Genomic DNA, 144,179 nt, shown 5'->3' with positions numbered 1-144,179 from the left:
GGCTCTAAGCTTAGAAGCTGTAGGGACTTCAGATCACCTTGGTGTCTACCAACCTTCTTATGAGTCTGACCATTTATGAAATCTCCCCTTGTTGAGGAATCCGCTTTGAGTTTTCTCTTTACAAAACTTCGAAAAGCTTGTGTTTAGAAGTCTGGATTTTCATTTTCAAAAAGAAAACAAAATTGGTTGTTCTTGACTGATTTGTGATTCTACATAAATTGGTCCTTAGCTCACATATAGCTAAGTAAAACATCCTTAAAAAGACATCTTGTAGGCTTTGACTTCAAATAGGTTTTTATAATTTATAGATCTCAAAGCCAGTCATTTCCATAGTTTTGAGTGTTTTATAAAAATAATAAAAAATCTCTTTTGGAAAAAGTTTGTTTTTTGTAGTGGTTGAGTGCTTTGAAACGAAAAAGGGAAATTTTTGTGAAATAACTAGTTGTCTCGTTTTGAGTGCATTGGAAAAGGCAAAAAGCTCTTCTTTTAATTTGTTTGATTAAGAAAGATTTGTGTTTACAAAAGTATTTGCATTCTCAAACTCTTTCTTAGTTTAAAAGTTCATCGAAGAGAAAAAGATTGTTTAAATCATCTTAGGTGCAACTTTAGTGATTTTGAGTCAAGTCTTCATACCACGATTTTCATCTCCACACCTTTTAACTTAAACAAAAACCAATAAAAATAATGCTTAAAGTAAAATTCATCTAGTAACATTTTTATTTCTAGGGCTCTGATACACCAACTTAGCTTAGGCTAGTGTCTTGGAGTAGGAGAGTAATTAACTCTCCAAGACAGTAAAAACAAACAAGTAGCTGTATCTTGTGGTAGGGAAGAAATCCAATTGTTGCATTTATGCTCTGGGAAAGCTCCTCTTAAAGGAGAAGCACGAGATCGTGTCCGAACCAGTGTGGGAATCAATCCTTCCTCATTCGGAATGACGCCAGATATTCACGTATTAAAAACGGTAAACCTCGGATTAACCATTGTCGAAGAAACTGGGGTCACTTGTTGGTAAACCTTGGATTATGTCAAGGAGCCTTCAAGGGGATTGAGCTTGCTACTCTGCCCTTGCGTGTGTATCAGATCGTAGACTGTTCCCACAGGTATATTTGTTTCAGTTGGTAACCTTAGTGGCCATATTCTTTAGGATTCTTCCTAAGGTGACAGTGGTGCGAAGATCCCACTGTACCTGGAGCAGACGTCGGCTAGACTCGCTTGGATTTTCTGGGCGGTTCTCTTCACTCGAGACGGTTAAGTGGAGGAACTTGTGCCAGTCTATTCATTAAGCAGGTTGTTGGGGTAACTATTCCAACCGCCATTTCTGTATTGAACTCGACGACGTTGGATTTCATCACCAACTAGTGTTTTCAGTATGGAAAGTTACTGTTTGTGTGTGTGTTTGATCTCCTAGATTCTTTAGGCGCGTGATTCAAATTTGTTTGGTTCTTTAGAGGCTTTAGGTGGTTTTCATTGAGATTTTACTTTGTTTGCGTGTGAAGTAGTTAAAAGTTTTTAACCGTGGCTGAATTACCGAGGAAGTCCCGTAGACTTCGGGATCAACCTCCTGAGGAAGTCCCGAGCCAGCTTGAAGGCTTGAAAGTCCTCGTAACTCCTAGAGACAATAGAGTTGGGTCACCTGAAGAAGGAGAATCTTCTTTGATAGTACAACCTGATTTTCAAGCGTTAGTAGCAGATTATAATCCACAGTCAGTGTCTGTTTCCAAAATTACTGGTAGCTTTTCATCTACTAGTGATATAGGTGAGGAACTTGAAATATCCAAGCCTGAAAGTGAATTTGCTGCTACTCCGACATCGGGGTTTGCTTCTCGAGCTTCTAGTGGTCCTGGTTCACCTAGGGTAGAAAGAGTAATCACCCAAGATCTTCCTTCTGGACTTATTGCTATTGAAGAACTTGCTACTCCGGAAGAAGAAGTAGGCATCCCTATCCCTGAAAATCAACCTGTTATTGAGCTAAGGGAGCGCGAATCAATTTTTTACAATCCACCTAGGAGCAGTACTTGGTATCTTTCTTTGACTAATTTCTTAGAAAACCCAGGGTTAAGTTTTTCACCACCTCGTGTTCCTTATCACCCAACACCTAGAGGTTATTATCCTCCGTTAGATATGTCAAGACAGTCGTCCGTGTTTACTCAATCGCCTGAATCCTTTTTGTACGGAGGTCCTTCTGTTCCCTCTGGGTATCAGTCCCTTTCTGGTACTTTTTTGGGAGCATCTCCTCAACCCATTGAGCAGGGGTTATTAACTAGAAGCAATGGTACTAAGCCGTTGAGCGTAGAAGACATTCTTATGATGTCAGGTTCTATTCCCAATCCTCAACCTCAAGGTGGCCAGTTACCACCTGGGGGGCAGCCTGAATTATCGCCTGGGGGGCAACCTCAAGGTACCCAATTTGCATATGGGGGGCAACCTCAAGGACAGTACATACCTACGGGACAGTACGTTCCTCAAGGTCAACCCCAGACTCAATATGTACCCCAAGGTCAACCCCCGTATCAATTTATACCTCAAGGTAAACCCCAGTATCAGTACGTGCCTCAAGGGTATCAACCCCAAGGTCAATACTCGAACCAAGGTTTCCAACCACCCTCCGGTCAAACGTATGTTCAAGGAATGGGAAATGTACCTTTAAATTATCAATCCTACCCTCAACCCGGTTATGGTCCTCAATATTCTCAACCTGTTATGGGTCAGTACCCCAGAATGAATATAGTGTGGGATCCATCGCAAACTGAACAGGTGTTGCAGCCAAATGTACAGTTGTCATCTCAAACTGGATAACCCTTAGTTTCTGGTACACCCCATAAACTAGTCCAGTCTAACATTCAAACTTCTGTACCTTCGGTAGTTTCTCAGCCTGGGCCTAGTACGCCTCGTACTCTGCCTCAAATGACTGCTACAACTGCCGCAACATCTGTTCAGTCTACCCCACCTACTTCTGGAGTATCGACAACTCTGGTTTCTACTGTTCCTGTATCTACTCCTCAGACATCGTTACCACCATCTAGATCTATGATTCAAACTTTGGTTCAGATGCCTGTAAGACAACCTGGTTCAAGTACGGTTGTCACAAGTCAACCACAATTTACTTATCAACTGTACCAAGGACAGTACCAATTCAGTCTTGCTGTGCAGCAGCCAGTGTATCAGTATCAACCATACCCTGGGTACACTTATCAACAACCTCAACAACCCCAGTACGGTCTGGTTAATCCTGGTTTTCCGGGAGGATACAATATCCCAAATGCAATTCCTATTCCTAGTTATCCCGGATATCCTCCTCCTGTGGCTGGTCTCATGACCCAGAGTTTTAGGGATCCTAATCGTCAGTTACCGTTTATCGCAACTTTGGACTTGCCTGACTTGTCGCGCCTAATGAATGATCCCATTAATTATCTTCCGTTTTGGCTGCCAATGCTGAATAAGTTGCCCAGTGACATTCCTAAGTTCGAAGGTAAATCAGGAGAGGACCCGTCGAACCATGTGATGACTTACCACCTCTGGTGTGCGTCTAACTCCATTTCAGATTATTTAATCCATCTTAGACTTTTCCAGCAGACTCTAATTGGTTTCGCGGCCAAGTGGTATATTGAGCTACTGCGAGGCACTTTTTATAATTTTAGTCAGTTAGCTACCTTGTTTTTAACTCATTTTCAGTTGCCCGTCCGATATGACAATGGCACGGAATTGTTAATTTCGTTAAAACAATCGACATCCACTTACATTTCAGATCATATTCATGAGTGGAGACGTCGATGACGTTTAGTGAAGGTTTTTATTCCGGAGCAGATCTTGGCCGAGTGGTTTGTAAAATCTTTGTTGCCAAAGATCACTGAAGATGTAGCTAAAGCCGGAGTTGTTACTGAGGAGCAAGTAATTGCTCAAGCACAGTACCTTGACTTGGTCTATACTCAGTCAGGTACGTTACACGAGAAAATCCCCGATCTTCCCAAGCAAAATAAAATCGCTGCAGCTCCTTCGGGATCTCATGCTACCGATGGTATGATTGGTATGGTTAACACTAAAAGTAAGAGGAAATCTTCCAAGAATTCTTCTCCTATCATAACCTTGAATGATTCCCAAACAAGAGATTCTTCTGCAATGATTTCCGCCGATATTCACGTTGTAGAGTCATCTACAGCCAAAGCAAAATCCGGTGGGAAGAAGAAAGGAAAGAAGAAGAATAAAACGGACAAAAATCCAAAGGAGAAACCTAAAAAATCAGAATCCAATGATGAAAAGCGCAAACCTCATTATCCTTGTCTCATTTGTGATGATGAACATTTTACAAGAGACTGCCCTCATCGTGCAGAGGTTGCGAAGATTGTCAAAGGTTCCCAAACTCCTGTTGTTTTGAAGGATCCTTTTCCAGCTCAAGACAACAAGATGATAGGTTTCTCCTCGAGCGCCAATGAAGAACCCATATTGATGATGTCCCATGTTCGGATTGCGACTCGATCACAAGATTATGGTAGTAAAAGTACTGTTGATGGTAAAGAAGCAGAATCTTCTCATTCTAATCCATCAACCTCAACTCCCGGTTCCGATCCACTACAGATCGAGAAACCTAATCCAGACTTGGTAATCAAACCGCCCGCCAAGGGTATACTTCGAGAGTCAGCTTTCAATCCACATGCGAGAGCAGCTCAGAATTATAACATTGTTGAGGATTTAGCTGTTTCACCCTCAGCAATGTCGGCTTTGGAGGTGTTGTAATCATGTCCAGCACAGCGTAAATTACTTTTGTCGGCTCTAGGAGCTGTTGACGTTCAAGACTCGAACCTAATAATTTTCGATCTGGAAAATAGTACACTGCGTTTGCCTCATCAAATGGCTTTCTAGATTCCAATGATAGTAAAAAACAAGCCTATTCATCGGACTGTAATTGATGAGGGAGACTCAATGTGTATTATGTCGATACAGTGTTGGAGATCGCTTGGTTCTCCTTCGCTAAATCAATCCCCGACGATTCTAAAGGCCTTTGATGGCCGTGGGTTTCATCCTTTTGGCATTCTATAGGATTTGCCTATAGGGGTTGAAGGAAAAACCGTTAGTCTAGATGTGGAGGTGGTTGATGCCCCTCTAGATTACAACCTTCTCTTGGGTCGAAGTTGGTCTTACGATATGACAGCGGTCGTTTCATCGGTCTTTCGAGTAATAAAGTTTCCACATAATGGAAAGATCGTAACAATAGACCAGCTGGCTTACTTTTCTTCCGACCTAGCCTCTTCTGAAAGTATTCAGCATGTCGGTAAAACGCCTATCCCATACAAGGATGTTGGAGTAGGACTAGTTAAAGATGTCGGTTTACTGGGAACTTTTCCTTTTCCTCCAATCAATGCATCTTCTTCATTTGCAACCATTCATATGATCACATCAGACACCATTATTTATGATGATCCTTGGATCATTCCTTCTGAATCTGAGATGGACTCATTTGGTGATGTCATGCCTTTGAGTCCATATGAAATTGCGTATGAGGCCGTGCAATCGTTTACCGACCCATCTTCAACCGAAATTGACTTCATGAATGTGGTCTGTGAGGAATAACTTTTCACATCAACCTCGGATTTAATCACATTTTCTGAACTTGTTCACTCCGACGAGCAAATTCGTGAAATCCTATGTGTAGATGATTTACCATGGGAAGATCTCCATCACAGATCTTCGTTTTTACCCGAGAATAATCGTTTTGAAAATGATTTCTCATCAATTTTTACAACTGAATATGTCAAGGAACCTTAGAATCCAATGAAACATCCCGATTCAGAGTTAAATTTGGGAAACATCTCTCGAACTATTCCTATTGACATTTCGGTTAAGCCCGGAATTGTTGAGAACATTCATATAGGTGCCTCGTGTATAGATGACGAAATTAAGATATATAAGGCCCTACTTCAAGAATTCCGCGACGTGTTTGCCTGGTCCTATGAGGAAATCCCAGGAATTGATCCGGCGATTGTTGTTCATGAGATCAAGGCTTACTCGGACGCTAAACCCGTCCGGCAACGTTTGCGTCAGATTCACCCAAGAAAAGCTGTTGCAATTAAAGCAGAAGTTGAAAAATTACTCAAAGCAGGTTTCATTTATCCGATCCCATTAACGGATTGGGTATTGAATATTGTTCTGGTTAAAAAAAAACAAGGAACAATAAGAATATGCATCGATTATAGGGACATTAATCGAGCCTGTCCAAAGGACAATTACCCAACTCCCTATATTGATCAAATTATTGATGATTGTGCCGGTAGCGAAATATTCTCCTTCATGGATGGTTTTTCCGGATACAATCAAATCAATATTCTACCTGCCAATCAACCAAAAACGGCTTTCATTTGTCCATGGGGGACATTTGCTTATTGCAAGTTACCTTTTGGGCTCAAGAATGCCAGAGCAATTTTTCAAAGGGCCATGTCTTATGCGTTTCATGACATCAAGCACATTTTGCAACCGTATCTAGATCACTTTCCTGCTCATTCATTACATTGAGCTGATCACCTCATCCATTTACGAGCAATCTTTATGAGGTGTAGGCATTATCGGATTCGGTTGAACCCACACAAATGTGTTTTCTGTATAGAAACGGTTCGATTACTGGGGTTTGTAGTTTCGAAAACCACATTCGTGTCGATCCCTCGAAGGTCGAAGCTATCATTAAATTGCCTCCTCCTTCGAGTCTTCACCAACTCCAAAGTTTGCAAGGGAAAGCAAATTTTTTACGACGATTCATTCCTAACTACGCCGAAGTTACAAAGGGTTTTACCTGGTTGTTGAAACAGAATACTCCATTCTATTGGGATGAGATAGCTCAGAAATCTTTTGATGCACTTAAACACACGTTGACCGATGCATCGTTATTGCATCCTCCCAACTACAACCAGGATTACTTCTCGTATCTCGCTGCCTCTCATTCCACCATTGGAATGGTCTTAGTTCAGGAAGATGAATTCGGAACTGAACATGTGATATATTACCTTAGTCGAACTTTAAATCCAACTGAGCTAAAATACTCACATGTGGAGAAATTGGCATTGGCAGCCGTTCAAGCTGTCCAACGTTTTCGTCATTACATTTTACTACATAAAACTACAGTAATTTCGGATTGCAACCCTATTATCTACATTTTGACCAAGTAATTGCTAGGGGGCAAGTAATCTAAATGGATTTTTATCCTACAGGAGTTTGACTTGGAATTTGAGAAATCTAAGTCTAAGAAATCTTTAGTCTTTGCGGAGTTAATGTGTGATTTCCCGCGTGTTGACAAGGAAACTATGGTGGAGGAGCCTATTGCGGACGAATCCTTGTTTCTAATCAGCACTTTAGATCTGTGGTATGGGGATATCATCGTTTATCTCCAAACCCAATCCTTTCGGATAGAAACTTCAAGGTCAGAATGTCAGAAAATTCGATTCCAGTCCCAACAATACAGGATTATTGGAGATACTCTTTATTGCCGTGGGGCAGACTCTGTTTTTCGACGTTGCTTAACTCACGAGGAAGCTGAAATGGTTCTAAATGACTGTCACTCTAGAGTGTGTGGCGGTCATATGTCTGGGTATGCCTCAGCCCAAAATATATTGCGCGTTGGCTACTTCTGGCTGTCTTTATTTAAAGATTGTATTACGGCAGTCCGAAAATGCCACAACTGCCAAATTTTTGATCGAAAGATGCATGCTCCACCTTCTCCTCTCCACCCTATAATTGTCGTTGGTCCTTTTGCCAAATGGGGTATCGATTTTATTACATGTAACCCTCACTCGACCGGGGGGCATGCGTATATCATCGTTGCGGTAGATTATTTTACCAAGTGGGCCGAGGCGATGCTTACATTTGAGGCAGATGGCAAGACAACTGCAATTTTCATGTTCAATCATATAATTGCTAGGTTTGGTGTCCCACAAGCGATAATCACTGATCATGGGCATTATTTTTGAAACATTATGATGACTGAACTTATAGGCCAGCTTGGTTTACGTCATGATAGTTCAATCCCTTATTATCCACAAGCTAATGGTCTAGTTGAATCCATCAACAAAGTTTTAGTTATCATGATCCGACGAATCATTGGGATTCATCGGTCGAATTGGCATAACATGCTATTTTCAGCGCTTTGGGGGTACCGAACTTCAGTAAAAACATCAACAGGGTTCACTCCTTTCCAACTAGTCTATGGTTTGGAAGATGTGTTACCCATTGAATGCGAAATCGCATCACTGAAAATGGCCATCGAGTTACTTCCAGCCACTTCCGAAGAAGAAAAGCGTTTGTTATGCTTGTCTCAATTAGATGAGAATCGACGTGATGCTGAATTGGCGATCAAGACTCACGCAAAACGCATGAAAGCTCAGTATGATCGAAATGTGACCCCTCGAAATTTTTCGGAAGGAGATATAGTCTTAGTTTACGATCAACCTAATGATAAATTAGGCGCTGGAAAATTCATTTCTATGTGGCATGGTCTGTATGTTGTCAAGCGAAAGCTAGCAAAAGGGGCCTATGAATTGGTAGACTTGGACGGGGACTCTTTGGGTAAACCCAGAGATGGTCTTTACTTAAAGAGGTATTATGCTTAAAGAATGGGTATGGAGATTTTTAGTTAGAATAGTTTTTCTTTCTAGCTGGTGTGTTTTAGTTTAAACAATGTGCTTAGCTTAGAGAGTGTTTTTTCATCATTATTCCTACTTATCTTGGTTTTACTCTTGATATTGCAGATGTTGATGCCTCTCCAAACATACATTGGTTTCGCTGATGGTGCTTGTCGTAATACACGGAACATTTCTTCCGCAGCTTGGGTTATCTATTCGCCCTCTGATGAGTTAGTATCTATGCATGGCGTAAGCCTGAGTCAAACAATGAACAACATTGCCGAGTATAGTGCAGTGATTGAGTTATTATCTGAATCTATTTCATTTGGGATTCAGAGCTTGATAGTGAGGTTAGATTCTGAACTCATTGTATTACAGCTTCATAGAGTGTATGCCATTAGAAATCCAGTGTTATTAAGATTATTATTGAGAGTGCGTCTCTTGGAACGTGAATTTGATTATATTGAATATCAACATATTCCAAGATCTTTAAATACATTAGCAGATGCAATTGCTTCTCAAATGTTAAATAGACATTTGCAATAATCATACATGTAAATTTAAAACCATTCCATAACAGGATTTACAAGATAAGCCGGTAATAGTGATATATATAGGAGTGTGTCAAAAATACATCATCCTCGATCATAGGTTGAAAAACACCTTACGATCAACAAAAACGATAAGTACAAAAAACAAAAATGTCATATGTGCCCACAATAGGCGATCATCCTATCACTGGTGATGATCTCGATAAGAAACCACTGCACGGGCCACCTTGCAAAGGAACCTCCTAAAAGGTCTCGGGACCCCAATCGCATAGCGCTGAAGTCGACGAGGAATGTCATCTATAGTGGTCTCCGGAATATCTCCTGTCAAGCGCTCGAGATGACCCTCCAACTCGGCCAAAACCTCTGCTGATTCATCCTGTGGGGCTGGCGCGGCTGCAACTGGTTGTTTCCTCTTGTAAGGCCGGAGAGCGGCTGGTCGCTATGGACCCACATCTGCATTTCAAACTTTTGTTATCAGTTTTGAGACGATGGAAAAATAATAAAAAAATTAAAATAGGAAAAATGTTGAAAATGATTTTACCTGAGTCATCCCACTGCTCTCCTGGTGGAAGAACCATGTCTGGGTCACCATGAAAATCTATCTCGGCATAAGGGAAGTCCTGAATAGAAAAGACCTAGTTTTCCAGCCATTGGAAATACTCAGGTTTGAATCGAGCAACCTCTGTCCTCTCGTCCGGGTGACAGGCCATAACTGCGACCCATCGCATCAGTTTGGGCTCTCGAGGAAGCCTAGCTCCAACAGTAAGGTGTTGCGGGATCAACATGGGAACCCTCTCCAGGCAAAAACTCACAACCAAAGCCCCATAACCAAAGGTATTTAGTTGTCCGTTTTTGGCCCTGGTCAGTTAGCCTTTCAGATTGGCCAACACGGCATCGCACCAATTGAAGATGGTGCCTTGAAAGCAATCAACTGCCATACGCATCTGGGATCCAGTGGCAATATGTAATGCGGCAACCCCGCAAAGTCTGGTGACAGTAAATTCAAACACCATGAGTTCAGGACGGGATATGGTATTTATTTCTATCCCTTTGTCTCTAGCCTGACTGTTGCAGTACTCTAGCCAGAGGCTATCGACAGACTGGCCACCTAGCCTAGCCCCAAACAGAGTCAAGTCTTCACCTCTCTTAGGCAAACTAGTCAAGAAGTATATGTCCACCGCTCGATTTCGAGCTGGTGGCCACCAATGAAGAAGCACTGGTTCTGTATGCTCCATCTGTCAACCAGCCACTGTAAGAAATCCACCCGAGCCCTCATGCCAAGAATGGCCCAGAATTTGTACAAGCCGCACGCCCTCAAAGCATCAAGTGAAGGCTAATGATTCCATGTGGCAGCATCCACGTCCTCATTCTCTCGTTCACGGTAATCTAGCATGATGTACTCTCTGCATCAAGTATAAAGATAAATTAAAATGCTAGAAATTATTTTGTTTGGTCCAATTTTGAGAATTTTTGGGTTAAAAACCCTTGAGATGGGGACCGCACCCTTCGAGTTAGACACAGTGCGTGGGACCACACCTTGTCTAAAATCCTTTGCCTAACAGTTGATCAAACCACATTGAAAGTCTTCAGCCGGTTTCTGGGTATTAACTTTGGGTCAATTGTCACCAAACCATCTGTCATGTCGTTATGTGTTCAAGAGGTCACTGCCAATAAGCCATTCATCTGCAAAATATCTGTCATCCATCTTGACCATCCCTGAGTCGGTCCTTGAAACTAAATTTTTTCAACTTGATCTATGATTTCGTGTTATGGGCTTGCCTACGACGGATCGCTTTCTATCGACTTTAGCTCATTATCTAGAAAGATGATCTAGAAATCGTCAGTATCTTGGGATCTGCATGCCTCAATGGCAGGTTTCTTGCCTTCGATGATAGGTTGCATCATTGGCCTTCGATCAAAGGATTTCATGACATGTTCAACATCAACACATTTATTCGCATCTCATGGATTGTACTAGGTACTTTGAGAGCCATTGACATCACTGGTGGTTTCTCTCACACTTGTTAACAGTGTACATCATTGACTGGTAATCAAGTGGTTTCTACCATGTTCGACATCAACACATTCATTCGCATGGATAGAATCGTACTGTTTCGGGAAGTAGAAATGAAGACCCTGGATCTAGTTTCCACAATCCAGGCTGCGAGGAATTTTGCATTCATTATCTAATGGACTATTCATAAACAGATGGCTGTGTCCATACTGTGTCCACATGAGTCTATACTTGTGATGTTGTACAAGATCATTCCTGTATCAGAGCAGTAGTTAGTTTTCTAGTCAGTTTTGATCTGAGTATGGGAATTCCTACCTCAGCGATGATATGATCTCATATATATATCTTGCATTGAATTTTTTTACAGGTTCCAACCGGGCTCTCCACAAGATGATCCTCGAAATGATAAAGTACTTCACTCTTCCTAAATGATAAATGAAATCCTCATCTACTACAGACTTCGCACTTTAGGGGGCAATCTGTTACACAAAAATATCGTCACCATGATTATTTTCAGTCAGTATGGGTCTATCATCACTTGTACTGTCCTCCTAAGAAAGTCTCAGACCTCAGCTCTTCAAGTGAAGCTTTGAAAATGAGAGAAAGACATTAAAAATCAATGAAACTTTGGTTCCGCACTTTCCCTCACTGTCACCTGCGGTCCCGCACCTTCTGTTTACAAAAACTATGGACCTGCCTGCTCTATCCCTAAAGGTGTGGGTGCGGGCCCCTATGAAAGTCAAAAGGCACAAGTTTTATCTTAAAAAACTCACTTTGGGTTAATTCTAGAGGATTCTAGAAGGAATTTTGACGTGGATTGTTCGCTCTGAGGTGGTTCAAGCATCCCAAAAGAGAAGGAGCTAATCCCTTGATGAGAGGAGCTATCCCTTTGAAGGAGGGCTTTATCCCTTTGAAGGAGGACCCAGTAACTTCCCTCCATTGCACTATAAATTCAGGCATTGGGCTGGTTGCTGGAGAGGTTAGAAGCTGAACATTTTTGAGGGTAAATGCTAGTGAAATCAAGACTTCCTAGTTGAGCTTAAGAGGAGAGATCACATGCCTTTTTGGCTTCATTGGGGAGTGATTGAAACTTGTCAAAGTAGAGGAGACTTCTTGCTGGACCCTGGGAGGAGCTTGTACAACGTCAAGGCATAGGTTGTAAAGTTCTTCTTCTTTTGAATTAAAACAATCAAGCTCATTTTTCTCAACAAGTATCTCATGTTATTTGCTTCATGGACTCCTTGACTTTCATGTTAAATATGTTTTATGATATTGGATTTTCAGGTGCTATTTAATTTGTTTGCCTTGTTTGTGATTGTAGATTCGTGACAAAGGAGCTCATTTGGATCGAAGGAGCGAGGGCATCCAAAAACTTGCGTTGGACCTAAGGTAGGCCCTAAAAACACTTGTTTGCCATTGTTTATAAAAGCATATTTAGAGAAAGATAGTGTCTGGTTGGTTTGCTTGTCATTAGGTCTTCTTTAGATTCTAGGAAGGTCTATCTTGTCCGCAAGATCGACTTATTTCGTGTGACAATCCCACTATGGCCCAAACTGGTGTGTCATATGCCATCAGGCCAAGGAATCAAATGAGTATCTCTTCCTTCTTTGTCCTACTATTATTCCCATATGGGAACAAGTCCTATTCTCTCTCGAAATCACACAGCATTGGGTTGGGCAAATATCTTGGAGGCATGGAACCAATGGTGGGCTAGGTCCATAAATATGAAAAACCAAAATCTCCCATTGATTATATGCTGGCCTATTTGGTTAAACAGGAACTGTATCATCTTCAACAACAAATAAATTCAGTGGCCATTAGTAATTGCACAAATTATAAATGCATTTAATCAGGTACCTAATCACGATCATACTCCACCTGCCTGTATTGTGATACTTGAAGCTCTTAACCATAATCAACCTTGGGCCTATTTTGACAGATCTGCCCAAGAACATGGTTGTGGGCGGGGGGTGGGGCATTTTATTTCACCTATTCTACAATGATTTTTTCCGTATCCATATGGGTTTTGGTGCTGGCACTAATAATTTTACTAAACTCATCTCTCTCAGGCATCAATTAGATTTTTCTTTAGCACATCAATGCACACAATTAGAGATTTTCGGGGTTTCCAAAATCATCATTAATTGGTTCAATAAATGATATGTTATTAAATTTTAATTTTTATGTGCTAATTTCATCTTCAGATTTATAAACAAATGTTTTCCAATTTCTTCATGCGTATAGGTTTCCTTATGGTGTTTCTGAATGAAAACACATAAATTTGTCAAGTTTTAAGTTAAGTTCATGAGAAAAATAGCATGAAAAACAAGTGTTGAACAAAAACAATTAAAAGTACAACAAACCATCAACATGAACACATAACACAATGTTTTGATGAAGAAGTTCACCCCTCCTTGGCTACATCTCCTTGGTGGCTTAGGCCTCTATATTAGCTCAATAATGGAAAAAGTAATGTTTAAAATGCTCTATTGCTCCTAAAACCTACTTCAATGTGCTTAGTATATTCAAATCATTTAGGAATGCCTTTTCCTAATCTCAATTTGGTCGAATTTTGCTACAATTATGGTCAAAATTGTTTTCCCTAGTAAACCTTCACTAAAACTGGAGGAACTCCAGTTAGTCCCACTAATTTTTGAGGAATCTCCTAATTTGGTCTCTCCACTGAATATTTCACCATTCTGTTAACACCCAGGTTGTTCCCTATGACTCCCAAGGGAATATGGCCGGGGTAACCACTAACCAATCTTTGGATTACAGTTTCTAGCCAAACTATAATTAGAGAGGGCTCTCTCTTTATGATTTGTCTCTGTTATGATAGTGTTTTAGGCTAGCTATTATGCTCAGGTTTTTGTTTATGTTTTGGTTGAAGGATGTCTTTCAATGCCTAAGATGTAATGTTTAGACAGTTGTGTTTCATTGGGAAATGGAGTCTAGAGCTGTGAAATGTTTGAAATGCTTCAGTGGGAATGTTCAGACTGCAGGGCCTATTGGGTATCTCAACAAACAAAATTTAAAATTTAAGTGATGATGTATGATGATGCATGTTTAGCTAATGAAAAGCAATTAAGAATTCTCCATTAAATTAATGCTGTGAAAGTGAAATATATTGTTCAGGAGCAAACTTGAATTCCTGAAACAAGAGTCACTGTGAAAGATATATTCTGAAAGTGTAGCAATTAAGAATTACACTTATCAAGATTATAACTGAGGAAAAAACATTCATTAACAACATAGATTGAGCTCAAGGTATTCCTTGAATAAATCCTGAAGGCTATTCTTTTTCTTTGCTGCCAAATACTTAGAACTTAGCAACATTTATGGATTGTAAAGGATTGAAACACAAAACGCAGAGAGTTACATAAAACTTATTGTATATGAGATGCACAGGGATCCTGCCAACTTCAACAAACACCGTGAACGCATTCAAACAACTCAGAACTCTGGAAATTCCATTACTTATGTTATTAAACTTTGTGAAGATTACAGCATAGGAACTTCTTCAAAAGAAATCAACAACAACCCCTGCAAACTTATGCGAAGGGCAAATATATACAAACGGTAATACAAAATATCTATGGTGTTGAGTCATCTGAGAAATAAATATTTCACCAACTTTGTACATAACAGCAGATAAAAAGTTAGTGCTGTCTTTAATACATCATAAATGTTCATTTATACCAGTCAGAAGATATTTTGGCCTTTGGAGGCCACTGAGTCGGTTGGAATGATCTGCTTTAAGTGCTGGAAAATGCGCTGATGTGGCTGCTCTGCTGTAACTTTTCGGCCCTGTCACCTATATCTGTCCATCTTGACTTGCTGGCCGAAAGTCCTGCTGAGTTGGCTCAGCTTTTATCTTTTCATGCATGCTGATTTTACTAGCTTTTCCTGTGCATGCCACCTTGTATTTTTGATGAAAAACTTGAAGAATGGCTTCCTGGTCTATAAGATCATCTGTATTGCCTTTGTCCACCATTCCTGTGTGGGTAGTTGATGCCTGAGAATTGCATCCATAGTCTCATCTGCCTCTGTGTATTTATAGAAGTTAGGAGGCACTTCAAACAGGTGATTAATTTCATTCATTATGAAGAATAAATTCTCTACTCTATTGTAGAGACTTTGTCCTGTAGCTGGCCCTGTTTCTTCTGAGGTGCTGGGCCTTTCAGTGATCTGACTTGTGGCAAATTTATTGACCCTCTTGGCATACTGCTCATGGGTAAGCAGTTTCCCTGCACTGTTCAGTAAGCCAAAGAGACCTCGGTTCTGTAATACCACAAATTTGTCCATAAATCTGTTTACCTCGGTCTGCATGTCTTGGGTCCTTCTCTCCAATTTCTGCACTAAGTTTCTTAGTGTAAGGACCCTTTTTACCAACATAATAGTCTCAGTCCTGTTAGGAAATCCCATGGTTTCTAACTGAGAACTTGTTCTATTATTGAGCACATTGATCATCCTGGTGGCAATTTCAGGCATATTGCCTAGAGCTGCCCTTGATCTCTGAATTTCTTTCTGTGCTTTTGCAATGAGCTCCAGCTGCTCATAGATTGTGTCAATATACTGCCATTGGTCAGTAATAGACTGGCCAATATTGGCCAATAGCACTGTCTTGATCTCGGCCACCACTTTGTCCAGTTGGAGCTCCTTTTCTAGCTCCTTTATCCTGTCTTTGAGGGCTTTTATTTCCCTGCCCTTTTCTGCCACAGTCTGCTTAGATTTGTCATATCTTTCATTTACCTTGGCTAGTTTCTCTCTGGCCTCATTTAGTTCTGTCATTTGTGCTTCCAAGGCCTGGATCTCATTTCTCAGCTTTTGCATGTCCAGGCTTGGGGCCTGCTCTGTTGTTGGTGGTGGTGGTGCTGAGGTGGATGGTGCTGCCTGTCATGTTTGTTGAGGAGGAGGAACAGTAGTTGGAGCAACTTCCTCGAGGTTAATTATTTTAGGAGGAGGCCGGGAGGTCTGACCTTCTTCTTTTTGCTTCAAAGCTGCCTGCAATGCTGCCTGTGCAGCCTCTGATTCTCCCAGCTTTTCTTGAGTCTAGATTAGCTGCTTATATAGAGACACCAGCAAGGCTGAGGCATCTTGATCATGCCTCTGCTGGGCAACTTCATCTGTTTGAGGGTGAATTGTGGCTGGAATTTTGATCTTTCTCCTCAACGCTGCCATGTCTGCATCCCTTAACTTCAATATTTCTTGTATGCCCTTGATATCCTTGGGATCATGCCCAATCTCTATAATTATATCTTCTAAGGACCTAATTCTGTTGTCCTTAGCTTGAGAGGATGCCCTTTCGAACTCAAGTTGGGCAGCTGTATTATTAAGGCTATTTTCTAGCCTATAATTGTCCAATGTTTTGTCTGCCAAGGAGGCATACACCATCTCACCTGTTTGTTTGTGTAATTCAATTTTTTCCATAGGGTGGATGTCCTTGGCAAGGACCTCAAGATTGGTCCTTATATAATCTGCAGGAGACTGGGGCTGTGCTACAGCTGGCAAAAAATAACTCATGATCATTTTGCCTTCACTAACATCATACGCAGCCATCAGTCTTTGCTGGTTAGTGGGAGCCATTTTCAACAAATGATTGTATAGTTGTATCTTTATTGGCTCATTCCTCCTCTTTATGTCAATGAACTGCTGTTTGATGCTCAGTTCACCTTCTCTCTGCTGGCTTGAGGAGTTGACTTCTCCTCCCACTGTTCTGTTCTGTTCCTCTTGGAAGGAACTTGCGGATGCTTCTCTACTAGGTGGGCCCATGCCCAGAGACTTCCCTATTGGCATTTCCTCCTCAGAGAAAGGATTCAGTCTCTGTCTTTTCTCACCATGACTTATTGATGTGGTTAAGGGAGTCTCTCTATCCTTTTTCCTGCTTATATCCTCGTTTTGTGGAGTTTGGAGGATTGATGCTTCAGCTGATGTTTCTTGCCTAGGAGGCACCGTGTTTTGGGCCTGCTGTTCAGTGAAAATTGGGGATTCCACTGTCTGCTCTTGCTGTACAGGCTGCTCCTGTCTTTGTTCTTCTTGTTGTTGTTGCTGCTGCTGTTGATGTACTTCCTGCTGCTGCACTTCTTTTTCTGTTTGCTCTTCAGTCATGGGAGGTGGTTGCTCTTGTTCCCCCTACTTCTCTTTGCCTTTGCTGGATGTCTGTTGAGTTTCCATGGCAGCTTGCTGATGTGTTGTTGAAGAAGAGGCAGATGCTCCAAGTTGCCTTTGATATGATAAGGAAACCTGTCCACAAGTTTCCAAGTCAGCCTCTTTTTGCAAATTCCTAGCCTCTCTCTCTAGCATCTGCTCTCTAGAGATTGGCTCTTCTAGATTGCCCTCTTTCCAGCTCAAAGCATTTGCATACTTTTCAATATGAGGCAGCCTAACATGTGAATAGTTACCCAATTTGTATTTTATCCTTCTGAGGGAGATAAAATGATTAGGGTCATAAGGTATCCATTTAAAACTGGTTTGCAATTTGAAACCCTCTAAGATCATATCTGCCTCCTTCCATCCCTCCTCTCTTTTATTGTATAGAAAAGGGCCTAGCTGGTTCCTTACCTTCAGCTGCACCTTCTTATTCCTACTTTGGAAATGGAAGCAGTCTGCATTTCCAAACTGCCTGAAGTATTCTAGGGCAAAAAGTCTCATAGGGACATACCTTGGCAGCCTGTAAGGGTCCAACTCACAGCCATATATTCTGATTACTGTGTGGTGTTGGTAATAATACCAATCACCAATGCTGTAGGATTTGGAGAGATGGAGAATTCTTTGCATGTCATCAGTCAACCTTGGAGGAGGGACACCATACAGCAAGGTCATAGCTGGGTGAATGAACAGGTTTATGAATTCACAGTATGTGTATGGTGATTCAGAAGTACGATGAGCAACGGAGGTCCAAAACACAACTGACCTTGGAATTCCCTGGGCATTTAGTTTCTTGAGGGGAATGGAGAAACTGTCTGGTTGATAAAATAAGAACAGATGGTAGATGTATGAGGTGTATCTGAACACCCTTTCCCTTTGTAGATTCATTAGCTGTTCATGGATATTTTCTGCAATATATGTGGCATAGTCATAGTGTACAGCTGGAGGCTTTCCAGGAGAAAATATGGACAGCATTGCCATTATAGTGTCATCAACATCCTCAATTCCCTTGTACCCCAGAACGTAGCTGATCAAATCCACCAGCATTCTGCCCAAGTCATTCAGGTAGTGATATCCAATAGGAGGAGTCCTCATAGTTTCAGAGCTTGGCTGTATGAACAACTGATTAATTTTGGTGATCTGGGCACTTGACAAATTACTCCCCTTCTTTACTAAGTCCAGCATGGAGAGAGGGGTCAATGGCCTTGCAGAGTGGAAATGCAGCATCTCATTTATGGTTTCTGGGGTGATATGGAATAAGATTGAGCCTGTAGGACTGAGAACAGCTCTTTGGCATGGATCATAGCATTCCTGGCACTTGTGGATCAAGTCTGGAAGGGCATTGACTTGAGGAAGGTTGTAAATGGGCAAATTTGAGTCCCAAATCCCTAAAATATCAGCTCCACCAAGGTGTTGGGCTTTCAATTCATTTAGCATGTGGATATTAAACTTAGAACCCATTGGGAACTAGTCTATCATCTGATAATCTACATCTCCCAGGGCTTTCCATTCTAACTCCCTTTGAGGGGCATTCAGAGGCTGGATATTCAAGTCTATTTGTGCTTCCATGACTAGAAAGGCTTACGATTTGTATGTAAACTGTTTTGAGTGAGCAGAAGAACGCAGAGGAGTTTCTTGACGATATAACTGTGAATTGTAGGGAACAGAGGGCGAATTGAGAAAACAACAATTGAAATACCGTTTATAGGACTGATAAAAACAGTAGTAGGAGTGACTAGAGTGTTTCTATGGTGAATTTATGTAATGGAAGTTTCTAGTTCACGACTGCGCGAACTACCTGTGAATTCAGGTCAATTTGGTCAAATGCAGGTTTGGCAGAAGGTTTGTTGCCTTGCTAGTCGGAAATGAGTGCAAGTCACTGGATGCTTTATGGTGATTTTGGTGTTTTATACTCTCTTAAACAGTTTGCTTACAGAAACATGGATAAAACCAGGTGCAGGGAACAATTTTGAGAAATACCTTGCGAATTGTAGATAACAGTTGCGAATGCAGGTACGACGGAGGCACCCACGGTTTCAGAGTCGAATTGTGCAGGTTGGCGCTAAATTGGTCGTAAAATGCATGCAGGAAAATCAATAGTAGTTTTGGCAAAAGTGAGAAAAAACATGCAATTTTGGCTAAAATATGAACTTTTGGCATATTGGCGCGTTTTTGGGATGACGTCAGCATGACGTCATTAGGTGGGGTTAAGGTCGGGTAATGTCAGCATGACATCACCGGGTGATGTGGTAAGCTCTGATTGGTCCACGGGATAATGAGGTGGCAGACATATCAGCGCAGGGGCGGACAAGAGTGCTGACGCGACGACGGGGTGGCTCTGACGTGGGTCTAACGTGGTGATGACGCAGACATAACAGAACCGGTGTTAAATGATAAGCGGTAATGGTTTTTCTCGGACCGCCATAGATACGGTCAAGGTTTTGTCAGAGGGCGACCCGAGAAATTGTGAGGGCGACGCATGGCAAAGGCCTGACGTCACCCTCTGATAGTTTCTCGGGCGCTAATCTTCGGACGTCGGGCCCAACCCGATATGCATAATGGCCGTCCGATCAAAGGCACCCGATCGGATGGTTGAGGGGTCACTGAACAGTGCGGACGATACGACAGCGGGGAGGTAATAAAATATTATTTCTTTTGAACGGCGTGCCCAGCGGGACTTTGGGTTTCGGCGGGTTTATTTGGTTTTTTAATGTAAAATGGAAATATTAATATCACCGCGCCGATACTTTGGATAAAATGGAAAAGTGGGTTTTTGTGCGCTTTTTGTAAATGAAGCGGGTTATGGGTAAAAAGGGTTTTTCATATGTTTTTCTTAGCAAGTGAAGGTTTAATGGGTCAACATGGATTCAGAAGGGGGGAAGGGGGTTAGGTTTAGGTTTCTCAAACTGACCAGATGTCCATTTGATCCCTGACAGAGGACTTATTGGCTATAATGCCAAGGGGAGGGATATTTATACAATGCTTGGGGGTTTATACACCATGGTGTTATAATAGTAGGGGAAGGGGTAACATAGGGGAATTATATAATAGGAGTTAGAAATTAATGTGGGTGAAAGAGTGGATGAGGGGTGATATTACTAAGTTTATTTGAAAATAACTTAGCTTAGGGAGTAGATCAAAATGAAGAGAATTTAGACAAGAAATGTGGCTTCTAATAAGACTAAGAACCACCATAAAACCACCAATTCTTCCATGATTCTCAACTGATGAGGGGATATTAGTAATGAATGGGAAAGGGGAAAAGTGGGAAGTTAGACATGTTTCTTTGTTTTGATGCAACCTGATAGAGAAGAAGGACTTCTCAATCCATTGATTCTGCTTTGTGAAATAGGTTAGCACACCTTCAATTATAAGGAATGACACTTCTGCAACCCCATCTGCCTACCCATCTATTTGCCTAGCATTTTTTGTTTCTTCTTGGAGGGTGCACTTAGACTTGCAGACCCTTATTTTCCTTTTCTTTTCTCTGGCTTTTTCCTTTTGATTCTCTATCTAATGCTACCCTTATTGCTTCCAAGGTCCCAGATTAAGCAGTTGGGAGCCTTACTTCTCTACCTAAGCTACTTGTCTGCCAAGATTAAACAGTTTGGACAGACTTCTTTCTCTATTCTACAACTGAAAATTTAAAACATGGCATGATCCAGATTAGGCTGTTGGACCATCCATCAAAATTGAGTCTATATCAAGCTATATGCACAGCTTGTCTTCTCTTGGAAATATGGGATCTTTGCATCATCAAAGCAGAGCATATTTGGACCTTCCTTTGCCAATCATGAAATATGAAACCTATTGGTATAGGTAGCTAACAGTGGCTCCACATGGGGATGGTTTTTCATTAGAAAGACCAAGAACAGCAGGTCAGAATGCCTTGGCCTTTGCCTGCTTTCGCCAATATTTGAAGTATGCTGCTTTAAAGGCCAAAATTGTGCTCTTCCCACCTTAGTAGATCTCTGATCCTATTTGCCTTTTGCTGATAGTTAATAAAACTTGAGAAACTGTATTTTTACATCCTACAGAGAGTAATATATACACTTGAATATGTACAATGGAGACTTAGATTGCACTTATGGGTGGTAGTCAAAATAGTGCTTCAGCATCTTGCCATTCACAGGACCTTCATCCAGATCAGTTTCATTAAGACTTTTAAGGAAATAGGTATTGTTTCCTTGTACTGCTTGAACAGTAAATGGTCCTCTCCAAAGGGAATCAAATTTCCCATGTTTTCCTTTATCTTCCCTTCTTGAATCCCACTTGAGGACTTTGTCACCAATATTGAAATCTTCTGCCTTGGTCCTTCTGTCAAAGGCCTTCTTTAATTTTTCTTGTAAAACTTGAACTCTGCTGTAGACTTGATCTCTAGTTTGCTGCAAGCATATTATTTGATTGATCCTTCTTTGCATATCATTTGGTTCAGCTTGGCTTTCTTGAAGAAGTTTCATAACAGGAACTCCTAGTGATGAAGGGAATTTGGCTTCTAATCCATAAACCAACTCATATGGGCTGACCCCAATTGATCTCTTGGTTTTTAGCCTATCTGCCCATAAGGCATTGACAAGCTTCTTATGCCAGGTCTTTTTATTTTCTTCCAGCACCTTTTTTATGATGTTCACCAGGCTTTTATTTGATGATTCTGCAAGGCCATTTCCTTGGGGATAGTATGCAGTAGAATGGCCCAAGGTAATGTGAAATTTGTGGCAGAAATTCACCATCTTCTTAGATCTGAAAGCAGCAGCATTGTCTGTTATTATTTTGTCAGGGCAGCCAAATCTAGCCAATATGTTGTTCTCCAAAAACTGAATGATTGTTGAATCATTTGCTTGTCTGCATGGAGCAGCTTCAATCCACTTAGTGAAATAGTCTGTAGCTGTTAGAATCCATCTGTGTTGGCCTGAGGATGAGGGATGAATTTCCCCAATGAAATCCAAGCCCCATTGTTGAAAAGGTCTCTCTGTGGCAATAGGCCTCAATGGAAGTGGTAGTAACTTTCTCTTTCCCTCAAATACTTGACATTTGTGACATGAGGATGTGAGCTTCTTGACATCAGAGAACATGGTGGGCCAGTAATAACCAGCCCTCAGTATTTTATCCACAGTGGACTTCCAATACAAGTGTCCACCACAGTCACCTGCATGAAATTCTTTCATGATATTGTTAGTCTCATCCTCAATTAAGCAGTTTAGCAATATCCCTTCATGGTTTTTCCAAAGCAGATTACCCTCCATAACACAAAATCTTGAGGCTTTCATTTTTAAGAACCTACATTTAGTTCTGGACAATCCTGGGGGAGCACACAGGTTTTGTAACACATAACATATATCAGAGTACCAAGGGGATTGTTCAAAGGCTACATTGATCTTTGGAGTCGCCAGCTCCGGTTCACTGTCCAGCTGGTTGATATCTAAGGCTTGGAAGTTGGCTTCTGTCATTAGTTTGGCCAAACCTTGTCCTTTTATTAGTTTTGTAGGTTTTATCTCAATATCAAATTCCAAAATGTTGGCAATCCACTTTCCTCTTCTGCCCTCTAAATTTTCTTGGGTGAGAATGTCTTTAACAATGGGACTTGGTACATAAGCTATAACATGTGAGTAGAGGATGTAAATCCTAAAGTCTTTGATAGCCTTGACCAAAGCATAAGCTTGTTTCTCCATGATTTGGTATTTTAGAGGAGCATCTCTAAGAGCTCTACTAAAGAAAGCAATGGGCTTTTCATTTCCCTGGTCATCCTTCTGTAACAAGACAGCAGCAATTGTGTGTTGGGAAGCAAAAGAAAATATGATAAATTCCCTGTCAAATTGAGGATTTGTTAGGACCGGGGTTTGGGTAAGGGCCAATTTTATACCATCAAAGGCTTGGTTTGCTTCGACTGCCCATTTCACTTTTGAATCCTTCTTTAGCATATTATTTAGTAATCTGATCAGTTCTGCTAGGTTTGGGATAAACCTTCTCAAGAAATTGATTTTTCCCAAAAATCCTTGCAATTCTTTGATATTTCTTGGGTGGGGCATTTGTAAGATAGCTTGTATCCTGTCTGGATCAATCCTAATGCCATCTTTAGAAATGATGTGGCCCAATAGTTTACCTTCCTCTAAACCAAACAGGGATTTCTTGGGATTCAATGAAATTCCATATTTCCTGCATGTTAGGAAGATCTGTCTCAAATGTTTCAGATGTTCTTGATCTGATTTTGAGAAAGGTGTGAGGTCATCTAAGTAAATGACAAGAAAGTCATGAATCTCCTTGGCAAAAGCAATATCCATTGCTCTTTGAAATGTTGCCCCTGCATTTTTCAATCCAAAAGGCATTTTTACATATTTGAAAGTTCCCCATGGGGTTGTAAATGCAGTTTTGTCTTGATCATCAGGGTGTACTACGATTTGATTAAAACCTGAGAATCCATCAAGTAATGAGATTCTTGAGGCACCTACCACTCGTTGAAGAATGTGATCCATCTTGGGTAGGGGATAATTGTCCTTGAGGGATACTTGATTCAAATTCCTAAGATCCACACAAAGCCTTATTTCACCAGTTTTCTTTCTTGTGGGCACCAAATTTGAAATCCAATCAGAAAACCTGATTGGTGCTATGATACCAGCTTTAAACATTTTTTGCAATTCCTTTTCAATTGAAGGGAGGAGCATAGGATTAATCCTTCTTAATTTTTGTTTGAATGGCTTCTGATAGGCTTGAGAGGGATAGTATGCTGGATAACAGAGGTGTCATAGGATTTTAAATCCTCATAACCCCATGCAAAGACATCCTGGAACTCTTTGAAAAGGTCAATGTATTTGGGTTTTTGATCAGGAGGCAGGGATGCAGATAGCTTTATTATTTTGGGCTTATCAACCGTGCCAATGTTGCACTCTTCAATGGCTGCATTTAGGGGCTGCATTTTTGGTTTTCTAGGGATGTCATTTGAGTCAAAGATGTCTTCTAATGGAGTTAGGCCTGTTGGGAGGAAATTGTCTCCTAGCTCTATGATTTCATCCTCTACAACAGCTGCTTCCTCATGATTGGTTTGTTGAATTTGTTGTGTGTTCTCCTTGTTGAAAATAGTTGGATTCAACATTTGTTTTGCTGTTTTGGGTGATATTGGGTGGTTAGTCTGTTCAAATAGTATTTGTGATTGACTTGCTCTTTCAGGTATTTGTGGTTGACTTGCTCTTTCAAGTATTTGTGATTGACTTGCTCTTTCAGGTATTTGTGATTGACTTGCTCTTTCAGTGTCAATATTTAGTCCTGCAAATTCTTGTTGCAAGGTCAAGAAGTTGTTTATTTGTGCATCATCTTCAAATACTTGCCAGTCCTTGACATTGTTTGGGACAGAAGGTCTGTGTTTTACCTCAGCTGTAAAACAGTGGTGGGGCTCAAAAGGCAGCTTGCAGGTACTTGCAAATGTGGCTAAACTGTGGGCATGCAAGTTATGGGTTCTGGGAATCTTGGTAATTTGAAATTCAGTGAAGGACTGTAGTAGTTCAGCAGCAGCAGATCTATAAGATCTCAGTCTTTTGTCATTGGTGACAAAATTTCCCTTTACTTGTTGGATGACTAAATCTGAATCCCCCATAATTGAGACTTTTGTGGCTTGTAAGAATTTTACTAGCTTGAGGCCTAGTAAAAGAGCTTCATATTATGCCATATTATTAGTACACCTGAAATTCAGTCTATAGGCTCGGCCTTCTGCATGACTGTCTTGTTTATTATGTATCCAAACTCCAGCCCCTGCCCCTAATTTGTTGACTGACCCATCAAATTCAAGGAACCATAGGATCTCTGGTTCCAGGGAGAACTTAGTGACCTCCTTATGTGTTGGAATTGTAAGTCGAAGGTCTGGTTTGCCCTCTTGTTTGTTTTCTAGGGCAATTTCCTCACTTGATGGGACCTGTTCACTTTGTTGAGCAGCAGCTGTGTTTAATGTTTGCTTAATCATTGTTTCTTGGGTAGTAGTTTGCTCATTGGTGTCTTCCTCTTGTATGAGTGTCTTGGGTTCAACCTCATTATCTGGGAGAGTTGTATTATCATTGAAGAGAATGTATGAGTCTATTTCTGAATGGACAACGTATATGGGAAAGTTTTGAGGCTTTTCTTCACTGCTGACCATGTATTTCATTAATGTTTCTCTGTATAATCTCTTTGGTTGCCCAAAAACAGTGATGGTGGCATATGACATATCTAACTGCAGGGAACCTTGAAGTTTAGCCCCCCATGACCTTGATAACAACATCCCATACTTGGGTGGGATGTCAACAACTACAACATCCATTAGAATTGTTTTGTTTGGGTACTGAACAAGAGACACACATAGATCTTTTATTAGTCCTAAGCACTTGACTTGGCTGGAATCAAAGGAGAACAGGTCCTTGTATGGTCTGGTAATATCCAGGTTTAGTCTTTCCATGACTGATTTGGGCATCAGGTTGTGAGAGGCACCCGAGTCAAACATTGCATTGTGTAATATTTTGTCATGAACATGCAGGCTGACATAGAAAGGTAAAATGCCTATACCTGCTGTCTTTCCATCCACCTCAGGGCCAAAAAGTAGCTCTGGGGTATCATCCAACACATTAACATCATCCTTGTTGGTAGTAAGTTGAAGGGAATTTTTGATTTTTTGTTTATACATGTCATGCTTGGCTAGTTCTGAAAGAGGAATAGCTATCTTCAATTTACTATTTTCAGTTTGTAGGTCAAAGGGTTTATCTGATTGGGTCTTTTGGCTGTGGATGGCATTTCTTTCCTTGTTCACTAACTCTTCTTCTTGATTCTCATCCTGATTTTGAGGCTTGCCTTTCTTGCTCATCTCTTGAGGGGTAACACTTGGGTTAGGGTGCAAGGATGATGCATCCATGAGCTGCTGTTTTGAAGAAGCTGGTTTAGTGACTTCTTCAATGGTTACTTCTTTTGCAAGTGAATCTGTTGGGTCAATTGGCTCTGTAACTATGGTTCTTTTGAGCTGCTGATTATCTTTTATCTTTTCAGGCTGTGTTACATTTACAGTTCTGCTTCTAAGCTTGTATTGCTTATGGACTTCATAAACAGCTGTGTCATAGCCTTGTTTGAAGTCAAATGACTCTCCTGATTTGATTGGGAACAGCTTGATTACCTCATCCTCATGGTCTTCTTGTGTCAAAAAGACTTGACTTTCACCATCTAGACCCATTAAATTAATCTGAGAATCTTCATTGGGTTCACTTGATGTGGAAGTTTCAGCATAGTTTTCTTGGAAAGGGGGTCTTATGTCTTGGTCAGCACTGGCCTTGCCAACGTTTGGGTTTTGAGTTCTCCTAAAATTTGGATTCCTAGGAGGGTTGTTTTGTGGTGCTTCCCATGATGATTTTCTCTCAACCGATTCAACTCTATCCCCCAATCTCTTCATACCAGTGAGTATTGCATCCAGTTTTTGATCAAAGGCTGAGGGTTCTTCTTTGAAAGTGGTTCTCTTTTCCAACCTTGCTCTGTTTCTTTTGGCAATCAGGTTAGCTTCCACTGTGACAGCAACCTTTTGGGCCTCTGCAAGGGTTTGAGGGTCTCTCTCCTTCAACTAATAGGCCATATCAGGGTCAAAACCATCAGGAAATTTGTACAAGGCCAAATCAGGGGGAGGTCTTAAATTTTGCGGGATTGCGTTATATACATTGTTAAATCTTGCACAATACTCCAAAACAGTCTCTTGGGGACCTCTTTTGATAGTATCATATTCCCCAAGTATGTGCAGAGGATCTTTCTTTTTCTCCCATTTGTTAGTAAAGGCTTGATACAACTCATCAGGAGTTGTGATGAAATTTGCATTCAGGGATCTAAACCAAGTTCTTACATCCCCAGTTAGGCTTTGAACAAACATCCTCATTCTCACACTGTCATCATCTATTTCATAAGTTTCAAAATGGTCTTGCATCCTTTTGGCATGCTGAATAGCTATCAAAGGGCCAGTGGAGTCAAAATATGAGATTTTAGTTTGGTAGTCTTGGGGTAGAGCTGCAACATTAGCTGGTATCTGCAAAGGTGCATATCTGTTAGCCATATTCACAAGGTTTGGGGGATTTATAGGAGCAACTGGGATAAAAGGAATGGTGTGTGCTACAGGGGTTACAGGTGTAGCAGCACCTGGAGTTTTGCTCAAGGGGATATGTGCAGTGGGTGAAGATGTGAAAGGAGGGCTTTGAGATGTAGATGGTGAACTGGGGAAAACAGGGGTAGACCTAAATAGAACTTTGATTGGGGTTGGAACTAGCTCAGGGTGGGCTGTCTCAGGAGTCAAATCACTAGGATTTTCTTGACTTTGCTGCTTCCTAATTATTCTAGGGATTATATTAGGATTCTCAAACACAGCTGGTGGATTTGGGTCAGGGTTTGACCTAGTGTACCTGTTTTCCCTTTTAGGATCCAGCTTCTGAATTTGTTTTTGGTATTTTCTAAGATATTTTAGGATTGTTTAAGGGACTGTTTAAGCTTTTTAGCACCACTGTCTACGGATAGACAACAGCTTGAAAATTATGCTTAGGTCCCCAGTTGAGCCACCATTTATGTTAACACCCAGGTTGTTCCCTATGACTCCCAAGGGAATACGGCCGGGGTAACCACTAACCAATCTTTGGATTACAATTTCTAGCCAAACTGTAATCAGAGAGGGCTCTCTCTTTATGATTTGTCTCTGTTATGATAGTGTTTTAGGCTAGCTATTATGCTCAGGTTTTTGTTTATGTTTTGGTTGAAGGATGTCTTTCAATGCCTAAGATGTAATGTTTAGACAGTTGTGTTTCATTGGGCAATGGAGTCTAGAGCTGTGAAATGTTTGAAATGCTTCAGTGGGAATGTTCAGACTGCAGGGCCTATTGGGTATCTCAACAAACAAAATTTAAAATTTAAGTGATGATGTATGATGATGCATGTTTAGCTAATGAAAGGCAATTAAGAATTCTCCATTAAACTAATGCTGTGAAAGTGAAATATATTGTTCAGGAGCAAACTTGAATTCCTGAAACAAGAGTCACTGTGAAAGATATATTCTGAAAGTGTAGCAATTAAGAATTACACTTATCAAGATTATAACTGAGGAAAAAACATTCATTAACAACATAGATTGAGCTCAGGGTATTCCTTGAATAAATCCTGAAGGCTATTCTTTTTCTTTGCTGCCAAATACTTAGAACTTAGAAACATTTATGGATTGTAAAGGATTGAAACACAAAATGCAGAGAGTTACAGAAAACTTATTGTATATGAGATGCACAGGGATCCTACCAACTTCAACAAACACCATGAACGCTTTCAAACAACTAAGAACTCTGGAAATTCCATTACTTCTGTTATTAAACTTTGTGAAGATTACAGCATAGGAACTTCTTCAAAAGAAATCAACAACAACCCCTGCAAGCTTATGCGAAGGGCAAATATATACAAACGGTAATACAAAATATCTATGGCGTTGAGTCATCTGAGAAATAAATATTTCACCAACTTTGTACATAACAGCAGATAAAAAGTTATTGCTGTCTTTAATACATCATAAATGTTCATTTATATCAGTCAGAAGATATTTTGGCCTTTGGAGGCCACTGAGTCGGTTGGAATGATCTGCTTTAAATGCTGGAAAATGCGCTGATGTGGCTGCTCTGCTGTAACTTTTCGGCCTTGTCACCTGTAGCTGTCCATCTTGACTTGCTGGCCGAAAGTCCTGCTGAGTTGGCTCAGCTTTTATCTTTTCATGCATGCTGATTTTACTAGCTTTTCCTGTGCATGCCACCTTGTATTTTTGATGAAAAACTTGAAGAATGGCTTCCTGGTCTATAAGATCATCTGTATTGCCTTTGTCCACCATTCCTGTGTGCGTAGTTGATGCCTAAGAATTGCATCCATAGTCTCATATGCCTCTGTGTATTTATAGAAGTTAGGAGGCACTTCAAACAGGTGATTAATTTCATTCATTATGAAGAATAAATTCTCTACTCTATTGTAGAGACTTTGTCCTGTAGCTGGCCCTGTTTCTTCTGAGGTGCTGGGCCTTTCAGTGATCTGACTTGTGGCAAATGTATTGACCCTCTTGGCATACTGCTCATGGGTAAGCAGTTTCCCTGCACTGTTCAGTAAGCCAGGGAGACCTCGGTTCTGTAATACCACAAATTTGTCCATAAATCTGTTTACCTCGGTCTGCATGTCTTGGGTCCTTCTCTCTAATGTCTGCACTAAGTTTCTTAGTGTAAGGACCCTTTTTACCAACATAATAGTCTTAGTCCTGTTAGGAATTCCCATGGTTGCTAACTGAGAACTTGTTCTATTATTGAGCACATTGATCATCCTAGTGGCAATTTCAGGCATATTGCTTAGAGCTGCCCTTGATCTCTGAATTTCTTTCTGTGCTTTTGCAATGAGCTCCAGCTGCTCATGGATTGTGTCAATATACTGCCATTGGTCAGTAATAGACTGGCCAATATTGGCCCATAGCATTGTCTTGATCTCGGCCACCACTTTGTCGAGTTGGAGCTCCTTTTCTAGCTCCTTTATCCTGTCTTTGAGGGCTTTTATTTCCCTGCCCTTTTCTGCCACAGTCTGCTTAGATTTGTCATATCTTTCACTTACCTTGGCTAGTTTCTCTCTGGCCTCATTTAGTTCTGTCATTTGTGCTTCCAAGGCCTGGATCTCATTTCTCAGCTTTTGCATGTCCAGGCTTGGGGCCTGCTCTGTTGTTGGTGGTGGTGGTGCTGAGGTGGATGGTGCTGCCTGTCCTGTTTGTTGAGGAGGAGGAATAGTAGTTGGAGCAGCTTCCTCGAGGTTAATTATTTCAGGAGGAGGCCGGGATGTCTGACCTTCTTCTTTTTGCTTCAAAGCTGCCTGCAATGCTGCCTGTGCAGCCTCTGATTCTCCCAGCTTTTCTTGAGTCTGGATTAGCTGCTTATATAGAGACACCAGCAAGGCTGAGGCATCTTGATCATGCCTCTGCTAGGCAACTTCATCTGTTTGAGGGTGAATTGTGGCTGGAATTTTGATCTTTCTCCTCAACGTTGCCATGTCTGCATCCCTTAACTTCAATATTTCTTGTATGCCCTTGATATCCTTGGGATCATGCCCAATATCTATAATTATATCTTCTAAGGACCTAATTCTGTTGTCCTTAGCTTGAGAGGATGCCCTTTCCAACTCAAGCTGGGCAGCTGTATTATTAAGGCTATTTTCTTGCTTATAATTGTCCAATGTTTTGTCTGCCATGGAGGCATACACCATCTCACCTATTTGTTTGTGTAATTCAATTTTGTCCATAGGGTGGATGTCCTTGGCAAGGACCTCAAGATTGGTCCTTATATAATCTGCAGGAGACTAGGGTTGTGCTACAGCTGGCAAAAAATGACTCATGATCATTTTGCCTTCACTAACATCATACGCAGCCATCAATCTTTGCTGGTTAGTGGGAGCCATTTTCAACAAATGATTGTATAGTTGTATCTTTATTGGCTCATTCCTCCTCTTTATGTCAATGAACTGTTGTTTGATGCTCAGTTCACCTTCTCTCTGCTGGCTTGAGGAGCTGACTTCTCCTCCCACTGTTCTGTTCTGTTCCTCTTGGAAGGAACTTGCGGATGCTTCTCTATTAGGTGGGCCCATGCCCAAAGACTGCCCTATTGGCATTTCCTCCTCAGAGAAAGGATTCAGTCTCTGTCTTTTCTCACCATGACTTATTGATGTGGTTAAGGGAGTCTCTCTATCCCTTTTCCTGCTTATATCCTCCTTTTGTGGAGTTTGGAGGATTGATGCTTCAGCTGATGTTTCTTGCCTAGGAGGCACCGTGTTTTGGGCCTGCTGTTCAGTGAAAATTGGGGCTTCCACTGTCTGCTCTTGCTGTACAGGCTGCTCCTGTCTTTGTTCTTCTTGTTGTTGCTGCTGCTGCTGTTGATGTACTTCCTGCTGCTGCACTTCTTTTTCTGTTTGCTCTTCAGTCATGGGAGGTGGTTTCTCTTGTTCCCCCTGCTTTTCTTTGCCTTTGCTGGATGTCTGTTGAGTGTCCATGGCAGCTTGCTGATGTGTTGTTGAAGAAGAGGCAGATGCTCCAAGTTGCCTTTGATATGATAAGGAAACCTGTCCACAAGTTTCCAAGTCAGCCTCTTTTTGCAAATTCCTAGCCTCTCTCTCTAGCATCTGCTCTCTAGATATTGGCTCTTCTAGAGTGCCCTCTTTCCAGCTCAAAGCATTTGCATACTTTTCAATATGAGGCAGCCTAACATGTGAATAGTTACCCAATTTGTATTTTATCCTTCTGAGGGAGATAAAATGATTAGGGTCATAAGGTATCCATTTAAAACTGGTTTGCAATTTGAAACCCTCTAAGATCATATCTGCCTCCTTCCATCCCTCCTCTCTTTTATTGTATAGAAAAGGGCCTAGCTGGTTCCTTACCTTCAGTTGCACCTTCTTATTCCTACTTTGGAAATGGAAGCAGTCTGCATTTCCAAACTGCCTGAAGTATTCTAGGGCAAAAATTCTCATAGGGACATACCTTGGCAGCCTGTAAGGGTCCAACTCACAGCCATATATTCTGATTACTGTGTGGTGTTGGTAAAAATACCAATCACCAATGCTGTAGGATTTGGAGAGATGGAGAATTCTTTGCATGTCATCAGTCAACCTTGGAGGAGGGACACCATACAGCAAGGTCATAGCTGGGTGAATGAACAGGTCTATGAATTCACAGTATGTGTATGGTGATTCAGAAGTACGATGAAAAACTGAGGTCCAAAACACAACTGACCTTGGAATTCCCTGGGCATTTAGTTTCTTGAGGGGAATGGAGAAACTGTCTGGTTGATAAAATAAGAACAGATGGTAGATGTATGAGGTGTATCTGAACACCCTTTCCCTTTGCAGATTCATTAGCTGTTCATGGATCTTTTCTGCAATATATGTGGCATAGTCATAGTGTACAGCTGGAGGCTTTCCAGGAGAAAATATGGACATCATTGCCATTATAGTGTCATCAACATCCTCAATTCCCTTGTACCCCAGAACGTAGCTGATCAAATCCACCAGCATTCTGCCCAAGTCATTCAGGTAGTGATATCCAATAGGAGGAGTCCTCATAGTTTCAGAGCTTGGCTGTATGAACAACTGATTAATTTTGGTGATCTGGGCACTTGACAAATTACTCCCCTTCTTTACTAAGTCCAGCATGGAGAGAGGGGTCAATGGCCTTGCAGAGTGGAAATGCAGCATCTCATTTATGGTTTCTGGGGTGATATGGAATAAGATTGAGCCTGTAGGACTGAGAACAGCTCTTTGGCATGGATCATAGCATTCCTGGCACTTGTGGATCAAGTCTGGAAGGGCATTGACTTGAGGAAGGTTTTAAATGGGCAAATTTGATTCCCAAATCCCTAAAATATCAGCTCCACCAAGGTGTTGGGCTTTCAATTCATTTAGCATGTGGATATTAAACTTAGAACCCATTGGGAACTAGTCTATCATCTGATAATCTACATCTCCCAGGGCTTTCCATTCTAACTCCCTTTGAGGAGCATTCAGAGGCTGGATATTCAAGGCTATTGGTGCTTCCATGACTAGAAAGGCTTATGATTTGTATGTAAACTTTTTTGAGTGAGCAGAAGAACGCAGAGGAGTTTCTTGACGATATAACTGTGAATTGTAGGGAATAGAGGGCGAATTGAGCAAACAACAATTGAAATACCATTTATAGGACTGATAAAAACAGTAGTAGGAGTGACTAGAGTGTTTCTATGGTGAATTTATGTAATGGAAGTTTCTAGTTCACGACTGCGCGAACTACCTGTGAATTCAGGTCAATTTGGTCAAATGCAGGTTTGGCAGAAGGTTTGTTGCCTTGCTAGTCGGAAATGGGTGCAAGTCACTGGATGCTTGATGGTGATTTTGGTGTTTTATACTCTCTTAAACAGTTTGCTTACAGAAACATGGATAAAACCAGGTGCAGGGAACAATTTTGAGAAATACCTTGCGAATTGTCGATAACAGTTGCGAATGCAGGTACGACGGAGGCGCCCACGGTTTCAGCATGACATCACCGGGTGATGTGGCAAGCTCTGATTGGTCCACGGGATAATGAGGTGGCAGACACATCAGCGCAGGGGCGGACAAGGGTGCTGACGCGACAGCGGGGTGGCACTGACGTGGGTCTGACGTGGTGATGACGCGGACATAACAAAACCGGTGTTAAATGATAAACGGTAATGGTTTTTCTCAGACCGCCATAGATACGGTCAGGGTTTTGTCAGAGGGCGACCCGAGAAATTGTGAGGGCGACGCATTGCAAAGGCCTGACGTCACCCTCTGACAGTTTCTCGTGCGCTAATCTTCGGACGTCGGGCCCAACCCGATATGCATAATGGCCGTCCGATCAAAGGCACCCGATCAGACGGTTGACGGGTCGCTGAACAGTGCGGACAATATGGCAGCGGGGAGGTAATAAAATATTATTTCTTTTGAACGGCGTGCCCAGCGGGACTTTGGGTTTTGGCTGGTTTATTTGGTTTTTTAATGTAAAATGGAAATATTAATATCACCACGCCGATACTTTGGATAAAATGGAAAAGTGGGTTTTTGTGCGCTTTTTGTAAATGAAGCGGGTTATGGGTAAAAAGGGTTTTTCATATGTTTTTCTTAGCAAGTGAAGGTTTAATGGGTCAACATGGATTCAGAAGGGGAGAAGGGGGTTAGGTTTAGGTTTCTCAAACTGACCAGATGTCCATTTGGTCCCTGACAGAGTACTGATTGGCTATAATGCCAAGGAGAGGGATATTTATACAATGCTTGGGGGTTTATACACCATGGTGTTATAATAGTAGGGGAAGGGGTAACATAGGGGAATTATATAATAGGAGTTAGAAATTAATGTGGGTGAAAGAGTGGATGAGGGGTGATATTACTAAGTTTATTTGAAAATAACTTAGCTTAGGGAGTAGATCAAAATGAAGAGAATTTAGACAAGAAATGTGGCTTCTAATAAGACTAAGAACCACCATAAAACCAGCAATTCTTCCATGATTCTCAACTGATGAGGGGATATTAGTAATGAATGGGAAAGGGGAAAAGTGGGAAGTTAGACATGCTTCTTTGTTTTGCTGCAACCTGATAGAGAAGAAGGACTTCTCAATCCATTGATTCTGCTTTGTGAAATAGGTTAGCACACCTTCAATTATAAGGAATGACACTTTTGCAACCCCATCTGCCTACCCATCTATTTGCCTAGCATTTTTTGTTTCTTCTTGGAGGGTGCACTTAGACTTGCAGACCCTTATTTGCCTTTTCTTTTCTCTGGCTTTTTCCTTTTGATTCTCTATCTAATGCTACCCTTATTGCTTCCAAGGTCCCCGATTAAGCAGTTGGGAGCCTTACTTCTCTACCTAAGCTACTTGTCTGCCAAGATTAAACAGTTTGGACAGACTTCTTTCTCTATTCTACAACTGAAAATTTAAAACATGGCATGATCCAGATTAGGCTGTTGGACCATCCATCAAAATTGAGTCTATATCAAGCTATATGCACAACTTGTCTTCTCTTGGAAATATGGGATCTTTGCATCATCAAAGCAGAGCATATTTGGACCTTCCTTTGCCAATCATGAAATATGAAACCTATTGGTATAGGTAGCTAACACATTCTAACTACAGTTTAATTAAAATTTTATCTGCGAATTAACTAATGTTAATCCTGATTAATGCAACTACCACACAATTATGATAATTCATTAGATTGGCAGTTATTATAGTGGACATATGTCGTGGTTAACTAACAGTTTGATGCCACAGTTATGGAATCTGTTGGTCATTGGTATGGCGGTTTCGGAGAGCCGTTAGTTGTTTTTTAGTGGATTCACATGGGAGGGTTGACCCTCCTAACCCCCAACCGCAAAACATTATAACTTCAAATATATCCGTACAGTGTCGACCTGCCCAATATTTTGTTGCACTACGCATTGATAGCCGACCTTTGGGGAGGGACATGTGGCGCCTCCGAGCTTGCCACTTGTACCCTCCTCATTGGTCCATTCTAAACCAATGAAAATAATCCACGTCACCAAACTTGCAAACCAACCACCATTTGACACTTGGTGAAACTTGATAGCCAATTGACCAAACTTTGACCCGACCCAGTCAATTGCCACATCTGTAGGAATTTGCATGGTAAGTTCCTTATATATAACACCAAAGGACACTGCTCACAAATAGATCACAAATCACTACGCCATTATTCTTAACGTGGTTAAAACCCTCAAAGAGGGAAATAGTCCACGGCCTAAGCCAATGCGACCACTTCAGGCAATTTATTAATAAAAGAAAGAAAATTTACATAAGCTTCTCTCATGAATGGTCACCCTACAAATGACCCTCCATGCTCTTTAAATATATATCATGGACCAATCGGGTGCTAAGCCATGGATCAAGTGTTAGTAATTCCAAGGAGAGAATAAACCGTCGGATCACTTCATGTCTAGAACATATCATGACCGCCAGATTGTAAGTTACAAACATACATAGTAAAGAAACACACTTTACCTAACTCTACACTAGACCAAGTTATACTTACCTATTTCTTATGTGTTGAAATATCCTAACACTCCCCCTTAAGAACAACTTGTGATAGGATTGAAGGATGTACAAATATGACAAAATAGGATAAGGAAGGAGGCATTAGAACCTCTCCTCCCTTAGTGACAACTCCCTGAACTCCAACCATAAATCAAAGTTTAGTAAATTTTGTCTCTGCGAGAGCATTTATAAATATGTATGCAACTTGATCATCAGTTGAACAATATTGTACTTTAAGAACATGGTCATGAATGAGATTTCTAATGAAGTGCATATGTAGTTCAATGTGTTTACTGCGCTGATGTTGGACTGGATATTTTCATAGTTTAATGGCACTTTGATTATCACACCAAAGTGTAGTCGGATACTGCAGCTGAAAGCAAAACTCTGACAGGATCTGGCAAAGCCACAAGGCTTCCTTACTAGCTTATATGGCGCCATGATACTCTGCTTCAGCTAAAGAAAGACATAACCTGCAGTAGACTTCTGATCATCAAGGTCACCAACCCAATCAGAATCAGTGAAATAAACCAATAGAGGAGATGCTTCTGCACTCTAATGAATCCCAAACTAAATTGTACCTTGAACATAATGAAGTATTATTTTAGCTTCTTTCTAATGACTTTCATGTGGGTTTTGCATAAACTGAGCAATAAGGCATACAAAAAAGGAAATTTCAGGACAGGTATGGGTCAGATACAAAATGTTTCCTACAAGTTGATGGTATAAGGTAGCATCAACTTCAGGGGAAGTACAAGTGACTAAAAGTTTGGCTCTAGATTGAAAGGAAGAAGGGGATGGCTTACAGTTTTTGATGTGAAAGTGGTATAAAAGATAATAGGCATACTTGTACTGGGAAAGGGAAATACCTTCCTTGGATTGCAAGACTTGAAGACCAAGAAAATAATGCAAGTGTCCTAAGTCTGTCATTTCAAACTTCTTTTTAAGGCTGGACTTCACATGTTTTATAAGGTTGGGATCACTACTAGTAAGGATAAGAACTTCAACATAAAGAACAATAATGATAAGAGACTTACCCACTTTCTTGGTGTAGATAGTATTCAGAATGACACCTAGAAGAGCCAATATCTAAAAGAAAGCTGTCCATTTTGGCATACCAAGCCCGAGGGGCTTGCTTGAGACCATAAATGGATTTCTTAAGGCAACATATAAGGCTGGAGTATTTTTGTATAAAGCAGTAGGTTGTTCCATATATATTTCTTCATGCAAGTCCCTATGCAAGAAGGCAGATTTAACATCCATCTGATGGACTTCCCATTTGAAATAGGCAGCAAGGGGAAGAACAAGGCAGATAGAGTTCATTTTTGCAACAGGGGAGAAGGTTTCAGTATAGTCAATGCCTTCAACTTGTGAAAATCCCTTAGAAACAAGATGAACTTTATGTTTATCAACTTTTCCATCTCGTCCATACTTGGTTTTATAAACCCATTTGCATCTAACAAGTTTTCGTCCCTTTGGAAGAGGAACAAGATCCCATGTATCATTTTCCAATAAGGAACGATATTATTCACTCATAGCTGCATCCCAATCTGGATGGCCTGAAGCATCTGCAAAGGTGTCAGGATCATAATTCGCTGAAGCTTGAGCCAGTAAAGAAGAGGCTCTATCGAACTGAGAACGTGTACGTCACTGATCTGTAGGATCACCTACAAGAGTACTGCTTGAATCCCGAGTATCACAGACCCATTTGGGAAGCTGAGGAGCTGAAGGAGGATCTTGAGAAGGTTGGGGAGGATTTTCATCCTCGTTGTCATCATTAGAAGAAGAAATATTTTTAGAAGTAGAAGGGATAGAGAGAGGTGGCACATTCGCTAAACTAGGATCACAGGCCAATATATTTTCAGCAAAATTTACATCTCTTATAATGATAACATTTTTGGACTTAAGTGGAATAAGTCTATATCCTTTGACATCTTCTAAACATCCAACAAAAATACATTTTTCACTCTTAGATTATAAAGCTTTATGTTTATCATCTGGAATATGGGCCCATGCTTCACTTCCAAAAACATGAAAGTGACTTACATCTGGTTTATTTGAGCTCCATGCTTCTTCTGGAGTGACATTCTTTAAAACTTTAGTAGGAGTGAGATTTACTATGTAATTTGCACAGTTAATTGCTTCTCCCCAAAAATTAATACTATGTCCTTTATATTGAAGCATACAATTAGCCATTTCCTTTAAGGTGCGATTATTCCTTTCACCTACACCATTTTGTTTTAGAGTATATAGAACAATATGCTGCATTTGAATTCCATTCTCAGTGCAAAAGTTGATAAATTTGCTGTTAACATATTCTCCGCCATTATCAAATCTTAGCTTAAGAATTTGATATCCAGATTGTTTTTCAACAAAGGCCTTAGAGGCCAAGAACATGTTAAATACTTCACTCTTGAGTTTCAAGAAGTATACCCAAGTGTGTCTATAGAAATCATTAATGAAAGTTAAAAAATACTTGTAGCCAGAGAATGAAACAAATAGAAGTGGATCACATAAATCACTATGCACAAGCTATAAAGGGGCTGAGGTGTGCCAAGAGGCACTTTTTTCAAAACTATCCCAATGATTTTTTCCGAGTACACGTCCATAACAAACACCATCTCTGCAATATAACATAGGAAGACCTGTCACCATATTTTCTTTACATAGATTTTGAAGGGAGCGATAGTTTAAGCGACCAAATTGCTCATGCCAAATTTTGCTCACTTCATCATTATGAGCAACAAATACTGAGGGAAGAGTTGATGACCAAAAGTTGATAAACTTATACAAACTAGTAGAATCATCAGAATTGCCAGTAGCTAAAATCTGTCTAAGATCTCTTAGGTCCCTAATTACAACATCATGAGGTGAGAATTCAACGATTTTACCTTCACCTAAATGAGTTATCTAATATACAGATAGAAGGTTGTAGGATAAGTTTGGAACACATAATACATCATTAAATTGACCATTATATAGATGAATAGTTCCAGTCCCTACAATACTAAGAGATCTATCATCATCAACATATATATTTTTGGTGTTACAATCATTTAAAGAAGAAAACATGGCTTTGTTTTTGGCCATGTCATAAGAAGCTCTAGAATCAATGAGCCATGTTGGGTGTGGAGCCTAATTATCTTCTGTATTCAAAGTTTTCATCCAGATGTATACCCTAGGAAGACTGTACACCCCTCCACACGGGGGGGGGTGTGGGGGCCAGCGGACCCCAGCAGGGATTCGGGGGCAGTGCCCCTGAAGCTAAAAATAGATGTAAAATTGCCTTGTAAAAGTCTAGTAATTTCTAGTCAATCTGGGTCGTTCATTAGGCAGATGATCTGACGGTAGAAGTTATGTTTAATTTAGGGTTTTTTTCCCTAGAAGGAAACCTCTCACTATATATGTGGGAATTGTATTGCGTCTATATATATCTGTATTCTAAGTGAGGAAGAGAGAGGAGATTGAGAGAGAAGATGGAGTTACAGTTGATCTGTTGTAGGTTGTATATCTTTAGTTTGCTAGATAATATAATAAAAGAAGAACTGGCTGTTTCTCCATGGACATAGCCCAAACTAGGTGAACCGTGTATATCTGTGTCTCTCTTGTTTTATGCGTTTTCTATGTTTATATTTCTACAATATTTTATGTGTTTCATTGCTCTGTAATATATAATTTTCTAGCAACTGGTATCAGAACCAAAGGTCTATTTGACTGATAAACTTGCAGGAAAGAAGGGTTCCTCGTTCGAGTGGGAGCAATGGCGGAAGATGGTAGGTTTAGGGTCAAAAAATTTAACGGCCAAAACTACCAGCTGTGGAAGATGCAGATGGAAGATTATCTGTATCAGAGAGATCTGTACCTACCATTGAGCAGAAAGACAAAGAAGCCGACGAGTATGATAGAGACAAAATGGGATATTCTCAACAGAAAGGCACTTGGAACATTACTGCTGTGCATGGCAGTGTCGGTAGCATTTAATATTCCAAAGGAAAAAACAATAGAGGGTTTAATGTCGGCATTGGCCAAACTATATGAAAAACCCTCGGCCTCAAATAAGGTATTTCTTTTGAAGCATTTATTTAATAAGAAGAAGTCAAAAGGTGGATCTATTGTAGACCATTTAAATCATTTTAATATAGTTGCAAGTCAGTTAAGTTCTGTAGGGGTAAATTTTGATGATGAAGTTAGGGCTTTGTTATTTTTTTGCTCATTTCCCTTAAGTTGGGATGACCTAGTTATGGCCATTAGTAACTCTGTCTCTGGATCTAGTACTTTAAATTTTGATGATGTTGTTGGTGCAATCCTTAGTGAGGAAATGCAATGGAAAAGCTCTGGTGAGAGATCAGGTAATGCTTCGAGTGTAGAGTTTAGGGGAAGAAATATGGAAAGAGGAAAGAGCTCAGGATATCACAGTAAATCAAGGAAAGGGAGATCAAAGTCCATATTGGGGATAATGTGTTGGAAATGAGGGAAGAAAGGACACCTGAAGAAAGACTGCAAGTCTCGAAAGGGAAAAGAAGGAGATGCGCAGCAAGAAAACAATCATGAAGCGAATGTAACAGGTGATGTGTTGCAAGATGATTTGATTCTTTCATTACAAAATACTATTGATGCTTGGGTGGTAGATTCAGGCGCCTCATTCCATGCCATGCTCGATAAGAAACATTTTCATGATTATGTTCAAGGAGATTTTGGACAGGTTCGATTGGGTGATGATAAACCCTGTAAAATCGTTGGAATGGATACAATTTTCATAAAATAGCAAAATGGAAATCAATGGATATTGAAGGAGGTAAGACATGTTACAGATTTGAAGAAAAATCTGATTTCAACAGGGTAGCTGGGAGGTGAAGGTTGCGTAAGTACTTTCACAAATAAAACCTGGAAGGTCACTAAAGGATCCTTGGTAATAGCGAAAGGAGGAAAGGTTGGTACATTGTATTTATGCAATGGTATTTCTAATTCTGTTAATGCTTTAACCTCTACAGGAGAAGATACGACCTTGTGGCATCATATGCTCGAACACATGAGTGAGAAGGGGATGCAAATTATTCACTCAGGAAATTTGTTACCAGGTTCGAAGCATGTTGATTTAAAATTCTCTGAAAATTGTGTTTATGGAAAATAGAAGAGAATCAGATTCCTTAGTGTTGGGAAAGAAAAGAAGAGCGAAAAATTAGAGCTTGTGCATACATATGTATGGGGACCTGCTCAGGTATCATCTCTTGGTGGCTCTCATTATCATGTTACTTTTATTAATGATGCAACCAGAAAAACTTGGATTTATTGTATTCGAAATAAATCTGATGTATTTGATACTTTCAAGAAATGGAAAGCTTTGGTTGAAAATGAGACAGGGAAAAGATTGAAGTGTCTTAGATCAGATAATGGAGGTGAATATTGCAGCAAAGAGTTTGATAGGTATTGTTCAAAAAATGGAATTCATAGAGAGAATACAGTTCCAAGAACACCACAAGAAAATGGCGTGTCAGAAAGGATGAACACGACAATGATGGAACGTGCAAGGTGCATGAGATTGCATGCATGATTGCCTTTACAATTTTGGGTAGATGTTGTAGGCACTACTTTTTATCTAATAAACAGAGGGCCTTCAAGTTCCTTGCATGGTGGTATTCCATAGGAGGCATGGACAGGTAAAAAGGTAAACTACTCTATTTTAAAGACTTTTGGTTGTGAAGCCTTTGTCCACATTAACAAAGAAAATAGAAAAAAGGTTGAGGAAAAATAAAAGAAATGTACCTTTATTAGATATGGTGTTAATTTTTTTGGTTATCGCTTATATGGTTATGAAAATCACAAAATCATTAGGAGCAGAGATGTAATATTCAATGAAAAGGTCTTGTATAAGAATTAGTTGCAGGAGAAGAAACAGAAAAAAGAAAACAGAGAATAAATAGTGCTTGACGATATCACAAGAAAAGTGATGGTGCCTGAAAATCATAATGATCAATAGTTAGAACAATAACCACAATAGCAACAAGCACTTCAAACACCTGAAAGTGGTGTTATAAGATCTACTAGGGTAAGTAGACCCCTTGAATGGTACTCTCCTTCATTATATTATGTATTGTTGACTGATTTTGGTGAACCAGAATGTTATGAAGAAGTAGTGCAGGTAAAAACCAAGAAGAAGTGGGAGCAAGCCATGAAAGAAGAGATGGACTCCTTAGCACATAACCAAACTTGGGACTTAGTTAGGTTGCCTACAGGTAAAATCGCATTGCAAAATAAATTGGTTTATAGGCCGAAGGAAGAAGATGGAGGAAAACAGAGGTACAAAGCTAGACTTATTGTAAAGAGGTTTTCACAGAAGAAAGGTATTGATTTTGATGAAATATTTTCTCCTATTGTTAAAATGACTTCAATCATAACTATTTTAAGTCTAGTAGCAGTTAAGGATTTGGATCTTGAGAAGTTAGATGTAAAGACAACATTTCTCCATGGGGATTTGGAGGAAGAGATATATATGCAGCAGCCACAACGATATGAGGTAAAAGGGAATGAGAAACTAGTGTGCAGGTTGAAGAAGAGCTTATATGGATTAAAACAGACTCCAAGGATGGTATCTAAAATTTGACATGTTTATGTCTGAACAAGGTTATACTAGATGTCACTCTGACCATTGTGTTTATCTCAAAAGGAAAAATGATGGCAACTATATTATATTGTTATTGTATGTAGATGATGTGCTTGTTGTAGGTTCTAACATGCAGGAAATAAATGTGCTCAAAAGGAAATTGGCAAACTCATTTGCAATGAAGGATTTGGGCGTTGTAAAACAAATCCTTGGTATGAGAATAAATAGAGATAGGAAGAATTGCAAATTAACATTGTCTCAAAGTGACTACATAGAAAAGGTGTTAAAAAGGTTTAATATGCAAAATGCAAAACCAGTTAGTATGCCTTTTTCCAGCCATTTCAAATTAAGTAAGGAGGCATGTCCCAAGACTCAGGAATAAATGGCTCATATGTCTAAAGTTCCATATGCATTAGTAGTTGGAAGCTTAATGTATGCAATGGTTTGCACAAGGCCCGATATTGCACATGCAGTGGGAGTTGTAAGCAGGTACATGAACAATCCAGGAAAAGAACATTAGATGGCGGTGATGTGGATTCTCAGGTATTTGAGAGGTACCACAAGTCAATAATTATGCTTTGGTGGTTCAAACATTGCTCTACAGGGATATGTTGTATTAGATATGGCAGGTGACGGAGATAACATGAGGAGCACTAAAGGATATGTATTTACTGTAGGTGGAACAGCTATTAGTTGGGTTTCAAAACTCCAAAGTGTTGTTGCACTTTCAACAACAGAAGCAGAGTATGTTGCTAATACAGAGGCTTGTAAATAAATGATTTGATTACAAAGGTTTCTAGATGAATTGGGTAAGAAGCACGAGTTGGGAAGGTTATACAATGACAGCCAGAGTGCCATACATCTTGCAAAGAACTCTGCATTTCATTCCAAGAATAAACATATACAGCTCAAGTACCATTTCATACGGTCAGCATTGGAAGATGGACAATTGAAGCTGGAAAAGATACAAACTAGCTAGAATCTTGCAGATATGTTAACAAAAGTTGTAACCAGGGAGAAACTGAGAATCTGCTCAGTTTCAATTAGTCTTCAAGTACGATGAAGAAGATGAGAAATAGCCAGGTCCAAAGTGGATTCATTGTCTAGCAAATGAAGTAGCGATGAAGTTGCTATAATCAGTCTCCAAGTGGGAGATTGTTGGGTGTGGAGCCTAATTATCTTATGTATTCAAAGGTTTCAGCCAGATGTATACCCCAGGAAGATTGTACACCCCTCCACATGGGGGGGTGTGGGAGGGGACTCTTCCCCCCGCAAGGGTTGGAGGGCCAGCGGTCCCTGGGTGGGAAATAGATGTAAAACTGCCTTGTAAAAGTCTAGTAATTTCTAGTAAATTTGGGTCGTTCATTAGGCAGATGATTTGACAGTAGAAGTTATGTTTAATTTAGGGTCTTTTGCCCTAGAAGGAAACCTCTCACTATATATATCTGTATCTGAGTGAGGAAGAGAGAGGAGATTGAGAGAGAAGAGGGAGTTATAATGGATCTGCTATAGGTTGTATCTCTTCAGTTTGCTGGATAATATAATAAAAGAAGTACTAGCTGTTTCTCTATAGACGTAGCCCAAACTGGGTGAACCATGTATATCTGTGTCTCTCTTGTTTTATGCATTTTCTGTATTTATATTTCTGCAATATTTTATGTGTTCCATTGCTCTGTAATATATAATTTTCTAACAAGCCACTCATGAGAATGAGAAGAAGAAGATACATTTAGTGCATAACCAGACCGAGATGCTTGACAACCACACGTAGAAAGCACTATTCCTGAAGATGAAGTTGAAGTTGAAGAGTGATCCAAATGGATGTTATGCTTCTTCATTGCTTCTTTCAAGGCTTCCATCTTCTTAAAGCATTTGGATTCTAAGAGACCATCTCGATTAGAAAAGTGGCAATGTCTATTTGTCTTCTTCCATTTTGTTTTATTTGCCTTATCATTTTGTTGAAATGATTTTTCATATTAAGTCTGAAATTGCTTAGGACCCTTGTTTGGTTTAGAAACATTCTTTTTAGGATATTGTTTCTTAGGATTCTTTGAATTTGGTTGTTGTTGGGTGGCTAAGGATTTCTTATAAGAGTTTCCAAGATTAAGGAGACCGAGATGTAAGATTTTTTCTTGTTCTCTTATTAAATAATCACAAAAGGCATCAAAAGAGGGGGACATGTAATCTTGTCCTTGAGAAATAAAGGCTTCTCTAGTAGAATGGAAGCTAGAAACAGACACAGTGGAGGCTAGTCCCAACTTAGTAAAAATGGAATAGATAAGTCTACAATCTTCTTTCTTAACCTTAAAACCTTCTAAGAGAATTCTAAGGGTCTTGAACTTGGAAAAAAAATCTTCAATGGAAGAAATATTATTTGGGTGCAACATCAACAACTCATTTTCGAGTTGATGGACTCTAATTTCAGTTTTAATTCCAAAAACTTTAGTGAGTTGTTTCATTGCTTCATTAGGGGTATCAAGTTTTGCAATATGGAATCTAAGGTCTCGAGAAATGGAAATCCCTATAAACCCACGTGCTTGATCTTGTATATTTTCCCATTTGGCTGCCTTATCTTCTTCTTTAGGTTTAGTTTCTTGGCCTGAGGCTATTCTGTAAAGATCTTTACTTCTAAGTAAATCCACAATGTAGGACCACCATTTGAAGTAGTTGGTGCTGTCAAGAATAACTTGGCATAAAATTTCTATTTTAACAGAAATTGAAGCTGTAGATGTTGAAACTAAGTGTTCCAATGGAAAGATTTCGAAACATTAGGCTGATTAAAAAAAATGGCTCTAAAAACAGCTTCCAAATGATGAAGTTATGGCTTTTTGAAGAAAATTTATTGAAGATGCTGACGAAGTGGGTGAATGTGCAGAAGTGGATGATATTGTTATATTTTAAAAGAAAATCCCCCCCCTTTCCAAAATTAATCTAATTAGCTCACTTAAAAAAAAAACTTATGTGACCCACTTTTATAAATAAGTTAAAGTCGATTTTACAATGGTACTTTATGAGATACTCACTATATTGTAACTTAAATAGAAGATAAAGAGATTTTAGAATTGTAAGTGACTCACTTTTTATAATGGGTGAGAATAATTTTACATAAAGTATTTTAAAACATAAGTTACATGTGCTTATGAGCTACTCACTAAATTATAACTTAAATAAAAGATAAAGAGACTTTAGAATTATAAGTGACTCACTTTTTTTAATGGGTGAGAACACTTTTACATAAAGTAACTTTAAAACATAAATTACATGTTCTTTTTGAAAAATTACCTCAACAAAAAAAAAGACTTGAACCCAAGACCTCTATTCTCATAAAGTAACTTTGGACCAAGTGAGCTAGTTTAAAAGGTTAATAATCTTTGGAAAAGAGGAAGGGGGTCATTTTTTTTTTTAGTCACTGAAGCTTTGAGGTGCGTGCTTACTTGAAAAAACTCTTTTTTTCTACAACAAAAAACACACACAACCCAACACAGACATACAAAAAAACCAAACCTTATGGCTTGAAGTTAGCTTTTGCTGGAAGCTAAAAATTTTCCTCAATGTTTTTGATTTTCTGAGATCACAGTAAGGTGTGGTGGAAAAGAGCATACACATGAGAAAAATCCTTCATTTTTGTTTCTGATTTTCCCAGATCACACAGAATCACAGGGAAAAGGGCATACAAAGAAATGAAAGGTATAGATTCGGTAATATAAAACAGAGAGATAAATAACTAAAAAATTGCAAATAAAGACTGTATACCTCGAGATCTTAATAATGACGTAGCTAGGGCTACTGGAAACCTTTTCACATGAAACAAAAGGGGTTCCTCACTAGAACAGATTCTCCTAATACAAAAGAGTAGTCCTCTCAACCTGAAAGTGGTTAGAAACAATAGATCTAGGAAATGATAGTTGGATTCAGCTATATCGGCTTCCGATTTGGATCACCAAAGGATGCAACCCTCAAATAGCTCAGATACCATATAGGAATTTACAAGGTAATTTCCCTAGATAGAACACCATAGGACAACACTCACAAGAAGATCACAGATCAATGTCAGTATTATTGACATTGTTAAAACCTTCAAAGAGGGAAACGGTCCATGGCCTGATCCAATGCTGCCACTTCAGGAAATTTATTAATAAAAGAAATAAAATTTACATAAGCTTCTCCCATGAATGGTCACACCAAAAATGACCCTCCATGCTCTTTAAAGAGAGATCATGGACTAATCAGGTGTTAAGCCTCGGATCAAGTGTCGGTAATACCAAGGAGAGAATGAACCGTTGAATCACTTCATGTCTAGAACATATCAAGACTGTCAGATTGAAGTTACAAATGTATATCGTAAAGAAACACACTTTACCTAAATCTACACTAGACCAAGTTATACTTAACTATTTCCTATGTGTCAAAATATCCTAACAACATTAGCCATATGGACTACTCACTGTGCAGTGACTGTACATTTTTTTTGCAAAATTTCTTCTGTTTGGCAAAGTAGACAAAACATGATATCTTACTCATACGAACTCATTTTTTAATGAAATGTGTTGCATTGGGATCATATCACTGACACTGATGCGGTCATTCAGGTTTTGAGAAATTATGAGAATTTTGATTTTTGAGCTAAATATTGAGCACCTGGTAATTCCTCCCCACTAGAAGCCTTTTGGACCCGAAAAGATACTATCAATTGTTCAGCAGGTGAGGGTAAAACTCCCTCACATTCTCGATCTGCAACCAATTGGCTTTAGAAGACTTTTGTCCCTTGAGTCCCACTCTAAGGTATTTAACATTCCCTCTCTTTGAAGTTCTAGTTCTTCTGTCAAGTATGAAATCTTGCAGTAGCTCTGTTGGCATTATGATATAGGTGTTGTCCTCGATGTCAACTCACTCAGATGTCAAATCATAGTGCAACAGGTCAATAGCAAAGAATTAATGATCAAAGAGAGGTATATGCAAGTTCATCTTGAGACAGGAGCATATATACGTGGGTTAACAGACCAAAAGGAGCATATAACGTACACCCACACTTTCACAGAAGGAAAGGCGCATATATCTTGGAAAACTAAGTTTTGGTCCCAGGTATTTGGTCCATGGTATTTCGATCCATGGTATTGGTCCAAGGTATCTAGTTCGAGGCATTGACCCCAGGTATTTGCTCCAAGGTATTGGTCCTAAGTGGTTTTAGTCCATGGTATTGAGAATGGCCAAAAACTATGAAAGGAGGAGAAGATCATTAGGCCATGTGTGCAAGCATTGAATAACTGATGAAGTGTGAAATCCAATATGCAGGTTATGGGTTTGTGATGCTTTGCTAAGGATGCACCTATGTGGTGAATGAAGGTTGATGGACCGAGATCATGAAGACTAAAATGCATTATCATTATATGGTATGATCATGAATAGTTTAGATCTGAATACTAACGCATGTTTTATCCTTTATATATGATGATCTGGGTATGTTTGAAGTAGAAAATTACAGCGAAGGTATAAGTAATTATTTTCAGATCTGTACGCTGGTTCCCTTTGGTAAAAGTGCATATACACACTAGTTAGACACAACCAAGTAGCGTATACCTTATGAACTTGATGGTTGAAGTATCATCTGTGTCTGATTGCTGTTACAGAGATTTGAGTTCTGCTCTGTGATCTGGTGACTGTGTTTTGTTAACTATGTTCTAAAAGTTAGATAAATTGAGTGATTCAGTTTTGGGTGAGTCAGAGAATGATGATTGGTTAATGCAATGGTTGTATTGCAATGGTGATTGATTTTGAGCTTCAATGTTGTTGATGGGTCCAGTATGAAAATTGGATGAAACGTGGCCTTTCAGATTGTGGTGTTGTGATCCAGGTGTATCCAGTCTAAAAATTTATGAAACATGGTCCCTAGAGGAAGAGAGAAGGTCGTAGCCTTCTGTAGGCTGGCACCTATGTACTGGTAAACATATCGGCTAGTACAAGAGATAGGGGGTTGGAGCTTGGTGGGCCCCAGTATTGTAGCAATAATGATGCAACTCCTGGAACTCCCTTCTTTAATTTTATCAACCCGGTAGTTCGTAACAAACTTGGAAGCGACGGTGCTATATGCACAAGTACTAGCTCTTGCTGCGGCTGTCACTTGATCCGCTGGCATAAGTCCGCTAGGAGCTTAAGCCAACTTCTATGAGCTCTTAGAAGAATATTTTAACTTTGATGAATGAAAGCTAACTCAACAGAGGCTAATCTACTTGCAAAAAGAAGCGAAAAGTAGAAAGGAAATGCAAACCGTAGCAAACCCTAGTTTTACCGACTAGCCCTACTGGTGCAAGAAAAGTGATGAAAGAGATGGAACTGGATGCCATTGACTATTGGAAAGGTAAAATTCATGTGACTAAGCTACTTCTAAAGATAAATATGGAAAAAACATCTTTTTGCATTTTTGAGTAATTTCGCAGAATTATTACGCATGTGCTTTAACTGTTTTTTACTGTGCAGAGGTGGATTGGTGAAAGGAAATGCTTGCAGGAGGTTGGGAAGGTTAGAAGAGGGCCTAAGGAGTCCCTATCACCCTTCCAAAGAGTTTCACAAGGTTTTTCTATCAAGAAACTGCTTTCGTGAGCTTCTACAGGAAATCTGCAGGGGTTCTACAGGATGTTATGTAATTTCTACAGGATGTTCCGAAAGGAGGATTTTGGAGGGTTGATGGAGGAAAAATGGTGAGAAAGTGGAAATGGAGGTTGGATAATGATGTTAAGGGGTCTAGGACCTGGTGAATGGGGCTAATGAGCGATTGGATTTGTTTGAGGATGGAGGAAGCAATGATGCACAAGAATGTAGAAATTAGGGCAAGGTGGGAAAAGTATGGCGAATGAAGGGTAGGAATCATGGATTAAGGGTTGGAGCAGATTATATGATGGAGGAAAGGTAGATAGAGAGGTAATATAGGTGCTCTGAAAGTTATTTCTCAAACTGAACAAACAAAGACTCAGAAAATCAAGGACCTAGCTACTTTAACCTAATCTGTCCTAAATAACAGCAAAGAAAATGAACAACAGTTTATTTGCAATGAAATCATGTGAATTAGCTATGAAAACTAAGAAATCATAAACCTGAGCATGTAATCACAATTGGTATCAACTTCTGCAAATGAGAATCTAACACTAATGATTGCATGATGAAGCAAAAACAATGTTTTTGGTGGCAGCAAGGACACCTTGGTCCCAGCTCATGGTCCCACTGAGGGAGAGGTGAGATCATAGGTGCTTGATAGCCTTTTTCTGAAGATATTCTCTGTTATTAACCTATCAAATCAATCTGAACATGAAAATCTACTTTAACCATAAAAAGCAATCTCAATAACAAAGCAAGATTTAAATCTAAATAGCAGATTTTATTCTAAGAATGCAACAAAAACACATAACAGTAAACAAAGTATCAAATCCTTCCTCACACATTCTTTTGTACAGGAATGGCCACCAATCCTCTTTTCCACACATATTGTCCAAATCTGTTCCTCACAGCCCGGGGCAGGACTCATTCTAGCATGCGCGCCAACAGGAGACAGTGGCCCTCTGTTTGGCAAGGTCTCTAATCCTCACACGCAAACGTTCGTCGAAATTCCGACATTTTCTACACGCTCCAACGTTATCGGAGAGTGCATCGTGGTAGATGAAAAGAAGAATGAGGTATCGGAGATTGCATACAAAGTGGTGGTTGTTAGGTATCCAAATGGATTTGGAGCACTTTCAGTGGAGATCTACGAGCCTTCTCAAAAACAATGGATTGTTGCAGGATACCTTCCGGATAATTTAACTCTGGATTACAGCAATACACTTCTCTTTTGGGACGGATCATTCCACTGTTACTGGATCCTCTATTCTGCGTTTCAGCATACCATTGGAGGGAAACGACAACGGCACTTCAGCTCCCATTCCCGTGCTTCTTATACCATTCCCCGACGGATGCGTCAACCCACAGATGATTGCCTGCGGCTCGCGTCTATTATTAATCGAGTACAAAATCATACCCGTCGAGGGAGGTGCGGAGGAGGATGTGGAGCTGGTTTTTAGGGTTTGGGAGCTGATTAAGGACGACGGCCCCTCAAACTCACAGTCGCAGTCGTTTAAATGGGTAGCTATTGCACAGATGCCGCCATCACGTTGCCGGGAATGTATGGATAAGTGGATGGGTCCGGTTACGCAAGAAATCATAGGGGTCGGATCTCACGTGTGCTTCATATCTGTAATCACCATCTCTTATCAGCACAGAGTGATAGAGGTGCTTGACTACAATTTAACGGATAACACATGGAATTGGCTTCCCAGCTTTGACAGAAATTGTCGCGACATCGAACACACCTTTCGCTGGACTCCCATGGCCTTCGAACCTAGTCCCTACTTGAAAGTCGAGTAAGGTAATTAGACACCCTCATTTTGGAGGTTATACAAGGACCAAACCTACATAGCTTGAAATGTACTAATAGACTTTGAGGGCTTAGCTAATACACTAAGTTGTAACGCACTAATGTCTAATTTTAAATTCTAATCGACATTGTCAAATTTAATAATTTTATTTTGTCAATGAAGCTTATTTTACTGTACTATGAGAGCACTAATTGTTTCCCGCTAAATATGTAGACATATCAGTTTCTTGGGTTGGGTTGGTTAGTAAAACATAATATAATATAAAGGAGATACCAATATTTTTCATTTATAAATAAATTATTTTGATATTTATTTATATAAAAATAATATATTTATTATAATAAAATATTTTGAAAAATAAATATTTTATGTTTAACATTTTAAATAGACTCGGTAAAAACTTGTAAAATGAAGTCAATTATTGGATAAAGTTAATGTTGTTGATATAAAAGTAATAGGATTTGCTTCTTTGATAATCCTACCAGCAATTTTTGGAAGAAAATACTTATAATTATTATATGGAAACAAAAAGCAAAGAAAAGTAATAAAGAAAAAAATGGGGATCACTTAGTATAAATCTTCCCTATAAAGAAAACCCAATACTCAATAATTTTTTTTAAAAGAGACTTCACTGTTTTAAAAGGGAAAAATTTAAGAGACAATAAGTGTTGAATAATAAGATTCAATAATATCTTGCAGCTACAAATGAAGTAGGGAAGAATGAGTTTAGAGAATCCATTTGATAAACACTCTTTTTTTTTTCCACTGTTAGATTTAGGAAGGTAATTGCAACAATTGGATGTGCATTGTCATCAGAGCCATACCATTTCACATTTTATTATTATGGTAAATATATTATTATGTTGAAATAAATATCATTAACAAGTATATAAAAGTATAGTAAAAACATTTTACTTTATACAATGTAAATTATTTTATTGCAATTTCTTTTTTAATAATAAACCCTAATCTTATGTTTTTATTAATAAATCTTAAGAAATTCTAAATAACCAAAATATCCATTGGGGTTTTGTCCATTGTTGAAGATATTAGTGTGTCCACCAATTTGCTAAGTTATGAGATTTTTCTATTCATGTAATTTTGATTCTATGTTTCAACACTTTGTTTTAAAATCTCAAATCACTATCAAACAATTGTAACACCCCAAGTGATGAATGGAAAAGTTTTAAATTAATCACTAAGTTTCATTACTCTAGTTTCTCTTTTTTCTTTTTAACTATTAGATTAGTTTCGACATAAAATTACATTATCACCGGAATGAAAAATTCTTAGAGTAACAAATTAGTGGGTTGTAAGGTATTTATTGTGGTCCTCGGAAATTTTCTAGTCCTTAATCATAAATGAAAGCACTAATATTTAGCATATCATGTTAAAACCAAATAACTATCTTAATCATATAGTTTATAAGTAGTGGATTTTTGATCACCATGGTTACCAATGTGGTAGATATATATTATTCATTATTATATCAAATGTGGTTGATACAATGTGTCAACGTTTGTTCATCCACAATCAACCACAATTTGATTATAGACAACCATGTTTAAAAATTGACATCACAATATGAAAAATCAATATCAACATCAAAATATATCAAACAAAATTCATCATCACAATCTAATGCACAAAATTGACATTACAAAGTGATCGAACAAAACTGACATAAAATTAATATTGTTGAACCTCAATATTAATATTAATAAGTTTTTAAAATATTTAATAATAAGGTTTATTAATTACATTACTATTAAGGTTTATTAATACAATATCATATTTAATAAGTTTGAAAATGAGAAAAACTCAATGTCACAATATGACAAACAAAGAATATACGTCATAATGTGACAAACAAAATTAACATAACAATAAGATGAACTAAATTCAACATTACAATGTAACAAATAGAAAAATGATATTTCATTATAACAGAAAAATAACAATGTTACAATGTGACGACATAGTCATACATAGTCCAACTCTATAGTTAATGTTTAAAATCAATGCTTAAATAATCAAACATGGTCAAACCTAGTCAAACATAGTCAACCTTGTTTATCCATAGTCATCCACAATCAACCTTAGTTAACCATATTCAACTATAGTTAACCATAATTTAACCATAGTTAACTCATTGAGTCATAATCAAGGTGTAAAATTGTTTAATAATATTAATTTAATAAAATTTGAAATTGTTTAATTCTAAGGTTCATTATGAGGTTCATAAGGTTTCTTAATAATATTAATATTAAAGTTTATGAATAAGTTTTAATATTTAAATTGAATAAGGTTTATGGTGTATTTAATACTTAAGTGTTTTCAATATTTAATTTTTAATATAATTTTTATAACTTTTCTAAAAAATGCATATTAAACTATGGTTAAACCCGCACAACTATGGTCAACCATGGTTTCCATTGTAATTCATGGTTAACATTGACATTCACATTCATCTAAAGTTAAACATTAATAACCATGGTTAATAATGTTCACTCATAGTTAGACACAGTTGGGCATATGTAACTATGTTGAAAAAATGACGTCATAATATCACAATGTATCAAGTAAATTTCAACATTATAATCTCATGAACAAAAGATTGGCACCACAATGTGATGAAAAGAAATTTGCATCACAATGTGAGAAACAATGATCAACATTGTAATGTGACAAACATAAAATCAATATTGTAATGTGATAAACAAAAAAAAACATCATTGAGTAAGGTTTTTTATAGTTATTCATACTCATCCATGTTAATCTTAATCAACTATAGTGAGTCATGATCAATCTCTATCAACCAAGAGCAAGCATGGTTACCTTCAATTAACCATAGTTAATATATAGTTAACAACTTGAGTCGACCATAAGCAGGCATGGTCATCTTTGATCAACCATAATGACCATAGTCAGTCATGGTGAACAAAAATCAAACATTTTCTGTCATATTCGATGTGGTCAACCATAGTTAGTTATGGTCATGTTCTAGCGGCTACAACCACCCTTCAAAATTTTGCCTTAGCTTCATTTTGGAGCCTCCTTACCAGCCTTTCACAACAACATGTCATGCCTTGTCAAGTACACAAGCATCAATGATTTTCTTGCAGAATGACACCCTACCCATCAAAGCTTCATGCATCCCCCACACAAGTTGTTTCACCAGACTTGGTCCAATTGCATGATGAGCAGCTCCCTCAAGAAATTGTGCAATTCTGGAGGGCAACCAACCTTCCCTTTAGAAATTGCACAATTTTGTCTGGTAGCCTGCTGAGCTCAAGAATTGCGCAAATCTACCTGTCACTGTTCACCGAGAAAATTGCCCAATTCTTCCCAGCAGGGCTGCTCAACCCACAAATTGCGCAATTCTGGGCAGCAGTGAGCTATTGTGCCTAGAAATTGCACAATCCCTCTGGGCAACCAACCCAACTCCCTCCCAAAAATGCACATTTCTTCCTCCTAGTTGAGCAAACTGTTGCATGTGCAGTTGAGTTGACTGGTTCCCTCCGTGACCGAGCAAAATTGATTTGCATGCATGTTCTACTTCTCCCAAGGTAGCATGCAGAGGAATCCCTTGATTTAGGGATCTATTTTTAGCAGTTGGAGGTTGCATGCGATGATCTCAGAAACCTCCCACCAAGTGTTGCTCTTCCTAGATTTGTGGCATGCACATTACATCTTCGATTTTATTGAAACTTATCAACCAGACATTGAAAAGCTCATTCCTCACATCAACCTTACAGCTCTGACATCCCACATTGCATCTAGGAGTCGTCGGCACATCCAGCTCAATTGTCTTGGGGTAAGTCCAGTGTTCATGACTTACGCTGTGTTTCTGTCACTTTTTGTGTTTTTCTTTATGAGAGTGTTGTCTGCTTGATTTCAGTGAAGACTTGCTGTCATTTACATACTAGATTTTACTAGCATCATTTCAGTTTCATTAACATCTCACTGCTGTCGCAAGAATGAAACTATTTTTCATGAATGGTCGTTGATTCGACGACTTGCCTCACCCACATGCATGTTGTTCCCTTTTATGAATCTCTCTTTCATTGTTTTCATGCATGATCATTCACTTATGCTTACACTCAGTATCACCATGCATTCACATTCACATTCGCTTTCGGTTGCCCGTTGGCTGGTCTCGGCAGCTGTTATAGACATTTTTGTGCCTAACAGCATGAAGCATGAAATGTCAATAATCTGAGGGATCCAAAGTCCCTAAACATGTTGTTCTTACCCTTAGAGGAACAAGGTCTGCAAACCACAGCACTGAAAATCAGTTCTCCACCTGAAAACACTCAAAAACAGGCTATTTCTGGATCATGTCAGCTGCTCCACTGAGCATCTGCGCTGAATGTCAAATGCTCCTCCTTGTACCTGCGCTGAAGGTCAAAACTGATGGAGGCTACCTGCGCTGGGCGAGATTGGCCAAGGGGCACAGTCATTCTGTAAGGTGTCAACTGCCCAGGAAGCTTCCAAACTGACACTTGGGTCAAGGAATTCGCCTAGTGATGAGTAAGAGGGTCTTGATCTCCAATTGGAAGCAAGATTCTCCAAGTGGACTCAAGAACTGAAGATTAACTAAAGTGGGAGAGGACACAAGTCAGCTTCAGGCCAGTCTCAAGATGACTCATCCTTTCTCCAAAACCCTATATATAGATCTCTCTCATGAGGTCTAGGGGGGCTGGAATTTTGTGCAAGTAAGGAAGTGTTGTTGGTTTGTGTATAGAGCTATTGGGTGTTTTGCTTGAAGGAGGTGAAGAGGAGATTTCTTTCAGCTGGGAGGTGTTGCTGGATTGGGCCCATTGTGGTTGTAACTCTCTCAGAACTTTACTTCTATTATCAATAAAGTATTTGAGGTTCTTCTATATGCATGTGTCTTTATGATGAATAGATGCTTGTATATTTGATTTATGCTAATCCTATAATCGATTATGGATGTATGCTTCTTGTAGTTTCCTTTTCTTGTGCTTTTACAGGATCTGTGTGTAGCTGGGCCGGTAAAAGAACGAGGAGCTAGGAGCAAGCGGCAAGGAGTGAAGACTGGATCGACTATTAGCGCAAGATAACGGTTAGTAGATCATCCTTTTCTTCCCTCTCTCATCTCATAAAGAAGAAACTTTGAATAGCTTTGCATTCAGTTGTTGCTGGAGTACTATCACCTTCAGAGTGGGATAGAGGCATTCTGCATTAGATACTTTTCCCCCCAACAAATTGGCGACTCCACTGGGGATCGTATCTTGTTGGTTTGTTTTGTTTCTTGCTATTCATTTCATAAACAAGGAGAGTACCGAATCGAACTGTATTTGGATCCATCAAATACAAAGTAGAGGGCAGCTACTCTAGCTCAGTTTTCTGGGCAAGTTTATGATTTGAAGAGCTGATCCACAAGAACTCTAATAAGCTCTTAGTGATATGTTTTCATCCTCCTTTACATCCCTTAGTGTGTCCTTGACTGATAGCTTCTGATTTGAGCAAAAACTGTGAATTTTTGAGCAATCTGTGACCCAGAAACCAAGACGGACGAAAGTCTCATTCTTCATTGCAGGCTGTACAAAGGTTGTCTGCATTTCAGCGCAGTTCCCGAAGGGGCTACCTGCACTGAAGGTCAAACAGGCAGTGTTACACCTGCGCTGGACCAGTCTTGGCTTGAGCTACTGGGGTTTCCTGCTGTGTCTTGCCTTGTTTTTCACTATTGTTTTTGCTGTTTGCTGCCAGTCAGTGGGCCTATCTGAAACCATCTTCCTTTGCATTATTCCGCCTTAGTTGTATAAAGAAACTGTATTTTTTCTTTTGTATTTCTTGTGTCATTTACAGTTTCCCATAACGAAAGTGAACCAGTCTTGCATTGGCCTCTTAGATCTAGACCTGTGATTAAGTGTCGTTTGATCTTAAGAGTTAGTTTATTTGCTGTTCATAGCTGATTGAGTTTGTCGCTTTCGTTATATGGTTTGGATTTACATATTTCTAAGTGTCGAAACAAGCGAATCGTAAGGTGTCTTTCGATTTTGGACAAACTTGTTTGCTTCCGCTTGAAATTGAATTCGAAATTATACAACAGCTTTCTTTTTGTATTTCATCAAACATTAAGGAAGAGAAAAGAAATACTTGCATTTTTGCATTTTGCATTGAGTTTGTATGTTGATTTAGGGAAAAAGTGCATTAGCGAGTGCTCTTTGATCTGTGTGAAAAGGATTTTATCTCTCTTTTCCCTCAGTAGTTAAGATTTTCATAAGTCAAAAAGATTGGAAAAGCTTGCTTCTCATCTTAGACTGCATTTAGGAATTTGTATCAATACATCTCGTGGTGAACCTTGAAAGGCAAACTTTAAAAAAGATCAACTTAAAACATATTGAATGAACCTAACAACGCTTTGAAACATAACGCAAACACATAGAGGTCTAAGTTAGAGACGTGTTCCGGCGTCGTTAAACGTAGTGACTGTCGATCTCGACGAAGGTGGGTGATTCCTCCTGAGAGTCGGTGGCACTAATACGGACTTGTGTTCCCACGTACCGTCGCGTATATATTGGGAGACCCCTATAGGCATATATCTTTTATCCATAGGAATCCGTGTCGGCCGCCCTACTGATCGCAATGCAGTGAACACAACATTCATGAAGATCGACCACCCGTACCGTAAAACGTATTCTGTGGTTTTGCGAAAGGTTTGGCACACCCTCTGCCTAGATCTCCAGAGCAGTTTCTTTTGGCCTTTTTCAAACTCTATAACTGAAAAAGTCCATCCGAGCATTTGTCACTTCGGGCTCGTTAAAACATCGAAGGAGACTAGAGTCATCTTTAGCTTTTTCTCGACTCTTTAAAACTGAAAAAGCAAGTTGTGTCTAAAGCGTCATTATAAAATTTATTTTAAGCGGAATAATCATCACCTTTCCCTCGTTGATATTCGAAGTTAGTCCACCACAAGTGGAAGTTCCTGTAGAATCGCTAAGAAATCTTTTGGATAGACTAGATATGTCTGAACAACCGTCGACATCTAGGACTGTGTCGTCCGACACAGCAGTAGTAGAGCCTCCTGCTACTACTCCAACGATGTTCACTGGTATACCATCTGTCCCGGCAAATTGTCAACAACAAGCCGGAGTCCAATTAGGGACAACGACATGGTTAGTTCCTATTTCTTCATCTGGATTATCATCTGGTATTTCTTATGTTGAAACTCAACAAATTGATCCAATGTGTCTTCAAAGGCCAATTTACCCTTTAAGTACTGGATTTCCTCCATATGGAGGGCAGTATGCTCTTTCATTGTTCCCTCCCAAAGAACAACCATATGGGAGTTTACAACAAAGTTCAGGTCAAACTGGAATTACATCCAGCGGTTGGGTACCAATACTGCCTCAACAACCAAGGGTTGTATATTCAATGCAACCAGTACACCCTGTGTCGAATATTCCCACCATACCTGCTATAGTGAATGTGTCGCAAGTACAAGCTCCACCTGTTGTATGTCAACCCCAAGTTTCTCAGGTTGCAATACAACAACCTCTTGTCTCAACGACTCAATCACAATCTCAGGGTAGTGCCTCCTTATCTGGAGCGACTCAGGCTCAAACACGTACTGTGACTCCTCATCCCGGTCAATCATCCAGTATTGGTCAACAGCAAATGGTCCAACAACCAGAGCTGGTTCAATCTCAACAACCGCCATTCCAGCAATCATATCAAGGACCTGAGCAACAAGTCTTTGTAAGTAATGGACAACCATACTATAATGGTTATGCCCATCAACCTTGTCAAACTTGCCAGCATTATGCTGGTTTACAAAGACCCATTGCTCAGGCGATCCCATCTTATCCTGGGTATGCTTCGCCTAACCTGAATCAACAGTTGCCCTTTGTAGCAACTCTAGAATTACCAGATCTAAACCGGCTGACGAATGATCCAATTGCTTATGCTCCTTGGTGGCCAGCGATTCCGCATAAACTTCCGTCAGATATTCCTAAATTTAATGGAAATCCGGGTGAAGATCCATCGAATCATGTGATGACATTCCATCTATGGTGTTCATCGAACACCCTGAATGATGATTCAATAAGACTTCGCCTCTTTCAGAGGACGTTAACGGGTCCAGCGGCAAAATGGTACATTGAATTGCCTAGAGCTTCGTTCGACAACTTCAGTACCTTAGCCACAACCTTTTTAACCCATTTTCAATTACCAATAAGGTATGAAACGGGAACAGAACTCCTTACCAACTTCAAACAGACGACTGCCACCCACATATCTGATCATATACATGAGTGGCGTCGTCGTCGTAGGATGGTGAAAACATATGTTCCCGATCAGCTGTTAGCTGAGTGGTTTATAAAGTCGTTACTTCCTGCTATAACGGAAGATGTGGCCAAGGGGGGAGTCGTAACAGAGGAGCAAGTTATCGCTCGTGCACAGTATTTGGACTTAGTTTATACTCAGTCCGGCACGCTCTACGACAAAATACCCGACGCTGCTAGACCGGAATTTTCAATTCCTCCTCCTCCTAAATCAAACAATGACTCTCACGCCAGCGATGGCATGATTGGCAAGCACAAAATTTATAGTCAAAATGCAAATGAAGAACTTCTTGCCTCAGAAGTAAATGCCATGTCGACCGACAAGGGCAAACAACTGAAGCAACCAGGGGGTAAGAAGAAAAAGAAAGGGAGAAAAAGGAAACCCCCAGCAGGGTGTCATATATGCGATGAGGATCATTGGACGAAAGATTGTCCACATATAGCTGAAGTTAAGAAACTCTTTAAGAGTTCAAAAACCCCAGCAGTATTGACTGATCCGTTTCCTAATCTAGGTCAAAATCTGGTTGCTAATCAAAATGCTTCCCGATCCCAAGTGCTTATGTTGTCTACCTCAAAGCAACAAAATAATGCTTTGACGAGGAATAAGGATTACGGGAATCCAAAGCTATCGAACAACAAGGCTAACGAACAACCTAGTAGTTCGACAACAACTTTGACCAAAGTTGTGCCACCCATCGTCCCTGAGCCAATAATAAAGTCGCAAAAGGGAGCAGTACACAAATCGACATTTAATCCTTGTGCGAAAATAGCACAGATAGAAGACTTGGCCCAATCGCCGTCCGTTATGTCGACACTTGAGGTACCGCAAAATTGCTTCTCCCAAGAACAAGCTTTATTATCAGCAATAGGTGGAATTGACCCAATGGATTCCAATCTTGTCGCCTTTGATCATAAAGGATATGACCCTCAGTTACCAGCTCAACTAGCTTTCCTTATTCAAGTGAAAGCCCTCAACAAAACTGTTCATCGAACAATTATTGATGAGGGGGCATCTACATGTCTTATGTCGATGAGTTGTTGCAAAGATTTAGGCTCACCACCCTTGTCGAAATCGTCAACGACGTTAAAAGCATTTGATGGACGATCATACACTCCATACGAGATTTTAAGTAACTTGCAAGTTGAACTGGGGGGCAAAACAGTAGGAATTGATGTTGAAGTAATTGATGGAAACCTCGATTACAACATCCTACTCGGAAGACCATGGATCTATGCCATGGCCGCAGTTGTGTCGACCTACTTCAGGAAGATTGCATTTCCCTTCCAAGGAGGAATTACAATCGTCGACCAACAAACTTTTCTCCCCAACAGTTCACAAGTTACGGGAAGCATTCCAATGATCCATGGAAGGAATCATTCGCTCCAAAATATCGGAGTAGGTCTCCTAAAAGACCCTGCCTTAATGGGTACTTTTGCCCTACCGCCTCCAAGTAATCCAGCGGAAGTGGCCATAGTGGAATATGAAACCTTCTATGTCTGATGGATTTGGACTCCGAGGACGGTTCTTATCTCATGTCAACCTCGTTAAAAAATGAAACAAGGAGTCCGAGGACGGTTCTTATCTCATGTCAACCTCGTTAAAAAATGAAACAAGGAGTCAGAGGACGGTTCTTATCTTGTGTCAACCTCATTAAAAAATGAAACAAATCCCCTTTCTCAAAGGTAAACCTTCATTCCAACCACCGAGTTGAATGCAATGAAGCTTGGGGGGCATGCACCTCGATTTGCGTTATTATGTTGGGGGCATGCGAACTTATCACCGAGCAGTTTTAGCACATAGTTCATGCTCGTTAAAAAATAAACATAAGATTGAGCAGTGTTTTGGCGCATTCAAGCTCGTTAAAAAATGAACCCATCTCGGTAAATAACCATTAAGTATGTAACCTGATCAACCATAAAAGCCTTGGTCGTGTTTTGCACCTGCCACCTCCACTTTCATTTGGCCGATCGTTCACCTCCATATGATTGTTTACCCATTTTGAGGAACAGCTGCGAAGAGTGATTTCACTTAGCCATCCTTGTGACACTGCCGTGATTGGAAAATTCCAACCTGTACCTGGAATCTGCTGCTATCCCTGTTTATCACTCGTTCCTCAAAAGACGAGTCTTCTTTGAGCTCTTTTCATCTGACTCGTAAAATATGAAAAGTTTGCCGAGTTTTGGCCTTCCAGCTCGTTAAAAGGACCGGAAGAGCTATCCCTCCTCTAGATTTTAATCCTTTTGGACCTGAGGGATTATTGCACAAAAAGGTCGAGCGCTTGTTTTATTCGGCTCGTTAAAGTTATCGAAAATTCATCCCTTTTGTATTGTTTTATACTTTTTCGGACTTAAGGGATTAGATGACGAAAAAGGAATTTTGGAGTTAACTTTCTGTACCTTTTCAGACTCTCTAAAAATGAAAAGGACCGAGTTGTCTTTGTCGCTAGACTCGTTAAAATGATTAAATAGCGAAAAACTTGTCTTTAGACGAGAACGAGTTTCCCTATCGCTAGGCTCGTTAAAACATAGCGATGGGCTTGCCCGAAGGGCAGGTTATAGAACAAGCATATGTTATCCTCCTCAAGCTTGACAAAAATAAAGAGGTACTGGTCAGAAATGACTGGGGAAAAATTGGGAGAACCTCAAAGCTTTTATGGTAGCAAGTCGCTCTTGAACATGACACTTTGTCCTCCGTACCACATCGGGTTGGGTTGTTTCATTCACCGGTCTCATCACCATGGTCTTCGCCAAACCATCTGTATTTGGGGTAATGCTACCGATCCATCACATCAGTGTCATTATATGTTCAAGAGATGTGTTCAGAAAGAGTCAACCGTGTCCCATCCACTGCCATACATTATCCTTCATCCACCCATGATCGCCACCCTGAATCATATCTCACAGATTGTTTTCACCTCCACTAAAATCATTAGCTCCGTTCTGTGTCATTGATGTGGGATTCATTAAGGCCCTCCTTTGACGGATCGCTTCTTGTCGACTTCAGCTCATTATCCAAGAAGTTGATCTAGGAACAACCCCCCCAGTACTTTGAAGCTTGCATGCCTCAATGGCAAGTTTCTCACTTCCGGCGACAGGTATACATCAATGACCTTCGACCAGAAGATTTTGCGTGGTGTTCGACGCCAAGTCCTTTATTCACACCACGTGAATTGTACTGCAGTACCTTGAGGGTCATTGTCATTATTGGTGACTCCTCTCGCGCTTGTTAACAGTTTACATTATTGACCGGTAATCAAGCGATGTCTTTCCATGTTCGACTTCAGCGCAATTCTCACATGGATCGACTTGTACTTAGAGTGAAGATCGAACGAGATTGAAGACCCCGGATCTAGTTTCATCCATCCGGGCTGCGATATATATTCAAAAAATATAAAGACATTTGATATGTACATTATTGCAGCAGATGATCATCCTACTCAAAGGATGATAATTTCAGCAGAGAATTATCAGTCTATCATCAGACGGTCGTCTATTATATGTACCAAAATGAATTTATAAAGCTGAGCATGGAAATGCCTGCCTCAGCTAGATCATGAAAGCAGAATGAAAAATAATGTATTGTATTGTATTTTATTGCAGGGCACCTCTCAGCTGATTGAATGAACTTCGGATCCTCCTAATAAAGCATTTCACCCGATAAACGACCTCATACTTTAGAGGGCAACTGTTATAGACATTTTTGTGCCTAACAGCATGAAGCATGAAATGTCAATAATCTGAGGGATCCAAAGTCCCTAAACATGTTGTTCTTACCCTTAGAGGAACAAGGTCTGCAAACCACAGCACTGAAAATAAGTTCTCCACCTGAAAACACTCAAAAACAGGCTATTTCTTGATCATGTCAGCTGCTCCACTGAGCATCTGCGTTGAATGTCAAATGCTCCTCCTTGTACCTGCGCTGAAGGTCAAAACTGATGAAGGCTACCTGCGCTGGGCGAGATTGGCCACGGGGCACAGTCATTCTGCAAGGTGTCAACTGCCCAGGAAGCTTCCAAACTGACACTTGGGTCAAGGAATTCGCCTAGTGATGAGTAAGAGGGTCTTGATCTCCAAGTGGAAGAAAGATTCTCCAAGTGGACTCAAGAACTGAAGATTAACTAAAGTGGGAGAGGACACAAGTCAGCTTCAGGCCAGTCTCAAGATGACTCATCCTTTCTCCAAAACCCTATATATAGATCTCTCTCATGAGGTCTAGGGGGGCTGGAATTTTGTGCAAGTAAGGAAGTGCTGTTGGTTTGTGTATAGAGCTATTGGGTGTTTTTCTTGAAGGAGGTGAAGAGGAGATTTCTTTCAGCTGGGAGGTGTTGCTGGATTGGGCCCATTGTGGTTGTAACTCTCTCAGAACTTTACTTCTATTATCAATAAAGTATTTGAGGTTCTTCTATATGCATGTGTCTTTATGATGAATAGATGCTTGTATATTTGATTTATGCTAATCCTATAATCGATTATGGATGTATGCTTCTTGTAGTTTCCTTTTCTTGTGCTTTTACAGGATCTGTGTGAAGCTGGGCCGATAAAAGAACGAGGAGCTAGGAGCAAGCGGCAAGGAGTGAAGACTGGATCGACTATTAGTGCAAGATAACGGTTAGTAGATCATCCTTTTCTTCCCTCTCTCATCTCATAAAGAAGAAACTTTGAATAGCTTTGCATTCAGTTGTTGCTGGAGTACTATCACCTTCAGAGTGGGATAGAGGCATTCTGCATTAGATACTTTTCCCCCCAACAGCAGCCTTGGCCTAGACTTTGCCTCACTAAGATAACATTGTGTAATCCTAAGAGGGAAGGCTCTGTCTTCCTCTCAGGAAATGTGCATTTCTGCACAGTGACTTACCTCCATTCTTGCATTACGCCATTGAGGGATAGTGACTGTTGGCCAAAAAAATTTCCCAATGCAGTCATTGAGCCTACAACCATTTCCAGTTGAGGTTGCACATTACGCAATTCCAACAATCAACAGCGAGGCTCGACTGTGCATTTCTTAGCTCCACTATTCATTTAGCCTCTTGACGGCCTAAACTCTACCTTGCACAGTCTTAGCAGTCAGTCTCTCGACCTCTCGACAGAAATTGCACAACCTTCATGATGAGTCACACATGTATGTTGCAAGTCAGTTCTCAAGTTCATTTTGGTTTTCAACTGATAGATTGCATGCCATGAGTGTTTCCATGTCTCCAGGTATCATAGGTGTTCATCTGCCTCTCATCAGCATATGTACAATGGTTTCCAAGAGAGAAGAGTTGAAGACACTGTTCATATTGTACTTGGGGATGTAGTCGATCAAGTGTATATGAACTTGCCTACCCATGAAGACATCAAGCCATTCATAGATAAGGACATCAAGAAATGACGACAACAACATCACAACAAGAAACACCATGAACAACAGATGAAGGTAGCATACCGGATCCAACGAATGCAAGGGGAATCTTGTTGAGAACACAGAGGCGAAACAAAGTTGCAAGCTCAAGCAGATCCACTTGTGATGAAAGAAACTTTGGAGACTGATTCTATGAGGTGACAACGCAACAAGAAGATCACGTGAAGGCAAAGAATGGAATAGAGGAGTTGCATGTGCTGGAGCAGCAACTCAAGGAAGAACGGGAGTTGCATAGATGAGAGAATGAGTTGCTGCAAGAACAGGTACAACAGGGGGCGCAACATGCACAGATGGATGAAATTGTGCCCGTACAATTTATAGATTCATCCCAATAGCTGGCACAGAGTGAACATGGTGAGCAGTGTTGTTGATCGCATGCAAGGGGATTCAACATCATGCATGTAATTATGCACATGCATGCGATCTAACCCATTTTTCACACTCACCAAGGAAAATACAAGAAGAAAGTCCAACTGGAGTTGAACATGTAGTTGACAGTTGATGCGCATGACCACTAGCACACAATGGAAGATCAACACAGACACTATGCTTCAGTGTGTTGCTAGTTCGTCTGCACCAAAGAAGACCATGCACATGCTAGTAGATGAGTTGGATGGAGGAGCCATACCAATGCACCTAGATGCAATGGAGGCAAGATTTCACTTCAGAAAGATGTCACCATGGAGTGCATGTACACCATCATGGACGACCAAGCTTGGCATCAGCTCACCACCTTCACCATCACAAGCATGTCAAAGAGTTGGTCTCACCACAACGGACCAAGTGTCAGTGATGTCTTGCATGGCTTGCTCAAGCCATTTTGTCTCACATGGGCACATGTGCATTGTAATGTAATGTCTTGTCAAGTGGAAGTTCAAGTGTCGATAATTGGATGTAACAGTCATAGAGTAGATGAAGAGTCATGAGGTTAGATGAACTATCACAAAGGGGAATGTCAAGGATCACCCCACACTTTTCTATTAATAGAACCTCATAACTTGTTGTAAAGGCTTTTGGTTTGCTAAGCTTCCGATAGGACTATCTTAGAGAGAGCTTGGAAATATTGTAACGAGCCTTGGCTTCTCCACTACACAGAGCTAGTATATGTCTTTGGAGGAGAAGGTGATTGTGGCTATAATGTTCCACTGTCAGGATTCGTGGTTAGACATGGATGTATTGTATGAATGGAACTTACACTTCCTAATATAACAAAGCCAACACATTTCATGCATATGTTGTATTGTATTCTATGCTATCTGGTTTACTCTAACTGATATATGTATTTGTTTTCTTACGCATGCATGTATGGACTATTATGTGTATGTCTATATGAATCTTCTGAAACATGTTGTTGGTCTAACCATCACCTTGGAGTTCTAGGTAACTTTCCTTCCATGTTGTGATGCATATTTTCTCGTGTGTTCCCTTCTTAACTCCATGCTATCATAGGTTTCCAAGGGGTGCACTCATCTCAACCCTCATGTGTTAGAACCTCTCTTGCACCTTCCTTGGCTTGCTGCAGCTGTCGCACCCTTGCTAGCAACAAAGACATCTTACTTGCCTATGTGTGAAATGGTGATCAAGGCATTACTATATGACCCACTGCTGGGACTCATACACCAAATGGTCTGAGGTCTAATTGGGACTTCTTACCGTGGAGATCCCCTTACATGTTGCCGGGTCCAGCACCATCACCATTTTGGCACTAGAAGGAGGGCCAGATGACAAGATGAGTCCTCACATCTATTTTTCATCTTTACACATCTATCATGACTAACTACAAAGTTGCTCTTATGGAGTGTATGTCTTATGGAAATGACTTCATTATCTCGGAAAATCTCTCGGATAACTTTTCACATAAAACATATGATGGTGGATGCCATGTAGCCTTGGTTAGGCACGCGGTCATCATTGTAGGCTCATGTAAAAGACATCCAAATATTTGAAGAATACATGACCTGTGCGTTGTTCATCTACACGCTTCGAGGGCACCCAATGCACTGGTGTGCCACACTGCTTGAAATATCTATTCATTCTCTTGCTCATCTGGTCGCAAAGATAGATTGTCCTTTCAATCACTTTAACCATAAAGCACTCAATCAAGAAATTCTAAAATAAAAAAAAGCACCCGATGAATCCATTGATCAGTTTTACACACACTTTTGTAATCTTGCATACCAATTTCCAGAAGATGAAATTTAGTGGGAATTTCTTTATGGAAGATTTGAGTATTTTTGAACCCAACGTTTCAGAATACCAAGTGAGTCCATCATCAGGGGATGCATCAATAGATATTCTCTAGATATTAATGATGTATCCAAGAGTTAGATTTAGGTTATATATATAGGATATTAAAGAAAAGATGTAAGAAAATAGCTCAGCTAGATTTTCATTTAATTAATTAATTTTTTTTTTTAAAATTAACTAATTAATATGTTTAAAGGATAAATTATTTAATTAATTTATTGATGATGATAGTGGTTAACGTCCACTAAGACCAAATTGGTCTATCGGACCTATAATTTTCTTAGTTTTTAATTGTCTAGCTCCTCGTCTTTCTTGGCGAGATTGATGTTGTGGCTTTCTTTTTTCTCTCTACGGTCTTCCAACTTCCTTTATCTTGCATCTCCTTGATCTCTACTAGTTCTTGGGACATTGGTGTCTTAGCTTCGTGATCTATTGTGTTCGTCCTTTTGAAGATAGTCGGAGAAGAAGTTTGGTCTAGGAGATCTGCTTCGCTGTTAAATGAAGATTTATTTTGTGCGATGGGGCTTTCTCCATGCTTGTCTTGAGAGTTGTTTCTTTCTTGCCCGATTTCTTGTGATTAATAAGTTAAAGGGGTAAATTAATTAATTTTATTATTTATAGAATTGCTTATTATGTTTATTAATTCTTATTTTAAATAGCTGGTTTAATTGATTTATTAATTAATTTATGAATTTAATTGATTAATTAATTAAAAGAATTGATTAATTAATTAATTTTATTGTTTGTTGATTTAATTGTTATGTTTATTTCTTTAATGTAAAATTAATTATTTAATAATTGTATTAATTACTTTTATTAATATTTTTAACTACTAATTTAATTTGTCTGATTAATTGAAATTAATTTATTAATTTTAATTATTCATTATCTGTAAACATGTCTCTTCATTTAATTTTATGTATTTATTTCATGTTTAATTATTTTTTGATTTATTTAATTGATAAATTTATTTAAATTTTTAATTAATTAATAAATCCTAATAGATTTGGTGAGTTAATGCTATAATACTATCTATCATTCCTAGAGATCATTTTCATTGTTTAATGTTATCAATTGATTATGTATGAATTAATCAATTACTAATTTATGTTTAGTAATTGATTAAACAATAAAACAATAAAACAATCATCATCATAAACATAAATTAGTAATTGATTAATTCACACATAATCAATTGCTAACATTAAACAATGAAAATGATCTCTAGGAATCATAGATAATATTATAGCATTAGCTCACCAAATCTATTAGGATTTATTAATTAATTAAAAATTAAATAAATTTATCAATTAAATAAAATCAATAAATAATTAAACATGAAATAAATACATAAAATTAAATGAAGAGACATATTTACAAATAATAAATAATTAAAATTAATAAATTAATTTTAATTAATCAGATGCATTAAATTAGTAGTTAAAAATATTAATAAAAATAATTAATCAAATTATTAAATAATTAATTTTACATTAAAGAAATAAACATAACAATTAAATCAACAAACAATAAAATTAATTATTTAATCAAACTAACAAATGAATAATATAATAAATTAATAAACATATTAATAAAGAATAATTAATAAAATTAATTAATTAATCGATTCTTTTTTTTAATTAATTAATTAATTAATCAATTAAACCAACTATTTAAAATAAAATTAATAAACATAATAAGAAATTCTATAAATAATAAAATTAATTAAGTTATCCCTTTAACTTATTAATAAATTAATAAATTAATTTATCCTTTAAACCTATTAATTAGTTAATTAAAAAAATTAATTAATTAAATAAATGAAAATCTAACTGACCTATTTTCTTACACCTTTTCTTTAATATCCTATATATATAACCTAAATCTAACTCCTGGATACATCATTAAGATCTGGAGAATATCTATTGACACATCCCCTGATGATGGACTCACTTGGTAGTCTGAAATGTTGGGTTCACAAAAACTCTATAACAGGTCATTCCTCCTTTATCTAAAAACTATCCTCACCTGTATGGATTCATTATTTAACAAGATTTGAGTATCTTCTTTGCATATCTGAACCCCGCTCAGCACACTTCGTGGATGGAGCTACACAATCACAAGCAGGCACAGTTGTTGTCACAAGTGAGTGTCCACCTTCACCTCATCAAACAGCTCCACCACCGCAGAATGATGTGGGAGATCATGCACACACATCTATTGAACTATCACATCCTCCCACCTCACGTTCTCTCAATATCTACGTAGATTTGGCTTCCAAGCCTATTGGTTGTCATGTGGATTCATTCCCTCAACCTCCATCCCTTGCGTTTGGTTCATCCTCCGGATTGTACTATCTTATGTTCTTCCATTCTAGACTCGTCACCTCCTGTGAACAAGGATCAATTTTTCGACAGAGTGGATGTTATGCAGCCAAATTATGCCATCATTCATGATGAGTGAGTGTGGGAATCTAAAAAATAACGCACAGTGAAGGCTGACTCCCTTCCAACCGTGCCTCACCCTCTTTATCCTCGCATCCCTTGTGATTATGCCACTGTTGATTTCCATTGTGAAAACCCAATTCCAGATGTTTATACTTCCATTCATTCACAGGAGAAGTCAGATGTCAGTCTGTCATCACAGTGCAGAGAGAACACATCTTCCTCCATAAATCTATCCAATCAGTCATCTGTCATTTCTGAAAACACAGTGGGTGAACATCTTTTCTTCTCATCTACCCCTTTGCCCAATTCATCAAATCATGATGATGCCAACAAACATCTTGAATTTTATGATCTTGGTTGTCGTGATCTCTCTACTTCTTCATTTGATCATGATGTTGATTCAATCATTGTTAATCTGTCTAAGACACTGGTCTACAATGATCTATGTTTCAATGAAGTCGAAACCCCGCAGACTGTTGAGGCAATTCAGCCCGAGCTGATGGTTATGTCAGGCCCTCGCTGTCCTGAGGATGGTTTCAATTCCGATAAGGAAATTGTTGAAGCACTCAAGGCTCCTCATCATTCTCTGCTTTACGTTGAAGATCAACCAAACACCTAGATTTCACTTCCTCAACTCAAACTACACGACCCCATCACGCATGCATTGGAGGAATCTTACACAACAAGAACACATGCATAACATAAGTGGTATACCTTTCTCACATTTGCTTGCATGTCACAATCAAGAGCATACATACATTTTTGTATTCAAGCTTCTATGGTCCATAATGAATTAAACAAATCCTTTTGTAGAAATCACATGAGATAATTTTTTGGCTGATGTGTTTCCAACCGACAAGTGTGGTTCATCATCAGGACCAAATGAAGAGGTAGACCATGGCAAAGGCATACACTCGACATCTCGACACAGCATAGCTCAACACCATGGCAGCTCCACAAAATGCATGTCATGTGCTTTCAATCATCTTTGTTCTGTGGTCACTTGTAAGCTTGAAATGTGTCCATGTTCATCGTTATATCTCTCATGCTTGCTGGTTTGCGCAACTGCGATGTTCGTAAATGTGCCTTCACCAACATGGGTCAACCAATGTGTTGGTGGCTGCATTGGAAGTATCACTTCACGTGATATGACTCATGCACTATTAGCTTAGGAGTAGGAGTAATGTTTTCATTTGAGTTGTTTTCTTGCATGCATGTTTGCTTCTTTCTTTGTGTGTTTGTTTTTCTACTTGTTAGTTTTCTTACTCCCTTTGATTCCACATTTGCTTCTACTTCTTTCTTTGCTTGTTTGTTTTCTCACTTTTTTTATTACTCACTTTTCTTTTGTATTTACTTATGCTTCTATTTTGCTTCGTTTTTGTTTGCTTATTGTTTTCCGTAAATTAGTTTTGCATGGACCATGTGCAACTCTTGAAACAAGCCAGGTAAAGTACAAGAGGACTTGTACATCTATCAACATTTTTTATCTGTTTTCGGCTCTGTTATCATGCCAAGAAACTCTCCTAGGTTGTATCTCAGAGATGCGCGGGAACATTACAAACTCAACAAAATGTTGGAAATGGATGAATGGAAGGAATGATGCTTGTTCAAGCCAGATAACCACTTCTACTATGCTTAACTCTAGACATGGGTGAACACACCCAGACTACAAGGCTTTAGACCACCAATTACTCACAGTTTGAGGATTAGGTGTACATGGAGAATACTGACCACACCAACAGATGCACAAGACCATGTGATGGTTAGTTGTAACCAGTAAAAAGGTCTGCAAATCTATTTCCTAATGCATAGATAGGATGACAGCTCTTTGACATTAAGTAAATAGAAACTTGCATAACACATTCAATTATACATACTAGACTTCAACACAGAGGTGGGATGACAACCCCTCTAATGCTAAATATCAAGAGCACATGAACAAATGCATAATAGGCACAACCTAGAACATAGTAGAAATGGAAAGTGAGCAATTAACATCAAAAGAAGCTTGTATTAGCTGAAAATGAAGACCATACGTTGCAAGTATCAAAGTAGTTACAGTCTCCAGAAGTTGAACCTTACATCAAAACAACAACCATCAACCCATTTCGCAGATTACATCTGTTTTCTGGGTATATATAGAGTTTCTTTACAAAATGTTCTACTATTCTAAGCGGGGAGGGGTCATAACGGACCACCAATCGCTTTAACTCTCTGATGGAGTCTCTGCTACAATCTGCTTGCTTTAATGAATGAATTTGATCTTTTCTGCTGCTCTGTTGTCCTTCTCGAGTAGGTGGAGTGTTGTATGAAAGAAGCCCCATAACTGATAAATTCTCTGATCTGCTCGAGGCTGGTCCTTCTCGTTCTTGGCCATTCTGTTTCTTGAATGTAGTGGTTGGAGATGAAATGCAGCGGGTACTAACACTATCCCCCTTTGTCCTTCAGAAGAATTATACAAGTCGAGGATAGAAAGACTACACGACGGACGAATGAGCATGACGAGAACAAATATCAACCACTGGATCAAGTGAATGGACGGCAACAATCTCTTGGAGGGAGGAATCGGGCGGAAGCGGGAGCAAACAAACATGAGCCGTTGGATCTCGGGTGGACAGATCCAACGGTCGTCAGGCGGAGAAGATACACGGAAGATAACGAGCAGGGACGGGCAAGTGGGCGGTAAACGATATGCATCGCACAACTTTTGGAGGGTGAGCAGTAATCGTTCAAGGGTGAGCGATGCGAGTTATCAGGCAACATGTGGCAGATGTGATGGGAGGAAAACCGCTGTGATCGCGATTTAACGAGCGGGCGGCTTGCAAAAGTGGGAGGAGTGAATATCATTGGATCGAATGAATGGACGACAGAGATCTATCGGCAGGAGGTATCGGGAGATTTGCGATAGCGATATGGACGTGGGATGTTGGATCTTGTCGGGACTGATCAGATGGCAGAGGAGCGATCGCAATATCATATCGGTAGAAGTAAGGGGTGTAGCCTTTATGAACATGCGATTTGAAATAGTGATTAAAACCAGACCTGATAAAGGAATTAGCTTTTTTTTAAGACGGATAAAGGGAGACAGGTGGGCATGTTATTTGCGACGGGGACCATTGGATCGGAACGATGAATGGCTGCTAGAGCATTTGATCTTATCAGGTAGAGATAGTTTATACTTCAACTCCTCTTTGTGTGTTCTCATCTGGACTGTATGGGATGTTATCTTTGGACTAAGATCCAAATGGGAACTAAACGAATAAGGAGCTTATGAATCTCTGTAGTTGATTCTTCACTAGCAGTCCTAGGACGTATATCTTCAAATTATATATTCTCAACTATAACCTTCTCTTGCAGAGATTCATAAGACTTCTTGGGCTTACCTAATCCTTATGCTCATTTCTATGATGTTTTCTTCGATTTAGCTATCTTGTCAAGGGCGGACACTGGAACAACTGGTGATTTCTGAGGATTTCTCCAAGTGTGTCTCACAAACTGAGCCAGGACTAAAATGTGGAGTTGCCAAAGGTTGGTATTCCTCTAGTGGAGTCGCTAGATAGATGATTACAACCAGAAATGTGCCCAGACATTGTCTATCATCAAAATCTGGAACTGTGTCATCTCCTAGGGACGCTAAGCTTCAATCTCCTCTCCCCAGCAACGACGCCAATTAATGTTATCACCCCAAGAAACTCTCCTAGGTTGTATCTCAGAGATGCTCAAGAACATTACAAACTCAAAAAAATGTTGGAAATGGATGAATGGAAGGAATGATGCTTGTTCAAGCCAGATAACCACTTCTACTATGCTTAACTCCAGACATGTGTGAACACCCCTAGACTACAAGGCTTTAGACCACTAAGTACTCACAGTTTGATGATTAGGTGTACATGGAGAATACTGACCACACCAGCAGATGCACAAGACCATGTGATGGCCGGCTGCAACCAGTAAAGAGGTCTGCAAATCTATTTCCTAATGCACAAACAGGATGACAGCTCTCTGACACTAAGTAAGCAGAAACCTGCATAACACATTCAATGATACATGCTAGACTTCAACACAGAGGTGGGATGATATCCCCTCTAATGCTAAATATCAAGGGCACATGAACAAATGCATAATAGGCATAGCCTAGAACAGAGTAGAAATGGAAAGTGAGAAATTAACATCAAAAGAAGCTTGTATTAGCTGAAAATTAAGACCAGATGCTGCAAGTATCAAAGTAGTTATAGTCTCCAAAAGTTGAACCTTACATCAAAACAACAACCATCAACCCATTTCATAGATTACATCTATTTTCTTGGTATATATAGAGTTTCTTTACAAAATGTTCTGCTATTCTAAGCGGGGAGGGGTCATAACGGACCACCAACTACTTTAACTCTCTGATGGAGTCTCTGCTAGAATATGCTTGCTTTAATGAATGAATTTAATCTTTTCTACTACTCCATTGTCCTTCTCGAGCAGGTGGAGTGTTGTATGAAAGAAGCCCTATAACTGATAAATGCTCTAATTTGCTCGAGGTTGGTCCTTCTCGTTCTCGGCCATTGTGTTTCTTGAATGTAGTGCTTGGAGATGAAATGCACTGAGTACTAACACTGGCCCCCTTTGTCCCTCGAAAGCATGATACAGGTCGAGGACACGAAGACTACATGGCAGATGAATGAGCATGACGAGAACAGATATCAGTCGTTAGATCAAGTAAATGGACCGCATCGATCTCTTGGCGAGAGGAATTGGGTGGAAGTAGGAGCAAACAAACACGAGCCATTAGATATCGGGTGGATAGGTCCAGTCGTCGGGCGGAGAAGATACATGGAAGATAACGAGCAGGGACGGGCGAGTGGGCGGTAAACGGTATGTATCGCACAGATTTTGGAGTGTGAGCGGTAATCGTTCAAGGGTGAGCGATGCGATTTATCGGGCGATGTGTAGTGGATGTGATGGGAAGAAAACCATTGTGATCGCGAGTTAACGTGTGGGCAGCTTGCGGAAGTGGGAGGAGCGAATATCGTTCGATCGAATGAATGGACGTCAGAGATCTGTCAGCAGGAGGTATCGGGAGATTTGCGATAGCGATATGGGCATGGGCCATTGGATCTTTTTGGGACTGATCAGACGACGGAGGAGTGATTGCAATATCGCATCGACAGAAGTCAGGGGTGTAGCCTTTATACACATGTGATTTGCGATGGCGGTTAGAACCAGACCCGATAAAGGAATTAGCTTTTTTTTAAGACGGATAAAGGGAGACAAGTGAGCATGTTATTTGCAGTGGGGACCGTCGAATCAGAATGATCAATGGCTGCTATCGAAGGATGACGACAGGTTACAGAAGAGTAGGGTTTTAAGAATAGAGGTTTATGGCAGGTACAAAAGAAAAAGCGGAGGCAGCAGGGTGAAAGGGAGTAAGCGAGGTGAAGGAGAAGGAGGACAATAATCGGTGCAGACCTCTTATGAGAAAGAAACCAAGGACCGAGCTTACTTCCACTCCTTGAAAATCAACAACATGTAGCAGAGCTAATAGGCTCTCTTATTTAAGAACTTGTTGTCCTCAGTCCAAGATATATCAATGGAAAATATGTATTGTTTGAAGTGAAATTTGTTGAAAATATAATGCTTGCATGCTAACCAGTGTCACCTACTATAGTCGGTTGTTTTTGGGTTCGTCCTTGTCAGCTCAGTCAAGTAGAGTAAGGTGAGGGTGAAAACCTTAACAAGAACATCAAAGGTATATATAAACTACTTCTCTGTAGGAACAACCTCTTCTGCACTCAATAAGTTGAGATCCCTCTTCCGCCTCTAAAAGGAATAAGTGTTATCCATAGTTATAAAGATGAAAAATGAAAAAATGAAAAGTGAAAAATGTTTGAAAAAAAAGAAAATTAATAAGGTGAAAGAAGAGAAATGATTCCTGCATAGAGACCAATGTGTCCCCAAGTGTTGTAGTGGCTACAACCACACTCAAAATTTTTTCCTTATCTTCATTTTGGAGCATCCCTACCAACCTTTTACAACAACATGTCTTGCCTTGTCAAGTACATAAGCTTCAGTGGTTTTCTTGTAGAATGACAACCTACCCATCAAAGCTTGATGCATTCTCCTCACAGGTTGTTTCACCAGACTTGGTCTAGCTATAGGCTGAGAAGATCCCTTAAGAAATTACACAATTCTGTAGGGCAACCAACCTTCCCTCCAAAATTTGCGCAATTCTATCTGGCAGCCTCTTGAGCTCCAAAATTCCACAAATCTTCCTGTCACTGTTCACCGAGAAAATTGCATAACTCCTCCTAGTAGGGGTGCTCAGCCCAAAAATTGCACAATTCTAGGCAGCAGTCAGTTGTTCTACCCAAACATTGCACAATCCCTCTTGGCAGCCAGCCCAAATCCCTCCCAGAAATGCACATTTCTTCCTCCTAGCTAAGTACACTATTGTATGTCCAGTTGAGTTGACCGTTTCCCTCCAAGATGGAGTAAAACTGATTTGCATTCATGGTCTTCTTCTCCCAAGGTAGCATGCAAAAGCATCCCTTGATTCAGGGATCTATTTTTAGCAGCTGGAGGCTGCATGCAAGGATAATCTCAAAAAAATCCCACAAAGTGTCGCTCTTCCTAGATTTGTGGAATGTGCATCACATCTTCGATTTTATCAAAACTCATCAATCGGACGTTGCAGAGCTCATTCCCCACATCGCCCTTGTAGCTTTGACATCCCACATTGCATCTAGGAGTTATCCGCACATCCAGTTCAACTTTCTTGGGGTAAGTCCATTGTTCATGACTCGCATTGTGTTTCTGTCACTTTTTGTGTTTCGCTTTGTGTGAGTGATGTCTGCTTGATTTCAGTGAGTAATTGCTGTCATTTACAGGCATACTAGCTTGTACTAGCACCATTTTAGTTTTTGTTACAATCTCACTATTGTCACATGAATGAAACTATATTTCATGAATGGTCGCCGATTCGGCGACTCGCCCAGATGCATGTTGTTATATTTTTTGAATCTTTCTTTTACTGTTTTCATGCATGATCATTCAATTATGCTTACACTCAGTATCACCATGCATTCATATTCACATTCGCTTTCAGTTTCCGTCGGTGGGTCTAGGCAGTCTTGGCCCAGACACTACCTCATAGAGACAACATTGCACAATCCTGAGAGGGAAGGCTCTGCCTTCCTCTCAGTTAATGCAAATTTCTACTGAGTGACTATCCTCTAGTATTGCATTGTGTAATTTTGAGGGACAGTGATTGTTGGCCCATAAAATTGCGTAATGTAGTCACTGACCCTGCAACCATTGATATCTAAGATTGCACTTGCGAAATTCCAACTATCAGCAGCCAAGTTGGACTATGCATTTCTTAGTTCTAGCAGTCAGTCAATCTCTTGACAGCCTAGACTATGCCTTGCATAGTCTTGGCAGCCAATCTCCCGACCTCCCGGCGAATTGCACAACCTTCATGATTAGTCACACAGGTATGTTGCAAGTCAGTTCTCAAGTTGATGTTGGTTTTCGATTGACATATTTATTTCCATGAGTGTTGCCATGTCTCTAGGTATTGCAAGTGTTCATCTGCCTCTCAGCAACATAGGTACATTGGTTTCCAGGAGAGCATAGTTCAAAACATCGTTCAGAACACACTTGGGGATGCAGTCAATCAAGTGTCTATGAACTTTCCTACCCCATGAAGAAATCAAGTTTTTCATATACAAGGACATCAATATATGATGATAGCAGCATCAAAGCAAGCAGAATCATGAATAACAGTTGAAGGTAGCATACTGATTTAATGAATGCAAGAGGAAGGTTGTTGAAAAAAAGAGGCGAAACAAAGTTGCAAGCCCAAGCAGATCCACTTGTGATGAAAGCAACTTTGGAGACTTAGGCTGTGAGGTGATGACACAACATGGAGATCGTGTGAAGGCAGAGAATAGAAAAGAGAAGGAGTTGCATGTGCTGAACGAAACTTGTTTCCCCCATGGATCATCACCTACAGCTCACGTCTATTACTAATCAAGGCCAAAACCATACCCATTGAGGGCCAGGTGGAGCTGGTTGTTATGGTTTGGGAGTTAAAAATTAAGGACAACAACCCCTCAAACTCATAGTCAGAGTCGTTGGAATGGGTAGCTGTTGCACAAATGCTGCCTTCAGTTTGCCAGGAATGGATGGATAAGTGGATGGGTGAGGTTACGCAAGAATTCATAGGCGTCAAATTCCATGTGTGCTTCATAGCTGTGACCACCATCTCTGAGCAGCACAGAGTCATAGAGGTGCTTGACTACAATTTAATCGATCACATGGAATTGGCTTCCCAGCTTTGTCACAAATTATTGTGACACCGAACGCAACTTTTGCTGGACTCCCATGGCCTTCGAACCAAGGCCCTACTAGAAAGTCAAGTAAGGTAATTAGACACCCTCATTTGGGACATTATACAAGGACCAAACCTACATAGCTTGAAATGTACTAATAGACTTTGAGGGATTAGCTAACGCACTAAGTTATCACACACTAATGTCTAATTTTAAATTCTAATCAACATTGTCAAACTTAATAATTTTATTTTGTCGATGAGGCTTATTTTACTCTACTATGAGAGCACTAATTGTTTCCTGCTAAATATTTAGACATGTCACTTTCTTGGGTTGGGTTGGTTAGTACAACATAATATAAATGAGATATAAATATTTTTCATTTTCCTTTTCATTTATAAATAAATTATTTTGATATTTATATATTTAAAAATAATATGTTTATTATAATAAAACATTTTGGAAAATAAATATTTTATGTTTAACACGTCAAATAGAGTTGGGTAAAAACGTGTAGTGCGATAGGAAACGAAGTAAATTATTGGACTAAAGCTAATGTAGTTGATATAAAAGTAATATTATTTGCTTCTTTGATAATCCATACCTATAACTTTTGGAAGAAAATACTGATAATTAGAATTTGGAAACGGAAAGCAAAGAAAAGCACACTTATGGAAACCAAAATAAAGGTGAGGACTTGCAAACGATAAGCATACCTTAGAACAAACACATAGTTATCCTTCCTTGTAGGTCTGGGGATATCAATAGGGAAACATTAGTAACACAAAACTAGAAGACAAATAATTAAACACTTACTTATGATGATGGAAGCTACGAAGAATAAAGAAAAAGAAGGGGGATCACTCTACCATGGCCATGAGGTTTAGTATAAATCTTTCCTATAAAGAAAACCCAATACTCAATAAAAAAAATTAAGAGAGACTTCACTGTTTTAAAGGGAAAAATTTAAGAGACAATAGGTGTTGAATAATTATATTCAATAATACCTCGCAGCATAGTAGAGCAGCACAACTAAAGTAGAGAAGAATGAGTTTGAAGAATCCATTTGATGAAACACTCTTTTTTTCCACTATTAGATTTAGGAAGGTAATTACAACAATGGGATGTGCATTGTTAGGTGAGCCATGTGATTTCACATTTTATTATTATGGTAAACATATTATTATGTTGAAATAAATAATATTAACAAGTATATAAAAATATATTAAAAACATTTTACTTTATACAATGCAAATTATTTTATTGTAATTTTTTTTTATTTTTTATAATAAACCCTAATCTTGTGTTTTTTATTAATAGATATTAAGAAATTCTAAATAACCAAATATCCATTGGCATTTTGTTCATCCAGTCTATTTGTCTTTTGGATCGTTCAAGATACTAGTGTGTCCACCAATTTTCTAAGTTGTGATATTTTCCTATTCATTTAATTTTGTTTCTAAGTTTCAATACTTTGTTTTAAAATATCAAATCACTATCAAATAATTGTAACACCCCAAGCGATGAACCAGAAATTTTTAAATTAATCACTAAGTTTCATTACTCTCGTTTCTGATTTTTCTTTTTAACTACTAGATTAGTTTTGACATAAAATTACATTATCACCTGAACGAAAAAATTCTTAGAGTAACAAATCAGTGGGTTGTAAGGTCTTTATTGTGGTCCTCAGAATTTTTCTAGTCCCTAATCATAAACGAAAGCACTAATATTTAGCATATCACATTAAAACAAAATAATTATCTTAATCATATAGTTTATAAGTAGTGGATTTGTGATCACCATGGTTACTAATGTGGTAGATATATATTGTGAATTATTATATCTAACATGGTTGATACAATGTGTCAACAATGTTCACCCATAATCAACCACAATTTGACTATAGACAACCATGATTAAAAATTGACATTGCAATATGAAAAATCAATATCAACATCACTATATACCAAAGAAAATTCATCATCACAATCTAATGCACAAAATTTTCATCACAAAGTGATGAACAAAAATGGACATGGAATGTGTTGAGCAAGAGCATTATGTCACACTCTCATGAAAAAAACTCAACTTCATATTATGACAAATAGAAAAATTGTGACAATATGATGAACAAAAAATCTATGTAACCATGTCATGAACAAATAACAATGTTACAGTCTCATGACATAGTCAACCTTTGTAGCTAACCTCTGTGGTCAATGTTTAAATAGGGAACAACGGTCAAACTTAGTGAGCCATAGTTAATTATAGTAACCTTTTTTCACCTATTGTAATCTTTAGTCAATGCTATTAAATTATAATCAATCTTACTAAGTCATAATCAAGGTTTAAAACTTTTTAATAATATTAATATTAATAAGTCTTTAAAATATTTAATAATAAGGTTTATTAATTACATTATTATTAAGGTTTATTAATACAATTTCATATTTAATAAGTTTGAAAAAATCATGTCACGTTGTGATGATAAAAACTCAATGTCATAATTTGATGAACAGAGAATATATGTCACATTGTGACAAACAAAATTAACATAACAATACGATAAACTAAAATCAACATTGCAATGTAACAAATACAAAAATGATACTACACTATAATGAACAAATAAAAATGTTACAATGTGACCACATAGTCATACATAGTCCACCTCTATAGTTAACCTTTAAAATCGATGCTTAAATAATCAACCATGGTCAAAGCTAGTCAACTTGTTTATCCATATTCATCTTCAATCAACCTTATTGACCATAGTTTAACCATAGTTAACTCACTCAGTCATAATCAAGGTGTATTTTTTTTAATAATATTCATTTAATAAATTTTAAAATGGTTTAATACCAAGGTTTATTATGAGGTTCAATAAGGTTTATGGTGTATTTAATACTTAAGTGTTTTCAATATTATTTTTATAACTTTTCTAAAAAATGCATATTAAACTACGGTTAAACTCGCTCAAATTTGGTAAACCATGGTTTCCATTGTAACTCATGGTTAACATTGACATCCACATTCATCTCTAGTAAAACTTAACTAACCATGGTTAATAATGTTCACTCATAGTGAGACACAATTGGGCATATGAAACTATGTTGAAAAAATTACATCATAATATCACAAATAATATCGCAATGTATCAAGTAAATTTCAACATCATAATCTCATGAACAATAAATTGGCATCACAATGTGATGAAAAGAATTGACATTGCATGTGATGATTAAGAAATTCACGTCACAATCTGAGGAACAATGATCAACATTGTAATCTGACAAACAAAAAATCAATATTGTAATGTGATAAAAAAAAATCAAAGCATGATTGAGTAAGGTTTTTTAAAGTTATTCACAGTCATCCATGTTCATATTAATCAACTATAGTCAATCATGATCAATCTCTACCAACCACAAGTAAGCATGGTTATCTTAAATTAACCATAGTGAATATATAGTTAACAACTTGAGTCAACCATGAGCAGGCATGATCATCTTTGTTCAACCATAGTGACCATAGTCAATCATGGTCAACAACAATCAACCATTTTTTTTCATATTCAATGTGGTCAACGATAGTTAGTTATGGTTAGATGGTTTACTATGGTTAATTATGGTTTTACATAGTATAATTGATGGGACCAGCCCTTTTAACCTTGTAGCTAATCAATAATTAAATATATGATTAACTTAAGAATAAAGTGAACACAAATATTTTGGTTTTGATTGCACATTCAATTGGTGAGTATGGTGGTTGGTGTGAGGGGCACCTGTCCCTGCCTCGAACTCCGCTCTCTTGCTAGAGAAGGAAAACCATGTAACTGGTCTGACATGTTGGCTCATTAGCTAAAGAAATTGGTAAAAAAGTCTTAACAGTCACTCGAAGGTATGCATGCAAAGATCTACAAGTCCGCCTACATCTTAGATTCAGTTTGTGCCCAAAAGGGGTTGTTGGGCTTAGAGTGGGCATGGTCGCCGGTGGAGACTACTCTGAACACATATTTCAAGTTGTTGTCTGAATGCAGCTTCAGAGGAGTAATCATGTGGTTGTCTGATCATTTTTTCACCCTAGTCTACAAGATGATATTCGAAGAGGATCCACCCTACATGTCGAAGGAAGCATTGGAGGCACTGATAGACATTGCTGATTGGTATGCCTCACCATCCGACACCTTCATTAGAATGTTTAGTGCGGAGAATCCTCTGCATGTTCTACCGAAGTTTTCCTTGGACATACTTGTCATGCAGGAAGTATCATATCACATCTCGGCAGGATTGATAGCTAAACTGCACTAGAAGAAGAAGGCACCTTATCCATTCAAGATCCATAGTTTCAAGCACCTGGATGTCGAAGCAGAACAAATGAAGAAGAACCAATTCGACCTCCGAAGTTACAATCTGTATGACTGACATTTCATTGTGAAGTATCACTGCACGAGAGTACAGTTCAAATGGATCCACAGGGCATTTCAATGACCCGAGGAGAACCCATGGAGATATTGCTACAATTTCTCTAGACACAATGAATAAGTTGGCCTCACTATGAAGTGGTTAGTGAAGCAACATGAAGCAACACCTCGGAGAGCACCAACACCAGTACTAGAAGTAGTAAAAGAGGCAACCATACCAGTGCGTGACAAAGGTAAGAGGAAGATTGTCAATCCCATGGAGGAAGAGCAAAGCTGCAATTTTCGAGCAGATCCATTGGTAGAGAAAACAACTATCGCTATAGAGGAAAAGAGGTAATAGCGCGACAAGCAAATTGTGCAAAGGTAGAGGGATAAGAGGAAAATGAAAGAAGTAGTGAAGGAGTTGCATGAGCTTAGGGAGCAACTCCGAAAGGAACAAGAGCTGCAAAAATAGGAGAGGGAAGTGCAGTAACAATAGATACAACAGGGGGTGCAACATGTGAAAATAGATAAAAAAATGTCCGTACAGGTAGTGGATTTATCAGATCAGCTAGCATCAAGTAGACAGGGTGAACCTTCACAAGAGCAAGACTTCACTCATGAGATAGAATAAGCACTTCAATAGTTGGATGCATACATGGAGCAGCAGGGTTTGGAACAAGACACCAACTTCATGCCTCATCACCAAAAGGTCGATTACTTGCTTCACCACATCCAGATGATGATAAAGATTCAAGTGACCAAGGAGGCACTGCGATCCTTGGTTATCAGCCAGAAGGAGAGATGCACAACATCTCATTCGACAAATCTCAATAGAGAGTTGTGTAGTATCGTAGAGTGTCAACTCCGAAGGATCATACATCTCCCGCACAAGTTGACGAACGAGTGATTGTGACTGATGTGTGCAAACATCCAACAACCTTGACCAATGCAACTAGAGTGTATGCTGAAGCCACTAGTTCAAGTGTTTGGTTTCTGATAGCTAAGAATGAGTGAATGGCAAAGGAACTACAGACGGCCAAGCAAGAAGGAGAGTTGCTGACAATGTCCACCCAAGCTGAGCTGAAGAAGGAAATACTAGATGAAGTATTATCCCTTGACATAGTTATGTGAGCATTGTACTCCAAGTTTGGTACCGTGCATAAGGTGGTCGTCCATCTCAACGGATGGTAGCAACGATGTGCTAGAAGAGCATGTATCTTGATGAACTTGCATGTTGTTGTTGATGACATGCAAAAATGGATGATGAAATACAAGGGATCCCCGCTTCACTTGCCTAAGATGATGAGGGCCAATGTGGTTGAGCTGAAGGGATGTATCTAGAGTCAGATCTGTAACTATGAAGAGATACCACAACTCATCACTAGCACACATGCTTCCCATGTACGAATATTCAAGAGTATGGACGTTGTGGTTCACACACATGCGATCCCATCTACTAGGACTCTCACCTAGGTGAAAACAAAGGCATAGGTTTGACTAGAGCTTAACTCATACTTCGATGAGTTGATGTGCATTGCCACCAACCTAGACTTTCCCATCAGTGCAGACATCATGCACAAGTATGTTGCTAGTCCAACTGCATTGAAGACAATGATGTGCATGCTTTTAGACGAGTTGGACAGAGGATCCTGAGCAATGTACCCAAATGCTATGGAGGAAAGAGTCAGGTTCCAGACAGATGTCACCACAGAGCACACACACACCATCAAGGACTATCGATGTTGGCATCAATATGTTAATGTTGATCAACACGAGGATGTTGAGGAGTTGGACTTCCATGGTTATCTAAGTCATAGTGATGCTTAGCATGGTTTTCTCAAGATATTTCTCTCACATGGGTACATGTGCATTGTAGTGTAATGTCTTGTCAAGTGTAATTCAAGTGTCAAAAGTTGGATGTAACAGTCATATAGTAGGTGATGGGTCATGAGGGTAGTTGAACTGTCACAAAGGGGAATGTGCAAGGTCACGCCACCCTTTGCTATTAATAGTCCCTCATAACTCATTGTAGAGAATTCGGTCATCCAAGCTTCTGATAAGATTATCTTGGAGAGAGCTTGGACAATATTGTAACGAGCCTTAGCTTCTCCACTATGCAGAGCTAGTACATCTCTTTGGAGGAGTGGGAAGTTGTGGCTGTAATGTTCCACTATTGGGACTAGTGGCTAGACATGGATGTCTTGTATGATTGGAACTTACACTTCTTAATATCACAAGAGCCAACATGTTTCATGCATATGTTGTATTGTATTCTATGCAATCTGGTTTACTCTAAATGATATATGTATTGGTTTTCTTATGCATGAATGTATAGAATATTTTGTATCAGTACGTATGAATCTTTCTAAAATGTGCTATTGATTTAACCATCACTATGGATTGCTTGCTAACTTGCCTTCCATGTTGTGATGTATTTTTTCTCATGTGTTCCCTTACAAACTATGTGCTATCACAAGTTTCCAAGGGATGCACTCATCTCAACTCTCATGTGTTAGAACCTCTCATGCACCTTCCTTGACTCACTGCAGCTGCCACACCCTTGCTACTAATAGAGTTATCTTACTTGCCTCTGTGAAAAATTGTGATCAAGGCATTACCGTACGACCCACTACTAGGATTCCTACACCAAAAGGTCTGAGGTCTAATTGGTACTTCTTACTGGGGAGATCCCCTGACATGTTGGCAGGTCTAGCACTGTCAATAGAATGTTATGGTCGATTGAATATTAGTTAGTCAATTTTTTTTCCTTAAATGCACCCACAAATCAGGTTACAAAGTGGCTAAAGCTTTAGAGATGCTGGGTTTTCTATTATGTTCCTTCAACTGGAACTGCTCTATTTAGGCATTTATACTCTACCCCTCTCATCAACCCTATTCTCTAGTCTTTGTTTAGTGTCTATATCTACTACATATCTGATTCATTTTTCCTTATTTAGGTTGTATTTGTCTTGTAAGGGTTTCTTGTCTTCTTGATTAGGTTTCATTTCATTATATTCTCTCTGAGTCACTTCAAAACTTTCTGGATCTATTTTTTATTGTAATCAGTTGTTCCCTTATTGATCAAATCTAATTTGTCTTGCTTACTTTGCCTTTGGTCCATTTTGTGCACTTTGTCAAGGCCTTTTAATTAGGTTTCTAGTGATTGTTTTAGGATATTGTAATCATCACTTAGATATATATTTTCAAATCTATAGAGTCACATGAATTTCAGTTTTAGATTCATATTTGGATTTGCATTTGCATTCATTTTGTGTCCTTGATTTCCTTCTTGTGCTCTTAATTGAGTCACTTGCCTTTTGGCTTGTGTACTTTCCCTAGTTGGAAAGAGGTGATGTTTTGTCTTGAAGATGTAAAAATAGCAGTTTGAAAAGGTTTTTTGGGTGTTTTTGGTCTATTTTTCATATCATAACCATTTTCTTGTATCAATCCATTTGTATCTTTTGTCGGTGTTAGGGTTTGGTTTTGACCATTATAGAACATTGTATTTTCTTGAGACATTGTGCTACAACCCTACATGATTTTAATTGTCTTGTTGCTCTTCATTTTCTTTCTTTCTTGTGTTTGAGATCTTCTTTTGTTTGAAAATCCAAAATTTTGATATTTTGAGTGTCTTGTGTTCTTGCTTAGGGGTCTTTCTTGTGGTTCTTTCGTTTGATTTCTTTCAGATTGTTGTTGGCTTTGGGTTATTGTCCACTTAGTGAATTTCATAAAATTTAGTGAGCGTGTTTATGGAAGTTGTTTTCATTGGAAAAATGAAAAATACTCTTATCCTCTTGTAGTTATATTTCATCAAAATGGAAAGAAAATTGTGCATTATCATGTTGTTTGATTAGGGTGTTACTAACAAGAGACTTCTCACACCATTCAAGTTTCATGCCATTTCCCATTTAGTAAATAACAACCATTAAAATAAACACTTTAATAAAATTCACTATAATCGTCTTTTAGTTTTGTTGGTACTACACCAATAATAGCTTAGGCTAGAGTTTTGGATCTAGTCATATGAGTAAATTGTTCCAAGACTATAAAAAAAGATTAATATCTTGAGCTAGGGAGTGTAAAAATCCTCCATAATCCCATGGTTAAAACTGGAGCATGTCAAAAACTTGTGTAAGAGGGGGTTAGTCTTAAGTCACAGTGTGAGCGGTTCTCCGTGAGGCTACCTAACGTGTGGTAGGGAATATCATGGTGACAACTGACTACCAAGAAGGCCAAGATTTGTTTTCCCCCATGGGATGGAGGTACTTAGCGGCCATTCCTATGAAAAACATTGTTGGGTCCCTATACTACTAGTGATTACCCCATTACTAATGTAGTTATACACCTTATTTATATTGTTGTGCCCCTATTACCCCCATATTGTTATTTCTGTGCCCCATATAATCCCTCTATTGTTAGTTTTGTGGCTTTATATTATTATTGTTAGGTCGGCTAGATTATATTGTGACTCCTTAGACTCCTATATATAGAAAGGAGGTTTTGTCATTTGAATCATCCAAGAATTGTTCATTTATGTAATGTAAAGGAGGTATCCCCCTCGAAGAGGCTGAATTCTAAGGCGTTGATCTATCTTTTCTATCTTTTCTTGAGCTGGTTTCATAACATTTGGTATCAGAGCTTTGGATTCTAAGGTTTCGCTGCTCCAAACAGGTCATCGTGGCATTTTCGCTATAACTTTGTTTCTGTGACGTTTCAGAAGTCGCAAAAAAAACCCATTTGAAAAGAAATCGCGTTGAACCTTGGGTCCAAATTTCAGAGCGTTTTGCGCAACATTTGCGGAGATATGATCTGAGGAAGTTGGTCTTTTTACAGACTCCTGAATTACATTCAAAACAGTTGACCTGGGGAAAATCATCATAACTTTCTCTCTAGGAATCATATTGAAATTTCATCAGAAGGTACAGAAAGAGGATGGACTTTAGTTTCTTTTATATCTTTTTCAGAACCAAATATTGAAAATTGTACACGTGGCACTTCATACAACTTCGCTCTTCTGGAAAGGTATATAATTAGGTCATCTTGGGAGATTGTGCATAACTCTTTGTTGGAGAATCCAATTTGGATAAGACTGGTGGCATTGGAAAGAGGACATAGTGAGCTACTACAGATCACAAAATTTGAACTAGATGATTGGAAAGTATAGAGATACATCAGAGGCAATATCGAGCTCCTACAAAGTGAAAAAAGGTGTGTAGATTTTTTTAAATTTTTGCTTAAGATTGGTTTGAAATTTTATTTTGAAGGAATTCAAAGGGCATAGTAGACAATTATTATCGGTAACAGATGCCCCGAGGAAAGAAAATGCAAACACCTAGTAAGGAACCTGAAAGCTCTAGCATGACTCATGAAGAAGAGGAAGAAATGCTACATGATATATCAAAATTACAAGAACAAGTGCAACAAATGTCACGCTCACAAAAGTTAACAGAAACTAAGATAAATGGCATGGAAGCTAATATGAATGGCATGGAAGCTAAGATGGACAATTTGAAGATAGATTTGAACACAAATTTGAAGACAGGCATGGCAGATTTGAAGACAGATTTGACAAATTTTCGACAAGAAATACTTACTAATGGTGAAAAGGTAGTAAAGGAAACTCATGATGAGAACAAAATAAATGTTAATCATGATTCCATAGATGCTAATGTTGGATCGAAGAATCACCATATTCCAAAAATCGATATGACGAAGTTTGATGGCAAGGATCCCGCCGGAGCAATTCTTCGATCTCAATAATGTGCAAAACGCGCAAAAGGTACGTATGGCAACTGCATATTTGGAACCAAATCAGTTTGTATGGTATCAATGGCTTTGTTCTCGTAAACAATTTATCACTTGGGCAATTTTTACGGAAGAATTGATAGCACATTATGAGGATACAAAAAGCAACACTTTTTTTAGCGAATTGATAAGCTCAAACAAAAGGGTTCAATAATGGAGCACATTGAGGAGTTCCAAAAATTGAACATAAGGGTAAAAGATATTCCAGAGGAGCATAGGATTGATGTGTTCATAGGGTCTTTAAAGGATAATATCCAACATGATGTTTAACTTTGGGAACCGGATTCATTAGGGAAGGCATTCAGGTTAGCAAGAAAAATGGAAAGCAAAATTATGGCAACTAAGAAGCATACCACTCACAACTATAAAGACGGAAGTGTTGTTGCCCCTAGTCTTCCACAACCTACAAGGTTGACACCACAACAATTGGAAGAAAAAAGAGCAAAAGGGCTTTGTTACAGTTGTGATAGCAAATACACAAAAGGTCATAAGTGTGCTGAGAAGAAATTATTCTACATAGATTGTGAAGAGGAAGAAGAAAAGGAGCAAGAAAGGTCAAAAGAAGAGGATATACTCCAGGAACAAAGCCTAGATGAAGAACAAACAAATCCGACCATATCTTGTAATGCATTGGCGGGAATTACCACTCCTCAAACCATCAAGATAGAAGGACAAATCAAGAAGAAAAAGGTAATAGTGTTGATTGATTCAGGAAGCACCCACAATTTTATTCATTGTAGGGTAGCAAAAGAATTGAATTGCTTCCTATATCCAGTACCAGAGTGTCAAGTGATGATTGCAAATGGAGGAATAATGAATTGCTCTGGAAAGTACCATAATATCAAGCTATCCATGGGAGAATATGTATTGACTAGCCCATGCTTTCCATTCCAATGGGAGGTGCTAATGTTGTACTAGGAGTCCAATGGCTACAATCCTTGGGTACAATAGCTTTTAATTTTCAAGAACTTTTCATCAAATTTTCTACGGAAGGAAAGGAAGTTGAATTAAGGGGTATTTCAGGGAAACCAAGAAATATAATCAGCTCTAATGGCATGACTAAGCTTCTAAAAAAGGAGCAAAGAGGTGTAATTGCACAATTATGTTCACTAGATGTTTCCACATTGGAATCATCTATTTCTCCAGATCTCCAAAAAGTCCTGGACAATCATTCCAAGGTATTTGAGACTCCCAAAGGTCTCCCACCTATGCGTGATCATGATCATGCTATTCATCTGATTCCAGGAAGTGTTCCTCCAAACATCAGGCCGTACAGATATCCCTATGTCCAAAAAAGTGAAATTGAATGTATGGTTGCAGAAATGCTAGAGGCTTGTATAATTCAACCAAGTCAAAGTTCTTTCTCAGCTCCAGTAGTATTGGTGCACAAGAAGGATGGATCATGGCGCATGTGTCCAGATTATAGGGAGCTCAACAAGCTCACTATTAAAGATAAGTTCCCCATTCCTGTCATTGATGAATTACTGGATGAATTGCATGGATCAATTTACTTCACCAAGTTGGATCTTCGTTCGGGATATCATCAAATCAGAATGAAGATTGAAGACATTCCGAAAATGGCATTTAGAACTCATGAGGGTCATTATGAATTTTTGGTCATGCCTTTTGGCCTTACCAATGCACCTTCAACATTTCAAGGTTTGATGAATTCAATTTTCAAACCATTCCTTAGAAAATTTGTGTTAGTATTTTTTGATGATATACTAATCTACAGCAAGTCTTGGAAGGATCATGTTGAACATGTTGACAGGGTGCTACAACTATTGGAGGAGAAACAATTATATGCAAAAAGATCCAAATGTTTTTTTGGAGTCCAGGAGGTGGAATATTTGGGTCATATTGTATCTCATGAAGGAGTTAAGGTAGACCCTAGCAAAATTAAAGCCATTAAGGAATGGAAAATCCCCACATCCATAAAGCATCTGCGAGGATTTCTTGGGTTGACAGGGTAATATCGCAAGTTTGTTAAGAATTATGGGAGAATAGAAGCACCTCTAACAACATTATTGAAGAAAGATTCATTTTCATGGACTCTGGAAGCAACAAAGGCCTTTGAACATCTTAAAGAGGCAATGTGCCAAGCACCGGTCTTAGCTACACCGGACTTCACAAAAACCTTTATTGTGGAATGTGATGCTTCAGGAAATGGAATTGGTGTTGTTCTAATGCAAGATGAAAGACACATTGCTTTTGAAAGTCGTCCAATCAAGGGAAAGTTTTTAAGCAAAGCTATTTATGAGAATGAAATGTTGGCAATACTCCACCCACTTAAGAAATGGAGACCCTACCTAATGGGAAGACACTTCAAGGTAAAAACGGATCATGATAGCCTTAAATACTTTTTAGAACAAAGATTATCCTCTGAAGAGCAACAAAAGTGGGTCACAAAGATGTTGGGTTATGACTTTGAAATCATCTACAAAAAGGGAAGCAAAATGTGGTGGCAGATGCACTCTAAAGCAAGGATGAGGATGTGGAAGCATTGTTGTGTGCCATTTCTATTATCCAACCAGATTGGATAAACGAAGCGAGGGAGGAATGGAAGAATGATGAAGAAGTGTGGGCACTTATTCGAAAGCTACAACAAGATTCCAGTACTTCTGATACATTTCGCTGGCAAAATGATTCGTTATGGTACAAAGATCGCTTATACGTCTATGAGAATTCCCAGCTAAAACAAAAGATTCTTATGGAATTTCACACTTCTCCCTTAGGAGGGCACTCAGGATTTTTAAAAACTTACCACAGGGTGAAGAAGGAATTTTTTTGGGATGGCCTTAAATCAGATATTCAAAAGTTTGTGGCGGAATGTTTGGTTTGCCAACAAAATAAAGTTGAAACAATTAAGACACCGGGTCTATTACAACCTTTATCCATTCCAAGCCAACTTTGGGAGGAGGTTTCAATGGATTTTATCACAGGTTTACCCAAGTCTGAGGGAAAGAGTGTCATCATGGTGGTAGTTGACAAACTTACCAAGTATGCACACTTTTGTGCATTATCACATCCATTTAAAGCCAGTACAGTTTCTACTGCATTTATGTAAACAATTCAAAAGCTACATGGAAACCCAAAGATTATTGTAAGTGACAGAGATCCCATTTTCACTAGAAATTTTTGGACATAATTATTTTCTTGTCTTGGTACTCAGTTAGCTCATAGCTCATCTTATCATCCTCAATCTGATGGGAAAACTGATATATTAAACAAATGTTTGGAAGGATATCTTCGTTGCTTTGTATCTGATAAATAGACACAATGGGTCAAATGGTTGCCTCTGGCTGAATGGTGGTATAACACTTCCTTCCATATAGCAATGAAAATGACCCCATTTATGTCACTTTATGGGTACCAACCACCATCCATCATATCATATTTAAGAGAAAATTCTAAGGTTCAGGCAGTGGAACATCACATCGAACATCAACAACAAGTCCTCCAACTCTTAAAGGATAACCTCGTGTTGGCACAAAATAGAATGAAACAACAGGCAGATCAACATCGCAGTGAAAGAAGTTTTGATGTAGGTGATTGGGTATTCCTATGGCTACAACCATATAAGAAAATGTCCCTAAAGCAAGCTAAGAAGGATAATAAATTATCACCAAAGTATTATGGTCCGTACAAGGTGTTGCAAAAGATTGGTACTATGGCATACAAATTGGAGCTTCCTGCAGCTTCTCGATTGCACCCAGTTTTCCATGTTTCATGTTTAAAGAAGGTTATAGGTGACAAGCTCCGAATTCAAACAATATTACCAGAAATTGATGAGGAAGGAAAAATTATATTAGAACCAGAAGCAGTCACAGAAACAAGAACTCAACAGCTATGAAATCGATCAATTTCAGAGTATCTTATCAAGTGGAAGAACTTATCCGCTGAAGATTCCACATGGGAGGATGAAAATTTTATGCAAAAGTATCCAGAACTACTCAAGCATTGAGGACAACACTTTTTTGAAGGAGAGGGGCATGTTGGGTCCCTATACTACTAGTGATTACCCCATTACTATTGTAGTTATACCCCTTATTTATATTGTTGTGCCCCTATTACCCCCATATTGTTATTTATGTGCCCCATAGAATCCCTCTATTGTTAGTTTTGTGGCTTTATATTATTATTGTTAGGTCGGTTGGATTATATTGTGACTCCTTAGACTCCTATATATAGAAAGGAGGTTTTTTCATTTGAATCATCCAAGAATTGTTCATTTATGTAATGTAAAGGAGGTAGACCCCTCGAAGAGGCTGAATTCTAAGGCGTTGATCTATCTTTTCTATCTTTTCTTGAGCTAGTTTCATAACAAACATTTTATAGGTGGTGGTTTTGGGAAACAACCATCGCTATACCTTACCTTCCCCTCAATCGCTTAGCTTGTGGAGTTGAGATCTCAAAAGTAAGAAGTTGTTTCGAAGGGAATTTAAAACATAATACTAGGATTTTCTTGCGTGTAACTACCCTTTTAGGAATTTTCTAGTGTGTTGTTTGGTTTGAGTCTTAGGTTGACCATAAGGATGTCTTACTAACTTAATTGGTTAATAAATGCATATTCACCATGGCTGAACATAGTAATTGTCGTTCTCGTAGATTGTTAAGCCTTTCTACCAAAGAGGAGGGTCCACCAACATGTAGACATAGGTTAATTTCAAAATTTGAAGACTCAGACCATACTTAGGTTGGCAGAGGTAACCTTGGTCCTAGGGAAGATGATTTTGTTACACTTGAGGTAGTTGACGAAATTCCCTTACCACCTTTTAATCCACCTCTGATTGACCCTCTTCACCTACTTTTATTGGAGATGAAACCCTACGGTAGTGAACCTCATTACATAGAAGTATTGGTCATGGCTAGTGAAAACACTTCTTATTCTATGAGGGGGTAGGCCTCACCTTACCTTATGAAGTAGTAGTCTATGCTGCCATGTCATCATTACAACTAGTCAGCGTGGTTGGGTTTATACCTCCTTCTAGAAATATTACTTATGCTTCACACATTCAGCCAGTCCCCTCTATGACCTCATCAAGTTTTCCATCTTTATGTGTGCCATTGCCTTTCCCTAACTTCGCATTTACTGTGGGGCCAAGTTCTAGTCAACCCACTAGAGTTGGGATACTTATTCCTTGTTCATCTCAATCCATGGTTCCTGACTTGGTACATGAATGTTTACATCGGGAAACATGATGGGAGGACCATCCATTACCTATAGTCAGCCTAGGGGCAACTTTGTCTATGGTAGTACATCTCAACCTAGGTGAATTTTTATGTTTGGAGGGACACCTTCCTGAAGAACTTCCTTCTTTGGATGGGTCAATATATATAGGGGTACTATCTGCACTAGAGCTTCTATCCCTATGATTTTTAATTCTTATATTGTGCTTCTACACAAGGTCCATTCCTTAGTGTTGGGTATAACCCTATGGGAAGCTAAGCCTATGAGGATCCTTTATTCTCTAGGGGCACTTTTCCTAGGGGAAATAATCCTTACACAACATGTACTGGTCCATGATATCAAAATATTGGGATTAAATATAACCTCGGTCATAATTTTTTTTCCTTTCAGTATGGGGTGGGAGGACCATATACTCTATCTAGGGAATATGACCCATATGATTCATATGGTCAGTTAAAAATTCCTTTTGTCACTCCTATTGATCCACCTAATCTAGATAAATTGACCAATGATCATAGCCGTTATGATCCTCGGTGGCCACCTATTCCTTCCAAGCTACTGTATGATATTCCTAAGTTTGAAGGGAAACCTCAAGAGAATGATTCAACACATATCACCAACATTCATCTATGGTGTTCATCTAATTCTTTCGTGGATGCTTATGTGAATTTAAGACTTTTCCAACATACCTTGACTCGGGATGTCATAAAATGTTGTATCAAAATTGATTGTGCATCCTATAATGACTTTCCTAAATGATTTTCAAATACGTACACAAAAGGATCTCGAGATTGACCTTTTGTCCAACTTTAAATAGTATGATGCCACCCATATTTATGATCATCTTCATGAGTGGCGCAAATGAAAGAGGTTAGTAATAACTAAACTAATTAAGTTCTTAGAGATTGGTTCATCTAATCCCTTCAACCTCAAATTTCCCACGATGTTGCTATAATTAGAGCAACTACAAAGGATAAAGCCATTTTACATGATCAACACCTTAATTTGATTTATTCTCAAGTGGGCACATTATATAATATTATTCCCAATTCTCCTTGCCCTTCATAACCTACAACAACCCAATCCTAGACCACTCTTTGATGGAGTGATTGGTTCCCTTTCTTCTAATACCATGAGTTAGTTAGTTTCTGAACTAGGGTAGATGATAGTCAGTTCTAAAGCCCCAAAAAGTTCCCTTGGCTGTCAACAAGCACCCACTTCTTTTGAGTAGTCCATTCACATTATTACCATGAAGTCCACTTCACCTAATGATGTTTAACAATGTGGTTGAAAAAATAACAAGAAGAATAAGCAAAAGAAAAAACTAGCTCGAGTGAATAAAAAAAACCAACCTACTGAGGCTAGGGGAAAGAGTCAATGTAGTATGCATAAGGGGGATATTATGGGGTAAAGAGGGAGATACCCAAGGGAATAATGTAATAATGTGATGGGCCATAGTTAATAAATAAAGTGGTTAATCCGCATCATGTAAGGGACCACAAGTAGTTAGGAATAATGTGATAAGCCCATGGTAATGTATGCATGGTGTTGAGAGACCCATGGTAATGACCCATGGTATTATATGTATGAAGCCTATATATAGGCTAGATTCTTCCCATTGAAGATGTCAAGAATTATTGCATTGGCAAGCATATTGCTTGTGGTGTGTTCTCCTTCCTTAAGGAATGATTGTATGGTGTTTCCCTACCTCAAGGGTTTGATTAATGGTACACCTTATTAACTAGTAATTAGACGGCTTCTACCATGCTTGTCCTTGGCACATATATTGTCATGCCATCAATTTGTACCATTGGGGTTATGTCAGAAACCCTTGGATAGGGACATTCACTCTTATAGGGCACACCTCCCAAGATGCATTGAAGTGATGTATTATTTATGTACTTTCATGAAAACTCTAGGATACCTCCTATCTGTTATGTGTCCATAGTCCTACTGATGTATATTGTGACATAGATCCATGTTGTATTTGTTGGTTTCTATGGTTTCTGTTGGAATAAGGAATTACCGGGGGAGGGTGAATCAGTAAATAGGGAGGTCTTTCAATTTTAAACCCAATCTAATTTTCTCTTTTAACAATGATGGTGGCACAGTCGCCACATATGGCACACCTTCTAAACATGGTAGATACCAACTTCTGACCCATTAAAGTCCATAGGTGCTACACATACAACTCTCAGCCTGCAATGCTTTTTTCATTTTATTTTTTCATTATATTCCCTTGGTCATGAAACATGAAAACCATTGTAAAACGACTCTTGGGTGCCTCTCTTTACTATAGCCCTGAGAGAATATTAGCCAACATTACACCTTTTGTACCCATGGTCACTAATCACACATGAAACCACATTCTGGGTTTTAATTTATCCCCCATCCTTTTGCTACAATGCACCTTATTTTCATCTGGGGTAAGACTTTTTGAATTACATGCTTTATGGGTCTACACATTGCCTCTTCCCATGGGTCCTATGTTTTGTCTCTATCTTTCATCGTGTCTTGACAATCAGTCATCTTGTAGCTTCCTCTTTTCAGTCTTTTGAACTTTCTAGAATCAATCCTTATGAATGACATGTCCTGATGAGTACCACCATCATGCTCATGGAAAAAACAATTGAAAGTTTGGTTTACTTGTCCTCCATTCCATCCCAATGCCTATTCAAACCTAAGCTTCTTCCTACTATAGCTTTAAAATCTCTTTGGATAAATCCTCTGAGATTATGTTTCCAGGTGCGTCAACCCAAAGCCTATCTTCATTGGCCATGTACTTTGCCACGTTGGCCTGCTGCCTTATTATCATGTTGCTTATTATTATACACCTTCATAGACCTCCCGAGATAAAGCCTTAGGGATGATCTTATGCTTGCAACATTAGCCCCACATCGCGCCTCCTGAGTGGTCACACATGTCACCTAGATTTGGCCCATTAAGCCACCCAAAAACATTAAATATGCCTATCATGCGTATCTTGTAATGACATCATGCTGATGTCATAATCAACTAATAAAATGATTCCATGTGCCTACCATGAGGAGAGAGAAAAGGGTCTTGGGCCTTTTTTTTTCTAACCAATTTCATTGTTAAGATTTCAAAGGAAAAAACATCATATTCAAGATTTTAAACTACGTTGCCGTCCATTGCTGCACTGTTGTCACATTTCCCTATTTTTCACCATCCTAGGCCTTTAATTTATGTGCTTACCTTATTTCTTTTGGGGTACTCCTCAAGGGATGACAAAATCCTTGGCTTGTGTCACCCCTACCTTAACCTTTATGCACACTTTTTGATCTTTTTAGGTAAACCTAATAGGATGAGTTATGAAGTGGGACCTCCATTGGCTAATCAAAATTCTTCTTGTTGCCACTATGTTGAAGCCCCAAAAACCGGGTTGACAACAAGGGGGATACCCGCCCGGTCCGGACCTTGGTTGGCAGCTCCTTATCCATTTGGTATAGCGGGCCCGACTGGGGATAATGGGACCAGTTTCCCAATCTATGAGTGTGTGTGTGTAGAATTCGATGTTGCCGATCTAACAATTTCCTATTTAAGATATTCTAATTCAAACTTTAATCTAATGCTATGCTATTATAATCTAATAAACAACACATCTAAGTCTATACTAACCCGGGATGTAATTCTTCTATTATGCGATCTAAAAGGATTTCAAATAACAACTGGTAATAAAGATCATTCAGCTATTATAAGAAAGGAAATCAATAAGGATGAACCACTTCGCATAAAAAGTTAGACGAAACAGTTGTGAAAAACATATCACATAATGAGCTATTCATGCATTAAGCATAAATAAATAGCTATCACCGTACAAAAGTGCCAAATGATAACTAGGGATTCATGCAATAATACTTAAACAACTAAAAACTGTATATCACTTTAACACATAAGCAACAATGGTTAAGAGATAAAAGTACCAATTATGACTAGTCCTACTCATGAGCTTCAAGCGACAATGATTTATCTCTCCTTGCTTTAACATCCACTAAGAGTACAGAAGTGCAACATCAGTAGTAGACATCAAATGCAAACATCAAGAAATCTTCATCCATTCATTCACCAAAACCTCCTCTGAGGGTGCAAAAGTGCATGTTCTGAGGACAAGTTTTTGATAAATTTCTGGACCCTTCTCTAAATGCATGATAAGGGTTTAAATACTACTAACTAAATAACTTAATTACACAGATTCAGGATACGGTTTAAATGACCGCCCTTTTTCTAAGCAAAAATAAAACAAAACTATTTCTAAAAATTAAATCTAATATCTAACTATTTGTGCATTTGCTCCTTAATGTTGCAAGCATGCAGTATTGGCCAGGGTAGAGTCGGCTGACTGTCTTCCACTTTTGGTTGAGCTAAGCAAATAGAAATGGTAAGAGTTGGCACCATCTTTTCAGCAAAATCGATGATATACTCGAGATTCATCTTCTGACTATGTGGCTTCACTGCGTATGCCCAGTAATAATCCAAGTTCAACTTGGTTAACCCTTTGGATTGCTTCTCCTTTTCTTTAGCTTTATGTTTCCAGTTTGTCTTTTACCATTGCTGTCTTGCATTTTTCGGGCTTACAAGTGACTGAGCAGTTAGAGGCTTTGCTTTTTGAGCAATTTTCACAGCGATGCGTGATTAGCGCTAGGCGCTAGGCGCTAATCGCGCATCGGAAACTGCCTCTGTTCCTTGATCCGAGCTTCTCTAATGCATTTTTCGCCTTTGGCACCTTTTTCTTCACTTGGTATAAAGCTTCAAAATTTGTAAAAATAATTCTTTCGTGAGCTCTTGACTTTGAGCATTAAATTGCCTGTTGATATCAACATTGTTCAATACTCATTCAACCATGGCTATAAATGAAAGATTTGTAATGGATGGCTCAGTAGCGTTCTGTGAATCTGCAGCTCTGTTGCATGCGAGCGTCTTTTCTCTGTCTTTGAACATTGGAGTTTTACCCTTTTTCCTCATAGCCTCCTGCACATCGCTTTTTGTAACTTTTGTTTTTCGTTCCTGCAGTTCATAGGTGAGGAGAGAGTAATGATAATAAAAATCGACAGGAAAGCTTTAAATGCTACGAATATGAAAAAGCATGCCACCTGACATAAACTGGCTCTTCGAACAACACAAAACCATATTTTATTAAAAACTGGCATATAATTCATTAATTATCATTAAAGCGCGTATCCAGTTCTTGGTTTATGGAAACATTTTCTTGAATATTGAGCCAGGAAAATTTGTGATGGAATGTTTCTGCGATCTGCATCGCAGTATCGCATTTCGCTGTATCGCATTACGCTATTTCATCGTGCTGTGCTATCTCAAGGTTTCTTGATCGTGCCATCGTAATATTGCAGATCGCAGCATCGCATGATCGCGGTATTGCAAAATCGCAGATCGCTTTATCGTTAAACCGTTATGTGTTTTTCATGCAATTTTACGAGATGTGATATGCGATATCGCATATCGGCGTTTTTTAAGGTTTTCTACGTGAGATTTTCTTAATGCATGCGATGCAATGGAGTTCACATCGCGATCTCACATTTTACCATTTTGACTCATAGGAAAATACCCTATCATTCTTTACGCGATGCGATGTTTCTTAAGGAGTAACATATAAGAGTTCTAACTGGTTTTTTTGAATTTTTTGACTAAGGGTCCCCACTTACCTAGTGTTATTTCTAATACTAAATAAAGAGGGGGGTTGTTGGTGGCCACAACAATTGGCGATTCACTTGGAAGAACCAGTTATCTCTGTTTTTCTATTGAATTTTCTAAACTTCCAAAACAGAAAATTTTTCAGAAAATTAAACTTTATTATGGAAAGATAAAGTAAATTACGCTCTAACTTGTCAATGATATTTTGTTTCAACCATTTTCCACTTTGATTATTTGTTTCCTCAAGCTAGTCTTGTATTTACATCAGTCATTACTTGGTCTTGTAAAGATAAAACAAAGTCTCCTCTGTAAACCAGTTTTAAATATGCTCATTTGTCGTAGGTAGAGCCTCTGTTGCCAACAGGAATTTATAGCCTCGACAGGGTTACCTGTTACCCAGCAATGATCCTGTATCCTACTTAAGGCAGCCTACAACTTTCAAAGAAAAATCCATATCCACACTTATTGCTTTGATTTTCTTTTTTATTCTTAAAGAACAATGTCTTGGTTTGGTAGCCAAATTATGACACAGTGATTCACTTGATTTATAACTTTGCTGAACAAGCTAGCTCATGATGAGACCCCTTGTCTTTTGATTGCAACAACCTTGAGTCATTGCCATGTTGTGGTGTACAATATTGGCAAAGTCAGCAAGTTATAATATCTGTGATTATGATAAGACGACTCGTGATGAGACCTCTTATTCTTCAAGATAAAGTGTATCCTTGGGTTGTTCCTCTGAAAGTTGCAATTTCCTTAGCAGGGAGGAAGTCATTGTTTCCTTAACATAGCTCTGGATGACAATAATAGAGTTTTTGGAAACAACTGTTCTACAGAGAATCTTTATTTTGTTATTGATACCTTTCATTGTACTGAGATAAAACAATTTCTTCACTAAAGGTTGTTTTCATCAAACTTTTTGAAGTTGAAACTAGTATCATATCTGAGTTAGATTCTTTAACTGTATCTATCAATAATAAAGATCATTTTTCCAAAAGATTTGCTATTTATACAAGTGAAAAGTTCAAAATTTGAAAGAGAATTGGTGTCTTTTCCGTAAATGCCTAATGTAACCACTCACAACTCGTTTTATTATGAAAAAAGAAAAACAACTACTCTACAAAAAATAGAAGAATAATATTCTATGGAAAATATTTCTTGAGAATTTGTCCATTAACAGGCAAAGGATCCCTCTTACCTACTAAATCCTGTAACACAAACATTGATGGACCTATGACTTCTACAATTTGAAAAGGACCAAGCCACATTCTTTGAAATTTCGTATGTTTGCCTTTCTCTTCATGAGCCTTGTCCCACTTTAAAACTAAATCTCCCATCTGAAAATCTTTTCTGGCCATTATGTTTGAATCAAAAGAGGATTTTACTAGTGCTTGATGATGAGCATGCGTTTTCCTAGCCTGTTCTCGTTGTTCTTCTAATTTGATTATTTCCATTTGTCTTAGCTGTAAAGAGGAAGTGGGTACTTCATCAATGTATTGAACTAGAGACAAACAGGGAATCGATAAATGAGTCGGAGGAACCACTTCTTTCCCATAAACTAAATTAAAGGGAGAAGTGCCGATAGAAGCTTTTTGCGTTATTCTGTCTGCCCATAAAGCATATATCAAAGCCTTGTGCCAATTCTTATGATTTTGGTCAACCGTTCTTTTAATAATCCTGATTAGGTTTTTATTTTTGGACTTAGTAAACCCATTGCCTTGTGGGTAGTAATTGGCCAAATATTTAAGTTTGAATCCTCTTTTAAGTGCGAATTCAATCATTGCATTTCCAGAAAAGTATGATGCATTATCAAACATTAGAGCGGAAGGCAATCCAAACCTGGTGATTATAAATTGATATATGAACTCAATGATATTTTTAGCATTAACCGTCTTGAGTGGAACTGCTTATACCCACTTAGTAAAATAATCTGTTGCTGTGAGGATGTATCTATCCTGCTTAGAAGAGTGAGGAACGATCTCACCTATTATGTCCAATCCCCACTGACTGAAAGGTTGCTCAATGTTTACTAGCTGTAGTGGCAAGGATGGCTTCTTTTGTCTTCCAGCAGTAGTTTGGCAGACTTGACATCTCCTCACGTAACTGTGCGAGTCTTTAAATAACGTGGGCTAGTAATATCCTGCGCACAAGATTTTATGTGCAGTAGCATCTCCAGCACAGTGTTCGCCTGTCGGCCCATCGTGGAGTTCCTGCACAACTTTTTCAGCTTCAGCTTTCTCAAGACACCTAAGAAGAACAGAATCATAATTTATTCTCAAAATAATATCATTTATGAGCTGATATTGTTTTGCTTTCAACCTTAGAGCTCTTTTCTTAGTATGATTGAGGTGTGAGGGAGCATACCCGTTCTTAAGATAATAAATGATATCAGTGTATAATGACTTTGCTTCGATTAGGCTTACCTCGCACATTTGTACTTCTTCAGATGGGATTTTAGAAATTTGCGACGCTCCAGCCAGCATTTTGCAAAAGCCTTGTCCTCTTACAATGTTTGCTGGTTTAATCTCAATGTCATATTCCTGTAAGGCCGTAACCCAATTGGCCCTTTTCTCACCCACATCCTTCTGTACTAGAAGATTCCTTACCGCTGGAAATGGTACTATAATCTTAGTATGGGTTTTGAGTAAGAAAGATTTGAAGTATTTGACCACTTTGAAAACAACATAAGCCTGTTTCTCCACGTCTGAATAATTTAGTTTAGCACCCTATAAATTTGAACTGAAAATTGCAATTGGGGCTTCCACTTTTTCTTGATTTGCTTGAGTTAGTATCGCAGCATATGACTTATCTGAGGCAAATGTGTATAAAATAAAAGGCTCTGAAAAATTCAGAGTTGCTAAAGATGGAGCATTAATAATAGATTGTTTGATCAGGTTGAATGCTTCATGTTCATTTTGGCCCCATTTAAAATTTGAGTTCTTTTTAATCACGGTTTGCAAAGAAGACATGATTCGTGAAAAATCTCGAACGAATCTCTTTACAAAGTTGATCTGACCAAGGAAAGATTGCATGGCTTTTTTGTTGTGAGGTAGGGATATTTCAGAAATTTCTTTGATTCTGTTAGGATCAATGTGAATACTGGATTTTGACACTATGAATCCTAGAAGTTTCCCTTCACTTAGTGCGAAATTTTTTTTCTTTCAGTTAAGTGAAATTCCATACCTTAAACACCGTTGAAAGATTTGTTTCAAGTCTTTAAGATGGTCGCTTTGCTTATTTGAATACACTGTTATATCATCCAAATAAATTACTACAGATTTATTGACTAAACCTTTGAACGTGATGTCCATGGCTCTCTGAAATGTGGCACCAATATTAATCAAACCAAATGGAATTTTTCGATATGCATATGTGCCCCATTTAGTTCTAAATGTGGTTTTAAATTAATCATCAGGATGTACCAACACCTGATTGTATCCTGAAAATCCATCCAAGAAAGACATTAATTCTGAGCCTGCCACTGCCTGCAATATCTGTTCCATAGGTGGTAAAGGAAAATTATCTTTTTGGCAGGCCTTGTTAAGGTTTCGAAAGTCAATGCAGATCCTAATATCTCCGTTTTTTTTTCTAACAGGTACCATATTGGAGACCCACTTGGAATGTCTGATGGGAAAGATTATTCTGGCTTTCAATAACTTATTGAGATCAGTTTTAATCTGATTTTCTAAATTGGGGTGGATCTTTCTCAGCTTTTGTTGGACAGGTTTTTCATTATCGATCATGGGAATAGTATGTTGGATGATGGAAGTGTCGTATGTTTTGAGCTCATCATAATTCCAGGCAAAAACATTTTAATATTGTCTCAAAAGATGAATATACGCTAGTTTTTCTTCAGGGGCTAGGCCGAGACCTAGATTAATGTTTTGTGGTTTGACATCGGTTCCTAGGTTTACTAATTCATAGTTCAAGGTTGAACTTTGAAGTTTAAAATTGGTAGACCTTTTAAACAGATCTTTCAAATCGTACAAGTCTTCTAACTTGACTACCGACTTAGGTATAGCATTATTAGTGCTATCTTGTTGCAATTGTCGATCATGTTGGTCTTCATCAATTATTTGATTGGAGTAGGATCCTTCAGATGTGAGAAAATTTACAATATCAGGATCATAATTGAATACTCTCCAATTTGTGATGTTATTAGGAATGGATGGTCTAAAGATTAATTCTATTGAGAATCTATCTGGACTAAAATCTTCTGAAGGAATAAGCTTAGAAGCTACGTTAGCCAAAAGGTCTGCACTTGCGTTTTGGAGTCTGGGGATTGAAGAGATATTAAACGATATGAAATGCTCAGTCAGATCTTGAACTAAGGATTGATAATGTTTTAAATGACCTGATAAGCAATGTATAGCATTACGTACCTGTTTAACCACAATCTCAGAGTCTCCGAAAACTTGAAGATACTTGACATCTAACCCAATTGCTTTGTAAAACGCTTGGACCAAATCCTCATATTCTGCTGTATTGTTGGTGCAATCAAATTTGAGTCTGCATGTGAGCATGATTTTATCTCCTTCTGGACTAATCAGAACGCATCCTGCTCTGCTCCTTCGTTAGATCTAGAACCATAAAAAAATAATTTCTAAAACAAATATTTATTTACAGGTTTATCTAAAAAATTGATACATTTCGATCTATCAGTTCGAGAAAAATTTTCATCTTGGGACAAAACAGAGTGTTCTAAATAGGGTGACGCATGAGCATTGAAATTACTGAGGAAAGAATCTACCCAGTAATTGCCAATAATGCTGCTATTGTATGCTACTGGTTCATTTTCCCCTTCTAACTCCGTTACTATGTATTTTTGGTGTAGCTCTCGTTCAGCTTTTATTTGATTCGGTTTATCATTGTAGGGCAGCCACATGTGCGACTAGTCGGTTGCGAAGTATCCATGAAGCTTTTCTGACCAATCCCTGCTAAGAATTAAGCCATAGAACAATGTCAGCAACTAAAATGTCAATAACATGACATACCTTTGGGTTGGATGACAACCTTATGGCTACTTGATTTAGTTCGCCAATCACTTCGACTTGAGATCAATCTAGCTGAACTATGCGCACAACAGATTTCTCTGGTTGAACGTTTAACTTGGCACATATGGATTTGGGTAAAATATTCGATGAAGCACCAGAATCTACCAAACAATTGTGCACATTTTTATTGAAGATTTCATAAGTAAGGAGAAATGGGGGAGTGTGAGATCTTGATCTTCCTCCAATTAGAGCGATGTCATTTGGATCAATCTTATTGATCACGCTAGTTGGAGGTCTTCCCATGTTATGGGAAGCTTGAGAAAGTACAACGGCCGGCAAAGGTGCAACTGGCATGGCATGTATTTCTTTCATCATTATCTTCTGTTGATGCTTTAACTTGCTTAGTTTGTAAAGGGTGATGTTGGCCCTAGTCTTTCTCATGTATTCTATAATATTGTACTCCATTTCATCTAACACAATTAGTGTTTTAGATGGAGTTGTTTCATCTGTTTGGACTGGGCTGGTTTGAGTCGCTTTAGATGTCATTTTCTTTGTTGCAACTTTATCCTTTATTGCAGAGCTTGATCTCTTTGGCTTAGGGATAGTCTGGGGAGGATCCAGCTGATTTTTGCTTCGTGTGCTAACTAGGAATACTTCTTGATCTTCTTCTTGTGGGAGGATGAAATCCCACATTCCTTGTAATTCTACAATCTCTTCTTCATCAGTCTGCCCTTTAGTGGCAATTTCCTCTTCCTCTTCCTCGGATTCAGCATTTGAAATAGCATTGGGTGGCTTTGAATCCATTGATGGACCTCTTTTAAAAGCTCTATAGGGCTTTTTTGAAGAAGTTTCAGCTACTTGCTTTTTTATGTCGACCATTTCATTGGACATGGTCTTTAGAACTTTCTGCAATCCCTCCAAATCGAATGGATCTTTTGCTTGTTTTTTCTTGGAGTCTTCCTCGAAGGTGACTTTTTTGGATTTACATTCCTCTATCGCGGATTTCTTTTCCAGGGCTATTATATGTTTCTCTACTACTATTGCTTCTTTCATGTTATCAGCTAAGGTTGTTTTATTAGCCCTATCCAGGAATATTGCTACGTTTGATGGTAGGGCGGTGATATACCATTCACATCATACTTCTTCGCTGGGCTGGGAAGCAGTAGGAATTTTGTTGAAGATTTTATTGAAACGTAAATTGAAATCTTTGACAGGCTCTCTAGATACAGCCCTAAGGTTGGATAGGTCGCTGATTAACGTTGCCGTAGACCTGTCATCACCAAACTTGGTCAGGAATTGATCCTAGAAGATGTCCCAACTAGTGATGGATTCGGAGGGTAATGAAAAATACCATGATCCAGCTGTTCCTTGCAGAGTATAAGGAACAAGCCGAACAACATCATCTTCATTAGAAACCCCATTGAGATTAATGGATAGCATGAAGTTGTTTATGTGCTCTTCTGCTAGCATGCCTGCCTCAAAATTAAATTTAGGTAGCCATTTCTCAAGATGGGCCGGTATTTGACTCAAGGGTGCAGGCATTAAGACTGCCCCAGGGTTATTCCGTGGAGACTGGGCCATTGTTGAACTGCTAACAGAGGAAAGTGAAGAAGATGATCCCTGTGGCTGGGAGAATGAGGATACTACGATTGTAGATGAGTGAGGAAGAGTTGTGGGGGTTCCAGTGGATGGATGGACGATGATTTGAAGAGGTGGGGTAGATGGTTGACTTTGCGGTGAAGAAGTTGAGATGGATAATGTTGATGAAAGAGTCTCGCTATCGGACTCTTTAGGTGATTTCCTCGCTCTTTTCCTGGTGGGAAGAGGTAATTTAGTTGGCTGAACACCAAACTTTTCACTCTTTAGCCTAGTCAGGGGATGAGCAGGGTTATACTACGAAGTCACACTGCCTTGAGATTTATCACACCTTTGAGGAGAAATGGAAAATCGCTAAAGTTTGTGAATCATAGTTTCAACTTCAGGAAGTTCCACAGTAGATCGTTCTGAAATGTCAGGGTGTGTAGCAGCGGTTGATACTCGAGCAATTTCTTACTCTGGATTTAAGTGTAATCGGGAAGTCGGGGGAGATGGTGAGGGTGATTTACTCTCAGAATGGTATTCAAATTTGGATTTACTTGCCATTCATAGTTCAGGCCCTCCTTCTAGCGCCAAATATGTTGAAACCTCGAAAATTGGGTCGACAACAAGGGGTATACTCGCCCGGTCCGGACCTTGGCTGGCAGCTCCTTATCCGTTTGGTATAGCGGGTCCGACTGGGGATAATGGGACCAGTTTCCCAATCTATGAGTGTGTGTGTGTGTAGAATTTGATGTTGTTGATCTAACAGTTTCCTATTTAAGATATTCTAATTCAAACTTTAATCTAATTCTATGCTATTGTAATCTAATAAACAACACATCTAAGTCTATACTAACCCGGGATGTAATTCTTCTTTTATGTGATCTAAAAAGATTTCAAATAACAACTGGTAATAAAGATCATTCAGCTATTATAAGAAAGGAAATCAATAAGGATGAACCACTTCGCATAAAAAGTTAGACGAAATAGTTGTGAAAAACATATCGCATAATGAGTTATTCATACATTAAGCATAAATAAATAGCTATCACCATACAAAAGTGCCAAATGATAACTCAGGCATTCATGCAATAATACATAAACAACTAAAAACTGTATATCACTTTAACACATAAGCAGCAATGGTCAAGAGATAAAAGTACCATTTATGACTAGTCCTACTCATGAGCTTCAAGAGACAATGATTTATCTCTCCTTGCTTTAACATCCACTAAGAGTACAAAAGTGCAACATCAGTAGTAGACATAAAATGAAAACATCAACAAATCTTGATCCATTTATTCACCAAAACCTCGTCTGAGGGTGCAAAAGTGCATGTTCTGAGGACAAGTTTTTGATAAATTTCTGGACCCTTCTCTAAATGAGAAGGGTTTAAATACTACTAACTAAATAACTTAATTACACAAATTCAGGATACGGTTTAAATGACCGCCCTTTTTCTAAGAAAAAATAAAATAAAACTATTTCTAAAAATCAAATCTAATATCTAACTATTTCTACATTTGCTCCTTAATGTTGCAAGCATTCAGTATTGGCCTAGGTAGATTCGGCTAACTATCTTCCGCTTTTGGTTGAGCCAAGAAAACAGAAATGGTAAGAGCTAGCACCATATTTTCAGCAAAATTGATGATATACTCGAGAGTCATCTTCTGACTATGTGGCTTCACCGCGTATGCCCAGTAATAATCCAAGTTCAACTTGGTTAACCCTTTGGATTGCTTCTGCCTTTTCTTTAGATTTATGTTTCCAGTTTGTCTTTTACCATTGCTTTATTTCATTTTTCGGGCTTACAAGTGACTGAGCAGTTAGAGGCTTTTCTTTTTGAGCAATTTTCTTAGCGATGCACGATTAGCGCAAGGCGTTAGGTGCTAATCACGCAGAAACTACTTCTGTTCTTTGATTTGGGCTTCTCTGATGCATTTTTCGCCTTTGGCGCCTTTTTCTTCACCGGGTATAAAGCTTCAAAATTTGTAAAAATAATTCTTTCGTGAGCTCTTGACCTTGAGCATTAAACTGCCTGTTGATATCAACATCGTTCAATACTCATTCAACCATGGTTGTAAATGAAAGATATATAATGGATGGCTCAGCAGCGTTCGTTGAATCTGTGGCTCTATTGCATGTGGGCGTCTTTTCTCTGTCTTTGAACATTGGAGTTTTACCCTTTTTCCTCATAGTTTCCTGCACATTGCTTTGTGTAACTTTTGTTTTTCGTTCCTGAAGTTCACAGGTGAGGAGAGATTAATGATAATAAAAATCGACAGGAAAGCTTTAAATGCTACGGATATGCAAAAACATGCCACCTGACGTAAACTGGCTCTTCGAACAAGACAAAACCATATTTTATTAACAACTGGCATATAATTCATTAATTATCATTAAAACACGTATCCAGGTCTTGGTTTATGGAAAATTTTTCTTGAATATTGAGCCAGGAAAATTTGCGATGGAATGTTTCTGCAATCTGCATCACAGTATCTCATTTCGCTGTATCACATTACCGCTATTTCATCGTGCTGTGCTATCGCAAGGTTGCTTGATCGTGCCATCGCAATATTGCAGATCGCAGCATCGCATGATCGCAGTATTGCAAAATCGCAGATCGCTTTATCGTTAAATCTTTATGTGTTTTTCATGCAGTTTTGCGAGATGTGATATGCGATATCGCATATCGGCGTTTTTTAAGGTTTTCTACGTGAGATTTTCTTAATGCATGTGATGCGATGGAGTTCGCATCGCGATATCGCATTTTACCATTTTGACTCATAAGAAAATATAATATCATTCTTTGCGCGATGTGATGTTTCTTAAGGAGTAACATATATGAGTTCTAATTGGTTTTTTTGAATTTTTTGACTAAGGGTCACCACTTACCTAATGTTATTGCTAATACTAAATAAAGAGGGGGGTTGTTGGTGGCCACAACACACTGTCAGATTCACATTTTCTCTTCTGTTAGAGAAAATCATCTGGTGGTTTTATTTAAGAAAATCACCCATTATTCCACCCCTATGCATGCTTTTTAGTATAGATGGGGGTGGGGGTTTCAAAATCAACCTCTGTTGTTAGTCATGACATTGACGGTATTGGAAATTCACCTATTCTGATACCCATTTGTGCGTTAATGCGTACACATGCTAACTCAGTGAAATCTCTCTAATGCACTTGTGGGGACGTGTTGTAGCAAATCCACCCTCATACTTGCTCAACATTTAAATTGTCACCTCTACCAGTTCTTCAGCTAGTTTCTTTGCTATATTTGGCCACACCACCAAATTTAATCTTGCCCCAAAGGGTCCTCTTGCTACTTTTTCCTCTGCCCATTTTACTTTTAGGGAACCTAACTTTCACTAGCAATAACTCCTAATCCAGGAGGTCATTTGTAGACTTCAATATAAAGTTGGAAAGGTATTTCTAACCACTACCCAACTCTGCCACTTATAGAAATATATGAGCTAGTATCCTAATGTATAAATTCCCTCAAATCATGGGCCATCCACCCATCATAGCTATAAGATTTTATATATTCTTTTCATAATTTCCTACTATGATGATTCTCTAAGAAATATTGTAGAAACGATAAGATGCCCCATGAGTTTGAAACACCATGCATATCTCTACCTTTATCATGTGACATCAATTCCAATACTGTTATGCTAAAAAATCTCTCCCTTTGGAATCGATGGCAACAAAAAATCTCCCCCTAAAAGGAAGCATAGTTTCTTCGCATCTACACCCACCCTAGCATCAATAGTCATTCCACTCAGAGAATTCTTCTCCCCCTCTAGCATCAATGGAAAAGGATACATCCAATGGAAGAAACTTCCTCTAAAACTTTGTAGCCCACTCTTCAAATGATTTAAAAGGTCAGGTAGCTACCATGACAAATTCAATTTGAGTCATTTGGGTGGAGGAGCCATGACTACTACTTGTTTCTTGAGATACTCAAAGGGTTCTTGTGCTATAGGTTTAGTAAATATATCTACAGGTTTTTCATTGGTGGCAACATACTCAGCTCAAACAACATTAGCAAAAAACTGTTCTCCTAGGAAATGGATTCTGATTGGTATGTGCTTGATTTTTGAATGCATAAAATGATTTTTAGAGATTCTGATAGCACTATTAGTGTCACACAAAATTGGAATTGAATCGTCAAGCAGGCTTCTAGTCATTGATCTGTAGACCATCTGATTTACCAGAGGTGTCTCATTTATTTAGCATAACTTATATCTAGTAATCATGGGGGTACTAATGGGCTTCCATTCCTCCATCCCAATTTTTTTCATTGTTTCTCTTAAATAATTGGATTGGGAGATGAATATGTCATCTTTGGATTGAGAGATTTGTAGCCCCAAAAAGAAGGATATCTCTCCTATAATGGACATCACAAATTATTTCTACATAGACACAACAAATCAACGTCCCAAAATTTCCAATTTTCTACCAAATATTATATCATATACATAAATCACAACAATCAAAATGTGGTTATCTTCATATTTTATATATAGATTGCTATTAGTAGTGCCTCTCTTGAAACTTTGTTGCTGAAGTTACTTTTCCAATTTGGCATACGAAGCTCTATTAGCTTGCTTGAGGCCATATAAATACTTTTTTAGTTTGTATACATAATCTTCATTTGAGAGCATGAAACCTTCTAATTATTCTATATATACTTCTGCTTCCATATTACCATTGAGAAAAGTTGACTTCACATCCATCTGATATACCTTGATGTTCTTGTTATTGGCAATGGTGAGAAACATTATGATGGCTTTTGCTCTTAATACAAGTGTAAAGGTTTATTCAAAGTATATCCCTTATATTTGGGCATACCCTTTGCATACTATTTGAGCTTTGTCCTGAATACTGGACCTTGTGTTTTTAGGATTACAACAACCCTCCTTTTGTTTTTATTAAAAGAAAAGAAAAGGTCATTTTTATGGTGCTGGAACTGCCAACATGTTAGGGGATCTCCCTGGTAATAAGTTCTAACTAGACACCAGAACATTTGGAGTAGGAGTCCCAATAGTGGGTAGTAAAGTGTTGATGGTGCTAGACCTACCAACATGTTAGGGGATCTCCCTGGTAAAAAGTTCCAACTAGACCTCAGACTATTTGGTGTAGGAGTGCTAGGAGTGGGTCGTATAGTATCACCTTGACTGCGGTTGCGCATAGAGACAGGTAAGATGTACTTGTTGAGAGCAAGGGTGTGACAATCGTAACAAGCAAAGGAAGGTGTATGAAGAATTTTAACACATGGAAAGTCAGTTGAGTGCGCCCCTTGGAAACCTGTGGTAGTACATGGCTTGGAAGGGAACACATGAGAAAAGATGCATCACAAACTAGAAATAATGTTAGCTAACAATCTAAAGTGATGGTTAAACCAACAACACATTTCGGTAGTTTCATACATACTTATAAAGAAAAGTCCATACATGCATGAGTAAGCAAACAATACATATATCATTAGAGTAACCAAGATAACTGAAATACAATAACAACATATGCATGAAATGTGTTGGCTTTGTTATATTAAGAAGTGAAAGTTCCAATCCTATAGTACAACCATGACCAACCACTAGTCGTGATAGCGGAACATTATAGTCACCTCCATATTCTACTCCAAAGAGATATACTAGCTCTGCAATGTGGTGAAGCCAAGGCTTGTTACAATACTTTCCAATGTTTCTCTAAGATACTACTATCAGAAGCTTGGCTGACCAAAAGCCCCTACAATGAGTTATGAGGTTCTATTTATATAAAAGGGTGAGGTGACCCTTGACGTTCCCCTTTGTGACTTTTCACTTACCCTCATGACTCTTCACCTACCATATGACTATTACATTCAACTATCGACACTTGGACTTTCACTTTACAAGATGTTACATAACATTTGCACATGTACCCATGTGAGACAAAATAGGCTTGAGAAAGTCATGCAAGACATCACTAAGACTCAAGCAGCTCTCAGATGACCAAATCTTCGACATCATCACAATGATCGATGGTGGTGAACTGATGCTAGGCTTGGTGGTCCATGATGGTGTCCACACACTCAATGGTGTCATCCTGTTGAAAGCGAACTCTTGCCTCCGTTCCATCCGGGTACACTAATACAACTCCTCTGTCCAACTCATCTGATAACATGTGCATTACTATCTTGAGTGCACCTGGACCAACAATACACTGATGCATAGTGTCTGTGTTGATCTCCAAGTGTGTGTTTTTGGCTATGTGCATCAGCTGTCAAAATACATGTTCATCCCTAGTTGGACTTGGTTCTTGTCTTCGTCTCAGTGAGTGTGCCAATGGTGGGATCACATGCATTCACACAATGACATGCATGCTCCTGAACTCCATTGCATGCGATCAACGACACTTCTCACCCTTTCTGATCTGTGCTAGCTGTTGGGATGGATCTATAACCTGTATGGGCATAGTTTCATCAGTCTGTGCATGTTACGCCTCCTATTATACATGTTCCTGCTACAACTCCTTCTCTCATTTGTGCAAATCCTGTTCTTCATTGAGTTGTTGCTTCAACACCCGTACCTCCTTCTTTGTTTCTCTCTCTGCGTTTTCACGATCATCTTGTTGCAATGTCAGCTCATAGTCTCACTCTCCAATGCTGCTTTCATCACAAGTGAATCTACTCGAGATTGCAACTATGCTCCACCTATGCGCTATCAACAACTTTCCTCTTGTATTTATCGCACGTAGGTGTGTTACCTTCTGCTATTGTTGATGGTGTTGCTCGCTGTGATGTTGGTGCCATTTCATCTTGATATTATTATCCATGAACAACTTAAGGTCTTCATAGATAGGCAAGTTCATAGACACTTGATCGACTGCATCCCCAGTTACGATTTCAACGGCGTCTTTGACTCTGCTCTCCTGCAAGCCATTGTACCTATGCTGCTGAGGTGTAGAAAAACACCAGTGATATCTAGAGAGATAGAAACACTCCTCGAAAATAATTTATCAGTTGAAAACCAAAACAAACTGGAGGAATAACATGCAACATACCCATGTGACTGTCTGTGAAGATTGTGCAATTTTCACTGGGAGGCTTGGGGACTAACTGCCAAAACTGCGCAAGGCATAGTCTGGGCTTTTGGGAGGCTGAGTAACTACTAGAACTGCACAATGCATAGTCCAATGTGGCCTATTGAGGACTGAAACTATGCAATGTGCAGTTTCAGTCAGCAGTGACATGCAAACCAGCAAACTGCATTGCGCAGTTTTTGGTGCCAACAAGGCACTGCTTCCTAGAATTTCATAATGCAAGCCTGGAGGCCAATCTTGGGACATAATTGCACAATTTCTGGAGGGAAGGCAAAGCCTTCACTTCCAGAAATGTGAAATGCTAGCCAGGTAAGGCAAGGTCCGAGCCAAGGCAGCCTAGACCCACCGATGGGCGACTTAAAACGTGAGAAGTTTGAATGCATGATGAAACTGAGTGTAAACAAGAGTGAATGATCATGCATGAAAACATTTAGTGCAGGATTCAAAAAATGCGAACACATGCATGTGTGTGAAATGGGTCACTGCAACGATGATCGTTAGTGAAAAAATAGTGTCATGCATGCGACAACTGTGAGATGTAAACAGAAACTAAAATGATGCTTCTATAAACTAACATACATTAAAATTACATCGAGCTCTCAATTAAATCAAGAAAACATCACTCACACAAATAGAAAGACAAAAAGTGACAGAAACGCAACACAATACATGAAAGGCAAACTTACCTTGAAACAACTAAGCTGAAAGTACGTAGACTCCTCGATGCAATGTGGGATGTTAGAGTTGCAAGGTTGATGTGAGGAATGAACTTTGCAGTGTCTAGTTGATGAGTTTTGAGAAGATCGAGGTTATGACGTGCATGCCATAGATCTCGGAAAAAGTGACACTTGGTGAGAGATTTCTAAAATGAGCTTTGCATGTAACCTTCAGAAACTAAGAATAGATTCATAGATCTAGGGATTCATTTTGCATCCTGCCTCTTGTTATTTTAGGAAGAGCAGCCCATGCATGAAAATCATTTTTTCTTGGTCTTGGAGGGAATTGGTCAACATGAAGGCACATGCAACAACCTGCTTCACTGAGAGAGGGATTTGCACAATTTTGGAGAGGAACTCGGCTTGCTATCCTAGAGGGATTGCACAATTTTTGGGAGGAGAAGGTGTTTGTTGCCCAGAATTGTGCAATTTATGGGTTGAGCTATAGTGCTAGCTAGATTGTGTAGTTTTTCAAAGGAATCCTATCTGACTACTCTGAGCAATTTTGGAGCTTAGAAATCTACCCAACTGATTTTTGCAATTTTTGGGCTGAGCTGTAGTGCTGAGCCATATTGCGCAATTTTCCCAAGGAAGACTTTCTGACTGCATTGTACAATTTCTGAGCCCAGAAGGCTTCCCAGAAGATTTACCCAAATTCTGGAGGGAAGGCTGGTTCCCCTCTAGAATTGAACAATTTTCTAAGAGAGATGCTCAGCCAGTAACTAGCCTAAGTCAGGAGTGGCATCTTATGAGGGGAGTGAATAAAACTAACATGCACATGCTGGAAAGCTGTTGAAAACCCATTGAGGCCTATGTACTTGACATTGTAAGACATGCTGCTAGGATGGCTTGTAGGGAGGCTCCAAAACAAAGTTGGGAAAAATTTTTGGGGGCTGGTTGTAGCCGCTACAACACTTGGCGACAGATTGGTATAACTCCATCTCTCTGAATGGACATTGTTTGTGAAAAGAAAGTATAACACCTCAGGAAGTATTGTTCTCTTCTATGTTCATCTTGGTTTCCACACTTACTTGATTGTAAGATGTAGTATATGCCAAGCTCTCGATCAGTCAACACACATTCCAAGCCATGTCAACACAGTTGTTTTGATTGGGGATGAGGGGTATATTGGTGCACAATCTTTATGGTCGTCATAGTTTTAGTTTCATCTTTGGTGTTGCTCCATTTTCAGTAGGCCTGGACAGTACCTTGGCAGAGTCATGGAGGAACACAAGCATCACTCCACTGCTAGCGAGTCTGGTCAGTACCCTGGCGGAGTTACTTGCATCACCTCTCTGGTCAGGAAGCCTTTCTCTTATTTTTCCTTATTCTTTTTTCAATTTTTTTTCATTTTTTCACATCTTCATTTTTTTTTCAATTTTCATAACCGTGCATAGAACTTATTCATTTTCAAGGAAGAAGAGGGATCATGACTTATTGAGAGCAGAAGATGTTGTTCCTTCAGCGAAGTAGGTTATATATACCTATGACGTGCTTGTTAAGGTTTTCCCCCTCACCTCACTCTACTTGACTTAGCTGACAATTACTAACTCAAAACAACCGACTCGAGTCGGTGATACTAGTTAGTGTGCTAGCGTTGTGTTTTCACCAAGACTCACTTCGAACAACACATATTTTCCATTTATGTATCATGGACTGAAGATAACAAGTTCTTCATGTAGAGGCTGGATGAAAAATAACCAAGTATTGAGAAGTGCAGAGGTCCTCTTGTACTATACCCAGCTTTTTTCAAGAGTCGCATATGGTTTAATGCAAAACTAACCTATGAATGTAAATGAGCAACAAACAACAAAACAAAGAAAAAGCAAGAGTAGATACATAAGAAAAGTGAGTAAGTAGACAAGCATGCAAACAAACAAACATGCAAGGTAAGAAGCCAACATACATTCAAGCAAACAAACCAAAAGAAAATAGTACTCCTACTCCTAAGCTAACAATGCATGGGCTTGATCATGTGAAGTGATACTTCCAATGTAGCCACTGACATATTGGTCAACCCATGTTGGTGAAGGCATGGTTTGGGAATAACATATTTGTGTGAACCAGCAAGCATGAAAGATGTAAAAGTGAAGTCAAACACACTTGGAGTTTAAATTTTTGCACATAACATAAGTGAATGAAAACGCATGACATTCAATCCATGGAATTACCATGGTGTTGTGATACACTGCATGCAAATGTTAAGTGTACACATTCCCTTGACTGTGATATGCAAACAAACACGAGGAAGGTAGACCACTTATGTTGCACAAGTGTGCTTGTTGTGTAAGATTCCTCCAACGCAAGAGCAATGGGTTCATGTAATTTGAGTGGACGAAGCAAAATTTGGGTGCTTGGTTGATCTTCAATGCAACGCAAAGAATTATGAGGAGCTTTGAGTGTTTCAACGACTTCCTGATCAAAAGTGAAACCAACCTCAGGACAACGAGGTCTTAACATAACCATCAGCTCGAGCTGAAGCACCTCGATAGTCTACGGGGTTTCGACTTCGTCGATAGGTAGATCATTGGAGACCAGTGGCTTAGACGGATTAACACTGAGTGAATCAAGATCATGATCAAGTGAAGAAGTACAAAGATCATGATAGCCATGATCAGAAAATTTGGAATGTTCATTGGCATCCTGATGATTTGATGAATCGTGCAGAGGGGTAGATGAGAATAAAGGATGTTCACCCTCTATGTTTTCATTAATGAAAGATGGCATATTGGATGGATTTTCAAAGGAATATTTGTCCTCTCCGCAATGTAATGACAGAGTGACATATGATGTGTCCTGTGAATGATTAGAAGTAGAAACATCTAGAAATGAGTTTTCACAAGGGAAATCAGCAGTGGAAGAATCACAAGGGATGTCAGGATAGAGTGGGTGAGGCACAAATAGAAGGGAGTCATCCTTCACCGCAGGTTCTTCTTTAGATTCCCGCCCACACTCATCATGAATGATGGTGTAGGTTGGCTGCATAGCACCAACTCCATCGAAAACTTGATCCTCATTCTCAATAAGTGAGGAGTGTCGAATGGAAGAACATGAGACAGTACAATCCAGAGGATCAATAGAACGTGGGGACAGAGGTTGAGGAAATGAATCCACGTGACAACTAGTAGGCTTGCAAGCCAAACCTGTGCAAATATCAAGAGCTGGTGGGGTGGGAGGATGTGATAGTTCAACAGATGTGTGTGTGTGTTCTCTCACATCACTTTGTGGTGGCAGAATTGTTTGATGAGGTGAAGGTGGATAGTCACTTGTGACAAAAATTATGCTTGCTTGTGATTGCACGGCTCCATCAAAAAATTGTGCTAAGTGGGATTTGAGTGATCTCAATAATTCTGAATTTTCAGATATGTAAATAAGATGCTCAAATATTCCATCGAGAAAGTCCCAATCAATTTCATCTTCGAGAAATCAGTATGCAAGATAACAAAAGTGTGTGTGAAACTATTTAACAAATTCATCGGGTGGTTTTCGTAATTATAGAATTTATTTGTTGAGTTCTTTATGGTTAAAGTGATTGAAAGCATGGTCTATCTCTGCGAACGAATGAGAAAGAGAATGAATAGATTTTCTAAGCAGCATGGTACACAATGTGTAGGTCATATACTATTCAAAGATTCCATGTCTTTTGCATGAGCCTTCAACGATGACCGCGTGCCTCACCAAGGCTACATAGCCTCCACCATCATATGTTTTATGTGACAAATTTTCCTAGAGATTTTCTGAGATTTTGAATTCGCTTCCATAAGACATACACTCTAGAAGACGAACTTTGTAGCTGGTCATGATAGATATGCAAAGATTCAAAATAGATTGTGAGGACTCAGCTTGTCATCTTACCCTCCTTCTAGCGCCAAAATGTTGATGGTGCTAGACCCGCCAACATGTCAAGGGATCTACCTGGTAATAAGTCCCAACTAGACCTCAAACCGTTTGGTGTAGGAGTCCCAGCAGTGGGTTGTACAGTATTACCTTGAATGCGGTTACATGCAGAGGAAAGTAATATGTCCTTGTTGGTAGCAAGGGTGTGAAAGTCACAGCAAGCCAAGGAAAGTGTGTGAATGGTTCTAACACACAGAAAGTGAAGGGAGTGAGAGCCTTGGAAACCTATGGTAGCAATCGACTTAGAAGGTGCTAGTCTCCTGCTACAGCAGGTTAATCATCTTTCATGATCGACATTTTTACATGCCAAATATGTCATACTTTGCTTGCTGCAATGCTCCATATTTGTTACAGATGGCCAGAGAAGTATCCATGAGAGTGTGCTAGTCTAAATACCACTGCTGCGTATCATTTTTGATGAGTTGATCCATTTTTTGATGAGTTTTCAGCTAAAGGAGGTCCAAACAGCTTAATCTTGGCCTCCCTAGGTTTCAATTTCTTGTTGTAGAATATAGAGAATAACTATATGTCCAAACAACTTAATCTTGGCAGATTTGTAGATAGGTAGAGAAACAAGGGTGCTCAACATCTTAATCTGAGCCCCTGGATGCAATAAGTGTAGTTGTAGATAGGAGCACAAGCAAGAAGAAAAGAATGAAAAGCTGGGTATGCTAGTTCAAGTGCACCCAAACCAAAAGAAGAGAAAATGCTAGGCAAGTAGGTCGGGTAGGTAGCTTTGTGGTTGCAGAATCATGGCTTGTGATCCATTTCATATTGTCAAGTGTTATATCTATCATATCACAAGTTTGAGGCAGTTTTCCATTTGAAGCACTTCAAGCGAGGCATGACTAACTTCCCCTTCTTCCCCTTTCCCCAAATCACTCACTAACTTTCCCTAAAGAGGTCAAGATCTGCTTGCTACCTCTTAATTTCATCAATTTTTCATATCATTTGCCTTGGTGAAGATCTACTTCACTCAAAGAATGTTCACACTTCTTCTATCATTCATTTTTCCCCATTAATAGCCTAAGACATCATACTTAGCGCTTTTCTCATCATTGTCATATTAACTACTAACACTACTATGTAACTCCCTATCCATTTCTCCTTCCCCTACTAAAACTATGTATATGACTCCCCTATATACTTATCCCCTTCCCATGGTTGAAAAATAACCATAAGTACACTTGGGAATTGCTAAGTTTACCTGAAACTGAGCAAGAGCACTCACTTCCCCCCTCAAACCATCTTCCAAATGCATTCGGACCCCTTCCTATGCATAAAATCCCTCCTTTCATCTATGCAAACCCTCCATTATCCATGTTTTAACCTTTTTTCAAGGCTCAAAACCCTCTGACCATGCTTTGGACCCCTTCCAATGCATTAACAACCTTCCTCTGATTTCATTTTAGCTTTCTTCAAAGGAAAAAAACCCTTCCGATGCTTATAGCCCCCTTCTATACATATAAACCCTCCTCCGATGGACTTCCACCCCCGACGCGATATCGTTGTTGGAGGTAATAACACTGCTGGCCCATATATATATGCCCCCATTCCTTTTTGCCCCGATGCGATATCGCTATCGGAGGCTTCCTCCATCATATTTTCCCATATATCCCACATATACTCATTTTTATCGTAACTCTCTTTTTTTGTTTTATCGTTTAAAACTCAAGTTTTTTATAAAACTTAAGTTATAACGTAAAAACCTGCATTTTTCAACAATATCGCATCACAGCCGTCCATCACCCCCGCTCAGACCAACGGCCCAGATCTTGTCGACAATCTCCCATTTCGGCGATCGCAATTGTATAAAGCCCTGCTCCATGTCCCCGCCAATAGCGAAATGCCGATTTAATCGCGGCCGCCCATTCGAGCCCTCAGATCAACGGTCTTTATTTAGTCGTGGCGCCATATATAGCATTTCTTATTCTGGAGCCAAAGTACTAATAACATGCAGCATATAAAATTATTGGGTCCGAAAGAAGGCCTTTGTACAGCGAAATGGGAAAGCTCCGATATTCAGGAGTCGAAAAGTAATATAGGCGCGGTGCATAAGGATTTCGGGTCCGAAAGGAGCCCGTTACACAGCGAAGAGGGATTGCTCCGATATGGTGGAGCCGAAATAGCAAATGCAACAAAGTTTAAAGGATTTCGGATCCGCGGATCCGTTCCATTGTAAATCCGCCGATTTGGGTTCGCCGATGGGCCGGACCCGAAATGCAATAAATAAGGGCCTATAATTAGATCGGGTCCGCTAGCTATTTCGCTCACCGGAGGTTTTACATGTTGGGACCAATGGCCCGCCTCGATGTGAGTTAGCGCCAGCCGTTGGATCGGCCCGCGCCAGATCCAACGGCTATGATTTAATCTAATGAACAATGATCGCTCCCACCCTAGTTGTGGTAAAATTTCATGTTTTAAGGCATTTTTGCCTTATAAAAGGAAAACAACCATTTTTCACAGGGTTTCTTCTAGCGCCCGCGCCCAGCTCCAATTAAATAAATTCATGCATCCTTAAACCATTATGGATTGCTCCAAAGCCCTGTTTAGCTCCAGAAGCCAGTCTCGGCCTCAGCACGATCAACAGCATGCAATTCCTCCTTTTTGCGGCATTTCTTCAGAGTTTAATACTATTTTGGATTGGCCAGCGCCGATAGCATCCCAAAGGCCACGGAGGACATTAGCAGCAGTTATTTTTGCATTAAAAGGCAGAAAGGGGGCGATGGGACAGTCTAAAGAGTATCAGCGGTGAGAAAAGGCCCAGATTCAGTGCCAAAGTGTATCAGGATGCGGCAAAGAGTATCAGTCCAGTTTATCAAATCAGATGAAAGCAAAGCAAGCCCAGCAAATTCAACAAAGCATCATTCGGCCATTAAGGCTCACCAAAACTTCTTTTGTTGCTTTAAAGCCACCTAAAGGCATAGATGAAGGCTTTCAAGGCAGAGTTATTGCAGAGACATTGTTCCCAGTCATCTTTTTGGAGTAGCGTTGCTTCCTTAAATGCACAGTTATCACACAGAGGACAACGCGTGGCTCAAGGAACTCTTTTGATCCATTTTTGAGGCAGCTACCCTAGCGCAACACTTAGATAAATGTTTTAAGCATTTACTTCAAGATAAAATAGATTAAAGCACTCATTTTCCTCAAATCTGCCTAAGATCTGCTGTAATAGATATTTTGAGATGCCAGTTACCCCAGCACAGCTATTAGCTAGATATTTCTGCCATTTACTTCTGTACAAATTAGGTTAAAGGCATTTATTTGAGGAGATCTATCCCAGATCTGATGTTTGTAAATATTTTCTATTTAAACCACCCTCTGCACTGTTTTAAGTGTTGGTTGGTCGATAACTTCCTCTCTAGACTTGCACTGTATTTTCTGAGAGTCTCTATAATCAAAGATCACTGGAATGTTTGGGAGATGAACTGACTGTTGCGTTTTAATGACTAAAGAGTGACTATGGAATCCTAATGCTTCTACATAGCCCAATAAGTGTTTCTTATCTCTGTTTACAATTTATATGTTTTATGCCATCATTGTTTCACTATCTAAATAGCAGAAAGAAAGAATAGTTCAGAGCTCACTTAGTTGTATCCTGTTCTCAATTTCTGTGATTTATCTATGTTTTCCTCTGAATTAGTCCTGAATATGAATACTGATTGGCTCATATTTACACTAGTTCCTTCATATATGAATGTTGTTTAATAATCCTTGATTGCTCCTATATAAATGTTCATTCACCTTCCCTCTGTTAGCATAATGAGAGCTACTTAGTTGCCTTTCATTCACTGTCCTCCATTCCATCCTTATTCCAGCTTGATATTTTTTTATGTGTAGCTATCCTGCTCTGTATTCCTCTTGTGACAAAGAAAACGCAAAAGCAAGCCTAATCCACGACTCCATGCCCAATGGTTTGAACTCCTCACACTATGCATCCCAACTCTATTTGAAAGAACCCTCCATCCCACCAAAATCAAAACAAACCCAAGAAAATCATAACTAGCCTAAAATCAACCCAAAACAAAGCTAAATTATAAAGAGAGAGCCCTCTCTGATTGCAGGTAGGCTAGGACCTGCAGTCCAAAGATTGGTTTGTGGTTACCTAGGCCGTATCCTTTAATGAGATTTAAGGACAACCTGAGTGATAACATAATGGCGATTCCGCTGGGGAACATCCTCAGATAATTTCACAAATCAAGGTGGAAAGCTCTGCTGGGAAGGAACCAGACCTTCAAAAGTTTCTTTCCAACCCTTATATTCTTAGAAAAATCCCCAAAAAATAGGCTAGAATCTGGCTCCCAAAAAGAATTCACGTTATACAAGGTCAAATCCAGACCCAAATCCCCCAGCAGCTTTTGAAAATCCCAATATAATCCCAAGGAACCTCAGGAAGCTAGAGCGAAGAGAGGATTTTACTGATAATAGTCCTGAAGCAGTTCACCCATGCTGTGGCCCAACCCCTGTCAAAATTTTATCTCGTTCAACCCCTAGTTCCCCTTGTTCTTCATCCACCTCTCAAAGCACTCCTTCCACACCTCCATTCACTGCACATACTACCACTACTACTCCTATTATCCCAGTTCTTCCTATTGTCCCTCTTATCCTTGTGAATATGGCTAACAGATATGCACCTTTACAGCTGCCTGCAAATCCCGGGGCTATGCCTCAGGATTACCAAACTAAAATCACATATTTTGATGGCACAAGTGCTTGCACAGCCCTTCAACATACAAAGAAAATGCAGGATTACTTTGAAAGCTATGAGATTGACGATGATGGTGTGAGAATGAAGATTTTTGTCCAAAGTTTGACAGGCGATGTCAGGACTTGGTTTAGAGCACTCCTAGCCAATTCCATAGCAGACCCAGAAGCATTATCCCAGTCATTTATCAACAGATGGGAAAAAAAGAAAGATCCCTTGCACATACTAGCTGAATACGATACAATCAAAAGAGGTCCACAAGAAATAGTCTTGGACTATTGTGCAAGGTTCAATAGCGTTTATAATGCTATCCCACAAAACTTAAGGCCCCCACCTGACCTTGCCTTATATAAATTCCCTGATGGATTCGACCCAGATATGGCCTACCAATTAAAAGAAAGAGCCCCTAACAGCCTTGCAGACATGCAAAATGTGGTTGTCACTGTGGAGGCAAATTTAATTGCCAAAAGAAACAGAGCTAGAACTGAGAGAAGAACTACCTTCAAGGAAGAGCCCTCAGCCTTAGATCAAAAGATAGATGCTATTATCAATGGCATGCACAGGCTGGGAGACAGAGTAGAGAGTGTTGAGAGGAAATCATCATGGGATGGGCAACAAGCTAACACTGTCAGGAATCCGAATTTCAGGAAAAATCAAAATCCAAACGCTGGTAGGTCTAGCCCAGATCATGATATAAGACCTCCTTTTCAAGAAAATTATACAGAAGCATCCACATCTAGTGATGCCATAGAGGACACTCACATGAACTTGGTGGATTTGAAGGGTGAGCAAAAAATTTTCCTAACTCAAGAAGACCAAGATGACCATGAGATAAATCAATTTCAGACTAAGTCTGGTGAGTCTTTTGACTTTAAACAAGGTTATGATTCAGTTGTTTATGAAGTCCACAAACAGTATAAGCTGAGGACAAGAACCATAGATGTTCCCGAAAGAGTTAAAGCAAAGGAGGGCAAATAGCCCAACCAGATTAGAGGCAAGGCTATTATAACAGAAACAACTGATATAACTGTCCCAAACCCGCACCAAGTGACTGTAGAGGACATAACAGACATACGACCTTCTATTGATCAGCCTCTGCCACCTTCTTCCTCGAAAGAGAACTTGAAAAGAACTCCTAAAAACCTTCCCAAAATAGAAATACCGCAAGGTATCACTCACCATAACACTGATAATCAAGAGGAAAACGTAGAAAATACACTTGAAAAGGGGAAATCTACTATTGCCAACACAAAGACTCCATTGGAGAAACCATTCAACTTAGAAGCAGAAATAAGCCAACTTAAGATTTCCATCCCTTTATCTGAACTTGCAAAGCATGATGTGTATAGGTAACAAATCCAAAGATCACTACAAATGCCAGAGAATAGGGATGATGTGAATGTTTTAGATGATACACCTGAGTTGCTTTTTGGTCCAGAAGTTGATGGCAAATCAACACATGGAGCTATTCTACCCTTTTATGTCAGTCTACACATACATGATAAAGTTTTACATAACGCAATGTTTGACTCAGGTGCCTCACACAACCTTATGCCCAAAGCTGTAATGGAGAAGCTAAACCTTGATGTAACAAGACCATACAAAGATCTATTCTCCTTTGACTCAAGTCAGGTCAAAGGTTTAGGCCTCATTAAAGACTTGTGTGTCTCCTTAGTCCAATACCCAAACAAGACAATCCTCATGGATGTGGTGGTTGCTGACATACCACCAAAGTATGGCATGCTGTTGTCAAGATCTTGGGGGGAAAAACCCCAAGGATCTCTCCAATTAGACCTCTCCTATGCCACTATTTCAGTCTTTGGGCAACCAAAGAGATTGTATAGAGAAACACTGATGAAGTATGTGGTACGTAGTGAGGAAAAGCCCCAGAATTTCCCTATCTATTCAATCCATTCTGATATGGATTCTTTTATTTTGTTTAATGATGAAACAAGTCCTCCAACTAATCAGAGGCCTTTGCCTTTAGAACAAGAAACATGCATCAATCAAGAATCGGTTGCTCATACCCAGGAAACTGTCAAAACAGTCAGTGCAACCAACATACAAGAAGAACCACATGAAGCACAAAACCTAGGTCTGCCCAATCCTAAAATGACTGAAACTCTTAATGTCAACCACAAGAAAGAAATCACATGGTATTTAGAGTTTGATGGTTCTGTTAATAAGCTAGGAGCAGGGGCAAGAATATGGATTCACAATACACATAATAGCCATGCAGAGGGTCATGCTTATAGACTTAACTTCAGATGTACCAACAACATGGCAGAGTATGAAGCTCTCCTTTTAGGCCTTAAACTGCTCAAAGCTCTAGGAGCTGCAAAGGTGTCCATTCTAGGTGACTCTGATTTAATCATACAACAAATGAAGGGCAACTTCGTTACCAATGATAGAAGGCTAAGAGCTTATAAGACTGCTGCCACTGCAATACTTGATACCTTCACTGAATCCAAACTTGCTAAGATTTCTAGAAGCAATAACATGCATGCTCACAACCTAGCTACTTTTGCTAGCACTTGCAAGCTTCCTTTTGAGTCCAATCACCACTTTACTGCTGAGATAAAGCACAGGCCTGCTGTCCCTAACAATGTTAAAGATTGGCAAGTGTTTGAGGATGATGCTCAAATCAACAATTTTCTTACCTTACAGCATGAGTTTTGTTATGAAACCAGCTCAAGAAAAGATAGAAAAGATACATAAATGAACAATTCTTGGATGATACAAATAAAAAGACCTCCTTTCTATATATAGGAGTCTAAGGGGTCATAACATAATCAGAGCCGACATAACAATAATGATCTAAGGGCACAATAATAACAATAGTGGGCTTCTATGTGGCACATTAGTAACAATATGGGCACTACATGCGTACATCAATATAATAAGTGGGTTGTACTAATAACAATAAGGGGTTACACTAGTAGTATAGGGGCCTAACATGCCCCTCTCCTTCAAAAAGCGTTGTCCTCAACGCTTGAGTAGTTCTTGATGCTTCTGTATAAAATTATTGTCCTCCCATGTGTAATATTCAGCGGGTAAGTTCTTCCACTTGATGAGATACTCTGAAATTGATCGATTTCGTAGCTATCGGGTTCTTGTTTCTATGACTGCTCCAGGTTCCAATAAGATTTTTCCTTCCTTTTCAATATCTGGCAATATTGTTTGAATTGGGATCTTTTGCAACTTTTGAATAAGTGGCCACACTTCTTCATCCTTCTTCCATTCATCCCTTGCTTCGTTTACCCAATCTGTTTGGATAATATAAATGGCACAAAACAATGCTTCCACATCCCTATCCTTGAAGAGTCTTCCCATTTGATAAGGTCGCCATTTTTTAAGTGCCTGTTGTTTCGTTTGATTTTGCACTGAAGTGGTGTTATCCTTTAAAAGTTGGAGAACTTGTTGTTGATGCTCGATGTGATCTTTCACTGCTTGAACTTTTTTCTTCTTGATATGTCCTTCTATCTCTAGAGTTTGAGGAGTGGTAATTTCTTCCAATCCTTTACAAGATATGGTTGGATTTATTTCTTGATGCTCGATGTGATATTTCACTTCTTGAACATTTTTCTTCTTTATATGTCCTTCTATCTTGATAGTTTGAGGAGTGGTAATTTCAAACAATGAATTACAAGATATGGTTGGATTCATTTCTTCTTTCTCGATGTGATCTTTCACTTCTTGCACCTTTTTCTTCTTGATATGTCCTTCTATCTTGAGAGTTTGAGGAGTGGTAATTCTTGCCAATGCTTTACAAGATATGGTCTGATTCATTTCTTCTTTCTCTGGGGTGGGGTCCTGGCATATATCTTCTTCTTTTGTTGTTTCTTGATCCTTTTCTTCCTCCTCTTAATATTCTATGTAAAATAATTTCTTCTCAGCACACTTATGACCTTTAGTGCATTTGCTATCACAATTGTAAGAAAGCCCTTTTTCTCTTTTTTTCTTCCAATTGTTGTGGTGTAACCTTTGTAGGTTGTGGAAGGCTCGGAGAAACAACACTTCCATCTTTATAGTTGTGAGGGGTACACTTCCTGGTTCCCATAATTTTGCTTTCCACTATGTCACAAAGCCCTTTTACTTTTTCCAATTGTTGTGGTGTTGCTCTAAAGAAGGTGTTGCTCTTTGTATCCTCATAATGTGCTATCATTTCCTCCGTGAAAATTGACCACGTAACAAGTTGTTTATGAGAACAAAGCCCTTTGTACCATAAAAATTGATCTGGTTCTAAATATGAAGATGCAATAAATACCTTTTGTAACAGTTGTACACCATGTATATCAAAATATTGCTCCATCTGAAGTATCCAATTTACCGGATCCTTGCCATCAAACTTCCTCATCTTGCTTTTTCTTGATTTTAGGAGCTCTACCTTGAAACGACTGTAACTCTGTACTTTCGGATCTTTAACCTCTGAAATTGTGTCCTGTAGTAGCCCTCTGTGTCCTCTTTCCAATGCCACCAGTCTGATCCAAATTGGATTCTCCAAGAAAGAGTTATGCACAATCTCCCGCAGTGACCTGATTATAGACTGGTTCAGTAGAGCGAACTCGTATGAAGTACCACGTGTCACTGTTTCAACCTTTGACTCTAAAAAATATATAACAAAAAACTACCGTCCGTCCTCTTTCTGTACCTTCTTACGAAATTTCAATCCGATGCTCAGAAAGCAAGTTATGACGATTTTCCCCAGGTCACCTGTTTTGAGTGTAATTCAGGAGTCTGTAAAAGGACCAACTTCCTCAGATCATATCTCCGAAAATATCGCGCAAAAAGCTCTGAAATTCAGACCCAAGGTTCAGCGCGATTTCTTCTCAAATGGGTTTTTTTTTGCGACTTCTGAAACGTCACAGAAAAACGTTATAGCAAAAATGCCACGATGACCTGTTTGGAGCAGCGAAACCCTAGAATCCAAAGCTCTGATACCAAATGTTATGAAACCAGCTCAAGAAAAGATAGAAAAGATATATCAACGCCTTAGAATTCAGCCTCTTCGAGGGGGCAACCTCATTTACATTACATAAATGAACAATTCTTGGATGATACAAATGAAAAGACCTCCTTTCTATATATAGGAGTCTAAGGGGTCATAACATAATCAGAGCCGACATAACAATAATAATGTAAGGGCACAATAATAACAATAGTGGGCTTCTATGTGGCACATTAGTAACAATATGGGCACTACATGGGTACATCAATATAATAAGTGGGTTGTACTGATAACAATAAGGGGTTACACTAGTAGTATAGGGGCCTAACAAGTTTTCAGGACTAAACATTGATATGGATGCTATGGATGATCCACTACAAGCAATAAACCAAATCGAGCAAACTGTAATAGCTGAAACAGCTAGAAAATTGCTACAGCCCACCACCTTTGATGAAGAAAACATAGAAGAGCTGAAACAGATGCATTTGGAGGAAATAGCCAAAACAGAGGCAGAAATCATTGATCTAAAGGACAATTTTCTCCCGGTTGGCCTCACTCCACTAGAAGACATGTTTGATGCAAATGATGTCCCCAGAAAACCAAAATTGCAACCCATAAACACTGAGATAGAAGAAGATAACATTGGGACAGCAGAGGACCCGAAAATGATCAAGCTGCCAAAAATTTACCAGCTGATCAAAAGCCCAAGTACGTGGATTTGTTCAAAGAATTCCAAGATGTATTTTCTTGGAGTTATGAGGACTTGAAGTCCTATGACACCTCAATTATTCAACATACCATTCCCTTAAAGCCAAATCAAAAGCCCTTCAAACAAAAACTGAGGAGAATCAATCCTGTGCTTCTCCCTTTGATTGAGACAGAAGTGCAAAGAATGTTTGGAGCAGTTATCATAGCACCCATTAGATTTTCTAAATGGGTATCCAATCTTGTTCCCACAAGAAAGAAAACAGGTGAGATTAGGCTTTGTGTAGATTTGAGAAACTTAAACCAAGTCTCCCTTAAAGACCACTACCCATTGCCCAAAATGGACCACATCCTACAAAGAGTAGTGGGGTCATCTAGAATCTCTTTGCTAGATGGCCTTTCAAGTTTTAATCAAATACTGGTTCACCCGGATGATCAAGACAAGACAACCTTTACCACACCGTGGGGAACATTTAAGTATGTTAAAATGCCTTTCGGCCTAAAGAACGCAGGTGCCACCTTTCGAAGAGCCATGGACATTGCATTTGCCAAGGAAATCCATGGTTTCTTGGTTATTTATCTTGATGATCTTACCCCTTTCTCCAAATCTGATCAAGAGCACTTAAGACATTTGAGACAAGTGTTCCTAACATGTAGGAAATATGACATTTCCTTGAACCCCAAGAAGTCTTTATTTGGCCTTGAAGAAGGAAAATTACTTGGACATATCATTTCAAAAGACAGGATTAGAATTGATCTGGAAAGGATCCAAGCCATTCTCCAAATCCCGTATCCAAGAAACATAAAAGAGCTGCAAGCATTCCTAGGAAAGATCAATTTCCTAAGGAGATTCATCCCAAATCTAGCCGAGATGATAAGACTGTTGAGCAACATGTTAAAGAAGGATGCCAAGGTTAAATGGTCTCTTGAAACCAAGCCAGCATTCGAGAGTATCAAAGTTTCCTTAACTCAAACCCCAGTCCTCACAAGTCCTCAATTTGATAGGGAATTTATCATATTTTCATTTGCATCTGATAATACCATAACTGCTGTCCTATTGCAAAATGATGACCAAGGAAATGAAAATCCAATTGCTTTTTTCAGCCAAGCCTTAAGAGATGCACCCTTGAAGTACCAAATCATGGAGAAGCAGGCCTATGCCCTTGTTAAAGAAATCAAAGACTTCAGAATTTACATTTTATATTCACACGTGATTGCCTATGTCCCAAATGCTGTTGTAAAAGACATATTAACCCAAGAAGGATTAGAAGGCAAAAGAGGCAAGTGGATTGCTAACATTCTTGAGTATGACATAGAAATAAAACCAACCAAGCTAATAAAGGGACAAGGTTTAGCCAAACTGATGTCTGAAACAAACTTTCACGCCTTAGACATCAACCAACTGGACAATGAACAAGGGCTGGTGACTCCATAGATCAGTGACATCTTTTTGCAATCCCCATGGTATGCTGATATTTTCTTTGTATTGTTAAACCTGTGTGCTCCCCCAGGATTTTCCAGGACCAAGAAGATATTTTTAAGAATGAAGGCTTCGAAATTTTGTGTCTTAGATGGTGCTTTATTTTGGAAGAATCATGAAGGCATATTTCTTAATTGTTTGACCATGAATGAAACTAATAATGTCATGAAAGAATTCCATGCAGGGGACTGTGGAGGACATCTATATTGGAAGTCCACTACTGATAAAATTTTAAGGGCTGGTTTCTATTGGCCCTCTTTGTTTGCAGATGTAAAGAAGTTTTCTATCTCATGTCACAAATGCCAAATCTTTGAGGGCAAAAGAAAGCTGCTCCCCTTTCCTCTGAAACCCATCTCAACCGAAAAGCCTTTTCAACAATGGGGTCTTGACTTCATTGGAGAAATCCATCCCTCTTCCTCAAGCCAGCATAAGTGGATTCTAACTGCCACTGACTATTTCACAAAGTGGATTGAAGCCATTCCATGCAGGTAGGCCAATGACACCACCATTATCCAATTCCTTGAGTGCAATATCCTTTCTAGATTTGGCTGCCCTGAGAAGATTATCACTGACAATGCCGCTGCTTTCAAATCCAAAAAGATGATCAATTTTTGCCATAAATTCCATATCACTTTAGGCCATTCCACAGCCTATTACCCTCAAGGTAATGGCTTAGCCGAGTCATCTAACAAGAGCCTGATCAGTATTATCAAGAATACCTTAGAAGAAAACAAGAAGAACTGGCATAGAAAGCTCACAAATGCCCTATGGGCAAAAAGATTGTCAACCAAGAAATCCATTGGGATGAGCCCTTATGAGCTAGTATATGGCATGGAGGCCAGATTTCCTTCATCGCTGGGCATTCCTATTATCAAGCTGCTGCAAGAGATCTAAGCTGAGCGAAATGATATACAAAGGAGGATAAACCAAACAATCCATTTGCAGAAGACAAGAGAGCAGGTCTATGACAGAGCTCAAATTATGCAAGAAAAACTCAAAAGGATGTTTGATAAGAGATCTAAGGCTGAGAATTTATGTGTTGGCAACAAAGTTCTAAGGTGGGACTCACAAAGAGAAGACAAGGGAAAACATGCAAAATTTGATTTCCTTTGGAGAGGGCCATTTGTTATTTCTGTTGTTCAGGGAAATAACACATATTTCATCAAATCTGTAGAGGGCAGCACTGCTGAAGAAGGCCTTGTAAATGGCCGTATGCTGAAGCATTATCATAATCTCTTTTGTTGAACATAACACAGCTTGGTATATATCTCTTTTTACATTGATATTTGTATATATCAGCACTTTTGTTTTTATTTTGTATAAATAGTCTGATTGTTAGAGGAGCAGCAACAAAGTTTGTGAAGACACAGCCAATGCAAGTCCTCTATTTTTAATCTATGTCTCTGCAGTAATCTCAGCAAAACAGCAAGAGCAGCGCTGTCATATCACAGTGATTTATGTTAAAGAGAAATTGTTTGCAGCTTGTAGTCTTCAAGTCAACAGTATCAAAAGAAAGGAGGATTTTCAGTTTACTTCAGCACCCTTTCAAAGGCCAAAAAAGAAAAGCTCCAGTTTTATTTCCTCTTTTGTGTTTATTTCACAAGGCAGTGCTCAAGCAAAAGTGTATGCAATATCAAGCACATAGAAGAAAGCAGGCGATGCTTTATTTTTCATAGTGTTTCAGTTAAGGAGGAGTGCTGCATTCAGAATTTAAAGTTCTAGTCATTCAGCAGTTAGCACAGAAGAAATTTTCAATTAACAGCAACTACAGAGGATCAAGGCATTCTGACCTACTGTTCTTGGCTTGTCACAAGGAAAAGCCATCCCCAAGTGGAGCCACTGTTAGCCTCCTCCTATAGCAGGTTAATCATCTTTCATGATCGACATTTTTACATGCCAAATATGTCATACTTTCCTTGCTGCAATGCTCCATATTTGCTACAGATGGCCAGAGAAGTATCCATGAGAGTGTGCTAGTCTAAATACCACTGTTGTGTATCATTTTTGATGAGTTGATCCATTTTTTGATGATTTTTCAGCTAAGGGAGGTCCAAACAGCTTAATCTTGGCCTCCCTAGGTTTCAATTTCTTGTTGTAGAATATAGAGAATAACTATCTGTCCAAACAACTTAATCTTGGCAGATTTGTAGATAGGTAGAGAAACAAGGGTGCTCAATAGCTTAATCTGAGCCCCTGGATGCAATAAGTGTAGTTGTAGATAGGAGTACAAGCAAGAAGAAAAGAATGAAAAGCTGGGTATTCTAGTTCAAGTGCACCCAAACCAAAATAAGAGAAAAATCTAGGCAAGTAGGGTGGGTAGGTAGCTTTGTGGTTGCAGAATCATGGCTTGTGATCCATTTCATATTGTCAAGTGTTATATCTATCATATCACAAGTTTGAGGCAGTTTTCCATTTGAAGGACTTCAAGCGAGGCATGACTAACTTCCCCTTCTTCCCCTTTCCCCAAATCACTCACTAACTTTCCCTAAAGAGTTCAAGATCTGCTGACTACCTCTTAATTTCATCAATTTTTCATATCATTTGCCTTGGTGAAGATCTGCTTCACTCAAGGAATGTTCACACTTCTTCTATCAGTCATTTTCCCCTATTAATAGCCTAAGACATCATACTTATCACTTTTCTCATCATTTTCATATTAACTACTAACACTACTATGTAACTCCCTATCCATTTCCCCTTCCCCTACTAAAACTATGTATATGACTCCCCTATATACTTATCCCCTATCCTTGGTTGAAAAATAACCATAAGTACACTTGGGAATTGCTAAGTTTACCTGAAACTGAGCAAGAGCACTCACTTCCCCCCTCAAACCATCTTCCAAATGCATTAGGACCCCTTCCTATGCATAAAATCCCTCCTTTCATCTATGCAAACCCTCCATTATCCATGTTTTAACCTTTTTTCAAGGCTCAAAACCCTCTCACCATGCTTCGGACCCCTTCCGATGCATTAACAACCTTCCTCCGATTTCATTTTAGCTTTCTTCAAAGGCAAAAAACCCTTCCGATGCTTTATAGCCCCCTTCTATACATATAAACCCTCCTCCAATGGACTTCCCCCCCCCCTCCGATGCGATATCGCTGTCGGAGGTAATAATAGTGCTGGCCCATATATATATGCCCCCATTCCTTTTTGCCCCAATGCGATATCGCTATCGGAGGCTTCCTCCATCATATTTTCCCATATATCCCGCATATACTCTTTTTTATCGCAACTCTTTTTTTTTTGTTTTATCGTTTAAAACTCAATTTTTTTATAAAACTTAAGTTATAACGTAAAAACCCGCATTTTTCAATAATATCGCATCGCAGCCATCCATCGCCCTCGCTCAGACCAATGGCCCAAATCTTGTCGGCGATCTCCCATTTCGGCAATCACAATTGTATAAAGCCCTGCCCCATGTCCTCGCCGATAGCGAAATGCTGATTTAATCGCGGCCGCCCATTCAGGCCCTCAGATCAACGGTCTTTATTTAGTCGCGGCCCCATATATAGCATTGCTTATTTCGGAGCCGAAGTACTAATAAAATGCACCATATAAAATTATCGGGTCCAAAAGAAGGCCTTTGTACAGCGAAATGGGAAAGCTCCGATATTCCAGAGCCGAAAAGTAATATAGGTGCAGTGCGTAAGGATTTCAGGTCCGAAAGGAGCCCGTTACACAGCGAAGAGGGATTGCTCCGATATGGCGGAGCCGAAATAGAAAATGCAACAGAGTGTAAAGGATTTCGGGTCCGCGGACTCGTTCCATTGTAAATCCACTGATTTGGGTTCGCCGATGGGCCAGGCCCGAAATGCAATAAAGAAGGGCCTATAATCAGATCGGGTCCGCCAGCTATTTCGCTCATCGGAGGTTTTACATGTTGGGACCAATGGTCCGCCCCGATGCCAGTTAGCACCAGCCGTTGGATCGGCCCGCGCTAGATCCAACGGCTATGATTTAATCTAATGAACAGTGATCGCTCCCGCCCTAGTTGTGGTAAAATTTCATGTTTTAAGGCATTTTTGCCTTATAAAAGGAAAACGACCATTTTTCACAGGGTTTCTTCTAGCGCCCGTGCCCGGCTCCAGTTAAAGAAATTCATGCATCCTTAAGCCATTATGGATTGCTCCAAAACCCTATTTATCTCCAGAAGCTAGTCTCAGCCTTAGCACGATCAGTAGCATGAAATTCCTCCTTTTTGTGGCATTTCTTCAGAGTTTAATACTATTTTGGAACGGCCAGCGCCGATAGCATCTCAAAGGCCACGAAGGACATTAGCAGCAGTTATTTTTGCATTAAAAGGCAGAAAGGGGGCAATGGGACAGTCTAAAGAGTATCAGCGGTGAGAAAAGGCCCAGATTCAGTGCCAAAGTGTATCAGGATGCGGCAAAGAGTATCAGTCTAGTTTATCAAAGCAAATGAAAGCAAAGCAAGCCCAGTAAAGTCAACAAAGCATCATTCGGCCATTAAGGCTCACCAACACTTCTTTTGTTGCTTTAAAGCCACCTAAAGGCATTGATGAAGGCTTTCAAGGCAGAGTTATTGTAGAGACATTGTTCCCAGTCATATTTTTGGAGCAGCGCTGCTTCCTTAAATGCACAATTATCACACAGAGGACAACGCGTGGCTCAAGGAACTCTTTTGATCCATTTTTGAGGCAGCTGCCCTAGCGCAACACTTAGATAAATGTTTTAAGCATTTACTTCAAGATAAAATAGATTAAAGCACTCATTTTCCTCAGATCTGCCTAAGATCTGCTGTAATAGATATTTTAAGATGCCAGTTACCGCACTGCAGCTGTTAGATAGATATTTCTGCCATTTACTTCTGTACAAATTAGGTTAAAGGCATTTATTTGAGGAGATCTATCCCGGATCTGATGTTTGTAAATATTTTCTATTTAAACCACCCTCTGCACTATTTTAAGTGTTGGTTGGTCGATAACTTCCTCTCTAGACTTGCACTGTATTTTCTGAGAGTCTCTATAATCAAAGATCGCTGGAATGTTTGGGAGATGAACTAACTGTTGTGTTTTAATGACTAAAGAGTGACTATGGAATCCTAATGCTTCTACATAGCCCAATAAGTGTTTCTTATCTCTGTTTACAGTTTATATGTTTTATGCCATCATTGTTTCACTATCTAAATAGCAGAAAGAAAGAATAGTTCAGAGCTTACTTAGTTGTATTCTGTTCTCAATTTCTGTGATTTATCTATGTTTTCCTCTAAATTAGTCCTGAATATGAATACTGATTGGCTCATATTTACACTAGTTCCTTCATATATGAATGTTGTTTAGGAATCCTTGATTGCTCCTATATAAATGTTCATTCACCTTCCCTCTGTTAGCATAATGAGAGCTACTTAGTTTCCTTTCATTCACTGACCTCCATTCCATCCTTATTCCAGCTTCATATTGTTTTATGTGTAGCTATCCTGCTCTGTATTCCTCTTGTGACCAAGAAAACGCAACAGCAAGCCTAATCCACGACTCCATGCCCAATGGTTTGAACTCCTCACACTATGCATCCCAACTCTGTTTGAAAGAACCCTCCATCCCACCAAAATCAAAACAAACCCAAGAAAATCATAACTAGCCTAAAATCAACCCAAAACAAAGCTAAATTATAAAGAGAGAGCCCTCTCTGATTGCAGGTAGGCTAGGACCTGCAGTCCAAAGATTGGCTTGTGGTTACCTCGACCGTATCCTTTAAGGAGATTTAAGGACAACTTGAGTGATAACAGAAGGGAACACGTGAGAAAAGATGAATCACAAACTGAAAAGCAAGTTAGCTAACAATCCAAAGTGATTGTTAAACCAACAACAAATTTCAGTAAGATTGATACATACTTATACAAAAAAGTCCATACATGCATGCATAAGGAAATAATACATATATCATTAGAGTAACGAAGATAACTGAAATACAATAAAAACATATGCATGAAATGTGTTGGCTCTATTATACTAAGAAGTGAAAGTTCCAATCATACAATACAACCATGACCAACCACTAGTCCCGATAGCGAAACATTACAGTCACTACCGCCTACTCTTCTAAAGAGATATACTAGCTCTGCACTGTTCATCCTTGAGTTGCCACTTCAGCACCTACAACTCCTTCTCTATTTCTTTCTCTGGATTCGTATGATCCTCTTGTCATGTTTTCACCTCATAGCCTCACTCTCCAAAGCTACTTTCCTCACAAGTGTATCTCCTTGAACCTGTAACTTTGCTCCACCTCTACGCTATCAACAACCTTCATCTTGCATTTGTCGCACGCAAGTGTGGTACCTTCTATTGTTGTTGATCATGCAACTCACTGTGATGCCATTGCCATTTCACCTTGATATCCTTGTCCATGAACAACTTGATGTCTTCATAGATAGGCAAGTTCATAGACACTTGATCGACTGCATCCCCAGTTGTGATTTCAACGGTGTCTTTGACTCTGCTCTCCTGGAAGCGATTGTACCTATGTTGCTGAGAGGTAGATGAACACCTATGATACCTGGATACATAGAAATACTCATGGCAATAAATCTATCAGTTGCAAACCAAAACAAACTAGAGGGCTGACATGCAACATACCTATGTGACTGTTTCTGAAGATTCACAATTTTCACTGGGAGGTTGGGAGAATGACTACTGAAACTATGCAAGGCACAATCCAAGCTATTGAGAGGCTCACTAACTATTGGAACTACACAATGCATAGTCTAGTCTCACTTGCTAAGGACTGAAACTATGGAATGTGCAATTTAAGTCAGCAGTGACATGCAAACCAACAAATTGTATTGTGTAGTTTCCTTGGGCCAGCAAGGAACTTCCTCCCAGAATTGCACAATGTAAGCTTGGAGGTCAATGCTGGGCCAGAATTGCACAATTTCTGGAGGGAAGGTAGAGCCTTCACTTCCAGAAATGCGAAATTATATCTGGGCAAGGCAAGGTCTGGGCCAAGGTATCCCAGACCCACTGACTGTTAATCTAGGTTGTCATTGATGTCAATATAGCAATGTTTGTGATGGAAAATTATTTGATACAAGATTTCCCATTGATGCCCATTGATCCTAATGTTCATAGTGATGAAAGTTTGATGTATGATGATATGATGAGATGGAGGACCCAAGTGGATTGAACAACAGGAGGTCAATTGAACAAAAAATGATGCAGGAGGTCAATTGAACAACAAATGAGGTAGGAGGTCATTTGAATAGCAAATGATGCAAGAGGTCACTTGAACATAAAATGACGTAGTAGATCCAGTAAACAAACATGATCAATTGAGTAGCAATCGAACAATGATAACAAAGGAGTTAAAAAGAAAACTATTGGAAGAGCGAAAGAGTGAAGAGAAGTCACAAGAAAAACAACTATCAGAAGAGTAGAGGTAGGAAAGTACGACCTTCCTTGATCATGGCTGAAGTCCTGCACTCAATCCTAGCCATCAATCTTATAGTCAACCCTTAGATCATGATCAACTGTGGGGGTTAAGGCTAGTGTTAATCCATGTTCCAGTCGAAGTCCTACAAACTGTTGATTGCGATAACATTATGGACCCGCTGCACCATTATAATACGTCCTAAAGAAATATTGCATCTGTCGCATATCACAAGTCTTGAACAGATGTAACGATCGTAAAACCTCTGATTGCGATATCATATTGCGGACCTGCTGCACCACTATAACATGACTTTATACAATTTCGCATCCGCAGTATCGCTAGTTTCTAATGGATGTCAAATCATTGATTCTGATAAGGTTGTGGACCTGATGAGCTTATTAACAACTGCCTAAGATCATATCCCATCCGCTCCATCGGCCATACGGGATCGACTATGTTATGGGAAGACCTCCGGAATTTGTGATTGTGATTAAATGTGATGACATGGCATGTGGGACCTCCATATGGGTAATTTATCTTAGGCCTCTATCACAGAGAAGAGGTAACAGTTCAAAAATCGTGAACTTGAAGGAATAGAGGAAGCCAGAAGGTCAAGCGAATGAAAGAAGATGTTTAAAGGTCAAGAAGCCAAATGTCTGGAAGACGATGAAGGCACAAAAGAAACCAAAGATCGACTAAGAGATATATATAGGAGTAGGACAAAAGTAAGCTATCCGTCTAGCAGGACAAGAAGAAGCCAAAGGACGAATCAATTCTATTGATTGGGTTAATCTTTGAAAGGCTCGGACATGTGATGAATTAATCAAGTAGATAACACAACTTGAAGAACAATTCTGTGAAGGGGAAAAATAAAGTTTCATTTGACACCGTTTCAAGGGAGTAGTAGCCAGCACTAGCATTGAAACATTTGTGAGTCTGTTTCTGGGAAATAAGAGATCACGATAGCAAGAATAGTGAGAAGCAGTCACGCTTGAAACAATTATCACAACAATAAAGAAAAGAGGCCTGAAAATGTAAAATTGCTTTTCTGCATACATTGAGGCTTAGCGCAGATATATTGTTGGAAAGCTTCAACAAATCTTGGAAACATTATTGGAGATCATGATAGAAAAAATTCAGTGAAGAAGATGTTGGGAGCAGAGAATAACTATCAAACATATCTAGACAATATATAGCAGAGGGTTGGAGCCCTTCGGGTTGGTGCCTTAGAATTGGAAGGATTGGTGTCCTTGGAGTTGGTGCTCCTAAATCCAAGGATGGTGCCTTGACAAGAGAGGGTTGGTGCCCTAGAGGTTGGAGCCTCAAAAAATGTCCAAGTTGGTGCTTGGAAACTGGTTGAAGCCTACGTACATTGTACTTGATTTATTGTAAAGATTAAATTAATAAAAGCATTTATTCCTGTTGTTCATTTTGTGTTATAAATATAAATGATTTAACTGACAAAAAATAACAATTGAAAAGGAATAATGATTCACCTACACCCCCCCTCTCAGTATTTCCAACAATTGGTATCAGAGCCAGGATCTTCATATCAGCCTAATAGCTAGAAGAAGGATTCTTAGTCATAATGAGAAATCAATAAGTGTCAAGAAGACCTCCTCTGTTCGATGGCACAAATTTTGGTTTTCGGAAAAAAAGAATGTCCTACTACTTAATGTCCCTTGGACCTGAAGTTTGACATTCGGTTTTAAATGAGGACACATCTCCTTCCACTCTTCTAACAGATCAAGAAAAAAGGAAATCTTACATTGCAAATGAAAAAGCCTTAACTTCCATCACTAGTGGAATCACTGATTCTGAATTTACAAAAGTCATGAATTGTGACTCGACCAAAGAAGTATGGGATAAGCTAGTTAGCTTATATGATGGGGACTCCAAAGTTAAGAAGGTAAAGCTTCAAACTCATAGAAGGCCATTTGAAAGTATAAAAATGAATGATGAAGAAGATATAGCATCATACTTTCTTTGAGTAGCTGAAGTGGTCAACTCTCTTAAAGGATTGGAAGAAAACATTAAATAAAGAACTATTGTTCAAAAGGTCTTAAGATCTCTCCCAGATAGATTTGACTCCAAAGTAAGTGCTATAGAAGAAATGAAGGACCTAGATACTCTCAAGATGGATGAACTTCATGTAATCCTCATTGCCTATGAGATGAGAAAAGGAAGCCCAAATTCCAAAGATGCAACATTCAAGGCCTCAAAATCAAAAAGGGGAAAGAATGGAATACCAATAGTGATGACTCCAATGTTGAATTTGAATTGGTGCAATTTGTATGAAGACTAAAGAAAGGATCTAAGCTAAAAGGTAAGTACCCTCTTATTTGTTTCAAATGTGGAAGAATAGGTCATTATGTTGCAAAATGTCCTCTTAAGCATGATAGTGACGGTGATGAAAATTATAAAAGGATGGTATACAAAAAGAAAGGGTTCAATAAGAATAATTTCTTCTCTATGAAAGATTATTATGATGAAGGTGAATTTGTAGTCATAAAAAAGAAATCAACTAATCAGTTCCCTCACCCCAAAGAAGGTAATGATGAATCAGATGAAGAAAATGACCATGCTGGAAGCCAAGAAGTATTATTCATTGCATTCACAAATGATGATGATTTAGGTCTAGAAGGAAATGTAGATGAATTTTTAATGAGTGCCATTGAAGAAAATGAGAAATTATGAAATAAAATCATCTCTGTCAAGGTAGAAAATGAGGAAAGAAAAAGAAGGGAAGACCTCTTGAAAAATAAGCTAAAAGAAAAAGAAGAAATTTGTGAAGAATGTGAAGCCGAAATAGTATCTCTAAGGAAGGAATTGGAGCAAGTCAAAAAGGGTTGGGAAAGCTCTCAAATACTTGGCATTATCCTAAATAATCAAAAAACATCAACATGACAAATCTGGGATAGGTTTTAAAGGAGAATCATCAAGTACTAAGAATAATGCGAAAAGCTATGCCGACATACTTTCTAGCAACCCAAAAGAAGAAAGATTATTTCATCAAAGGCCCATCTCAAATCTAAAGAATGAAGAGAGAGTAACTCCAAGGAAGAATGTTGATTCAAATCATGGCTATTACAATAAGTACAAAACTATATTTTTTGGGAATTGTTTTTATTGTAAAAATTTTGGTCATGAAGCTAAACATTGCATGCCCCGTAAGTATGGAACACCAAAATTGAAGGATCAAACAAACAAACCATATGGCCTCAAAGGGAAAGGAAAAATCAAGACCTACAAATATTTTGATCCCTTGGCCAAATTTGATCAAATTTTCTCATTATGTAGTGATAATGGACATAATGAACAAAATTGTCCCCTCAAAAGAAGAAAAGAAAAAAATGAGAATCCCAACATGGATAAATGTGGTCTAGTTCTACATGATCATAGTGATAAAAATCATTGGTTTGAACAAAAATGAAGGAAATGTATTCTTTGGGAATGGATCTACCAAAATTGCTGGAAAAGGAACTATTACCCTTATTAGTGGAAAAGGAAAGGCTCAAAATTATTTGCTAGTAAACGAGCTCAAACACAATCTCCTGAGTGTTAGCCAAATCTGTGATCAAGGACATAATGTTGTCTTTAGCACTAAATATTGTGAAATAAGAAAATATTCTTCAGGGGAACTTGTGGCGAAAGGAGTTAGAACATCAGATAACATCTACATTCTGAACAAAATTCAAGAAGATAAATGTTACTTAAGTCAAACAGATGAAAGTTGGTTGTGGCAGAAGAGACTTGGACATACAAGTTTCAATAACTTGATCAATGTCAACAAGATTAATGCAGTACGAGACATCCCAAAGTTATTCAAGCCAAATCAAGGAGAATGTGGTCCATGTCAACATGGAAAGAAAACTAGAACTAGCCACAAGACCAAGGAGTTTTCCACATCGAAACCTTTGGAGATCATCCATCCTAATTTATGTGGACCAACTAGAACTTCGACACTCCAAGGAGAAAGGTACTTTTCTTTATTTGTTGATGACTATACTAGAATGATGTGGGTATATTTCATAAAATATAAATCCAAAGCATTTCAGTGTTTTAAGAATCTTAAAGCTCTTATAGAAAATGAAAACGATTCTAATATTAAATATCTTAGAACAGATAGAGGGGGAGAATTCACATCAAAAGAATTTTATGAATTCTCTAAAGTACATGGAATCGAAAGAGAACTATTTGCTGCCAAAACACCCAAGCAAAATGGGGTAGTTGAAAGAAGAAACCGAACAGTTCAAGAAATGGCAAGAACAATGTTAATAGCAGTTGACTTGCAGCCAAAATTTTGGAGAGAAGCAATTGGGACAACTGTTTATACCTTGAATCGAACTCAACTAAGACCTAATAATGAGAAGACTCCTTATGAATTATGGAAAGGAAGACCTGCTTCAGTAAAATACTTCAAGATTTTTGGAAGAAAGTGCTTCATAAAAATCAATGATGGCTCACTAGGAAAATTTGATTCTCAGGTTGACAAAGGGATATTCCTTGGATATTCTACAAGGAGCAAAGCCTACAAGTGCTACAATAATCGACTACGGAAAATAGTGGAAATCATTTATGTGAAGATTGATGAAGACCTTCCAAAAAAACAAATTGAAGATCCTGAAGTTGACCCTCTCATTGAAGAAGAACCTGAAAAAAGAGGAAAAAGATCAAGAAAAACACAAGGAAAAAGAACCATCTCAAACCCCTTCAAAGATGAAGTTTCTCCAAAAACATCACCCAAAAGAGAAGATTATTGGCAATATAGATGAAGGGATACAAATTCGAAGAAGGATGACAAATACACTAAAGAAAAATAATGTTGCTCTCCTATCTATGATAGAACCAGAAACATTTACTCAAGCAAGTAAGGATCCTCATTAGGTAAAAGCCATGGAAGAAGAAATATCTAAAATCGAGAAGAATGAGAGATGGGAGCTGGTACCTCATCCAAAGGATAAAAATATAATTGGAACCAAGTGGGTGTTAAAAAACAAAATGAATGAAGATGGAAAAACCATCATAAATAAGGCAAGGCTTTTTTGTAAAGGTTATTCACAAATTGAAGGAATCAACTTTGAAGAAACCTTTGAACCAGTAGCTCATGTGGAAGCTATAAGGATGTTCTTGGCATTTTCTTGCTCAAAAGGATTTAAAATCTACCAAATGGATGTAAAATCAACATTTCTGAATGGGGAACTCAAGGAAGAAGTCTACATGGAGCAACCAGAAGGGTTTAATCTAGCAGAAGGAAAAGACTTTGTTTGTAAGTTGAAAAACACATTATATGGGTTAAAACAAGCTCCTAGAGCTTGGTATGTATTGAAGCACTGAAAATTGGGTCTACAACAAGGGGGATACCCACCCGGTCCAGAACTTGAAAGAAGCTCCTTTTCTGTTTGGGATGGTGGGTCCGTCTGCGGATAATGGGACCAATTTCCCAATTTGTGTGTGTTGATAAGAATTGATATTTCTGTTTTCTAAAGATTTCTAAAAAAATGATTTTAATCTAAGTCTAATTTAAAACATGCAATTGTATTCTAATAAATAGAAATATTTAAGTCTAAACTAACCCGGGATTCAACTTTTCAGTTATGCGATCTAAAATAATTTCTAACAGAAATTGGTAATAAAGATCATTCAATTGCTACAAGAAAAGAATTCGATAAAAATGAATTGTTTCATATTAAAAGTTAGCCGAAACAATTGTGAGAAGCATATTGCATAATAAGTCATTCATACATTAAGCATATACAGAATAGGTATCACCGTACAAAAGTGCCAAATGATAACTCAAACATTCAAGCTTTCATATATAAATAACTGAACATAAAATATTACTTTGACACATAAGCAGAAATCATTAAGAGATAAAAGTACCATTGATAACAAGTTCTACTCATGAGCTTCAGTAATATAGATTTATCTCTTCCTAATTCAATATCTACTAAGCGTAAAAATGTGCATTTCAATAGCAGACATTAAACATGGATATCAATAAATCTCATTCCATTCATTCATCAAAACCTCCTCTGAGGGTGCAAAAGTGCATGTTCTGAGGAAATGTTTTTGACAAATTTCAGGACCCTTCTCTAAATGAATGAGAGGGGTTAAAATACTACTACCTAAATACTAAAAATAGTTTATTACAAAAATATAGGAAGAGGTTTAAATGAGCATCCTCATCTAAGGAAAAAATAAATCAAAATTAAAAGTAAAACTGAATCTGCAAATTAATTATCTATGTATCTGTTCTTTGTGGTCACAAGTATTCAGCATCGGCTTGAGGAGCGTCGGTTGGCCGACCTTTGATTTTAGTTGCCTTATGAAAATAGAATCAGTAAGTGCTGGCGCTATCTTCTCGGCATAGTTCGTAAGGCATTTGAGAGTCATGCATTGACTGTGTGGTTTAACCAAGTACTGCTAGTAAGTATCCCAATTTAACTTGGTTAAATTCTTGATAAACTTTTCCCTTTCCTCAGCTTTTTATCTCCAACTTGTCTATAGTTGTTGTACCTTCAGGAGAAATCCTGGAGCAGTCTCTAATATGAGGTTTTCTCTGTGCAGGTTTTCATTGACACAGTCAATGATGCTGTTTGTCGCTGTCTCTACTTATTCCGCTACCATGCGTCGGGCATTGAATGGAATCATTAGGTTTTAGCCAAATTCGCTTACCACCCAAGCGTGTATCCAATAAATACCATCGGTTTTGGAGTGTGGGTCCCACCTTTAGCCTTTAGCACTTTTCCCTGCGGTTTTCCGGCTTACATGTGACCAAGTTCTTGAGGGCTTTCCTTCTCGAGGAGTTCTACCTAGGGATGTGCGATTAAGAAACTGCCTCCTTTTCCTAATCCAGGCTTCCCTGGTGCTAGTTTCACCTCCTACACACTCTCGATGACCCTTGGTCAGCACGCTTTGCCCTTTTTCAATGGTTCTTCCCTTATCGACCAGTTCTTGGTGTATTCCACCAAATTTTTGTTTTCCTTGGCGAACTTCTTCACCAACTGTTTGTTGTAGCTTTCCTGCGGCTCTGGTAAATGATACATAAGCCTTAAATCTTGTGAAGTGAATGAACCAATGAGGTCTTAACCTCGAGACTTGAATTGTCTATCTGATATATCAACACTGTCTAGTACCCACTTGACCGTGTCTGTGTATGAAAGAATTTTGGGTCTTGCTGCTATCCAGTGCAAGAACAAACATGCAAGTTTAGTAATTGATGCCTTAGATGGCCCGCGTGAGTCTGTTGTTGCTTTAACCTTCATAACCCTAGGATTTTCTTCTTCGAGTAGACTGTACATGCCTTCCCAAGTGGCTATGCCGGTATCTCTATTACAGGTGGTGTCTGTGTATAAGGGCATCATCTCTTTGTCTTCTGCAGCCGAAGCTTTTCCATTTTTTCCCATTACGTTCTGCACACTACTGCATATATTACTCTGCTTGCCGGTCCTACAAATTTACAAGCAAGGAAGGAATAATGGTAAAAGATAAGGTGACGAGAAAGCTCTTAATGCTGAAATCATATTAAATATATCACCCTACATGAAACAACCTTTCGATCAGATCTAAATCTTATCTCATAAATGACTATCAACTAACCACTAAATTGACATTAATGCCCATAATTGGGTATCAGATTACGAGAAAAACTTTATTGAACATGAGCCCTGCAGATCTGCGATAAAGCGATTTTTCCATTTGCTTCACAATATCGGAGATCGCAGTATCGCTAATACGTTTATTAACAATCATTTATTACCTTATGCATCTGCAAGATGTGATTTGCGAGATGCCTTATCACATATCGCTGGATTAGGATATTTTACCTTAGGTGATACTTGCGGTGTATAAAATCTGTGATGCGCGATGGGTTTTTAAGGCGCGCGATCTCGCATCGCATTTTCACAATTTCGGAAGTTTGTTTGTATGATGCTCTCCATTACCCTTTGCGATGTGATGTTTTATTATTGAGAGAACAATTTTATTCGGAACTTAT

The sequence above is a fragment of the Pinus tabuliformis genome, chromosome 4_1, assembly GCF_031772625.1.
Source record: "Pinus tabuliformis cultivar Carrire ecotype Pingquan chromosome 4_1, CPIR1, whole genome shotgun sequence".
Lineage (NCBI taxonomy): Eukaryota > Viridiplantae > Streptophyta > Pinopsida > Pinales > Pinaceae > Pinus > Pinus tabuliformis.
This window is presented reverse-complemented; position numbering follows the sequence as displayed.